The following is a 144,179-nucleotide window of genomic DNA, read 5'->3' as shown; positions in this document are numbered from 1 at the left end:
AATATATGAGTATATATGTGTCACATTTCAGAAATTTGAAATATTTAACATTCAAAACAGCTGGCTTAAAATAATAACAAAATACTTTTCCTACCTTTGAAAGTGAAACAGCAGTTTCAATAAGCATTATAAATAGAACAATCTTCACGGGTTTATTAATTCGTTCTTTATTACTTATGACAAGTCAGTGACAAGCGCCTAATCTGGGCCAGGTAATGCACAAGGCAAAGACAAATGACAATCCGCGCCCTCCTGGAGAATTTTTTCCTCTGGAGTTTTAATGTTTAATTTCATTCGTGCTTTTATTAGGAAGGAAAGGCAGAGAGGAGGAAAATGATTGTCTAAAAAAGGGATGGAAACTTGGGTCAGAAGCTATTATTCAGCTTTTCTTAGGAGATTCTGTTCTCACTTCAGTATTACAATGGTTTCACTCCTCCAGCTGAAATGAAACATATACACCCCTTTTCTCTCCCACGAAGATGGGTGAACAGTAACAAGTTAAGAGCCTGGGACCTGGAGTCAGATAGGTTTGGTCTGGGACTTACCCTGCTACCAGTTCTGTTGTACCTTTCTGCAATTTACTTAATTAGCTTCTCTGTGGACTGGTTTCCCCATTGCAAATGGGAATAAAAATATCAGTTGGCCCTGGCCAGAGGCTGATTCTCTCCCCTTTTAGTCTCTTCCTTTCCCTTCAAACATTGAATATCGTTGATCCAAAAAATGATGTTCCCCATGAAAAAAATTTAAATAATTTGAAAACTGGGAATTGTATAGTCCAAATGATGTGGCATAATTGTTAACTTCGGATTTTTTATAAGTCGCTGGAATAAGAATGATGTTCAGGCCCCCTAATTCCTTGGTCTGACCATGCATGTTCGGCACTGGTCCCAGACTAAATATAGCAAGCCTTATCTTTGAGTCAATATAATTTCCAATCCCTAAGTTGAATGAAGAAAACTTCCCGGACAAGACTCAGTTCACATATGCATTTAGGGAGACGCTGGGTAGGTCTAGCAGTGCATCGTCAAACAGGTCATCGGCATGAGCTCGGCTAACTGAAAGGAAGCTTGCACTGGGAAGTCAGCAATCTCACCAACAAATCCTGCTGAGAACTGACCAAACAAAACTGCTTGTTGAAAACAATTATGTATTTATTTCTGTTCCTTTTTATTGAATTTATTGGGGTGACACTGGTTAACAGAATTATACAGGTTTCAGGTGCCCAGTTCCACAACTGTGCACCGTGTTATGTGTTCACCACCCCAAGTCTCCTTCCGTCGCTGTTTATCCCCGATACCCACCTCCGCTTCTCCCCACTCCGCCCACTCCGGCAGTCGCCACACTGTTGTCTGTGTCCATGAGTTTTTTCTCTTTATTTTCTTTTTTGCTCAACCTCTCCAGCCACCCCCCCTCCACCGCTGCCAGCTGTCAGCCTGCTCTCTATCTATGAGGCTGTGTCTATTTGGCTTGTTAGTTCATGTTGTTCACTAGATTCCACATATGAGTGAAAAAATAAGACTGAAGATTATCCAGTCTTTCTCTGACTGGAAAATATATCCCTAATACTCCATTTATGCAGTGAACAATTACTTTCTTACAGATGTCTGCTGGGATGTATGTATTGTTCTAATCTGAACTGGGTTTAAGATAGTTTGATACGTCTCCTCTTTCCTCGGAGGTTAAATTGCAAGTGTCTAGACCCTGACGGTAGTGCTGGCAATCTGTGCCGGGCAGTTTTGCAGAGTGGCTGGTATCGGCAGCAGGGGCGTAACTAGATACTTACTGTCACTGTAATTGATGCATCTTTAGCTTTCTGATAATTTGGAGATAGGGGTCATCTTTATCTTCCTACCTCTCATTTATTCCTTGTTGTGTCCTTTCCTTTAGCCTGCCATGGATATGCAGTGCCTCCCAAACGGAAGGACATAGGTTACCATTTTGTGAAACCTATGGAGCTTTTATAGTAGAACACTATGTAGCTGTGACAAAACACCAGGGTGGGCTCTGGCTGGGTAGCTCAGTTAGTTAGAGCATCACGCCCATGTGCCAAAGTTGTGGGTTGTGGGTTTGATCCCTGGTCAGGACACATACAAGAGTCAACCAATAAATGCATAAATCAGTGGAAAACAAATCAGTCTTTCTCTCTCTGTCTCTGTCTCTCTGTCCCCTCCTCCTCTCTCTCTCTCTCAATAAATTAAAAAAAAATTAAAAAGCCCCAACAACTTTAAAAATAACCCACCAGATTGGGCTTGGTTTTTCTCTATTGCCTTCTCATTCTGACCTTTTTAAAATATAATATAAGGGGTCTCTCCCAAGTCAATTCTTGTCCTCAAGTCAAAAGATTCAAAAACATGTCAGTCAAAGACAAAACATAATAAAATTCTTTACAATTGGGAGAGGATGGTAAGGGGAAGAGAGCTTTCCATTCTGAGGTTATAGCAGTGGACTGTGTCTGTACCCTTCCACTCCGGAGTTCTCACCTCCACACTCTTCATAAACAACCCTGAGGAGGGTTCCCTACATCCTAGAAGTATAAAGTTTTCAATATACTTAGGTGCTTCTGATCTGCTCTTGCTGATACTTGTTGTGAAAGAAGTTGCTGAATCCTATTCTGGAAGAATAGTAGGTCACAGGCTGATTTTAGACACTGCTGGATATAAAAAGAAAAGAAGAGCTTTTATTTCATGTCTTTTATTTTAATGACCATTGTGATAGGCAGCCTTTAAGATGGCCCCAGTGATCCCCGAGTGCTGTCTGGACCTAGTGACTTTCTTCTGATCAATGGAACAGGGCAAAAGTGATGAGATCTTGGTCTGAGATTAGGTTGCAGAGACTGGCTCCAACTACACGTGCCCTCATGTGTTTGCTCTGATGAGATCAACTGCCAAGTTCTGAGCTGCCCTGTGGAGAGGCCCACATGACAAGGAAGTGAGGGAGGCTTCTGGGCAACAGCCAGGGAGTTGGAACCCAGCCCTCAGTGCAATGACCTCAGAGGAACTGAATCCTGTCCGCAACCACTTGAGTGAACTTGGAAGTGGATCTGTCCTCGGTCCAGCCTTGACAAGACTGTCATCCTCGAGACTGAGGCATCTGGCAAAGCTGTGCCTGGATTTCTGACCCACAAAAACCATGGGAGAATAAATAGATGTCTTAAGCTTCTAAAATTTGAGGTAATTTATTTCAAAACAACAGATAACTAATACAATGAAAAGGCATTATGGAAAGTTTGGGAAAGAAAAAGAGAAAAATCATCCATAATTCTACCACTCAATCACAACCATGGCTTTAATTTTTGCATGTTTTATTTAAGGCTGCACACTTACGTACCTGTGTTTATATTGCTGATAAGCATAATGTGAATAAAATTCTGCATCCTCTTTTTTTCATTTAACATTAAGCCATAAATAGTTCTGTGTTACTATAAAAACCTTTGTGCTTCTAATTTTAATGGCTGCATAACATTCTCTCAATAGGAAACACTATAATTCAGCTAATTTTCTTCTTCTCTTTGGGCATTTCATTTACTTCCTATTTAACTTGCAATTAAAAATAATATAGCAACCATCACCTTGTGGATGTGGTACTGACTTTTTTTCCTCTCACCGCTTAAATTTTCCCCATGTCATTCTCTTCCTTGGTACAGTTCTCAGTTTGCTCGGATGGCTTCTCAGATATTCCTCAGTGGTCAGTGGATGGCAAATATCTGAATCATTTTATGTCCAAAGCTATCTTTGTTTTTCTTTCTTAAATATTAATTTAGATGGCTATTGATTTAAGGTTGAAAACTACCTTGTTTAAATATATGGGAATATTAAACTTGAGAAAAACTCTCCCAATGAAAAGATACTTTAAAAGTTTTCAGCTAATTTGAATACATAATTTTATAATGAAAACAAAATAGGTGATACATATTTATATAATAGTTCATTTTGTCACTAATTTTGTCACATAAGCATTTCAAGCAACATCACTTTTAAAACAAAAATCACTTTTTTTTAGGTTGAAATACTGGTTTCTTTTTCTTGAATTCTTTAAAAATATTTTATTGCACTCTGGCTGGTGTAGCACTGTGGGTTGAGCGTGGGCCTGTAAACTAGAGGATCGTGGTTTGATTCCCAGTCAGAGCACATGCCTGGGTTGCAGGCCAGTTCCCAGCAGGGGATGCATGAGAGGCAACTATTCATTGGTATTTCTCTCCCTCTCTCCTTCCCTTCCCCTCTAAAGATAAATAACAAAATCGTAAAAAATAATACCTATTAAAATATTTTATTGTGTATTGTGGTAAATAGACATTACATAAAATTTAGCATTTTAACAATTTTAAGTGCACAGTTCAGCAACGTTAAGTACATTCACACTGTTGTGCAGCCATCTCCACTGTCCACCCCCAGAATGGTATTGCCTTTCTTTTGGACTAAGAAAAATTTCCATAAGCGTGACTGCTGGGTTAGAGATTTGAGTCATGTGCCCGTTTTGAAATTTAATAGCACAATAGTGTGTAAGAGTGTGGGCTATAGGGTTAGACAACTGGGGTCTGAGTCCTGAATCTGAGCAATGTTTTACAGCCTAGGGGAAGCCACGTGCCTTCTCTAAATCTTGTGTTCTTCCTCTATATAGTGAGTATAATAATGATACTAATAAAATCTAATACTACTTGGTATGAAATTATATGTGTGAAGTACTTAATGTGGTATCTGGTGCATAGTAAGCGCACATTACTTATTTAACACTATGAAAACATATGAAATATATAAACACCTATTCGTCATCCTCCTCCTCATCCTCATTTCCATTATATCCACAGTCCTATGTAATCAGTTGTTCTTTGAATATTGTGACTTCTGGCATTTTACTGCTGATGTCACAAACTGCATCGTAAAGAGATTTAAAAACTATTTGTGAGCAATATTTATGTTGTGGACAAGTTGTGATAGCATCAGAATTGTAAAAAATGCCATTAGAGTTACTCACCTTAATCTTGGAGGATGTGCTTTTTTCAGAGTTTAACAGTAGAAACAGGGAACGTGGAATGAAAGCACAGCTGCATTCACAGCACACGACTGTGCAGAGATCTCAATCAGATGGAGTGCAGTGGGAAAGAATACCAAATGAGAGAGAGAGAATGTGCAGAAATGAGCAAAAGGAGAGTGGGGGAGGGAAGTCCTGGTTACTAAGCTACCAAGGAAAGCCACTGTGGTGAAAGAGGTGCTCAACACGTAATCACACGTTGCAGACGTCTTTACAAGACTCCCGTGAGCAAGTGAAGTGTAGACAAACGAAAGAACCTCAATACAGAAAATTTACTTTTCCCAACATCAGACAATTGTCGGTAGAAGTGGGTTTAGAATTTAGGTGCCGATTCCATGATTCTCTTTGCTTGTGGCTCTCTGTTTGGTCCATAGTGAGGTCATTGTTACTTGGAATGAGTGGGTCTTCACACAGACATAGGCTTGTGGAGAATGGATAAAGCACAGCTGTGCAGAGAGCTTCCATTTGACCCTGAGATCCACTCCCCGCCTTCTCTATCTTGCTCACTGCATCAGAGATTCCATCAAAGGGCTCCCTGGCCCTGAAGCTTCCTGTTGGTATTGGCCACAGAGATTGGAGAGTGGCTGGCCACAGTCCCAGGCCTCTGCCTTATTGATTCCCTCTGCACTATTCACACCTTTACCAAACTCTCCTCAAATTATCCTCTTTGGAGTACACCATTTGCTTTCTGCTGGGACTTTGATACACAAGCTTTATTACCAGCAACCAGAACTGTTTGGGGTTAAAAAGAGAAGGTGACCTGGCCGAAGAGGAATCAAGTTTCTTACCACTCCATACTGGGTTCAGCATAGGCTGATGGCAAAGGAAGGGGGTAGAGTTGTTCCAATAGCCATGCGTTTTTAAGAAAGCTGGACCCTTCCTCTTTCCGTCAAAGGTGGGATGACATTTCCATCAGTGGGATCTCACCAGGTCAGGAAGAGAGGCCTAGGCTCTGTGGTGTCCTGTTGCCCAGGGCTGACTTGGACAAAAGGCCATACGATTCCTCCAGTGGATGTGGCCTGGACTCGTGTCAAGAGTGGTCAGGTCATCTGGGGCTGGACTCCCCAGGTGTCTACCTACTCTTACAAGTCCTAAAACTAAAAGGCAACCTAATCCTCACATTTCAGACCTATCATTGGCACCTAAATTACAGTGTCATAATTAAGCTTTATATTTAAGACTTTCATTTAGGCTTTGGATACTTTAAGGAACAGTGTAGTGACTAGAGAAAGTCTCATCACCAAATGTCCCTTGTTTGGAGGTCTCTAGACTCAAGAGAAGAGATTGTCCTGGGAAGGCTACCAGGACACCACCACCGTCCCACATGGGGAAGACAGGTTTGACCCTGAGGTTGGGATGCTTGCTATTTTGTGTCTTCTCTTGGGAATGGTTTATACACTTGAGAGGACACAGTCAGGGCCCTGAAGCTATCAGGCTCTAGCAATGGGAAGGTCCGGCTCTGACCTTACCTCTGAACCCATTGGCTGTCCACCTAGTTATCTCCGCATTTCTAACTGCCTCTAGTTTTAATCCTCTGTCCCTCGCTTCGGTACACTACTATGTCTTTTGTTACTTCAGTGGTGCGTGTTTACTTATTCCAGTATTTATTGAGCGGGCAGGGACTTGGTTACAATGGGCAGCTGTGCCTATGGGGACTACAGTCCAGAGACTTAGAGTCTAGTGGAGGAGACAGATATGCAAGAAGATAATCACACATTTGTCCCTTGTTTTGCCAGCTTTACTGTAAACAGAAGGCAGAATTCATATCGACTGTTTTGTATCCATTGAGGGCCAAGTATATAGGTGACATGTGGTAAATAGTTTGTTTTATAAGTTTTCTGCTAATAATTGAGAATTTGTTACTTTGTCTGTCTTGGTTGTCAAAGCATTGGATCTAGCTGCGAGGCAAAGAAGGAAATCCGATTAGAAGCTGATGCTTGCTTAGCATTCGCTGTCCATTCTGGGACGCAGATCAGACTAGATCTGAGGTAGTCGGCTAGAATGCAGTCGGCTCCACATTCTAGTTCCTTTTGCTGGAGGCGTAGGAGCTGCTGTCACTGACGAGCCTCTCCAGCCCGCTGCAAAGAACCGCTTTCCAATAAGGACAATAAAGCCGAGGAAAGAGCAGTGTTTCATCTCTCAGGGGTCAGAAATTGTTCTCCAAATCACCCCATTGAAAGGCACAGGAAGGAAAAGACCCTATATGAGGCTCACAGTCTACTGCGTGAGTTTTTTGTAAATATATATTCTGGATATTTATTGCCACTGGCCGATAATGTCTGGCTATTTCCCTGTAGGAACTAGGCACACAGTTATTCAAATCAATATATTCTAATATTCTTTGGGATTGGTTCACTTCAATTATTAATTTACTTTCTAACATTCTTGGTATTTTTTATTTTTAGTTAAAACAAATTTTACTTGTTAAATGCAGCAGGAGTTACATGATGAAAATGGTTCTTTGCAAGGAAATGAAGTAGTTTTAAAAGCACAGGAGCTTTTATGTTGGTCGCTGTCACTAGGTATTACCACCACCCCTTTCATCTAGACCCCAAATATTCCCATCGAAGAGTTCAATCAATTACAATAGCATTTATACATTTCTTCAAAATTTTTATTTTTATGTCATTGTCTATTTTTGTACTTTAGTTTTTGTTTATCTTAACAACAATTATGATTTTTTCCTTAAATGGTTACCTTAACTAGCCAGCATGTCCAGCTCATATTTGTAGTAATTTGCTCAAGATCTCAGCCTTTACTTTGAATTTTAAAGCCACTGGAACTTCTTTCATTTGTGTCTGTAAGGAACCAGGTAAAGGGATTCTCTACTGCTCACTCTGCTGCTGGACTAGAGTGCTCTCTTAGGTTCAGCCGTGTGCTCCCATCCCGCTAGTAACTCTGTACTGTGTTAGTGTCTGTAGTTCATGTATGCATCTAGTTCCCCCCTTGTCCTTTGGATTGGCTGCACACCAGTTGTCTTCTGGCTTACAGCTCTGGCCTCTCCTGACTCCCCCTTCCGACAACAACTTTAGTGGGTACCATAGGAATGTTTTCCCAAACTCCAATTAGGAAGGGAAATAATGCTTCTGTCAAACTTGTTCCAGGCCTGAGGTACAATCCAGATGCCTTGTTCCAGAAAGGAAGGAAGGAAGGAAGGAAGGAAGGTAGGAAGGAAGGGAGAGAGAGAGGAAGGGAGGGAGGAAAGACAGAAGGAAGGAAAAGAGAGAGAAAGAGAAAGAGAGAAACTGTTAGCTAATTAAGCACTAATGGAAGCTGGCCGGATGGATAAGATCTGAAACCAACCAAAAGGTGAGTTTATGGATGGATGCTTTATAGAATTAGAATAGAGGAATATAGAATTGAAAGAATGCTTTAGCAGAGTTAGAAATATTCTTTGGCAGAAAACCAATAATTGATATCTGTGCTATTACTTTAATATTTATAGCTGTTATGATGCTTAAATCTTTTAAATAGCTAGAATGAATTAACTGGAACTATGAAAAGCATAACTTCTCTTAAGGAATCTCTAACAGAAGAGGTAATAATTTTCAGCATAGGAAGGTGTAAATATTAATATTAAGTTCACCTAAAGAAGAATGAGCCAGGAATCTATTAAAAATGTATTAGTTATTATTACATCTAGTAGTGAGTAACAGAAACCCAGAAGAACAAGATGGAGCTTCATTTCTCTCCATGTAAAAGGCTACACATAGGCAGTTTTTGAAGTCATTGGGGGTTATAGCTCCTCCAGTCTTTCTGTTTTACTGTCTTTAATGTTCTATCTCATGGTCCAAAGTAGCTGCTGAAGCTCCAGTTGTCACATTTGTATTATAGCCAACAGGACAGATGGATATTAGAAACGTATACCTTGCTTATATCGCATTAGATAAAACTTAGTCATATAACTCTGGCTGCTGTACCTCAGTGGATTGAGTGCCAGCCTGCAAACCAGAGGGTTGCTGGTTTGATTCCCAGTAAGGGCACATGTCTGGGTTGCAGGTCATATCCCCAGTATGGGGTGTGCTAGAGGCAACCAAACATTGATGTTTCACTACCTCTCTTTCTCCCTTCCTTCCCCATCTTTCTAGAAATAAATAAATAAAATCTTTTTAAAAAGAGTATATTAAAAAAAAACCTTTGTCATATGGCCATACCTAGTTTCTGGGAAGCTAGAAAATGTCTTCACACCAGGTGGCCACACGCCCAGCTAAAAATCAGAAGTACTATTGCAAGGAAAAAGAAAAGAATGGATGTTGTGGAGTAGATAAATACAATGTAACTGGGAACTGTTTGGGTAGAAAGATCCATGAGCATTTCATGAAAACAAAGTCCCAAAGAATTTCTACCTTCTGATATTAGATAGTCACAGTACATGTTAAATCATTTTCAGGAACATTTTTATAACAGAGCCACAGGCGCAACTCTCAAGGGGCTGGGTTTGGAAGCACATCACAGGTTATTACTCCCGCTGTGGGTGATGAGAACGAAGAAGAGTGTGTGATGTGGAGAACAAAGACCTCAGAGATTTAGCGATAAATGGACTCGAGAAGTGGGATGGCAGCCTGTCACCGGCTGAGGAACGATTTTGATCATTGTCAGTGGAGTTACTCTGAAGCACAGATTTGGGACTTGGGGAGTTTGGGGTTCTCCTGAGCAGCATTTCTGCACTTAGATTTTCAAATCAGAGAAGCTGAAATGTCAACTCAAAATGACAATGATTTTTTGGAGTTATCTTTTCTTTTTCAGTAATTTCTTTTTCCAAAGGAGTATTTTCCCTCCCAAACTGTTCAGTTTTAACCCTTTCTTGTGATTTCCCACAGTAGTGATATTTACTCAGTAGTACTTTAAGTTAACTTATTGTTCTTTTTTTTAACTGAATTTATTGGTGTGACATTGGTTGACAAAACCATATAAAAATATGGAACGCTTCATGAATTTGCGGTCATCAAGTGAACTTATAGTTCTTAACTCACTGTTAGAAAGTGATTTATGTGCCATGGAAACTAGAGTTCACCAGTTTGTATAGACACTAAAAATGAAGCAAAAGACCTACCCCCCTCAACCACTGGACCTCGCACCAGCCCACTCTGCCCACTCATTCCTGCTGAAGGACCTTTAGGGCTGAACCTCTGGAGGCCAGGGACGCTTTCTGTTGCGCTTGGTATCCTAGCAGAGTGGCTCTCACAAAACTAGCTCTTAATAAATATTTGTTGAAATAATCTGAAGATGATTCATCATAGACAACAACAGGAAGGCACATAAAAACTAACAGCACAACATTTGATTAGTTTGCATCATTTTTTGTAGTTCTAACAGAAAGGAAAATTCACAGCAAGACAGCACTGGGGAGCCTTGCACTTTTGTAAAAAAGTGATGAAGGAAAAAATATTTATTTGACAACTGCTCTTCAGTGGGAAAAACCCCCAGCTGTAAACTGCAAAGAAGCAAAGCAAAGCAAAACAACAAAAAACCAAAACCTAATCATCGAGTCTAAGCATTTTACCATACTAGATTTTCAGGACACAAGATTATTCCTTTTGCTACTTCTGTTCGCCAAGTTCTGCCCATTTGCCAAAATAAAGATGTCCTTCCTCCGGCCAAACCCAGCTGTAAGAGTCAATGAACGACTTCAGAGTAGAAGACAGACACTTCCTGCAGGAGGGTTCCCCGGGCAAAGAACCTGCAATCAGCACTAGTGACAGAATTTGTGAGGCCCAGTGCAAAAAGAAAACATGAGGACCCTTACTTAAAAGTCAGGGGAAAAAAGTGCCATTAAAGATATTGCAGTAGAAGTTTTTTCCCATCTTTCAGTTTCTCTCTTGACTTGTCATGGTGTTTTTGTTGTCGTTGTTGTTATTGTTATTTTGTTATTTCATGCTTCCCTAAGTAAAGAAAAATTAACAATTGTAAATTACTGGCATGATTTTTTTAAAATTGAGAAATGCTTACTTTTATTTATTTATTTATTTAAAATTGTTGTTCAAGTACAGTTGTCTCCATTTTCCTCCCACCATCTCCTCCCACCTCTAGTCATCCCCACCTCCCACCCTCGATCCTACCCCACCTTTGGCTTTGTCCATTTGTCCTTTATACATATTCCTTGACAACCCTCCCCACTAAAGCCCCGGATGTCCCTTCCCACCTCCCCTCTGGTTACTGTCAGTGAGTCAAAAATTTATGATACATTTACACAATAAAATACTATGCAGCAGAAAGAAAGAAGGAGCTCCTACCTTTTGCGACAGTCTGGATGGAGCTGGAGAGCATTATGCTAAGTGAAATAAGCCAGGCAGTGAAAGCAAGAACTTCAAAGAGAAATAGATGAATTCGCACTTGAAAAATTATATCTATTATAAAGGTATTTCATGTATACTTATGATCAGCCTTTGATACTGTAATGGGTTTTCTATAGAGTTTAAGAAACTATTTTAAGTTTAAGAAACAAGTGTTTAAATTTGTTTTCCAGATATTTAAAACACTAGAAATAAAATAAGCCAGGCAGTGAAAGACAAATACCATATGATCTCACCTATAAGTGGAACCTAATCAACAGAACAAACAGACAAGCAAAATATAACCAGAGGCACTGAAATTAAGAACATACTGGCATGATTTTTAGAATTCATTTTTTATTGTGGAATGCCAGGTTTAAGTGCAAATATAAGAACATTCGACTTGTAATAAGAATCACTAAAATTACACATTTGTATTTTGTAGTTCATACCATACATATCTATCTTCTTACCAGAACACTGGAAATGCAAAAACTAATGACTATTTTTTATTTTACTTCTTGATATATATGCATTCTACCAACACTTTATGGAAACCAATGGCTTCCATGAAATGCTGACCTTGTACTTGCTTTGAGTCCTGATGAACTCTCGTGCTGGGTCTACTGAAGTCTGTGCTCATGCAGCACCAGGAATGCTATATGCAAACAGGGTGGCCAGGAACAGTGAACACATGTACATCTGCTCATGCAGCACCCCGTTGTCCCTTTGGATTTTACTTACAAAACAGAAGTTCAAAAATAAACTTAATATGAACTTGTCCTGGCTGGTGTGGTTCAGTTGGTCGGAGCATCATCACATAACTGCAAGATTGTGGTTCGATTCCCAGTCAGGGCACATGCTTAGGTTGTGGGTTGATCCCTGGTCCAGACACCTATGATCCTCAGACTGGGCACATCCAGGAGGCAAGCAATGGATGTTTCCCTCTCACATTGATGTTTCTCTCTCTCCTTTCCTCTCTTCCTTTTTCTCTCTCTAAAAGCCCCCCCCAAAAAAAAATCCTTGGGGAAGGGTAACAAAAATTACTATGAACTTCAAGACAGTGGCAGCAGAGCATTAAACCAAGTGTGGGACCTTCTGAACGTGGGGCCCTGTGCAGTAACTATCTAGGTCACACACCTTGGAAGCCAGCCATGCATATAACCAAAGTTGGAGTTATCTTTTCTTTTTCAGTAATTTGCAAAAATCAGTGATTATTGGAAGAGCATCAAAAAAAATGAGCACAAACCAACTTGGGCGATATGGTAATGTGGTAACAGGTAACACATGCCTCAGATGAATTTTGAAATATCATAAACAACTTAATAGGACAAAAAAACTTGTGGTCAATGTTCATTTGAGGTTCATCTTAAGTGCAATAATTTCACAGTCATGAAGAAAATTGGTAGATTAAAATATTTTTAAAGAACAAGACAGTTTTTTAAAGATTTATTTATTTATTTATTTATCTTTAGAGGGAAGGAGAGAAGGAGAGAAATATCAATGTATGGTTGCCTCACGTGAATTTCCCGCTGGGAAACAGCCTCCAACCCAGGCATGTGCCCTGACTGGGAATCGAACCGTGATTGTGTGGTTCGCAGGCCTGCGCTCAATCCACTGAGCTATGCCAGCCAGGGCAAGACAGTTTTGTTTACTGATTCAAAACTTTCTGCTTTAAAAATAAAGGTTAATTCATGCCCACCCAGGAATGCCAAAAAAAAAGAGGTTAAAAGCTACAGAGAGGTATTATAAACAATCTCACAATTTGAATATGATTTGAAAAATTTGTTGCATATATCTACAACATGACCACTTTTACTCCTAATTGAGGCAGATGACATAGAATAAGCAAAGAGAGCAATCTTGTTCTTTTCTTTCTATACACTAATGTTTTGTATTATTTTGTTGATGAGAGACAACACCATAATAGCCCCAATGGGAAAACTGCCTAAACATGTTCAATTTGAAAATTTTTTTTAAAAAAATGATGATAAATAAACCATTAATTTGTTTTCATTTTAATGTATAATATCTTCTTTTATATTAGGGTGAGAAGTTCAGCTATATTTTCAAACAATCAATAGAAATATAAATAACTATATTAGAATGACATGGAAAATCACATGTGACAAGAGGGCTATGATTAAGTTGCATGAATACACAGTTTTGTGAATATAAAAGTGTTGCTGCAAAATAAAGATTTATTACATATTCACTAATAATTGTTCATAATACAATTAACCAAACCCAGATAATGCTTGTACTGAATCAAATATTTCCTAAAAATAACTTTTCCAAATACACACAGACACACGATGATTGTGTATTGAACTTTTCTGGAAGGCTACTCAAGAGCATATTGATTACATGGTTCCACACCTCTGGGAGTGAGATTGGGTTTGCCTTTTCCCACTCTTCTGTGCTATTTGGATTTGTCTGCAGGACACATGATTTTATTTTAATTGTTTAGAAGCTGGCTAATTAAAAAGGGTAGCGAATCTTCCCTACAATACATGCTGTCACATACGGGCACATGTTGACTGTGTGTGACTTTGTACCACGCTTTCAGTTCATTCTGGAGTTGGTCAGAGCCACTCTCTAGCTCAGGGAAATTTTCCCATTGGTAATGCCATTGAGGGTCTCCGGAAGAAGAACCTTTTGTAATAGCAGGGCTTGTCAATCATGAGGAAGAGCTATATTTACAAACATTTCCCTGTCATTATATGTAGATAATACGCTTTCACACCTCTGCAACATTTTATTTAAATGGGAAAATTCTAAAATACACAAAGGCGAATTGTTTAATGAACTCCTCCCATGTATCTATCAACCAGCTTTGGCAATGATCAATTCATGTATAACCTTGTTTTGTTTATACCTTCAGGCTCTCCCCCATTCCTACTGAGTTATTTTGGAGCAAATCCAATGATCATATCTTTTCACTCATAAATATTTCAGTATGTATTTCCATGGGGACTTTTAAAAGAGTAAGCATAATATTATCTCATCTAAAAATCTTTAGGCATTTCTTAATATTATTAAGTATCCAATTATTGTTAAAGCTTCCCCGATTGCCTCATAAATGTGTTTCTTTTACAGTTGACTGTATATGGACTATAGATTGTCTTTTTACCCCTTCCTTATTTTTTTCTTCCTCTTTGTTGAAGAAATCAGGTAATTTGTGCCATAGGAGTCTCACGTAGTCTGGATTTTGCTGAATGGATTCCCCTGTTATTGTTTAACATGTTTTCTGTCCCCTGTATTTCTCATAAGTTAGTAGTTAGAACTGGGTACTTAGAGCAGGTTTTATTTTTTGGGACAACAACTTCCTAAGTGGTGTGGTATATGCCCCACTACGGCACATCACATCGGAGGGCGCACAATGCCTTGGTGTCTCTACCTCTGTGATTTAGTGTTGATCAGTAGTTGAGGGCCATCAGCACAGCGTATTGCAGTGGCCCCCTCACTGTACTCCCCACTGTGCCCCTGCTCCCACACTGTAAGTGATCTTTTCTGTGGAGAAACTGAGCTGTGGGCTTGGCTGGGCCATTTTGCTGATCTTGGCTGGGCTGGGCAATTTTTCTGGGCTCAGCTAGGACTCACTCACTAGTCGGCCAGCTGTTGTTGGACCTAGGATGGACTCTGTCTCACCCCACGGCTAGCCTATGCATGTTCTCATGGCAATTGCAGGGATGGAAGAAGCTTCCATATCTGAAATATTTGACTCGTTAAAAAGATTGCTCTTTCTTAGCAAAGCAAATTATTCATTAGACTTCCAATTAGTTTTCAGTATGAGCATTCAATACAGATACAATATATGGTAAAGCTAATCTTTCTGAAACTTTGGCAGTTAATTTTGTCTCTTATGTAATAGGATAAGGTTTAGAATTAACATCTAGGCCTTGTACTTAATACAGTTTTATAGACTTTCTGAGGTGATTAAAAGTCTTTACCATTTTCTTCTTGAGCTTGTCAGTTCAATCCACACCAGAATTCTTTATTTCCTTTAATTTGTCTCATTGACTCTTTTACTTCCTGTACAATTCTTCTTTCTTTTGACAGCCCAAGGCAATTTACAGACAGTCCTGTGCTAGCTGTGCCAACCTATGCATTCGGTTTATCCTTGGGACATGCAGGTGAAACCTGCTGCAGTTAGTGTTTATCAGCTTTTATGATATTTACCTAACAAATGTGGCTTTTAGGAGATCAAGGCAGGCAGTGATAGAGCTGACAAATAATAAAAATAGAGGGATGACAAACTCAGGCACACATGGGTGGGAGAGTCTCTCTGGAATGGTGCTTACGTGACATGAATATTTTCCCTCAATGTTAGAAGCAGCTCTGTCAAATCACTTCATTCCTTGATAATGTATAGCATTTGGGTCTCTTGAAGTATACAAACTATAGCTATATATTTTCCCCTGACTTGACCAAATACGACACTATATATTCTACTTATTGTCTCAGATTCTTCAAACTACTTAAAAAATAATAATTCACTTAGTAGTGAAAAAAAACTTGTGGCATACTACAGGAAATATTTAATTTATAGCTAAAAACAGTTAAAGCTCAGGAAGACAGCTTTCCTCCAGCTAGCAGTAGAGCAGAGGACTAGGGGAGAGCCCAAAAGCCTAACCCTATTCTCAAGGCAACCCCTTGCTCACTCCATACTCAAAGGCAAGGTAACTGATAGCCTGATCTTCAAGGGTGTTACATAAAAAGTATTGTACTGGAAATTAAGAACTGAAAGCCTTGTGATTTTGTTAAACCACACAGTGATCTGTGAATGTCAAAGAAGTAGAAATTAAGTAGAAAAATAACTTTTTTGTTAGAGCTTAGCCAGGCTTATGTGTGGTTCCCTAAAGGACAAGTTCAAAATAACTAAAAACTATACAGGGCTTGAATGTCTTAAATTATAAACATTCTTATAATCTTGGAACTATAAAAAGCATTCTTGAATACTGTGGTCACAAAACAGTTTAAAATATTATCAGTATAACACTGATTACCAGTAAAACACTCTCAGCTTAAAAGTACTTCTTGGATGTCTTCAGTACTTCCAGGAAGTGCAGATGAAATTAAAATTTACTCTAGTAACTTTGTAAAGAGATGGCAACTTCTTTAGAGTCATAGACTACTTAAGGATCTTTGGAAAGCTGTGCTTTTTTTTCCCTTAGAAAATGTACATTTGAACACACACTCAAAATTTTACATTTGGTTTTGGAGTTTTAACGGCTTCACAGAAGTTATTTCATGGATCTAAAGTGAATTGTGTACTTCAGTTGTCCCTAGTGTATTGGGAAGCACCTAAGTAGGTGTCGAATGTGCTCCTAACTTGCCATCTGATCTTGATAAAGTCACTCAGCATCTTCAGGGCTGGGTTTCATCATCTGTGAATAAAAGAAGCACAGACTAGGCAATTTTCTGTATATAACTTCCTCTGTCCTTCAGGAACTAATAACTTGGCTGGGTAGATAAAATGAACAATTACAAAAATTTCTAAGCAATATTTTCCCCAATATTTACTTTGAAACATTTCAAACAAACAGCAAAATGGGAAGAGTTTTACAGGGAACACCCATATCTCCATCACTTAAATTCTACCATTAAGTTTTATTGCGTATTTATTCATTTAGCTATTCCTCTATCCATCCATCATTTTAACTTTTAAACATGCATTTTAAAATGAATTACAGACATCTCTACTTCCTAAGTTCTTTGGTATATCATTGAGTTTAATATTTGTTTATAGTTTTCTTCTTCAGATGTAAAATTTACCTACAAAGCAATGCACAAATCTTATTAACAGTTGTTGAGTCACTACACCCCAATTCTCTTTACCCTTCTCTCTTTATTGTACTCACGTGGGGAAAACATGATCCTGCTTAAATCCAACTCTCCAACTAATAAAAATGTATCTGTGCTATTGAAGAAGATGAGACAAAAACAACTATGTAACCATGTGTGTTTTAAATGCATGATTGCTCACGTCAAAGGGTTGCTAATGCTTCCCAGCAGTTACACTCTATTTGCTTATCCAGTCTCTCCTGCTCTTTAAACAAGTGTTTCTCAAACTATCTGTGGTAAAGGGCCAGCTCCTTATCATTTTAAATCTGTCTTGGAATAATATTTTTGTAAAAAGAAACCCACAAAAATGAGTTGCAAGTAAAATTAAATAAAACAAAATATGGAAAATGCAAGTCAAATTTTTATTAAGTTTAATAGCCATAAGATTACTCTGTCCAAATTTTATAAATACTTACCTTTAATGCTTCTAAATGCTTGCTCTTAATTTTTGTATTCTGTAGTTATATTTTCATAGGCAAATAACAAAGAATTTTCTAGAAAAGAAAAAAAGCCCTGGACTGCAGAGCACCCTTGGAATAGTATCACTGTAAATGACTAGATTATTTCGTACTGCTTCCTCTCTCCTCAAACCTCCACCAACTCCTTGCCCTTCCACTCTCAGCTGATGACTTTGTTTCACCAAGTCACGTGAAGGAGTCAGAAGAGAATTTCCACAAGCTCTCCCCACCATGCCGACTTATTTACTTGTATCTGTGCCCATATGCACTATCCTCTCTCATGTTACTATGGATGCATGACCATGCTTCCAGAAAAGCCCTGTTTACTGGTTTCATGCTCTCTCCACTCCAAGATGTCGCTCTGACAATTCTCCCCCTCTCTTTTGCATCATTATTCTCTTCCCCGTCCCTACTGCGTCGTTCCCATCAGCATACAGTCATGCTGTCATTTCTCCTGTCTTGGAAAACCTCTCTTGGCCTGGCCTCCCTTTCTAGCTACACTTCACTTCTCTCTTCTGCGAAACTCCTTGGATTGTTGTGTACACCAGCCATCTCCAACTTCTCTCCCTCCGTCTCTCTTGAACCCACTTGAGGCAGATTTTCACCCCTATCACTGATTGAAACTGCTCTTTTGTTAAGGTCACCAACGGCGTTCACATTTCCAAACTAATACGGCTCACATTGCTCAAAACTTCACATGCTCCAGCTATTCCTTTCTGCCCCCAAACACTTTCTCAGTCCTCTCTAATTCCATTAAAACCTTGGCATCACTGACAACCTCTTTTTCCTCACACCCTATATCTTACCCCTCAGCAAATTTTGTTAGATGTCTCAGTTTACTGGAGACCCAAAGGATAAAGAGATTTTAGTAAAGATCAAAGAGTAAGGCTTTTAAAAACAAAAATGCTAGAAGAATACCAATAAAGACTCTGGGGGATTAAATATGAGGGGTGGAAAACATGTAACCTTTACTCCGTTGGGCTGCAGAGGGCCATTGGGGCACAGAAAGTTCTCAGGTTCTCCACAGGCAATAGATGAGTTAGAATTTGTGAAGAGGCTAAAGATGAGAGGAATTTGCAAACAACCGAATTACTGTTCCAGGGACAAAAAGGAGAGGGATGAGGAGAACACAGCAGGAGGATCAATCATCATCTTCATTGTCCATTGTTGTCATCCTCGCCATCAGAGTCTAACATCCCATTAGAAAGACAGTAAGATACATACACACAAAGGTGCACTGCATCAGACCCCAGCATCTTGACTGCAATACACATATGACAATGTTAACCTAATGAGTTAGTGCCAAGACAAGGTAACCAACAATGAAGTTCCAAACTGTAGCTAGTTTATAAGAATTGAAGAAAAAAAGACAAATACTGTATGATTCTATATATATGAGATACATAGAGTAGTCAAATTCATGGAGACAGAAAGCAGAATGGTGATTACCAAGGCCCTGGGAGGAGGGGGGAGGGAAGCTGATGAGTAATGAGTGAAGAGTTTCTGTTTGGGAAGATGAGCAAGTTCTGGAGGTGAAGGTGGTGGTGGTTGTACAACAGCGTGAATGTACTTCATACCACTGAACTGTACACTTAAAAATGGTTAAAATTGCCCTGGCTGGTGTAGCTCAGTGGATTGAGCGAGGGCCTGCGAACCACACGATCGCGGTTCGATTCCCAGTCAGGGCACATGCCTGGGTTGCAGGCCAGTTCCCAGCAGGGGATTCACAAGAAGCAACCATACACTGATATTTCTCTCCTTCTCTCCTTCCCTTCCCCTCTAAAGATAAATAAATAAAATCTTAAAAAATGGTTAAAATGATCAATTTTATGGTATGTATTTTTTACCACAGTAATAAAAAGAAAAAGAAATGAAGTACTGTGCATTTTAGCACTTGCCAATCCAAATGAGTTCAGAGAATGTTAATCGCACACCCTAATGAGGTTCTGACACTGCGGGAGTGTTCTGTCCGCTTCTTTTCTAATCCTCACTGCAGCCTGGTCAGAAAGGTATTGCTGTCTCCATCACAGAAGGAGATAAAGAAGGGAGATGCAAACTCTGCTTTAAAAATGTTCCAAAGTCCACATCTTAAGCACGTAGCACAGTAGTGAAACACTGGCACACACGAGAGATGGTTAAGGTAAGTCCCTTTAAACAAGAACCAGACTGTGCCCAAGTTGAGGAGCCGTGGTGGAACAGGAGCAAGCTCCCTGCGCCAAGCGGCAGCGGCCCTGAAAGAAAGAACACTGCTCGCTGGCAACACCCAGGAAGGACTCACCGTCGTGCCTGGCTGGTCAGCGGCCTCCGCACACACAGGCAGTAACTGCCGCCATGGGGCCTCACCTTGTGGGTTGTGCACAGCCCAAATACGATGTGCTCAGGAGCAGAATCAAAGTTTTATATCTGGACTTTAGAAATATGAGTGTTTCTTCACAAATACAAGACATTAAAATGGTTTAGATTCCACCAAGCAGTCTGGGAAAAGGAACGGTTTTCTCAGACGGGCATCGTAAAGCAGTCTGCTACAGCAACAGTGCCAAAAAGGAATTAGGTGCAGGCCACTCAGGGAAGCTTCGGATAACGCCAACTTGAACTTCTCTTTCTTTCTTTTTCTCCACCAAAGTATGTTTTGGAAAAGCTATGTATGTATCCTATTGTTTAAAGAACTTCAAAAGATAAAAGTGGACCACTGCAGAAACCTCAGAATACTGTCTTAAGGATGCTTCAAATATTTCCAAAGCACATCAGTATAAAACATCTGCAATGTAAATTAAAGATGCCAATTGCCTTGCCAGTAAAGGCAAAGTTTAATATTCCCACATGTTATTACACAGTATCTATGATATGTCGGCTGAGCAGGGTATGCGCATTTGTACAGCACAGTATTTTTTCAAGATGTAAATCTACTCCCTGGAGATGTAACAACAGCAAGACTGAATAAATTGTCTGAAAAGCAAAAGTCATACTTCTTTTTTTATTGCTGGTTTAAAAGATGGGGGAAGGGAAAGTGCAAGATGGTTAATTCCACTAGTAAATGCTATTTTTCTTATTGAGGTAGTGCCCCCAAATTCTTCATCAGCATAGATATGAAAGTTTTTTAAAAATGTTTGTATTGATTACTCCCATTGCAGAGCTTTAAGAGGAGCTAAATATGCTCATTTACTTAATAAACTCTCTTTTTGACAGTGTTCTGGCTTACTTCATCTTAAAGGGTCCTGTGTCTTAAGAAGATTGAATTCTGTCTAGGATGTTCAAAACAAATAGAGCACGGTGATTTCACAACATCAGAGAAGCCATACCTGCCTTATAAGAGTATTTTGGAGGATTTAGTCATTCCGAGCACCTTTGCCCTTGCGGGAGTTGGCAGCAAAGACAGAATAGTGGAAGCACTTTCGTTCTGGAAGCTTTCCCCTACTTCACCCCATTGAGAGCTGAGCTGCAGTGGTAATAACCAGAAGGGATGTTTTTAAGTGCAAAGTTATTTTGGTTAACTCAAAGGACTATTTTTATCCAGTCACTGTCTAGTTCCATTATTCCATAGATTTCGAACTCAGAATATTATTATGGAAGGCAGTAAGGACAAATTGTCAAGTGTGTTTGTCTTTTATGTCGGTAATATAACTAAGATATCAGTCTCTAAACTCTTTGGCATCATGCATAAACTTTCATGATGGGATCAGAGAACTGGGTTTCTAGACTCTATTGCACTTTATCACTTGTGTGACCTTGGAAAAATAATTTTGGCTCTTAGGAACTATGTTTCTTCATTTTCAAAATAAGAAAAATGGGTTAGACTGGTTTTTCTGACTTCTTCACTACCAGAGGACCTCATTATAGCAGGTGTCTGGGGACTCCTAGTTGGGAACCAGAAATTAGCTTTTGTGGGTAAATTGAGGACAAAGGCACAATGTCTGATAGATAATAGGCTGGGATCACAGAATTCTCAGTTAGTTTCCTTCCAGCTCCAACAGTCTGTGATCCTATGACTTACTTGGTGTCTACCCGTCAGTCATCATCAATAACAAAGGAGTTATGGGGTACCTATTATTTTACCAGATTGGGCCAGGCAAGGAATCTTTGACCAATTTAAAAGATTCCTCTTGATTCTGGCTGGGAGGAGAGTTTAGATAGATAAAGTTAAGGAAACAAGGTAATGTGTACCGGGTGGGAAAAATAAGCTGGGGCCAGAGAGTTTAGGAAGGACCGCACAAGTGGGACTTGAGAGGTGTTAACAAAAAAGAAGAGCTGTGGACCTCTGGAGAGGAGTGATAAGTTCTTTCCAGGTGGGATAAATGGAGTGATCAAACATGGGAGTGGAAGCATTTAATGCCTGCCTTGGAATAATGAGTGGGTTAGTATGGCTGAAAAGAATTGTATTATTATTTAATGAGTCTTTAATCCCAAACTGTGTATAGCAGCTTAGCTGTTATTTTAGCAAATGTGGTAGCTATTATTGCTATATTTAGCCAGCCAGTGGTATATCAGACTGTCCAACTGTTTACAATTACTTTTATTAACCCTAGGGAAATTATTGATGTGTGTTACATTCTAACATTGACACAGTGGAACAATAGACAAATATTTATTGAATCCATATATAGTGTACAAGTCTATGAGCATATATCTGGATTGGAAATGTTCCTGCTCTAAGGGAGCAGACTAGTTTATGTTTTAAAATGTCTTCAAGGAAAAAAAATAAGGAGCTAGATCACATAGCCTAACACTGAAAAAAATAAGCCTTCAAGTAACCTATACTTACAAATATGATCTTATTCATACTGATGATGAGATTGATTCCCTTGGTACACTGATAAGTCGAAACTTCTAGCCTTGGTCCAGGGCGCTTCCTACCCACATAAGTGCTAAGTCTATTTCCTTCATTTTTTTTGCTCTGCAGATCTCTACCTGGTGTCCAACAAGCATGCCAGACTTTAAGTTCCAGTAGAATGTAGAATCTGTCCCCAGCACACCTTCTCTCTCCCAAACAAAATATAACAAAAGCAGAAACCGCTTCCATCACAACCCCCCCCAAAAACAGCCACCAAAAAACTCCAAACCAAACCAAATCCATCTTTTCTCTGGCAATTCCCACCTTCCCAATCTCCACGAAGAGGTGGTAATTGAAGTCAAATGATGACATAAGTGTGCTCTCTGTCCATTTGGAAGGAAGACCCCAGCCAGCAGGCAGAGTGTAGGGTAGTGGTGGTGGTGCTGGTGGTGGGGGTGGAGGATGGCTGTTGACAAGGAGCAGAGTAAGTGCCAAGATGGCAGTCAAGAGGGCTTGGGTCTTGGGCAAATGTGTATCTTAGGAAAGAAATAAGTCATAAAACAAATTGGAAAATAAGTCCTTTAATACAGGTTAGGTATGTACAAATTTAGGGAGCAAGGAAGACATAGTTTAGGATTCGAGCTATGAGAGCCCTGGATATCAGACTTAGAACAACAAGACCAATTCCAGACCCTACGTACTGGTGGGAGTGGGGTTCCCGATACACTGGCAGACCTGGTTAGGACTTGCTCAGAACTTCAGCAAGTTTATCTGACTGTACTGATACATCTACTTATGTTTAGGCTGTGAGATACCTTTAGGACTTAAAAAAAAGAAGAGTCTTACATTAGTATTTGGTAATAAAGCAATTGTCATCCCCTTTAATTCAGTACAAAATATCATGTAAAGTATTTCTTTTTGCCTACAGTATAACTTCTATTTAAACTAATACCACATCTCAATGAACAGATTTATGATAAATTCATTCAACTTTTTCCTATTGGCTTTCACTGTCACAATAATTTCTTTTAAAGTGTTTATTAAGAGAAACACTTACTCCTTTGCGGATAAAATGTATTTTTTGAGGAGCGATTTTTTTTCATTTTCAAAAATTTAAAACGAAATTCAACATTTTTGAGGTGGGAATGTTTGAGAAACAGAATTCCGGGCAGCCCCGCCCCACCCTGCCGTCTGCCCTGTTGTTGCTCACCCGCAGGCCCAGGCTGGATGGGCCTGGGCAGGGGCTGCTCTCTGCAGCTGCCGGATGGCTAGGGTTGGGGGTCTGCTTCTGAGAGCCACAGAGTCGTTTTGACCCTCCAAGTCAGAACCCTGGGGACCTGTGCTGCCAGAATGCATGTGAGCTTTGAAATGCTCCTGGGCCTTTTGACTCAGATGGCTCCTTGTTCTCCCCTCAGCTGAGTCCCCTGTCGCCCTCAGAGCCCCCTCTTGCTGTCTTCAGCTCTCAGATGCCTGCTTGAGTATTTTCAGTGTGCTGTACAGCTGGGGGCTGTGGTGTGAAAACACTAGGACTCTGTGGCAGTCTTCCAGAGTTAGAAAGTTCTGTTTCCTATAAAATGAAAATGAAATTCCTGGATTCTTGTGTTTGACTTTGAGGGCAGAGAACAGGTTAAGGAAAATTGTGTGCTCTAAAATTCAGTGTGCTTTAAAATTTCCAAAGTGTGTACCAAGAAACCCTTTTGGGAAAAAAGACTGGTTAAGAAAACTTACCGTTATTTGATTTAAAAATGTGTAGAAATCTGCATACTATTCTCTTTTACGGGAATTTGTAATTCATAGGGACATGTTAATAGCCCTGAGAAGTCCTGCAGTGAAGAAACCTGTTTAATTTTGATTAATCCAGTGTTTCCCAAACTATGTAACCCCTATAACACCTTTTGAACAACACACAGCAGCACCCTGAAGGAACTAGAATGCTGGGACCAAGCTCCGGAAAACACTAGAATGACCTGTGTCTAATGGCGCTTGCTCAGGCCTCATTATCTTTTCTGCTTCCGCCACAAAGCCCCACTTTTACTCTCTAGACCTTTTCTCTTTCTTGGTCTGAGTGACTTCCCTTATCCGGATGTTTCATCTACTGCCTCTCGGTGTCCCGGACCTGGGCATTGTTCAAGGCTCAGGCTTTGGCTTAAGGTTCTTTTTTAAAAAAAACTCTCTTCCTTTAGGATAACATGCCATCTCCTGCTTTTGATCATCACCTATATGTGGATTAAGAAGAAAAAAAATCAGTCCTTAGCGTCACTCCTAGCTCCGGGCCTGTATCTCCAAACACCTGCAGACGCTGCACCTGTATATTCTGCTACCTCGTCGCGTCTACACTTCCCCTCCCACAAAATGTCCCCCTTTTGTGTCCACGTACAAACAACAACCAGTTAAGTCCATAAAGTCAGAGAAAACCCCATTCTAACAGTAATAAAGATGATTAAATACTCAGGAATAAACTTAAGAAATGTGTAAAGCCTAGATGTGAAAAATTTAAAACACTCCTAAAAGCCAAATATGGAGACTTGAACAAATGGAAAGATATCTTCTATTCTTGGATGGGATGAATTGACATTATAAAGACATCAGTGTTCCTTAAATCAATTTATAGATTTAATGCAAACCCTATAAAAATAGCAGCAAGCTTTTTTTATGGAGCTGTACAAGTTGATATTAAAGCTTATGTAGAAAAGTAAACATGCAAAAATATCCAGGATAACATTGAAAGCTATGAGAAAAGAAAGACATTGAAGAAGATAAAGTACTTCATGTAAAAATGGAAGGAGAGTTTAAGAAAATAAACCTTTATCTGCTCTTTTTGTGCAGAAGAAATGCAGGAAGGGTAAACCACAAATAATGAGATCAGTTACTGACAGCGAGTGGAAGGGAAAGAGTAGAAAGGCCATGTAAGAGGAATGAGGGAGGAGTGACACGTCTCTGTGTGTCTGTTTATACTGCTTCGACTCTGAGCGCCACGATGGTGTTTCACATGCTCCCCACCTCCCAAAGAAATAATTAAAATCAGCCAGGACTCAAATGGAACATGAAGAGTAATACACGAACCTCAGGGTATTAAATGAATAATATAACCACATGAAGTGAGTAGTGAAGAAAAGAACTAACCTCACTAACTTTGGAAAATAATTTTTTGACTGTAAACTGTAAAACTAAAGCCCCAAATCCTGCACAGAAATATTGTACTCTTAGTAAATTTGTTTCTCATGGGGATTTGGGTTTGCAATTTTGAAACTACTTTATGCATATCCTGTGGTTGAACAAATAAGAAAATATACTGTGGGTAATGAAAACCAGGTCTCTCATTGTCAAAGAGAGAGAGCTTACAAATAAGGAAAGGGGCAAGGCTACCATGAATTCTGTAGTGTTGGGTTAAAATAGAAGGTTCTGATATGAATTTACAGTTTTATACATGTATACACACAGATATACATACACACATAGAATAGTTTTTGAAATAAATATAAATGTGCATGTGTGCATGTGTTATACACACATATATTTCCTACCTTTGTCCACCAAGTGGCCTGGAAGTAAGGACATCCAGTAGCATTGACCATACCTAGTGACCCAGTCTTGGTTTTAAATATCATGCTTCATTAAAAGAAATCAGGTTCCCTGGAAAATAGTTGATTCCATGCCTGGGGCAGGGAAAATGCAAAATGATGCTGGAACATCTTTTAATGTCAGAAAATTAGGAAATGCTCAAACAATGATTAGCGACATTTTAAAGGACATAGGAATCAACTTGGAAAATGTACCAATAGCCAAATTGGGAGCGATTTGGTTAATAAAATAAACAATGATAGTTTTGAATTATAACCAATAAAATAAAATAAATACCCTTGAACCCATACTAATATAAACAAATAATTGAATAAATGACTAAGTAAAAGGGAGAAGGCATGGCTCTTCCCTCTAGTAGGAGTCTAATTAATAAATGTAAAAGGAATGATAAAACAGAAAATCACCAGTAGGTAAATACCAAAGCAATAATTGTTGCAGGCAAGAGCCATCAGTGACACTAAAATTAGTGGACAAAGCTATGATTAGAAAGAGGATTTAGCATAGTCTCAATCCATAGTCTAAATATCTCCCACAATGTACTTATTAATTACAAAGAAAAAATTTATAACTGTAAGATTTTAACCCAACACCGCAGAATTCATGGTAGCCTTCCCCCTTTTCCTTATTTGTAACTTCTTTCTCTGACAGTGAGATACCTGTTTCACTGTCAAAATATTTTCTTATTTGTTCAATCATAGTATATACATAATAGTTTCAAAACTGCAAACTCATATCCCCAGGAGAAACAAGCTCACTAAGTTAAGGTGGTGTCTGTGATTTTTCTGCACTGTACAGTTATGTGACCTGTTGTAAGACATATTACTTGTATGCCAATGTGATGTACAAGTAATATCACTTCTGTGGTACTCTTGCCAAAACCACATAACTTCAATTTATCATGGACATATTAGAGAATCCCAAACTGGGAAACATTCTACAAAACAACTGATCAGTATTTCTCAAAAGCGTTAATGTCATGAAAGTCAAAGAAAAGAAAAACTGAGTAACTGTCACATGTGGGGGAGACAGGAGACGGGACAACTAAATGGAACGTAGAAACCTGGACAAGAAAAAGAAAGTGAGTGGGAAACTGGAGAAACGAGTTTCTCCAGGAGAAACGAGTTCCTCCAGGAGAAACGAGTTCTGTAGATTAGTTCATTGTACTATATCAATGTTAATTTCTTGGTTTCAGTAATTTCATTTTTACAGTTACAAATGCACATACATTTTGCAAACACAAATCCATTACATTTTCAAATACAATTTGGTATTTAAATAAAACACAGTAATATTTTACTATTAGTTATTAGTGTTATATAAAACTGAGTGTAGGGTATATGGGACCTCTACAATTTTTGCCACTTTTCTAAAAGTCTAACATTCAAAACAAGAGTTAAAAATAAATAAAATGGGACACAACTTCAGCTACCAGGAGTATACACTTTAATACTCAAGAACTTAAATTTAAAAGGCACTGGGAAAGCTGTGATATTAATTTTTATTTTAAGCTTGTTACAGTACCTTTTACTCCAACTTACACTTTTCTTAATATGCTTTCTTGCTACAACACTGTGGTTTTAATTTGCATTTCTTTGATTACTGGTGTTGAGCATCTTTTTATATGTCTGTGGGGCATTTGTATGTCCTTGGCCTATTCAAGCCCTTCGTCAATTTTTAGTTGGATTGTTTGTTTATTTTGGTGTTGAGTTTTTTAAGTTCTTTATAAATTTTGGGTATTAATTTTACCATGTGTATTGGCGAATATGTTCTCTCATTCTGTGGGTTATCCTTTTTTTTCCAAAATGACATTCGTTTATTTATTTGAATATATTGGGATAACATTGGTTAATAGAATTATATAGGTTTGGGGTACAATTCTTTTAAAAAAATTTTAAATATATTTTATTGATTATGCTATTACAGTTGTCCCATTTCCCCCCTCCTTTATTCCCCTCCAGCCTGCACACCTCCTCCCACCTACATTCCTCCACATGTAGTTCATGTCCATGTGTCTTACTTATAAGTTCTTTGGCTTCTCCATTTCTTATACTATTCTTAACCTCCCCTGTTTATTTTCTACCTACCATTTATGCTACTTATTCTCTGTACTATTTCCCCTTTTCTCCTCCTCCCATGCTGATAACCCTCCATGTGATCTCCATTTCTGTGATTCTGTTCCTATTCTAGTTGTTTGCTTAGTTTCTTTTTGTTTTTGGTGTGGTTGTTAATCATTTTGTGGTTGTTGTCATTTTACTGTTCATAGTTTTGATCTTCTTTTTCTTAGATAAATCCCTTTAACACTTCATATAATAAGGGCTTGGTGATGATGAACTCTTTTAACTTGACCTTATCTGGGAAGCACTTTATCTGCCCTTCCATTCTAAATGATAGCTTTGCTGAATAGAGCAATCTTGGAGGTAGGTCCTTGCCTGTCATGACTTGGAATACTTCTTTCCAGCCCCTTCTGGCCTGTAAGGTCTCTTTTGAGAAATCAGCTGACAGTCTGATGGGCACTCCTTTGTAGATAATTGTATCCTTATCTCTTGCTGGTTTTAAGATTCTCTCCCTATCTTTAATCTTGGCTAATGTAATTATGATGTGCCTTGGTGTGTTCTTCCTTGGGTCCATCTTCTTTGGGACTCTCTGAGCCTCCTGGACTTCCCGGAAGTCTCTTTCCTTTGCCAGATTGGAGAAGTTCTCCTTCATTATTTGTTCAAATAAGTTTTCAATTTTTTGCTTTTCCTCTTCTTCTCTGGCAACCCTATGATTCAGATGTTGGAATGTTTAAAGATGTCCTGGAGGTTCCTAAGCCTCTCCTCATTTTTTTGAACTATTGTTTCTTCATTCTGTTCTGGTTGAATGTTTCTTTCTTCCTTCTGGTCCACACCATTGACTTGAGTCCAAGTTTCCTTCCCATCACTGTTGGTTCCCTGCACATTTTTCTTTATTTTACTTAGCATAGCCTTCATTTTTTTTCATCTAATTTGCGATCATATTCAATCAATTCTGTGAGCATCCTGATTACCAGTGTTTTGAACTGTGCATCTGATAGGGTGGCTATCTCTTTGTTGCTTAGTTGTATTTTTTTCTGGAGGTTTGATCTCTTCTTTCATTTGGGCCATTTTTTTGTCTTGGCGCACATTGTGACACCACATGTGGGGGAGGGGTCCAAGAGGGAACAATGGCGCTTGCTCTGCTTTCTGTTGGCTTTCAGTCACTTCCCCCGCTTCCCACAAGCAAAGTGGGCCCTTCTTGTGCTGGTTCCCGGGTGGATGGGCTTGTGTACATCCTAGAGCCCTGTGGGTCTGTCCAACGAACTCTCCTGTGAAGCTGGGAGTCTCTCCGGCTGCTGCCTCAACCCCCACAGGTGTTTTCAATCAGAGGTTTCAGGCTTTATTTCCCCATACCTGAACCCCAGGTTGTATCATCTGTCTCTCTCCCCAGTTGTTCCTTCGGGTCCATCTGCACGCAAATGTGGGACCACATGCTCCACCAGCCACCACTTCACCAGGTCCGCCAGCCACTGCCTTGCTGTGAGTCCTCTCTGTCCAGTTGCCCATCTTGGCTCCTCCAACCAGTCTGGATGAATGTTTCTTCTTTAACTCCTTGGTTATTGGACTCTATACAGTTCAATTTTCTGTCATTTCTGGTTGTTTTTTGTTTCTAAATTGTTGGTGTCCTTCTTTTGGTTGTGCGAGGAGGCACAGTGTGTCTACCTACACCTCCATCTTGGCTGGAAGTCCCTGTGGGTTGTCTTTTTATTTTGTTGGTGGTTTCCTTTGCCGTGCAAAACCTTTTTAGTTTGATGTAGTTCCATTTGTCTATTTTTTTTGTTTCCCTTGCCTGAGGATATACATCAAGTAAAATAGAGCTTCAAGTGATGTCCGAGATTTTACTGACTATGTTTTCTTCTTGGATTTTTATGGTTTTGGGTGTGGTAAGCTTAAAGTGTTTTGCAGTATGCCATTCTTTTTCTAAAAGCTTTATGTCTTGCTATGAACATACACTTCAACATGATAATGCACATAAAAAGCTGAAAGATATATTTTTAGATTATTATAAGAAAAAATAGGCAACTTATATGACCTTTAAACTGTTTTTAGATACAAAAGTAGATTTATTATTATTATTTTAAGATTTACTTTCTTAGGTATCATCTTTGTTCTCTTTGTCTTCATCTCATTTAAGATACTTGCTTTTCATATTTGTGGTTATATATATGTGCAACCAGGTGCATTATATAAGCAAGCTCTTTTCCCTCAAGTGTGGGAAGGTTAGCTACAAATCCTTTGGAGACAGAGTCCTGTGTGGAGAAATTGAATTTTTTTATCGCTACTTAAGCTACTTTCATTCTTCATATATTAGTTTTTAATACTTAAGCCTTAGATTACAGTTTGGATGCAACTAACAGACTTTGAGAGCTTCAAATACAATATCTTCTGGGAGTCCTATGTGGAGAAATTGAATCTTTTATCCCTTTTGGAACTAGGGAAAGTGCTTCATATTCGAGTTTTTAATACCTCAGCCTTAGATTACAATCGAGATATAACTAATGTGCTTTGAGAACCTCACAGAGAATCTCTTTCCCTGAACTGTGGTAGCCTGATGGCACCACTAGTATCATAAACACAACTTGAAACAAAGCAAAGGCAGATTTTTGTTGCAATTTTTAGAGTCAGAATTAGGTTCTTTACTGACAGTAAAATACAGACAAAACTAAATAGCAGATCTAGGTAGAATTCATGTGTGTTCATGTGAATGAACCCAGTGAAGGCAGGAATATTTAGTCACTTATTAAAAACTTTCTAGAGGAAAAATGGGAACCATTGCTATGACTGGCAAGAGGTGCTGCTGCTACCCAATATTGTTCCTATTTCTTTTTGAATTCCTGTATTTTATTTCTGGAGTACTATTTAAAAAAAGGAAGTTGGCAAGATAGTGAATATTTCACATTGAAATTTGAACTGAGCAACAGCTCAAGATGGTTGCTTTTAGTTTTAAAGAGTTCTATGGGGAGATTTTTAATTTTACCTAGAAAGGAAAAAAAAAGAAATTGTCACGAATAGAAGCATGCTGTGCCTCTGAGAGACTGTGGGTTTCAAACATGTGACAAATAAGGTCGTTCATTACCCCTTTGAATGTTAACGTATTTGATGAGCTGTTGGGTCACTGTGTACTTTGTACCAGCCCAAGGAGTTATTTTTCATTCATCTAAATTTCAGAAAGACATTTGGCGTCCTGGCAAGGGCATTTCGCTTACACTGAAGGGTGGTAACTATGGCAACAAAGGAACTTAAAACCTTTCTTGGGTAAGATTGCCAAAATATGTTTGGACACTCAGAGTCCTTATTACCTCGTGTTGAAATGGCTCATTTGCTTGCCCCTCTTCAACCGGATTCATTTTCTCAGTGGATTGTAATTCACAGCAGGCACTGAATTTGGTCATCATAGTATCTTCATGACCTGGTTGAGGGCTCAGCATTCTAATTTGGGGTTCAATAATTACCTGATGACTGATTGACTGAAAGAATAATTCCCATGCTCCAATACAAATTCTAATTTGGAAGGAAGGCAAAAGAAAATAGTGGTGGCCATGTCATTTGTCATAACCTTTTAGATGCCACTTTACATCGGAGGTGGCCTATTTCCCCACCATGGAGACCTTTTTCTCAAAATGGCTCCTGGTCCTCAGGAGTCCTTCCAAATTTCTGCTTAGGCCCATCACTCCCCCAGTTGTTTGTGAGATGCACATTGTAGACACTTTTGCTTCAGGCTCCTTAATCATCATCACCAACTCTTCAGCTTTGTTTAATGGGTTATAAGGTAAAAATTAGAGCTCAGATAAAGTTTAAAACCAATGGCAAACAATTATAAAAAACAAGAGCATCTACGACTGGTATACAAAATATGCCAGTTTTCTTCCTGCTCAACACATCATTCTGTATTAAACAGAAGTCACCCATGTATGTGTATACAGTCTTAAATGAGGACATACAATCAAACAATAACTGTTTTAGATGTTGTTCTGTCTGCACACATTCTTCTTTCATTATTTCTGTAGGACTGACTCTCTGCTATGGAACATGAAGCTGATTTAAGATAGGTTCTCAGCAGTGTAGTTGAAGGTTAATGAGGCCAATATCACACAAGGCTTGGGTGTAGACAGGTCAGAGCACTTCCTAATTGTCACCTTTAAAGTTCTACCCAGTATGATAAAAACACCACTTAAAATGACAGAAGTGTCATAAAAACAATACAGAAAGTTGTCCTGGTTGGAATGGTTCAGCGGATTGAGGGCCGGCCTGCAAACCAAAATATTGCTGGTTCAATTCTTCCTTAGGGCACATGCCTAGGTTGCAGGCCAGGTCCCTGGTTGGGGGTAAGTGAGAGGCAACCAATCAATGTTTCTCTTACATATTGATGTTTCCCTCCCTCTCTTCCCATCTCTCTAAAAATAAATTAAATCTAAAACAAACCTACTCCTAATAAAAATATATTACAAAAGTTTAGAAAATAGCAAAAAAAAAAAGCCACCTCCTTGATATAACACTTTTGAGAACCCTACCCAGTTTTGTTCATATGCACAGTTTTACATAGTTGTATTCATAATAAAATACATTTTGTATTGTACTATTTTTATTTAACATTGTATCATTCATGTTTTCCATGTTGTTATATTCATACTATTTATAGATTCACAGAATGTATATACTTGTTAGTCAGCTCTGGAATGGTAATATATACCTCAAGAAAGGGTAGTGTGAGGTTTTTTGTTTTGAAAACCTGTAAGTTATCTGCTACAGTATTTAGAGTTAAGTTAGCTCATTACATTTATGTGAAGTGTCAATAGATACTTTCACATCAATATAATAAATATACAAATAACAATTCTGTTGAAGGTATCTTCAGCTGTTCCTTTTAGTTAACACAATGATTTGAATCTCTCTCTTCCTCCTCCATCCAGGGGATGTTTTATTATTCCATCTATGAAGCAAAATAAAAAATATTAAAGAACTTAAATGACTTTTGTAGTTTTAAAACAAGTAGTAGCCACAGTATAGTACTTTTTTAAATTTTAGTAATTGATTTTTTTAGAGAGAGAAAGGAAGGAAGAGAGAAAGAGAGAAATATCGATTTATTGTGCATCTTATTTATGCAGTCATTGGTTTTTTCTTATGAGCCCTGAGCAGGGACCAAACCCCACAACCCTCGAGTATCTGGACGATGATCTAACCAACCGAGCTATCTGGCCAGCGCAGTGATGATTCTTATAGCACTGATGATTCTTACTGCAGACTGTGGTGCTCTAGTTTGGCTGCCTAGCACCTTTCCCCCAATTTTTTCTTGTAAACGTTTCATTCCTCTCTGGCCTGGTCAGTCATTGAAACCCATCACTTGACAAAGTATTCAATCCGCAGTGAGAACATCCAAACAATTATAGTTCTTCTCTGGGATTAATATATGGAAGGTGAGGTTGCCAAGCTAAGAAGACGTCAAGTTGGTGCTGTTGGCAGCTATTTTTCCTACCACCTGGGAGAATCTGTGTCTTCAGCTAAAAAGAATAAAGCCAAGTGGAGACCAGAGATGGAGGGCGAGACTTGGCTGAAGCAGCAAGGCCCCGCTTCCTAGAACTCTCCATTCAGCACCCCGCGGTCTTTTCTGTCACAGTGAGGGAATGAACTTAAACTTACTTCAGCCAGATTTAATTGTGTTTCTATAACTTCCAACCAGAAAAGTCCAAACTAATTCACTTCCTGTAAGACATTTATGAACCACCAGTGAAGACCACCCTTAGTAGATATGGTTAAAAGACTCAGCTCCCAATAATGACATAAAACTATGAAAGCGAGACAACGTACATATTGTGTCCAGTTTGGCAGAATAATTTGTACATTTGGCACTTTACTTTCTTTTGAAAACCAGTTAATATTTGAAGAATCCAAGTCCACTATAACTAATAATGTAAATATTTCCCAAAGTGTAGTCTAACATATGTGTAGCTAATGTGAGGATGTGCCAGCCTAAAATACAAGAGGGTAGCATCAGAAAGTGAGAAAAAGGTAAGAACTTAGCACTGCATTAGTCATGATTTCTTAGGAACTACACAAAATGGAGAAAAGAAGATTTGAGAGACAGAAGGATGAATGGCTACCACATTTCTGTAGCTTTTAAAAATTTTTGGTAAACCCCATACATTAGACAACTTGTAGTTGTCTACAGTTTCATTGTTTTTAAAGACAAACTGCTGCTGTGTCCGGTGTAGCTCAGTGGATTGAGCTCTGGCCTGTGAATCAAAGGGTTGCTGGTTTGATTCCCAGTCAGGGCACATGCCTGGGTTGCGGGCCAGGTCCCCAGTAGGGGGTGCATGAGAGGCAACCATGCGTTGATGTTTCTCTTCCTCCCTTCCTCCATTCCCTTCTCTCTAAAAATAAATAAATAAAATCTTCAAAAACAACAACTGTTAACAGATGAACAGAAAAGCTCTGGGGCATAACATGGTTACCTTAGTGTTTTTAATGGTGTTAACATTCTATTTTGATTGAATACACAATATATAATTCTGTTGATGAGGGCTGGAAAGGGGTGGACTAATCATAAAAGGCCTGAATTTATTATATCATTGTTAAATAAAGAGTATAATTTTGACAGAATCTTAGCCCAACATTTTCCCTTGCAGGCATTTTTTAATTTTTTAAAGATTTTATTTATTTATTTATTTATTTTAGAGAGAGGGGAGGGGAGGAAGAAAGAGAGGGAAAGAAACATCAATGTGTGGTTGTCTCTCACGTGTATCCCCCCACTGGGGACTGGCCTGCAACCCATGCATGTGCCCTGACTGGGAATCAAACGGGTGATCCTTTGGTTTGCAGGCTGGCACTCAATCCACTGAGCCACACAAGCCAGGGCCTGCAGGCATTTTTTTTTTAAAGAAAACATTTCCTTTAAAAATATTAACATTTCTGTCAGAGGAAAAATGAAATGCAAATAAAATGCCTTAGTATTTCATAGTATTTTAACCTTACTAAAGTATATATTCATCATGACAGCTGTATATTTTTTATTTAATATAGTAATATAAAATCTAGATTACAGACATGAAAATATTCTATGACAAAACAGTTTTGCAAAGAAAAGTGATTTTATTAGGGTAAACAATAAGGCTGTTAATGTCATGCATTAATATTTTATTTTAAATAATTGTGTGATTATCCTTTTAGTGACATATGGATTCTCTAACACTTTTGTTTTATAACCTCATTCTTAAAAATTCCAGTGGCTTGTTTTCTTGTATTTCCCTTAATTGTGGTGATCTCAAACCCATCTCCAGTTTTAAAGCTGCTAGTTGTTCTAATACAGATGCATAAATATATTTTCTCCAGTTGGCTATTTATTACAAAGACAGCTTGTCTGTGGGTACCATCAGGACATCTGTGTTTTATTGGATTTAATTTTTAGTAATAAAGACCTCCCACATTATAGATTCTTTCCAGTCTAAATTAGCCTGTGAGGGAAGCAAAAGAGCCGTCGGTCAGAGAGAAAAAGTGAATCCATATGGCACTGGTGATTCTGTTTAACTGGCTACAAGAAGAAAGGTTTGAGCATAGACAGTGCCCCCACCAGATCCCTGTTTCTTTCTCAAAAGCTTGCTAGAACAGGGTTGGTGTCTGGTGCAACCCAGTACTTTTGAGCCAGCCTGGGTCATCCACGTTCAGCCATAGATGCTTATTCACATTTCAAGGCCACATTCTCCTTTGCTTCACATCTTGCTCTTGCCTGAATGCTCAGTCCCTTGCCATTGTCTTGCACTTTGGAACTCACCTCTGCCCTTTGGACTTGATAGGTTTTGGTTTCCCTAGTCCATTTCTAAGTACTTTCTTAGGACTTTGATTCAGGCTCTACAATATGAAGAAATCTAAAAAATCCTGCATGTGCCAACAAGTAGTCAAAGTATTTTTTCTTCAGCTTTTTAATGATTACCAACAAAGGCTGGTGACAGAACTTGAATAGCAGATGGATCTTCAGTTTTACGGGTTATACATAATTCTCCACTGTGCCCAGAACAGACAGGAACTGAAAGCTTTTCTCTCTTATTTTTTAAAGACTTTATTTATTTATTTTCAGAGATAGGAGAAGAGAGGGAGAAAGGGAGAGTGAAAAACATTAATGTGCAAGAGAAACACCAATAGGTTGCTTCTCAAACGTCCCCACCTGGGGACCTGGCCTGCAACCCAGGCATGTGCCCTGGCTGGTGATCATACCAGCGACCTTTCAGTTTGCAGGCTGGCACTCAATCCACTGAGCCACACCAGCCACGGCTAAAAGCTTTTCTTTCAATTGACAGTGAAATACCTGGAGCATTTCATTTCTCTTGATCATTATCATGCATAGGATGAGGAGGAGGAAACTGGGCATAGCTTACTCTTTACTATCAATGTTAGCTCACTCAACAGAAACAAGAAAAACTTGTTATTTCAGTCCTGCGTAAACTCTGAATGTCAACCAGTGAGAAGATTCTACTTCTTAAAACAATGGTGTGTTTATGTTCATATAAGTTTTGGGGTAAATTTAAATTTAATTCAACCAGTTTCCTAGTTGTAGAGGGTGATGCAAATAGTAGTAAGACATTAAAAAATTTATCTAGTGTAGTGCATAGAACTCCTCCCACCCCCTACAAAAAAAGGTATGTTCAAGTTTCTAACCCCTGGAACCTGTGAATGTGACCTTATTTGCAAATAGTCTTTGCATATGGAACAAAGTTAAGATGAGGTCATACTGTATTAGGGTGGACCCTAGTTCAATGACTGATACTGTTATGAGAAAAGGGAAATTTGGACACAGACACAGGGAATACCATGTGAGGAAGGAGACAGAGATTGGAGTGATATGCCTAACTTCTGGCAATCCCCAGACACTACAGTGGAGCAGGGAAGGATTCTTCCCTACAGCTTTGAGAGAAAGCATGGACCTGTAGACATCTTGACTTTGGACTTCTAGCCTCCAGAACTGAGACACAAGACATTTCTGTGTGTGGCAATCTATTATGAAACTAACACTAGTGAACTAGGCAGAAATATACACAATAAACTATAATAGAGGTTTGGTTATGGAAATGTACAGAAAGGACATATACTCCCTAAATGTTATGTCAGGGACAGTAATTCTTAAAACACTGTTTCCTTTGCAAAAACTTGGTACACTATCTTTTTTATTTACTGTGTGATTTAAAATGAGTCACTTCACCTCTTTAAACCTGTTTCTCATTAGTGAGAAAGGGCTTTGGTCCATCAGATGATATCTGAAGTCTGTTTCACTCGTATCTTACGCCTCTAAATCATATCCTGGTTTTTATTTAACTGTATATTTATAACTTAAGAAGTTATTAGTTTAAAGGGATAAAAAGTAACTTATGGGACTTGGTGTCTTCTCTTTCTGCCCCTCTCCAAAAGGGGAGAAGTGTGTGAAACAAGATTCTATATTTTCCAAAATGAGCTTCATTTGGGGTGTATAGAGTTTAAGGGCAAAATATCTTTCAGCTTAGGTGCTGTTTAAGTCCCCTTCCCTGGGCAAACATGTCTGAGTCAAGGAATAAACACTAATGTCTGCCTACGGGATAATCAACCTAGCAGTATAGCAGAACGGAGGAAACGAACCTGGATTTGATTCTGAACCTGTGCAGACTCCCTGAGTAAGTTGAAACTCTCTAAGCCTGTTTTCTTACCAGTAAAATGGAGATAGCAACATCATCTTACTTAGGTGTTGAGACGATGAAATGAAATAGAAGGCTGTAAATATTTTTTTTTTTTGGTACTCGTTATCTATACGCTTAAAAATGTCACGTGCTTACAAGATTCTCGTTTATAGTAAGGATACTAAACACTTCCTGGGTTCCCCTGCCCATGCCCTAGGTTGGGTAGTGGAGTCTTTGAAAAACACGCACCACCAACTCGCCTTCCACCTGTCACGTAGCTGCCGGCAGCCTGGGACTCGCAGGAACCCCGCACCCAGGGAGGGCGGGGTGCGGCGGCGCCGGCGGAAGCACTCGCGCACCGCTGTCAGCTGCGCCGGAAGTTCCTGGTTTTGCCTGGCGGGTAACCTTGGGGTCTTCCCTGCCACCTCTGCAGTGGCGGTGGGCTTTTCAAGTCTGAGTCTCGACCTAGGCCAGGCCTGTTAGCTGCTGGGAGCTGCCGGGGTTGCGAGGAAAGACCCTGCGAACCCCCGAGCGCAGGAACCGCGGGCGCAGGGCCACCCGGGCAACATGTCTCTAGTGGCGGAAGCCTTAGTCTCTCAGATCGCAGGTAGCGCGCGTGGCCGCGGACCGCGGGGGCTGGTGCGGGACAGTTGCGGGGAGTGTGGGGTTTAGGACTGCAGCTTTCCCCGGCTTTGCGGCATTAGATGCAGAAGCCAGGCCTGAGGTTGGAGGCAGGCGCGGGGTACCGGCCTTATACTGCGGATGAGAAAACTGAGGGAGAGGTATTTGGGCAAGGTCACCCCACAGTGGCGGGAGACCCGCCTGCTTCCCCTGGGCGGTGCTTTGTCCAGCTCCCGGATAGGTCGGGAGAGGCTAGGGTGTGTGGAAGAGGGTGTGGGTTGCGGTTGAGGTGGGGGGTGTGGCCACAAGAGCCTGGAGACCGGAGGCTTCAGTGTAAGAGTGAGAGCAGCCTTGGTGGTGGGACCTGAAGTTTAAGCTGATTGTCGCCGATGCGTCGCTCCTGTGAGCTTTTTGTCATTGAGGGGCCACCTGAGTTCTTGTTTCAGCTCCAAGCGACACAATACAGGCATTCGCTACGTCTTTAGGGTTCACTGAAACATCTTTAAATCTACATATATTTTTTAGAAACACCAATTTGATGGGCTGAACCTAACTGGTGTAAATAGACTTACGTTTTCTGCTATTGAGGTTTTTATTTACTGTAGTGAAAGAAATTAAATATTGTCGATAAAGGAAACTAGACATACGTATTGTAGGTGTATATTGATGGATAATAGTTAATCTTTAAATGGAGTTAATCTTAACTTCCCAGCAGTATTTTCAGTATGAGTATAGTAAGGAGACAGTCACTAGGGTGAATTGGTACATTAGAAATAAGATAGTATTTTGGAAATGGAAAATAGTGAATGTGTCATAAAATTTGACAAAATGTTTTTCATTGTATGTCTTCCTTTTTCACTTAAATACCTTGTTTCTTAGGAGAGAGGGAAGCGCTCACTAGATTGCAAGCTCAATGAAAGCAGGGATCATACTTGTTTTGTGCCCAGCACCTGTTAGTTGGTACTCAAATAATTGTGACCTGAATCAACGAGTAATCTCGAGATTTCAAATGATATTTCTATTTTTACCATTTATGTTTAAAAAGGTCATTAATTTAGATTGATGCTGTGTTAAAAATATAAACCATTTCACAGTGTGTGCTGTTACTGGTACACTGTATGCTTGTGTTACAACATGTGCTTTCTTTTAAAGAAAAAGTAATGAACGTCTTTTAGTAAATTTTTAAAGCTTGAAATTTGTCTTCATTTAGTGAAGCTTAAGAATTTCTAGGAATTTTGGTCTGTTACTTTAGGAGAAGGCATTTAAAGATGGAAAATTCAATAAATGCTGTTGGGACAACTCCTAAGTCATAACACCAAAAGAATGCGTTAGAGATCTAAAGGCAAAATAAGAACAAAACCAAGTTGTAATAAAATAATTAGGAGATATAGGAGATTATTTTAACAACCTTGGTTGGCAGAGGAGGCATAAGAATTCAGACATTCAAAACACAGAATCCAGAATTCATGGGAGAAAAAATTGGCAGACTTGATTGGAGAAACATTTTAAAAGCTTTGTATGATAGATAAATAGACACCCAACAGAATCAAGGGTAAAGTATTGGAACAGGCAGTCATAAAAGAGGAAATGCAAATGAACAATGAACATACGAAAAGATGCTCTTCACTAAAAGTATGATAACTATTTTTTCACCTAGTCCTGTGGGCAAAAATGAATATGATAATTTCTAGTACTGACAAAGGGCATGGGGAAAATGGTTACCCTTAATCTGTAAATTATGGATATGTTGGGGAAACTTAATATAGCAATATTTTAAAAAGTACAACCCTTTGACCTAGACTTTCTTCAGGGAATTTATCTGATAAACATGTAAGGACCAGTATTTAAAGAAATATACAGAAAAAGAAAAGAAATATAAAATGATATTAATCGTAGCATTATTTGTAATAGCAAAAAACCAGAGATGTACTAATTATATATCAAGTGCTGTGCTCACATTATTAACAGATACTGAAAATGCAGAGGTACACCTGTTAAATATATTGACTTGAAAGTTTTATCTTAAGTAAAAACAAGTTGTAGAATACATGTTGTATCAACCCATTATTGTTAAATAAACCCTATGTAAACATGTATATGTTTATGTAAGCAAAAACACAAAAAACAATATTCAGCTAATTTTAAGTAGTAATTTTTTTTCAGGAGAATGTAAAAGTATATTTTATTGAGAAACTATTGAAAAAAATAAAAACCAAGACATTTTATCACAAAAAAAAAACAATGAAAATGACTTACCACCTTTTACTAAGTACCCAAGTCTCCATGGAGTAAAACTCAGGAAAAGAGAATCAATTTTAGACCCCATTCCACAGGACTTCAGCTTCTGAATTAACAAACAAACTAAACTAATTTTATCTGTTAGGTTTAATAGAATGAAGTCAAAGTAAAGCAAACAAAATAATTGTTCTGGCACTGCCATGTAATAACACTCAGCTATTATTGTGTTGATGTCATGAATATATACTACTAAAACTATCCTTGATATAGTCACTAGACAGCTGGCCTACATTTATGTTTATTAAAAACTGACATACACAAAACAAAACCTTTACAAATAATATCTCACTGCACATATCACTTTGAAACAGTAATTTTGAGAGACATTATCGCCTAGGACCCCCTCTTCCTCTGCCCCGGCCACGTCCTCTTCCTCTTCCTCGGCCCCGGCCTCTTCCTGCAACAGCTTCTCTTTTCTTAGATTTCACCTTTGGTTCAACATCCACAAGTAGTGTATCCAGAGGTAAGCTGTCTGGTAGGATAAAATATCGAATGTTATTTCCTCGAATACTCAGTGTTTCCAGCTGTACAGGCTCTCGGTTCTTCAGGGTCATTTTCACAGCTTTAAGATAAGTATTCATGCTGACATCTACACCTGTGATTGTTCCATGGACCTGTGTTCCATTCTTTAATTCGATGGTTACAGTTTCATGACTCAATTTCATCAAAAATCTCACGAGCTTCATCCTAATGGAGCCGTCATGTTTTCAGACCGAGAGGCACAAACACACAAAAAAGAGGCCCAAGGACTGAAGTATGAATGGCCGGAAACGACAACCCCTAGGCCTCACTTATAAAGAACACGCGCAGTGCTGGGGCCGCTCAGCGGAAACGTAGAAGCCGCGCCGGGTCGCACTCCTTAAGTAGTAATTTAAGGGTAATCAGGGTAGGGCATTGGGTGGAGGGTAGAGGAACTACATTTCTGAATTGTTTGAATTGCTAGAGTGAGAATATTTTACTTCTGTAATTTGAGCGAGTCTAATTTTAAAGATTTAAAAGATTTTATTTTGGCAAGCAGTGAAAAAAGGGCAGATAAAATAATAATTTGTATGAAATCTTGCTTTTGACTTGAAGTGACTTTTAAGTGTGACTCAAATCCAACAACTATTCAGAATATTCTATTTCTGCCAGTAATATGAGTTTGTTGACAGAACTCAACCTCAGGAGATTTGAGGTATATACATACATAGGCCTATTTTAACTTAATAAATAATTGTAAGTCTGTTTTTATAGTTGAGAGCTCTAATTTTTGATGTATTTAACACCTTGCTTATTATTCTTCCTTTCTATGGGCCTGAGTTAACACAGTTTGAAACTTCTTTTTTTTCCTTTTTAATATATTTTATTGATTATGCCATTACAGTTGTCCCATTCCCCCCCTTCATTCCCCTCCACCCTGCACACTCCTCCCCCACCATTCCCCCCTTTTAGTTTATGTCCACGTGTCACAAGTTCTTTAGATTCTACATTTCCCACACTATTCTTGCCCTCCCCCCTATCTATTTTCTACCTACCGTCTATGCTACTTATTCTCTGTACCTTCCCCCCCCTTCTCCTCCTCCCACTGCCCTGTTGCTAACCCTCCATGTGATCTCCATTTCTATGGTTCTGCTCCTCATCTAGCTGTCCTCTTAGTTTGCCTTTGTTTTAGGTGTGGTTGTTAATAACTGTGAGTTTGCTGTCCTTTCCCTGTTCATATTTTTTATCTTTTTTTCTTAGATAAGTCCCTTTAACATTTCATATAATAAGGGGTTGGTGATGATGAACTCCTTTAACTTGACCTTATCTGAGGAGCGCTTTATCTGCCCTTCCATTCTAAATGAAAGCTTTGCAGTGTGCCCCCCACCAAGTTCCCTCAGTCCTTATTTCTTACTGCGACTCAATGGCTTATTCCCTCCATCTCTGCTGCTTTTCTTGGGATTACTGTGGTAGTCTCCGAATTGGTTTCCCTGCTTCCAGTCTGGTCTCTTTCCACCGGTCTCCACACTGCAAGCCTCAGCAGGGGTTTGTTTGTGTTGTTTTATTTTTATTTTTCTAAAATGCAAATGTGGCTCCTCTTTTTTTATCACTTTCCTTATTTCCCCTTTGTAGTAAGTGGAGGGAGATATGTAAGGCGCTCCGTAAGTTACTTGAGTCTGTCTCTAGCCTCATCTCTTGTCACTCTTTTCCTTGAACACTCTCCTTTTCTAAACTACTGATAGTGTCCACCTTAGGCACATGTTGCCATCTGCCCGAAAAGTCCACTTTGCTTGGATAGCTTCCTTTGTCCTTTGAGGCTTTTGGCACATTTTAACCAATAAGTCTACCTGACATATTTCCTCTCTAATGAGAAAGGTTTATTTTTTCTTTTTTGAAAAATAATGATAGAAAGCCATTGTAGAAAATGAAAACAATCCTACATAAATAAAGAATAAAGTAAGAATGAACTGAAATCATAATATCCAGATTAAGACTTCAAAATCTCATCTTCATCATTAAAACTTTAGTGAGCAAAGGTCTTTCCCTGTAAAACTGGGGGGGGGATGACATAAAATATGCATACTTTTCTGTAACCTGGTTTGTCATATAGCATGTTATGTCTATGAATGAACATATACATCATCATTTTTGAATGTTTGCATAGAATTTCATTGTAATAAAATAATCTACTTATCTAGTCTCATTCTGATAGCTATTTAGGGTGTGTATCAGTTCAACCAGAGGAGCAGAATAGTTAGGAGCTCCATCTTTTTCTCTCTATCTTTACACATACATGCACACACACAGTTGGCTTGTCTTGTAGTTGTGTGGGTTAACTAACCAAGTACCAAGTCCACAAGACAGACAGGCAGGAAGGGGAAATCCAGGAGGAAGAAGTTCTTCATGTAGCAGGTGCTGCTTGCAGTGTCTGATCTCTGGGAGGACTTCAGGCCTCTGTTAAAGGGTTTCCAACAGATGAAATAGGGTCCACCCAAGATAATCTTCATTTTGATTATTGTAAAGTCAGTTTATTGAGGACTTCAGTTTTATCATCAGAATCCCTTCACAGCAGTGCATTTGAGTAAGTGGGAGGCGTTTGGTATGCTGTTTCCTCCCTTTGTCTTACCAGTCTTCCAGAGGATATTTCTTGTAGCTCACCCTGATCAGAAATACAGTAGGATGGGAATTGTGGCAGATGGAAGGTCAGTCTAGGCAAGTTGATGCATCTTGAAGCCATCACAAGTATATGTGTTTTTCTCTGTGTAAATAGTGCCTGCATTGATATATTTGTATCTATTGAATAGTTTTTTGGGTACATTTCTTAAAGTGGAATGGGAATTTGATTGTTCTTTTAATTCAGTAGTATGGAAAAGAATGGTAAATTATGATTTTGAATTAGTTGGTGATGATATGGTAGATTTAGAACTTTCAAAGAAGAATAAAAATAGTCCTGGATATTCAGTTGTTTTCAAAATCTTTTATAACAGCCTGTGTATTTTACAATTTGACTTGCTTTTTTTTCTTTTAATGATAAGATATTCCAGTACATTACTTAAGTGTCTGTTTTTCTCATTTGAGTGTGATTATATCCTAGGGGAGGACCGAGTAGCCTCATTTGAGTTGTGTGACCACATTTGGGAGTGGTCACTGTTGCCAAAAGGGTGGAGTGCTATATCGTAGATGCACAGGCCTGACTCGGTTGCCCATTCCTGTGCCACGAGTGGCTCCAGACTGTATGCCCCATAGTGCCACCAGATAGGTACAAAGGAAGGAGACAGGGCACTGAGCACAAATAGGCAAAACAGTGTTGACTACTACTTCTTCACCTTGCCTTTACACTGCCTATGGATTTTGGACTGAGAGACGGGATTCTTATTTAGCTACTACTTACTAAATATGTGACTTTGGCCTTTTTAAGACTCAGATGAGAAAAGATATGAAAGGCTTAGCATTGTTTCTGGCACATTGTAAGGACTCAGTAATTGTTCATTAATATTATTTTTAGCTATTTACCTATCAGTTTTTCTTTTCTACTTGGTTTTCCCTCTGACTTCCTATGTGAAGATATGTTTGGTCAAGCTTTTAAAAGTCATTTATAAATAGAATGCAAAATTGATTTCAATAATATAAAATATGTACAGTTATAATTATTAAAATCACTCTTAAATTATTCTAAGATATTTGCTTCAAGATTATACGTTTGATAAACTCCAGCCATGCTTATCTTTATTATAAAATAGAATTTTTGGTATGGGTCATAGGTATATACATATATTCTGAGTCTTTTTCAGTAGAGGCCTGTTTATTAGACGTTGCCAAAAAGTTTTAGCTTTAACTTAGCTGATAATGATCTGATTACTGACATTAAGAGTAAGCGTCCATTTTTGAGCCACTGTGCTAGGTAATTCACATACATAGTTGCTAACATTAACAATTTGATTCGGTTACATAAGTGGTGTTCTTGTTTTGTAGATGAAGGAATTGAGGCTCCCTTAGTAAGAAAGCAAAGAGGTTAGGAACAAGGCCACTGAAACAAGACAGAAGAACTGGGTTCTAAGCTCACCTCTGCCTCTTCTTTGTTTTATGATTTTGGACAGACCCTTCTGGGCCACAGTTTCCGTATTTGTAAAGGAGGGATAATATACTTTATAATACATATTAAACAGCACAGAGTGGTACGTTCATGATGAATGTTAAACACATGGTAGTTTCTACTATACTTTTATCACCTTAGAGCTCTTGAGGATGTTATTTCATTACCATTTGGACAGCAGAAAATGTCCAAAGTGTCTTTATTTTTATTAACTCATATACCATCTTTTCTGAATGATCTTATTACTTTCCAGGGCCTTGCTATATTTTAAGCATATCAGTTAATTTTGTCATACTGTAATTATTAATCTTTTGAAATCAGGACAATATCTGTCTGTTCTTTATTTAGAAGCTCAAAACTATATAAAGGATGAAAAGAGAAGACTTGAAATATTTCATTTATCTCTGTGGGCATGTGGGTACTTAATTATTTAAATTTGTTAATAACTTCATTTTAGCAGCAGCGCTAATTTATAGTGTCATCTGGGAAAGTAGTTTTACAGGTTCCAGGGAACCCATATGTAAGCATCTTGAAAATAAGTATAATTAAAACAGGCATGTTTAAAAATTTTTGTTTTTACATAAGTAAAAAAGTGTTTCTGTTTTATCCCACTTCTACAAGTACTGGCAAATATGGACTTGGGAGGTACTCAGAGGTTTCTAGAGGTGCAAAGAAGTGGAAAACATAGCTTAAAAGTCCTTTTAAAAATAGGAGGATGCTGTTCTTCACAAGGTTTATTGAAAATGAAGAAAATGAAAATCAAGGCTCTTACATCTGTGTGTCTGAATATCTAAGGATGGTAATTGCAACAGATAACTGAAAAAATACAAGCGTTTAATTAGTCTTGAAAACAAAGATATTTGGTTAGTTATTTATACTTAGTATTCTGAGGATTCTATTGTATTGAGGATGGCACTGAGGAATTATTGAGAAGTTACTGAACTGGCTGTCACATTTCAGAGAATCTTTGATTCACGTTGGTTATGTGAATAGTCTCATACTGTAGAGCTTATCACCTTGGCACTTGTGAAGTAGGTATTGAAGAGGCAGGTGGAAAAGCCAAAGACAAAATGGGTTATACTTCAGATAAGAGACAAAGCACCATTTATTGACAGCAGTGTGGCCTATTTTAACTTATCATATTGTATTTATGAAGAGGTTGGAAGCCAGATTCTTAGAGGCAATGTTTTGTTGTTATTTAGAAAACTTTGATATGATGTTAAGATCACTTGAAAGGCTGTGTCTAGTTTTGAAATAGTCCATAGGTAAACATAATGTGAGTTTTAATTCTTTGTATGCTTTATTAACATTTTTATATTCTTAAATGACTTTTAGTTTTTAACTTAAAAGATTTTGGTCATAGGGGCCCCCTGAAATTTGTCACCCTTATTTCTGTGAAGGCATTTGCATTATTAATATTAGTTTAATCTTTTCATTTTTGAGTGAAAATTGAAAGAAAACATCATCAAATTTTTTAACATTTTTCAAGCATTTTTTAAATTTCATGATAAGTAGTTATCAGATGGACTGGATTCCAAATGGAGATATTAAATTCAGGCTTTTCATTTTTTGTTCAAGGACAAGTTATAATATTTAGCAAATTCAGCTACAGACATTTGTGTAGAAGTATTTGCCTTGCCAGAAAGAGAAATGCATGTTTTAATTTTTTATTGCTTTGTAAATGATCCTCTACTCTACTCTTGAACACTTTTCTTATTTATGTACGCTCTGTAAATGAATCATGGTTTTGAACTTTTCTACATCAGTAATAAAAATGAAATTTGATTGGTTAGTAATAAAGAAGGTTCTTTTCATAAAAACAATCATTTTGTCATGGCAATTCCCATTAACTCTGTGTTAGTAAGATAGAAACCATAAAAGGCATTTCATTGTGCTTTTACACTTAGCTGTGTTTTTGTGCTGATTATATATTTTTATTTCTAAGAACTCTTATAAACCGAGGAAGCTTCTTCATGACTTAACCTGCCTTTGGATTCTTAAAGTCTTTTGTTGTATATAGTTATGTATATTTATCCCAGCGAATGCAGTATCCTTAGATATTAATGGAATTTCCATCTCGTGTCCTATTTCATTACCTGGTCAAAGTAGAGCAATGACTAGAACTTCACACAGGTTAACTGTATAATTTGTTAGCCACGAGGAAGCCATCATTACTCCAGCATTTATTCTGTAAGGTTATGTTGACAGATGATGCCTAGTGATCTGGTCTTTTTTTGACCTCCTTTTCTTTTGATTGTTAGTCTTTATGTCATAGGAAAATATTTTGGCATTATCAATGATAAGTAATATTCCTAATATTTCTTGTAAATTAAAAAGATACATCAATGAGAACTAGTATAAAAATAAGTTACTGTAGTTTTTCCTTAGACATTATCATTGTTATTTTTTCTTTTCATCAATTTAATATTCTGGTTTGGCTAGTGGAGAAGAACTAGGTATAAGTTTACTAAATGGTAACTGATGTTTGTTCTTTAGTTGAGATTGTGAGTTATCCTTGATGCATTTTCTCCTAAAACAGATTTCTTCTTCTTGCTGTACACTTGTACTGATTTTCCCATTGTGTAACATTTGGTGGATGTTTGGAGACGGTAAAATAATTTTGGTATTAAAATAAATATTTTAAAAGGGAGGTGTTTTAGAAATCATGGATTGCAGTTTAAAGACAAATATTAAGAATGTTTTATTATTTACTGTTTTGGATTATCTTTGTATCAGTAAATGACTTTACTAATCTTTTATAAAAAGATTAGGGTAAGATTTGAATTTAGCTAGCATCATTAAGTCATTTTTCTCTTGGATTTCCTTTTTTTTTCCTTTCCTGAATAATATAGCAACTGCTGTCAGACCAGAGTTTATGATGGAGGCAAGCCACTGTCGCCACTGGGTGCTAAATTCTGGAAACTAGAGGCCAGGGAGTTGTTTTGTGGTCAGGAAATTGGAGAGTGAAATTTCAGGAAGGTAGTTTCAAGGTAATGGATTAATAGAATGGAAGTGATTGGTGGGTAGGTGGTAATGTCAAAATCTATGCCTGGAACAGTAAAGTAGAATTTATAAATATAACATGGTCAGGAATCAGTTTGATAATTGATTTAGATGAACAGAGGGAATTCTGAGGCTTCAGATGGATCAGCAGTTAATTCTCTCTTTAATGCTAAATCTGTGACTAATAGTAATTATTGAAACATACTGTTCAGCTACTGTTGTACTGTAACAGCGACACAAGTTAATGGCTGTGATATATCCAATTTATTACTTTCATGGACTCTCTGGGTCAGTAAGTCAGGCAGACCACCGGAGGGATTGCTTGTGTCTACCTCACAATGTCTGGATCCTCAGCTGGAAAAACTTAAAGGCTGGAGATGATTCAACAGCTGAGAACTGGAAACATCTGGAAGCATCTCTACTCACATGTCTGATAATTGATGCTACCTAGGAACTCAGCTTGGGTGATCTTCTAGCACTCTTACACATGGCCTGTCCATGTGGTCTGGGCTTCCTCAGGGCCTGTGACCTCAGGGTAGTGAGACTTTTTTCTCAGTTCTCCAAAGGCCAGTGTCCAAGCTAACAAGGGAGAAGCTGCATCACCTTTATGGCCTTTGCCTTGGAGGTCTCGAAGCATCACTTCTGCCATTCTGTCGGTCACAAGAGAGTTACAGGGGCATTCAAGGGGGAGTGGAATTAGACTTCAGTTCTTTATGGGAGTGGGAAATTTTGGGGTTCTAGAAGAGCCTGTGGGACAGGAGAGATTGGTGTAGCCATCTTTAGGAAATATAATCTGCCACAGTAACCAAAGTGGTGATACATTGGTGTAGAGGGACCAGGTGAGTCTTAATGAGAGAAGGGAACTGTCTAGTCCCATTCATGACCTAATACACTTTCTATTGTAAAGTGGGATGAGGGTAGTTGGGAAGTTGGGTGGGTAGAATAACGTGTAAGGGTGGTAGGGAATGGTATTCCACATAGCAGTCAGTTATCTGTGGAGCTCTCTGAAACGAGCCATGCTTGCCTTCCCACATGCACACACTAGCACACCCATTCTTTTTTCTCACTAAAGGCCTAGTATATATGAAGGTTGAGGGTAGCTCTAAGGCAAGTGTGTGTGTGTGTGTGTGTGTGTACACACACACACACACACATATATATATATATTTAAAATTTTTGTTTATTGATTTGAGAGAGAGGGAGATGTTGATTCGTTGTTCTGTTTATTTATGCATTTATTGGTTGCTTTTATGTGTCCTGATCTGGGATTGAACCTGCCATCTAGGCATATAACCACCTGATGAGGCTCTAACCACCTGAGCTACCTGGCCAGGAAGACAGGTCTATTTTTTAAACATTTCATAGATGATTGGGCTATGTACCTCTGGTTAGGAACACTGAACGATTTGGAGAGAAAGTGCTTTTATGAGTTCATACTGTTGAACTTTGTATACATTATTGAGATGTTAGCATACCTTACCTTTGGTTTGATAATTTTATTTCCAAAAAGTTGTAGAAATTTTTTGCTATCAGATACCTTTAGATAGCAAAAGACTTGCTTATATTTTCTACAGAATATATTTACTTGTTAGGGTGAGTACCTAATTTATGTACTCTGCTAGGTTCAGGGATACAAAAATTGGTAACATAATTCTTGCCTTTGATAAACTTATGTCTTGCATGGAACATATCCATTGAAACACATAATTTTGCCCTGGCTGGGTGGCTCAGTTGGTTGGAGTGTGATCCTGTACACCAAAAGGTTGGAGGTTCCATTCTAGGTCAGGGCACATACCTAGGTTGTGAGTTCAATCCCCAGTTGGGTTATGTCTGGGAGGCAGCCTCTTGATGTTTTTCTCTCACAGCAATGTTTCCCTCACTCCCGCTGTCTAAAATAAACAAACATATTAACAAATAAAATAAAATAAATGCATAATTTCAGTGTGAAGTGGTGAATCCTGTAACAGAAATGTTCATTAGGAATGCCTTTACTAAGCATTTTACCTTTTCTTCTCTCAAATCAAATTAGGGGTGTTAGATTTTTAGTGAACATCTCAACTCTTCTCCCTGCCCCTTCACCTTCTGTGTGTCACACTCGTGGTTATTTTTTGGACCCATTTCAAATTTCATCTCCTCTTGTGAATTCTTTCCTGTCTTTCTTAGGTAGATTTAGTTATTTCTTCAAGAGGATTCCTATAGTGCTTTCAACATACTTCTGGTCTGATGCTTATATTAATAATTATTGATTGAGTACATTCTGTGAGCTAGAGACTACATATAGCACTTACATAATTTATCTAATTTTATTCTTCCAACCACCTTAAAAGGTAGGTAATATTTCCCCCTTTCACAGATGAGGTAATTGAGGTAAAAAGAGGTTAAGCAACTTGGCCAAGGTAACTCAGACAGTTGTAGGTGGGACTGGAGCCCAGGTGTGTCTGACTTTAAGACCTACGTTTTCCCTGTCCACCTGCATTCACTTTCTTTTTTTTTTTAAATATAATTTTTATTTAATTCTTGTTCGCGTACAGGTTTCTGTCTTATATTCCCAACCCTGCCCGCCCCCCACCCCATGCTCCCCGCCTCCCTCCCCTTTCCACCCCCACCCCTAGTTATTGTCCATGTGTCCTTTATACTTGTTCATGTGAGTCCATTCCCTTTTCCCCTATGATTCTCTCCCCTCTCCCCTCTGGACCCTGTTAGCCTGTTCCATATTTGAGTGTCATTGGTCGTATTTTGCTTGCTTGTTTGGTTTGTTTAGAATCCTGTTAACGGTGAGATCATATGATATTTGTCTTTCACCGCCTGGCTTATTTCGCTCAGCATAATGCTTTCCAGTTCCATCCACGATGTTGCAAAGGGTAGTAGTTCCTTCTTCCTTTCTGCGGCATAGAATTCCATTGTGTAAATGTACCATAGTTTTGTGATCCAGTCATTGACCGATGGGCATCTAGGTTGTTTCCAACTCTTGGCTATTGTGAATTGTGCTGCTATGAACATTGGGGTGCAGTGTTGTAAGTGGTTACGTGTATCTCAGTCCTTTTCTCTGCCGCCCCGCCACTGGGCCCCCAACTCACTCAACAAAATTAGATTCTGGAGAGTAATGACAATTTTATATTCATCTTTATCTTTTTATTATAGTCTCTGGTACATGTTGAAAAATTAATAACTTTTTTGTTTAAATGCTTTAAATATACATATTTTTCTATGTTTCTGAGGATTTTCTACTTCTGAACTCCTATTCATGAAGGAATTCTGTGATGATTAGGCTATGTTAGTGCGTCTTTTGTTTGTTTGCTCTTGAGGTATCTTGCAGTTCTGCCAGGATTTCAGGAGGTTTAATGACAGATCCAACCCTCTGTAGGGATCATGTATTTTAAGGCTGGTTGGGAAGAGTGAGGAAGGAGGAATGGAGACCTAGCTAGGAGACCTTTGGTTACCTAACTTGATGTGAGAGAGCTACTGTATATAAGTACAGTACTTAGAATAGTGGGCAAATAACAGATGCTTAAAAAATAGGTGCTGTTAGGGAAATGCAAATCAAAGCTACAATGAGATACCTCACAGCTGTTAGAATAGGTGTTATCAACAAGACAAGTAATAAGTGTTGGCGAAGTTATGGACAAGGAGGAGCCCTCACTCACTACTGGTGGGAATGGACTGGTACAACTGCTATGGAAAACAGCATGGCAGTGCCTCCAAAAAATGAAGAGTTACCATATGACCCAGTAACCTCTCTTCTGGGAATCTACCCAAAAAACTCAAAAACATTTATTTGCAAAGATATATGCATCCCTGTGTTCATTGCAGCATTATTCGCAGGGGTCAACACATGGAGACAACCAAAGTGTCCTGGATAAAGAAGATATGGTACTTACATACAATGGGATACTACTACTCAGCCATTTGCAGCAACATGGATGGATCTTGAGAATATTATGCTCAGCAACTTAAGTCAGTCAGAAAAAGCTAAGAACCATATGATTTCACTCACATGTGGGATATAAAACTGAAATTCGGAGACATGAACAATAGCATGGTGGTTACCAGAGGGAGTGGGGCAGGGGTAGTAAAGGGGAAAGGGGGCCAAATATTTGGTGACAGAGGGTGATTAGACTTTGGGTGCTGGGCACACAATGCAGTATACAGATCATGTATAATAAAAATACTCACTTGAGACCTATATGGCCATGTAAACCAATGTTACTCCAATTAATTTAACGAAATAAGTCTGAAAAATAGGTGTTATTACTACAATGATTGTGTTTGGCTTAGAGTAGTGGGAGAATTGCTCCTTAGTTTGAGGGAAATATACTTTCCATTTTCTAGGATTAGATTTAGAGAACCATTAAACCTTGAAGGTTAACATTGTTAACATTGTTGAGGTCTGATACCTGTGTGGGACTGTTTGTCTTCTGCTTTTTGGCCAGAATTACACTTTAATCTTAACCAGCTGTTTTTGTATGGTCCTGCTGTTGATCTCATACTCATCTCTGTTTCTGAGAAAAGCTCAGACATGGTATTAGTATTTCCTCTTGTGAGTTTCAGATTACCTTTTTATAAAAAGAGAATTCCAATTTTGAGTCCTAGCTACAAGGTTCATATCTACTCATAATAATATGTAATTGGCATGCTTTTTACTGGAAACTGATAAAAATGGCTGTTCACCTTTCTTATGGTAGCAGTATAAACACACCATTTGAGATGACACATGCATACCTACAAAGAAAGAATGGAAGGTTTTCAATTTAACTTGTATTCGCTTTAGCCTGAGTTATTGGCTTGTTGATGAGAATTTGTTTTCTTGATCCTTGTTAACCTCCAGAAGTTTGTCAGTTTTATGAAATTGATCCTTGAATACCATTTTGAAATTGATCTCTAGTTTCACATAGATAGATTTAGATTTTTTTGTTCAGGTCTCATAATTACTAACTCAATTTTACTTCCCTTATTGATTACATCTAGTGGAGAAAGTAACATTTAGCCACTTTGGTTCCAAAATAAGTGAGGCCTCAGTTCATTAATCTTAAAGACTTAGCCTAGAACAGTATAAAATTGCAACATGTTACAAAGGCATGTGAAAACATGGCTTTAAGCCATATCCACAAATACTTAAGTAGAATAAGATGGGCAGTAATACTCTTGAATAAAATTAGTGTACACAGATCCTCAATACCACATTCTTTGAGGCAAATGAATGAAAGAGGTGAAAACGAGTCTATCTTATTTCAAGTGTAGTCTGTGTCCTGGGTACAGTCTATTCTTTGTGGTGTTTGCATATCATATGCTTCAGATTTACTGGGAGAGCTTGTGGCCGTGGTTGGATTCTTGGTCCTCATGTCTACAGTAATAGAAACTGTGAGTTTTGGGTTTGATGGAAGTTTACAGTTTTATGAAGTTCCTCAGGTGATTCTTCTGCACTAAGGGTTGAGAACAGTTGTTGTGGGGTGATTAAATTGCTTTAATTCTAATAATTAGTTATTACCCAAGAATGTTTACTGTGGGCTTTGGAAGATGTCAGTTAATATATTGTGTGTTCACTGACTTTGGAGTCAGATTACTTGTCACTTACTAGCAATGGGGCAAACTACTTATCTTGTGTCTCAATTTTCTTATTGTAAAATAGGGATAATAGCAATAGTGTCTATCTCATAAAGTTGTGAGATAGTTAATATGTCAAGTACTTATGTGCATAATAAATACAATAAGAGTCTTAAACTTTTCTATTTACCTCAGCTTTACTGAGAGATAATTTAAATATCCTTTCAAGTGTGTATTTTAAGGATTTTTTTAGTATATTTACTGAGTTGTGATTATTACTACATTTTCATTATTGAACATTTCCATCACTCCAAAAAAAGTTCTTTGCCTACTTACAGTCACTTCCCATGACCATTCTGAGTCAACCACTAATCTACTTTCTGTAGATTTGCCCAGTGTGAACATTTCATATAAATGGAATCATATACTATGTTTTCTTTAGTGTCTGGCTTTTTTTCACTGAGCATAGTGCTTTTGAAGCTCATCTGTGTTGTGGCATGTATCAATACTTGGTTCCTTTTTATCGCAAAATAGTGTTGTATTATATGGCTATACCACATTTTGTTCATCCATTGACTGCTTGGTGGTCATTTAGGTTGTTTCCACTTTTTGAATATTGTAAATAACGCTGCTGTGAACATTCACTTATAGGTCTTTGTGTGGATGTATGTTTTTTCATTTCTCCAGAGTGAATAACTAGGAGTAGAATTGCTGAGTCATATGGTAATTCTGTGTTTAGCATTTTGAGAAATTACCAACTTTTTATATTTCCATTAGCAATGTGTGAACATTCCAATTTTTTACATCCTTTAAACATTTGTTTTCGCTTTTGTTGATATAGCCATTCTAGTGGGTGTGAAATGGTATGTTGTGATTTTCATTTGTATTTCCTTAATGACTAATGATATTGAGTGTCTTGGCCATCATCTCCTTAAATGTCTATTTAAATCTTATGCCCATAAAAATTTGGGGGGTTATTTGTCTTTTTTATTATGGAGTTGTTAAAGTTATTCATTTATGTTGGATATAAACTTTAAGAGTCTTGGGGAGTTTCAACTGCTACAACATGATGGTCATCATATGCCTAGGTAGGTGTCTGGATGGTGTTTGGCCAGAAACAGATGGATTCTCATTATTCTCTTGTTTCATTTGGGACCCACCGTTCGGTTGGAAGGAAGTTCTTCTCTGTACTAGTTTTCCTGAATTTTTAATCTGTTTTCCTTTCTGTCTTCTGCTTCATGAATGGCTTCATGATACTAAGATTTATTTGCCTTGGCTGTTTATCTGCTATATCACTCATTCATGTGCCCTCACTTTGGGCCATTTTAATTTTTTGTTTACCAGTTTGTTACAAATGAATGGGTGGTTGAGGAGATTGATGAGGGATTTGTGGGTGTGATTTATTTGCTATGGGCTCAGTAAATTGGCATTCATTTGGTATTATGGAGGTTGTGTACTGTTGTATGTAATTTTTTCTTAGTTTTATGCAACATGTAGACCAAACAAAATTAGGCCTTGTTATGGGTAGATCAGATAAATTTTTTGAATCCTCATCTGAGGATATGTTTTTATTGATTAAAGAGAGAGGGAAACATCGATATAAGAGAGAAATATGGTATGTGCTCAACTGGGGATTGAACCTGCAACCTAGGTATGTGCCCTGACTGGGAATCAAACCTGTAACCTTTTGGTATACAGGATGATGTTATAACTAGCTGAACCACCAGCTAGGGCAGATCAGATAATCTTTATTGTCATTGTCAGATAGATTCCGGTATTTGTCAGAGTTTTAAATTTGAAGTGTTATAAAGGTAACAAATATGAAGACAGGCCACATGGTACCACTAAAGTCTAAGTGCCTTAATTTTCTTTTAAAATTTATTTATTGATTTTTAGATAGAGGAAAAAGGGGGAGGGGATGAGTGAAAGAGGGAGAGGAAGGAAGAAAGAAAGACAAATATTGATTTGTTGTTCCATTTATTTATGCATTCATAAATATATGTGCCCTGACTGGAGATCAAACCCATAATCTTGATGTCTTGGGCTGACTCTCTAACCAGTAGCTACTCAGGGCTAAAGGCCTTAATTTTCTTTACAATTATTTCTTTAGTGCTTAGAATGGTGCCTGGCACATCTGTGTGTAGGGAGAGGGGTGGTGGGAATATATATGTGTGTGTGTGTATAGAATATATATATATATATATATTCTGTGAATATTTATCGAATGAGTGATAAAACAAATCTGTAGAGTGTGGTTAAGTTTACTTCTTAAAATGGGAACTATGTACAGTTTACTACACATATTTATAACCAACACGCAATTAAGAATATACAATGGACTCTGATGTCAGTCAACAAGTTCCTTCTTTCTTAAGGACTGATGAAAAATTGTAGCCAGGGGAGTAATTCTGGTGTGAATTTTCTTCCGGAGTCTGGGAATCCCTTTGTATACGTGTCTTACACCTCTCCACTCTATCCTAGAAGGTCTGTTGCTTTCTTCAGGGCCCTTAACTTCAATCTAAGGTAGTCTTTAACCTTTGAATCTGTACTTGCTTCATTATAATTCTTTAACTGCTGTGGTCTGAATTTTTGTGTTCCCCCAAATTGTATGAAATCCCATTCCTCAAGCTAATGGTATTAGAAGGTAGGGCCATTGGGAAATGATGAGGTCATGATTGGGATTAGTGCCCTTACAGTAGAGGCCCAGGGAGCTCATTTCCCTGCTACTATGTGAAGACACAGCAAGAAGTCAGCAGTTAGCGACCTGGAAGAGGACCTTCATCAGAACCTGACCCTGCTTGTATCCTGATCTTGAACTTCCAGCCTCTAGAACTGTAGAAATAAATTTCTTTTTTTATAAGTCACCTAGTCTGTGGTATTTTGTTATAAGCCACCCAAATGGACTAAGACAGTAGCCTCACTCACTGCTAATGATACCAAATGTTACCTACCAGGTTTTTAGGTTTATGGAAATGACAGTGTTACCCTGCACTTCTCCAGTTGTCTATATAAGCCACTTTCTGACATGAACATTGCTCTCTGACTGTTGAGGTGATGGGTGGTTGGTTTTAAACTCCTTTCGTGGGAAGAGTCACTTCCTGCTTACATATCCTGTGTAATATCATTAAATATCCCTATGAAACAGTAGAGGGGGTGGGCATCACTCTAATCATTTCATTATCAGTGTTATCTGAGATGTGGTGTTATCTTTGAGTTGCTCTGTAGTTTGCAGGTTGAATTGCTGTTGAATGTAATTCATAGCTCTTAAAATTCTAATTTTGATAAAGTTAGATGACATTTTAAGTCTAAACATCTCTCAAATCTACTTAAATGAGGCTTTTATATAATAACTAAAACTTGATAGGTTTTGAAGTTAATGTCTGTTGATATCATTGAAATCATCAGAATAGTATTTATGTCAAACGAATAAATTTATTTCCTCCTTATTTACACAAGTCTTGCAGTAACTTGTCTGTGTTTAAGAGCTGTCAGGTGCTCTGAGGTTTTGTTATATTAGTAGTATTTGTGTTTACACCTTTGGCAGGAAGCCATTCATATTTGGAGATAGGCTGCACTCGTTTTGTAGTCCTTTTGTGTGACACTGTCTACATTATCTTTGGAAGCTGAAGAGATGACATCTATGAGCTTTTGGAATCCAGTTGCTTAAGGATAAACTGGGTTTGACTTCATTAGTGCACAAGTGATAGGTTTATGTAGAGTTATTATAACATTAATCAATTTGATGGATTGGAAATATGACAGCACTGGAGCAGTGTGTAATATTGGTGCCTATTATTCTACAAATTATGTCTTCACCTACATTCACATGCCAGAGGAATTGTGTTGTACATTAAGGATGCAGAACTGAAAAACACCACCCCCACCACAGGGCACCTCTCTTCATGGCTTTTCTCTTGTCCTCTTCAATTAGATCATCAAGATATGGACTTTGGAATTAGACTTATTTACTAGGTCATAGCACTTTCATACTGTGACATACCCTGAATTGAATGGAAAGATAGATCATCTGCTACCACAATGACTTACCATCTGACTTGAGAGAATACTGCAGGTAAAAATGTAGAGTCTTAAAGAGATCTAGGGTTGTACATATCCCTAGAATTTATTTACTAGTAGTCATTTCTTTAAAAATTATAATGGATTAGTAGCAAAGAATATTGATTTTTTGTTATATTGTATTGGTTGATAAAGGTTAAATCATAGGTGCCTTAAAGATAATTAAATGAGAAGCAAATATGTGTTTTGGGGGGTTCTGGGTATTGCTTTACCATGTGTGTGTGTTTCTAATACTAATTTATTTATTTATGAGTTATTAAGTTTCTGTTAAAGCTTTCAAAAGTCCAGGCATATAAATCCCCACTGTTTTTTCTCATTGGTTCTCCAACATGAATACTGTTAGGGATGGAGAAAGTTTCTTTGAAAAATTTAAAAACACTTGTTTGGATTTAAAAAACCCCCACAAAACCTCTCTATTCCACTGAAGACTGAAACTTAAGAGGCAAATTCTTTGTGCCTGGTAAAAGAGACACTGAATATAAAATAATCATTTTGCTTGGGCAGAATTGGAAAGTAAGTAAAGGATTAAGTGGGCTAAAGACTTGTAATAATGTTAATTTGATAGAAACTCTGTTATATGGTGCTCTGATACTCGTCTTATTTCTAGATGTCCTTTATGTTTGTAGGGTAAGAATATATTTCTTCTTTATAGAAATGATAAAAACTTTCATGGTGTTTTGCTAAGGAATAAGAAACCATTCTAATTTTAAAGAATGAATTAAGGTAGATCACTAAGAGTGCCTTAGAGTAACTTACTACTTTGGTGTGAAAATGATATAGTAGTTTTTTATTGTGAAAGAATAACATTTTTTAAAGATGGGTAGTTTGACTTTGGAACTGTTATAATAAAGATATTAGCTTTAAATGATACTTAGACCAAAAAATGTAAATCTTGCTTAGTTAATTTCATATTTTGGCATACATTATTATATATGCCATGTTCATTTTGGAGCAATTGAAAAGCCAAGTCTTTAATGAATAATCTCAGGAACATGGGAATTTTTCACATTCTAGGAACTTACTACCTGAAAAGGGAGATAAGAATTTGACATAATAATAGAGTAGAAAGTAATATATGATCTAAGACAAGTACAAACTGCTATGGACAATATAGATAAAGGATAAATTAGATTTGATTAGTTACAAAAGCCTTCTTGATGGAGTTAGCATTTAAGTTGGTCTTGAGACAGGTAGAGGATTTAAGTTTGTGCTGCTTGAAGGGGTATTCTGTACAGAGGGGAACTGTTTGAGCAAAGTTACAGATGTGAGAAAGTTTGAAATGTGTGGGGGATATTTCATTTACTGTCGTGGGATATTTCAGTTACTCTTGTAGGATATGAGGGTCCTGATGTAGGTGGATGAGGTAGGCAGATATCCCTTCTTTCCATTAATTTCAGTGTGTTCTTTCTAAGCTTTTTCTGTGGTCAAAGAAGAATTTCACTAAAATAGAGGAGTCTGTTCAAGGGTACACAAATGTCTGGGTTCCCTGCTAGAATTTCAGAAAAGTGGTCAGTGTTTTCCAAAGCGGGGTGGGGCATACACATCTTGTGTTATACAAGACAATCCTTTAAAGTATAGGAATAAAAATATTGGAACTTGGATTTCAATTATTTTAACTCTGCTTTCTTTTTTAGTGTATGTTTTATAATGTATGTGATTTATTAGCTCAGGAATACCAATCATATGCTTTCTAAATCTATTTGGACCTGCATACTTCATTATTTTATTGATGGAGACACGAAATTTAAAAAGTGGTGATCCCTGGGTTGGCTACAGAATGTGGAAAGGGGATTAGTAAGGTTACTTATCAGATGGTTGAGGGCCTTATATTAGCTTTAGGAGTGTTGCAACAGTAATATCTCATGAAAACTATGTGTATTTGATATAAAATATAGGAACAAATTGCCATTGTTAGGGTCAGTGCATAAGTGAATTTATAGAATTACATTCTGCCAACTATTTCAGGCAGCTGTTTAATATTCTTACAGTTGTGATATTGGTTGTAGTATTGAAGTTCTTTGGGTAAAGTTTTCTTTTTTGTAGCATGTTGTATAGTTTTTTTATATCCAGGCTACATTCTTGGCATAAATGGTACATAATGATAATAATAATGATAGTGGTAATAATAAAAAAAACCCGTTTGTTCAGTCAACGTCTATTGATTGAGTGCCTATTAGGTGCTGGGTTCTAGGGATGAAGTGGTAACAAAAGTCAAATATGAACTCTAGATTTATGGTGCTTTTATGTTCTACTGAGGGAGATAATCAAATAGTCCTCAATTCCATGTTAAATTTCTGACTGTGGTAAGTGGTACAACTGAGTATGCATGCTATTCAAGCTTGTAAAGAGAGTATTGGAACTATTGAGGGAGGTCAAAGAAGGCTTCCCTGAGGACAGAATCAGCTGTAGAGCCCAGCGCAAAATGAAAACTAGAAGACCCTGGTTCAAACAAATTTCAGGACTGGGATAGCAGAACATAAAACCAAGAGTGGAGCCTTTCTAAATGCAGACATTGTGCAGCTGCTCAGGTTGCCTGTCCATGAAATTGGCCCAGCCGGAGGAAATGATGCTTGAGCAGAGATGTGAGGACACAGTAGGATGGGAAGATTGCTCCAGGGCAGAGGAAACAGCAGAAATGCATCTCTAGGACAGGAAGGAACAGGGTGCATTCAGGAACTAGATGAAGGCCAGTGTGGCTGGAATACAGAGTGGGTGGGGTGGAGGTGTGATGAGGCCAGAGAGGTAGAGAAGCTGTTGTGTCAAGGTGATAGTGCCAAGATGATGATTCTGACCTTTATTCCAAGAGCCACACGAACTCCTGTGGGGCCTCTTTATTTTAAAAGCCATACAAACTTTAAGCATAAAGTTTACTTTTGATGTACTAATAATATCAGTAACTTGCACCTTGGCAGCATTAAAACACATTCTCTCTCAACCCGCATTTCCTACCAGCCTTCTTTTTAGAAACTTTGAGCTTCGCCTTCTGTATTTATTCTAAGGCTGGCCCTTTCCTAAGGCAGGCTTAAAAAGACATGTCATATCAGAGAGTGCTTTTGATGGTAGAAATTGAGAATAGGACAAGTTATGAAATCTTATTCAATATTGAATGTATAGTGGTCTAAAACATTTTAGGTTGAGTAAAGTAAAACTCACACGTGATTAAAATGTTTTATTGTTTTTTAAAAAAGATTTTTCTTTTTAAATACTACAGATTTTTTGTTGTTTTTAAATTTTTTTAATTTAATTGTTGTTCAAGGACAGTTTTCTGTCTTTTCCTCCCATCCCAGCCCACCCCCCAGTGCTCCCCACCTCCCTCCCATTTCCATCCCCCTTAGTTGTTGTCCATGTGTCCTTTATACCAGTTCCTCAAATACTACAGATTTTTAAGATCTGTTGTTAGCACTATAAGTTCTTAATCTCTCACATGGTGAGAACCAAGGGGAGGGTATTGACTTGCTTAACCTTGAAAGAGGAAAGTAGGGAAGTATTTTCGTACTTTGTCTTTCCCATTATAGGCTTTCTCAGGAAAAAGGCTTTAATTTAATATTGCCCAAACCAGGAAATAGGCTTAGTACTTTATGTGTGGATAATAATGCTCATGATTCAGGGACTTGCTTATGAAGGCAGTTGGAGAGCTCATTTCCTAGATAGAAACCTGCATGGTTGATTTGTAGATCCACACACACACAATTTAGGAATTTTCACTTTGGGCTCTCTGTTGAATAACATGCTAGACATTTCTTGTCCTGCATCATGTTTAAAATGTAATCATTTGAGCTGATTTATGTAGGTGACACATTTAAACCAGTGATACTTGTATACTGTGAGCTGCTCATGGGTGAGAAAGACTGATGATCATTCCCCACCTCCTTTACCATTTCTTACCTCCTGGTCTATGGATGCATTGGAATTTCAGGCTGTTACAATAACATGATTGTATAGGTTTCTATCAGAGTTCTTGCCTTCTCTTTTTAAATGGTAGGTTCTATTTGTGAAGATAACATCAGATGTTTTGCAGGTAATTTTCTGAGAATTTATTTTCAGTAATAATTTCTGAGTTGGAACATAGTTTGCATCTTGGATGAAGAAAAACAGCTCTGGCTGGTGTGGCTCAGTGGATTGAGTGCCAGCCTGCAAACCAAAGGGTCATTGGTTTGATTCCCAGTCAGGGCACGTGCCTGGGTTGCAGGCCAGGTCCAAAGTAGGGGGTGTGTGAGAGGCAACCACACATTGGTGTTTTTCTCCCTGTCTCTAAAAATAAAAGAGTAAAATCTTAAAAAAATAAAAAAGAAAAGCATACCACTCTCACCCCCATTTTTAGCTTTAGGTTCTTAATAACAGAGCTTTTAGTATTTCTAGGCAACTTTATTTTTATTTTCAGTCAGGTAATAAGTTGCAAAATTTCTTTTACTTTCACACAGGTCTGGGGTAATAGACCTGGAGAAGCCATGGTGGTGGTGATAAATTCACTTTTTTAAAAAAATTTATTTTTTAGAGAGGGTGGAGGAAAGGAGAAAGAATGGGAGAGAAACATTGATTGGCTGCTTCTCGTCTACCCCCAGTCAGGGACCTTACCCGTACTCCAGGCATGTGCTGTGACTGGGAATTGAACCAGTGACCTTTCAGTTAGCAGGCCGGCACTCAACCCTCTGAGCCACACTAGCCAGAGTGACAAATGAACTTTTAACTGGAATTACTGAGCACATAAATTACTGTCTATATGAAAACTCTTTATATTGCAGAGTAGTGAGGTAGTTTTTGATTTATCATAGAACATAAACTATATTCAGCATGTATTTAATGTGAAGGATACATTCCATTGTTTAAAATTTTTTAAATCTGTCTAGTATGTATACAAAATAGCTAACAAACAGTTAAAAGTACCAGAATATTTAATAGAACACCTACTTTCTTTAATATTAAGTTCAGTAAAATTTTAGTTAGCCACAATATTTGGGGAATAGAATGGTAGGTTTAACTAATATATCTCTTTTCTTTCTTTCCATGCACAATTAATGAATACCAACTGTATGCCCAACATGGTACAGTGGAGCATACACCAGATGCACTCAACATACCTGTATTTTTCGGACCATAAGACGCACCCGGCTTTAGAGAAGGAAAATAGGGAAAAAAATTGAAGCAAAAAATGTGGAAAAATATTTAATAACATAATATTTCACCAATGTAAATGTAAGCAGAACTCAACAGCAGCATTAACAACCATTATTTCTCCCAAATTTGGGGGAGGGGGTGCATCTTATAGTCCAAAAATATGATATGTATCCTCAAATGTTAATATCTGCAATTTTCGCAATTTTTTATTTTGGAATATTCCAATATTTTTGGAATATTGCAATATTTTTATTTCTATGCTTTATTGCTTTAATAATAGTAATATAATGCATGTAATTGAATCTTTGATGATGTAGGACCTGATAGTGAATGAACCTCATTTTTTTTCTCATACAGATATAAACAGTGTAGGCGTGCTGACCCTATAATTTATCTGAAAAGGTTATTTCTGAGTAATTTGCTGATGTCAGCTTGTTTCTGTTTTCCTGACTTATAAAACTGTGTTACACAGGTTAATTAAGTTCTTACTAAAATTTTACTTTGTTAAAAAGTTTACAGTAACATAACAAATACTTTGTTTCACAGCCTTTTTTGTATGTGAGTTGAAACTTAGCAGCTTTTACATATATGTATAATATTGTAGCTAACAGCATACAGAACTATGTATGGTTCATTATTTGCTAGATGATTTCATGGTATTACTCACGTATGAGTTTAATAATGTATAACTTAAACGAAAGCAAAAACAGCATTTATAATTTATAATACCACTAGTATGTTTCCCTTTTCATTCTAAAGTATAAATAAAAGCAAATTAAGGGGTCCCCTTATCTCTGGGACTGTTTTAGTGCATCTTAAGTGAACATAAGGAAAAAAATGCTTCATATACATATTTTTTTAACCCTCACCCAAGGACATTTTTTTAATTGCTTTTAGAAGGAGAGAGGAAGGGAGAGGGAGAAATGATGTGAGAGAGAAACATTGATTGGTTGCCTCCTGTACTGGCCCCAACCAGGACTGTACATACGCCACTCCCCGCAACCGGAATCACACCCTATACCCAGATACATGCCCTGACTGAGAATCAAATCCACAACCTTTCAGTTACAGGGTGACACTCCAACCAACTGAACTACATCAGCGAGGGCACATACATAAATTTCTTTTAAATATCAGCTACAGATATATATTAAAAAATAATTTGTTGCTATGTCACAGAAACTAGATTAGTTAAAACTCTAAGAAAATACTAATTATTATCAGATTTCATATGTTTAATTTCCTTTTTTCCTGAGAGTAAATGTAGTTACTGTGTTAGAATTGGTTATTCTGATGTTTTATGGCTTTTTCAAAGAAAAATTCAACAAATGATACCCTGTATAATCTATCAGTGGAGATATTGCTTCTTAAGTGCTGTTGATTAGACAAAATTTAAATCTAGTGCTTTTTTTAAGCACTCATAGGTTGCTAATACTCTCTTTGTAGCTAGCTAGAATCTTCTGTAGGTGAATGGTTAAAGGTCAAGGTCAAGCTTAGCTTTAGGCCTAAAATTAGCTTTACCAGTTTTATTTGACATTGTAGGTACTTACTATTTCATCATGCTACTGTCCTTTGCTGTAATTTGCTGATGTCAGCATGTTTGTGTTTTGTGGGGTGGTGGTGGTGGGGTCAAGGGAGTGAAATGTTCTAGAATACAATAGGATTCCTCTGTATGTTTAAATGCTACTACCAGTTTATAAGGCAGCATGCAGAGCATCATACAGATATATTTGATTCATGCAGTGTTGCCTGTTTGAAAATTTATTTTGTTAAACATTTATAGTTGATTCATTATTTTTTATGTATATAAGTAATATTTTGGGTATATCTGTGCTTGTAGGAGGCTAAATGAATAGTAGAATATAGGCCATTTTATTTTTTCAAATCTCATTTTGATTGGGTGAGATGTCTTCTACCTCCTCCCCATAAAAAACAAAAATTACTACCAAACAATGAACCAAACATTCATTTAAAACATTATCAAACCTACTTATACAGGTTACCATAGAACATAAGGTATGATTAGTTGCCCCAGTTAAGGTAACCTTGGCACTTGGCTTTTAAGTGCTCTAAGCCACTGTCTGTGCTTATTAATTTGGTAGGTTATTCATGTGTTTTTGCCCTATGTGCCTAATTATCACTATCTTGTTTCCTCAGCTACAGAACCTTGGCCTGAAAATGCTACATTATATCAGCAACTGAAAGGTAGGACCTTGTTCACAATTAAAAATGGCTTTGCATGAAAATATATTTATTTCAAAAAAAATCAGTCAATAATATAATTTACTGCAAGGAGAATGTAAAACATAAAGAGGAGATTCTCTTGTGTAATTTGTCTAGGAGATTTTGCCTAAACTTGTATCTGCCAGTGTAAACCAACTATTCATGGCTTTATAAGGTCCTTAGTTTATTATTGACTCATTATATTGGCTGCTGTAGGCAGTGTAAAATGATGTGGTTGCAGGAGCAGTTGGCAGATTTACTGCACCGAGAGCTGACACAGCAGATTTTTGAAGTCCTGTGGTAAAGTGGGCTCTCAGTGAAAAGGAACTGTTAAAATGTATAGGCTAGGTTGGTTCAGGCTCCCTTTAGCAGCTCTTCATATATCATCAGATCACATTATGGACCCCATTTGGGGCTCAGCAGCCTGCTACGATTGTCAGAAGACTGCAAAGTAATGAAGACTAATAGGTAGCAGCCCTAGTCTTCTAAGCATGGAATTTTTATTGCAGCGAACTTGTCATCTTTCTTTTGTGTGACAGACCTAGACACACTGTGCAATAGTAAGTACAAGCTGGTTTTATGTGGTCCTGAATGGCTTTACTTTTAACTAGGGAGGTTTGAGTATATACAAATGGTATTTAGTTTTAAAATATGCTTAATTTTGATGAAAAGAAGAGGGCTATATCTTGAAAACTTGAAAAATGAATTAGTTTTTAAATGAGCAATTTTAATTACATATTGCTGATAAAATGTGATAAAATACCAGTTTTAGAGGAAGTAGTCTTATTTTATCGTTATTTACATATAATGATAATATAATCAAAATTATAATTACACAATAGCACTGATACAGAACTTCATAATTATGTTAGTGAAAGGCTATATCTCCTTAAAAACAGGAATATTTTTAAAAGTGAAAATATATCTTGTTTAGCAATGACACTGTTGACTCCAACCTTTTATTGTGTTTCTGCAGGGGAGCAAATTTTACTTTCTGACAATGCAGCTTCTCTTGCTGTGCAGGTAAATATATAAATAATGTAGTATTTTTTTCACTTTGAATCATAATCCCCCCCCCAGATTATCTGATGTGGTCTGTTTAGAATTTTTCTGTGATTTACAATTATCAGTATAACATTTCTTCTCTGAAGGGTGATTTTATTATATATTATTCAGTTAATTGTTGTCAGTATGTAATAGAAACATACAAATCTTCATTATTCCTTCTTTTTGTAAAAAGTCACTTCTCTTAGTAGTTTTGGTTTGGGCTAGATATGGAGGTATTGATTTTGGGAGGGTGATATATTCATTTATGGACACAGAATTATTTTCTAACTTATTAGTAAAGATTTATTCACCGCATATTTTAAAGCATCATTTTTCATTGTACTCATTCTAGCATTAATCCATTTGGTAATCTTGAAGCAGAGATGGTCTTCTGTAGTCATTTTTAGGTACTTATTGATTATATTAGTGTCTATTATCCCCAGACCACCTATTGAATACAATAGCTCTTTAAGTTGTATATTACAGTTGTGTAATCCAAAAAAGATTAGTGGCCCTGTAAACTTTTAATTGTACTATAGGAAGAATAGGATACTTGGGGGTTGTTAGCGTTAAAAAAAAAAGAGATATGTTTATGTAGATTATAGAATTATAATTATTCAAATATTTTAATTTAGCTGCTGTTTCTTTAGTTAGCTTACATATTTTGAATCAAAAAGAAGATTTTTTTGGTCTAGCATCCAAAAGATAAAAGAGAACCATAAAACATGTGATATTTATATTGGAGATGAGACTATGAGCATCTTGAAGACAGAAAGGGAAGAGAAGGAACCGTGAACTTTTCCTGTGTTTTGGACAAGATGCTAGGTGCTTGGTTATTCCATTGTACTTCTTATGCAACTTAATAATCTCTGTGCTTAATAACTTTGTCTTATACATAGTATATCATTCAGTACATTTGTGTTCTGTTTAAGGCAGGGAAAGAGAGATGGAAAGAAATGTGTTGGACTCTAATGTATTCATTTGAGTCTGAGTATCTTTAAGGTTTTTTAAGAAGATTTGTATCTTTTTACCAATAATATGAATTATGCTTATTTAGTTTATTTACCTTTATTTTATCATTAGGCACTAGTATTATAGCTAGTGTATTTTCATATGTCAGCTTTTGAGGAGCAGAAATTTTAGTTGGTTATAGGAAATAAATATGGATTTTATGTATTTTTTAATTAAAATATTTATTTATTTATTTATTTATTTTTGGTGAGGGAGCTGGAATTTAAGTTTAGCTTTCAAATGGTAGTGATGTAGTGCCTAGAATATATAATGTAGCCAGTAAATGTTGAATGAAGGGTTTATAAATGTGGTAAAAGCATTCTTGCCTGATAATTGATAGCACTGATAAATTATTTGCTGTGTATAAACTAGTATTTTCAATCTTTCTAGCTTTGAAAAGGTGGCTCAGGGCACAGTGAACATTTTAGTTGCTGCACTAATTCTTAACCCTTTTTTAATTGCCACTTCTGGAATAACTCTTTCAGGATGTGATGAAACACATTCAGTGGAAATAAAAACACACATGCAAATAAAAACATATCCAGACTATTCTGCATATGGTTTCAGTAAGTTTACTGATCTCTCTGCTGAAGCTGTCTGGGAATCCCCTGTGAAGAGCTCTTAAGACTAAAGAATAGTAGTTTAGGAAGCACTGAAGTAATTTTCACAAAGTAGGAAGGTATATTGGGTAGTAATAGATCAGTGGTTCTTAGAGAGAGATTTCTACCTCCCAGAGGACGTTTTTGGTTGTCACAGTTGTTGGGGAGGGTGCTCTCGGCATCTCCTGGGAAGAGGCCAGGGGTGCAGGTAAACAACTTACAATGCACAGGACAGTCTCTCCAAATTAAGAGTTATCCAGCCCCAAATGTAAATAGAGTCAGTGTTGAAAAATCCTGGAATAGATGGTTTAACTACTTTTTATTACAAACTAAAATATTAGTATATTACTGATAAAAAATTAATGCTTTAAATAATCTGTGGAAGGGAAAAGGAAATCTTTGTGGGTACTCTATTTAGCAACTCTATTTTTATGGTTCCTGTTAATTTGCTTTCTCACCATGGCTTCTCAAATCATAGCTGCAATTAAAAATAAAACCAGAAAAAAAGAACCTTTCAAAATGCAGAATTTTGCTTAACCATTTTCAATTTTTTGTTATCCTACATATGTCACTTAGATGATAAATTAACCAGCATATATTAAAAATTCTTGGTTTTTCTCAATATTCTTTGGCTTGACAGCTGATAGTAGCCATGACTATAAATGTGACTTTTCCAGATATCTGATGTAAACTTTATGGAACAATTTTCTTCTATATAGTGGACCAGTATCTGTCTAGAAGAATCAGTTAAATGTATAAAATTGATCAAAACAATGTGACAGGTATCCATAAACTGGATATTTTCTAGAAGATACCAGATATCAAACATCAGATACTTTAATAGTCTGCTAGTTAAGCCATCAGGAAATTTAAATTTTGCTTACCACATAGACTTGGCATTTATTGCACCCCTGAAACTAAGTGGTTAGATCTTTTTTGATTAAAGGGGCCTTTATGATTTCAATTTAAAAGAAAATAAGTATTTTTCTCATGGCTGTATTTCCTCTTTAGATTTGCTTTCCTTTCTTCATCCACAAAGTACTGGTGTTGCCTCAAGTGTTTGCCTGGTAAAATAATCTTGTGTGTTGAATATAGTGAAGTATTAGTGTAGTGTGTGTTCCTCTCATTTTCATAATACACTCTGTGTGCATGTGTATACCTGTATTTGTATACACACACACACACACACATACACACAGCTAACTAGATATACATACAGGGTCTGTCTGGACCCCAGGTATCCAGCCATATAGTATGACAAATAGAGACATTTATTGAAGAGGATACAAGATACAAGAAGCATTGTACATAGGTCAGTGATGCCTCAGTCCCCTTCAAAGTAGTCACCGTGGGACTTCACGCAGTTCTCCCAATTGCCATCAGCTACCTGGCATATTTTCCTGAATCTTATTGATGGTCTGAAATCCCTTCCCTTTCAAAGGTGATTTTAGTTTGGGGAAAAGTCAGTAGTCACAGGATAACAAATCTGGGCTGTAGGGGAGCTGAGTACCCTGGGTGATAGGATGTTTTGCCAAAAAACTGCAGGACACTTAATGCACAAGTGGGTAAGTTGTTATGATGAAGCTGCCAATCACTAGTTGCCCTTAGCTGTGGTCTTCTGCATCATCCAGACAGTTTAAAATTTTATAGTAGCTCCATTAACAAACGTAAAAAGAAACAGGTGAAATTAATTTTAATAATGTATTTTATTTAACCCAGTGTATCCAGATGTTACACAGGTATCATTTTTACATGTAATTAATACAAAATTTATACATGGGATGTTTTACATTTTTTGTATTAAGTTCAAAATGTGATGTGTATTTTACACTTACAGCACATTGCAATTTGTGCTATTCAAGTGCTCAATAGCTACATATAGCTGGTGGCTCTTGTATTGATAACATATGTCTAGAAATACAGTATGAACAAACACATATGAATTCTACAAGTTTTCTGCAAAAAAAGTTTTATTTGACTCTTTTCAAATACTGTCTTTTATAGCAGATTCCACAAATGAAATGGGCAGTTGGTTTCTGTTCCAAATACAGCAAACCTTGAACAGTACTTTATTTCATGTTTTCTCATGTGTTGAATGTAATAGATGATGGAGACATAATAGAAGCCGTCCTCTTGGGTGTTCTGAGGACGTTGTGAATGTGATAATGTATATAAAGCTCTCAAAAAAAGTGTCTGGCATATTGTGAAAATGCACTGCATGTTGGTTATTATTTACTTCTCTCCTGATTCTTAGACAGAAGTACAAGTAATCAATGTCAGCAGGAGGAATGGAAGCATGCAGGCTTTATAATACTTAAAAACACCGAAGTAATTGAAATAAATGTTAGGATACATTTGAATTTGTGTGAACATTAATAATTTTTGTAATCATGCTTTCATTCCATACCCTAAAATGTTAATGTTGAATGCTTTAAATCAAACAAAATATTATTTTAATAATACTGAATAAGATTTGTTTTGAAATTGAATATTTATTGAATGCTTTTATGGCAAAAGGCACTCTACTAAGAGCTTTTATGCAAAGTATCTCATTTAGTCCTTAGCATAATACTGCAGTGTGGTAACCTCATTTTAAAGATGTTGAAACTGAAGCTCAGAAAAGTTCTACTCAAGGCCACAGAGCCCAGAAAGTGTGGAGATAAACAGGTGACAATATTGGTGAGTGCCTACCATTTGCTCATCACTGTGCTGAGCACTTAAATTCTTATTAACTCATTTAATCCTTATAACAACTGTATGAGGATTATTACAATTCCTATTATAATAATAGGAATAGCCCTATTCCTATTAATTTCTGTATAATATAATGTGGAATATCAGATTTCATATAATTCCTATGAGGCTATTATAATTCCCATTATGCAGATCATGTTAGTAAGAACAATAATAATAATGTAGCTAGAACATACACAGCACTTACTCTGTGTGCCAGGTCTTGTTATATGTACTTTAGCTATCATAGGTAATCCTCACACAGCAACCCTATCCGGTAGGTAGTATTATTATTCTCATTTTACAGATCAGGCAGCTGAGGCAGGGAGGGTAAGCAGTTGGCTCACAGTTATACAAGCAGCTCTGGGAAAGCTAGACTGCAGACCCAGAGAGGCTGAGTCGAAAATCCACACTCATGACACTTTGCTGCATATCAGGTTCAGTCCTTTGATACAGATCTTTGAATTTGTATCCAAAGATAAGTGAGTATTTAATTCAAAAATTATTTCTGACATTTCATAGCAAATTATATGTTATAATTTATAGATTACATTAAGATGTGAAAGATAAACATGCCTCAGTTATTTGAAGTGTGAATAAATGCAGTCTTTCTACTTTATGAGTTACTGTGAAGTTCAAGTTTGGTGATAAATGCAAAATTCTCTTGAAAAAAGTAAAAGCAGTAGAAGCATAAGATGATGTTAAATGCTGAATTAATGCCTATTTTGAATTTAAAGTTATATATATTCATGTATATTTTTAATGTCTTAAAAAATTATTTTTAGAGAGAGGGGAAGGGAGGGAGTAAAAGAGGGAGAGAAACATTGATGTGTGATTGCCTCTTGTGCACCCCCAACTGGTGGCCTGGCCCACAATCCAGGCATGTGCCTTGACTGGGAGTCAACATTGGGAGTCAAACTAGCAACCCTTTGGTTTGTAGGCACTCAATCCAGCCAGGGTTTAATGTCTTTATATAATCAAATGTTACTTTCTAGTCACTTTTAGAGAGGACTTTGTATAATATATATGAAGGTAATTTAAAAAGAATCCTATTTTGGATTTTTTCTATGGTTAATCTAAATATTGTATTTTTAAAGGTTTTAATTTATTTTTAGAGAGAGGGGAAGGGAAGGAGAAAGAAAGGAAGAGAAACTCAGTGTGTGGTTGCCTCTTGCACAACCCCTACTGAGTCCCCCCTGAGGACTCCAATCCAGGCATGTGCCCTGACTGGGAATCAAACCAGCAACCATTTGGTTTGCGGGCCCATGCTCAATCCACTGAGCTACACCAGCCANAATATTGTATTTTTAAAGGTTTTAATTTATTTTTAGAGAGAGGGGAAGGGAAGGAGAAAGAAAGGAAGAGAAACTCAGTGTGTGGTTGCCTCTTGCACAATCCCTACTGAGTCCCCCCTGAGGACTCCAATCCAGGCATGTGCCCTGACTGGGAATCAAACCAGCAACCATTTGGTTTGCGGGCCCATGCTCAATCCACTGAGCTACACCAGCCAGAGCTAATCTAAATATTGTAAAAGTTTGAATTTTATTTTAAAGTATTTCATGCTGATGATTATTATGAGAATGTTGCATGAAAGAGTAATTTTAGTTTTTCCTTCCTTGGTTTTTACTTAGAGTAAGAATAGCAGTTAAGCTCAGATTAAGGGAAATATTCCTATTTCATTTTATATTCTCATTTCCCCTTCCCTTTGTGAATACTTTATGTCTAAAAATGAAAGGGAAGACAACCAAAACCAACAACACTATTCTTTGTGTTGAGTATGTTGTATCATTACAAAAAGTCAGCATTTTTATAGGCTCCATTAATGCTGGGCCATGAACACTAACATGTCAGATCTGCTGATACTTAGCTGACCCTTGCTTTTTCCTTTTAGCAAATGATGCTTTTTAGGTGGACGTTTTAATTAGTGGTTAAATGGTGGTATCCTAGTGTACTGACTGGGGAAGAACAGGGAGGAGTGTTTTTCCTGACTACATGGTGGTGGTTTCATGGGAGAAACATCTGCTATTGTGAAAATGCCATGTGGCAGAAGGACGGCCTACGTACAAAATTTTGAGGGAAATGATCTTGAATTTTGAATTTGGTTGGATACCTTTTTGCTGTAAACAAGTTGTTTATGGTTGTATGCATTTTTTGGTCTCAGTTTAATTTAAACCTAATGTAAATACAAATAGGGTGATACCAGTGGATCTATTTTAATGTAGAATTAATAGAATACTATTTTATGAAAAACATTTTAGAATTGATATATTTTTTTGCCCTGGCTGGTGTAGCTCAGTGGATTGAGTGCGGGCCTGCAAACTAGAGGATCGAGGTTTGATTCCCAGTCAGGGCACATGCCTGGGTTGCAGGCCAGGTCCTGGCAGGGGCCAGTTCCCAGCAGGGGATGCAAGAGAAGCAACCATACATTGATGTTTCGCTTCCTCTCTCCTTCCCTTCCCCTCTAAAAAATAAATAAATAAAATATTTGAAAAAAAAGAATTGATATATTTTTTAAAATTCCGTAAAGTGTAAAATTTTAGTTTTTTTACATTTTTCACCCCTCGCACTTTCTTCATGTTCTGCAAAATGAGGCTTTATTCACTTCCAGGATTAGGAGAAGAAAAGGAAAGCTAAGGGGTAGGGAGAGTTTAGTGAATGTTTATTACACAAGGGGATTTGTAAAATTCTTTTCAGTATTCTTTTTTTTTAATAATTTTTTTATTTAATTCTTGTTCACGTACAGGTTTCTGTCTTATATTCCCAACCCTGCCCGCCCCCCGCCCCATGCTCCCTGCCTCCCTCCTATTTCTGTCCCCCACCCTTAGTTATTGTCCATGTGTCCTTTATACTTGTTCGTTCTTTTCAGTATTCTAAAATGAGCAAAATCTAGGCTGCAGATGTTTCCTTGATATCACTGAGTTTAAATTTTTTTTAGGTTGAATATCTTGTCCTCATCACCTTTTATATACCGGAAATATAAAAGCATTTTTGCGATATATGCTTATAATAAATATGTGGTATGATTTAAATATATAAAACTTAAATTGAAAATAGTTTAGCAAATTAAAAGAATGCCCATTGTTAATACTAATCTGTGAACACAATAATGGTATGGTTATATAAAATATTTAACTTTTACTGGATTTGTGACAATGAGGAATATTCAAAGTATTAGGTGGCTATTAGAGTTGTAATTTTTAATAATTGGTGAAATAATGGAAATTGGTTATGTAGGATAATGGTTTGTTAATATAAGTATCTATTTAACTTAGCAAAAATTGATGTTCTTGTAATTCTGAGAGTTTGCAAGTTACCATAGAATATCAGTTGCATACTTTTATGCTTAAAAAGTAAATATCAAGTGGGATTTTAAAATCTGTTGGTGTTAAATGGAGCAATAAAGACATAGCAGTTAAGATGAAAAAATGACAGTCTGTTTTTTCAACAGAAAAAGGCTAGAATTCTTCATTATTAGATATACAGTATCAACATAATTGATCTAGCGGCATTATATTTGAGCTGAAAATACACTTAAATTTGAAGCCATACACTACCCCGTGTGAGTGAAACATCTTTCATATAGTTCTAAGATGAAATTACCCTTGAATGAATAGCATCTTCATTTATCTTCAAACCTCTTCTGTGCTTTTAGTGAATCTACTCTTTCAACATTCTGCAACAAGAATTACATTATACCATTATACCACAGTACTTCTGCCGTGTGAAATAGATTGGTTTGGAAAATGAACCTGGCTTTGCTATAAATTACATTTCCAGGTACAAAGGAGTTTGTTATTTTGTTTAAAATAGTCACAAATATAATTAAGGTCTTAATTTATGTTAAACTACAAATATGGCTATTACTTTAACTGGATTAGGTACTTAATTTGTCACTTCAAGAATGATACCTAACAGTTTTAATTTGTAACCTTAGATACATTATTTCAATTATAGGGTCTGCAGCTGTTTGATATAAAAATGAATTATTTTGTAGATAGATTTGTTCATGGGTTTTAATTTTAAAACATGCCTCTTCAGTTAGGTGGAAAATAATTCTTCAGATGTCATCACAGCTATTCCTTTGTGTCCTAGTAAAACAATATATGAGTTAAAATTCAGAACCATTTTCATTTTGTGTCCTGAGAATGGCATTGCATGTTTTAGAATAGTCCTCGATGGATCTTTATATAAAATATTTCATATTTAATTATGAAAAGAACAGACACTTCATCATAATGAAAAAAACCTAAGGTCTGCTGTCTAAGGATAGATTTACCTAGTTGGCCTGAAAATGGATTAATTTGTTCACTCTCTAGAATTTGGATAGCTTTGCTAATGTGATTTAAGTACATTTTAGGAGCTTTGTTTATAATTCCTTAAATTCTATCGTGTTAATTAGTATAAAGCACCTAATCTTTTGAAGATTTATTAAGACAGTTCTTTAAAATTTTGTATTATTTTTATATCTTTACTGGAAAGCAATATTGACTTTCTTGTGTAAGTGCAATTAAGGAATATTGTTATATATTGTACTTGTAAGACCAGTGTTCATTTTGTTTTTGGAATAAAGAAGAGGAAAGATCATTGTTACTGCTCATTGGTAAATGATTCAGTGCTGAGTTACCATGATTTTATTAAAACGAAAGGCATACATTTTATATCCTTTCCATTTACTCTTTAGCTTATCCTAAGAATTTTAAATTTTGTGCTTTTTTCCTGTTATTGTTTTTCTCATTTGGGAATATTTATCTGTAAATAAAACTTTTAGACATTCATCATAGGACCTCAGAAAAAAAGTAGTTTCTTTTCTTTACTCCCAAATTGATCATTGAGCACTAGCCAGGCAACTGGTATTGCACTAGGTTCTTGGGTTACAATAATTATTCTTTCTGTTCCTTTGCCTGTCTTATAACTCTTTTGCTTTTATTTATATTTATTCTGCCAGGGAAAACTTGTGTCTTTTCCTGTTCTGGTTATTGTTTTTGTTGCTTTCTTCCTGAATTTGATTTTTTTCCTACAGCTGTCAGATGTTGATGTATCTAAAACTGAGTCAGATATTCCAGGAGTAGTTTTCAGGTGAGAGTTGTATTAAGGAAGGTCCTCTGATGTGATCTGTCTTCGTCTGTGCTGTCAATGGCATTTCATGTTTTTGGTAACATATTTGCTGTATTTAAAGCTTGTCTATGCTTATTGAATTGTAGTTTCCGATGATTTCTACACAGCTATTTTTTTAAGTTGAATTTCTGTTACTGTTTTCTAAAACATTATCTGCTTATTGATATTTGTGATTTCATTGACTTTTAAAAACACCTCTGAGCTTAACAGGAGTTACACCTAATTTTTTAAAGCAATGAGCTTTGTTGTAGGTTACTAGTTTTCTCTGAACTTATCTTTGTATTTGTTATTATGAATATCAATATCTTATTTATTAAGCCAATGTTTATTGAGAATCTGTTGTATGCCAAGGATAAAGTAGTGGACAAGATAGACATGGTCAGTCGCCGTGTACTAATGGAGATTGCATTCTGGGGGTGGAGGCCTTTTATCAGTCCATTTATCAGTTTCATCAGTGTGTATTACTTTGAAAAATTATTCATAAAATAAAAGTTTATGTCAATATTTATTCACTTGTTTTGCCTTATTAGAAAATATTTTATATCATATGAGGTTCATATTGAAAACAGATGTATATTTACTTTTTATTATTCTTTTAAAAAGTGCTTTTGGTTATATTCCTTTATCCTCTTAATATCTATTTAGAGATACTTAGTGTATAATTTTGTTATTTTGATTATAAATAGTATTTTACATATAGGACCTCAGTCTGCTTAATAAATTGTTTTCATTTTAGAAGTCAGAAAGCTTATCAAGAAAAGGAACTTTCTCAAGCTAACACAGTCAGTCGCCAAGATTCCACTGAGAGATATCTCACTGGGAGGCTTCTGCTCTATTAACTCCATTCTGTTCTATACTAACTTGCAAGACATGCAGAGGACCCCCATTTTTCAAAAGATACTCTAGCCTTCCATTTAAACAACTTGCTTCTTAAGTCTGTATTCTGTTAGGATCCATTAAGTTCTGCTAAGGCACTTAACCAGTGACAATTAGGGAGTGGGAATGTGCTAATGGTCTGTCCAGTCGTAAGAGTGGTGAGGCTTATGAGTCAGCAACAGAAAATCAGTTGCTCTAAATGATGGTAGGGATAGCATCTCAATGAGGCAGCATCATCCTTGTGCAAATGTAGGGATGGCCAGGCTGTTCCCGTTCAACTGGGGTTGAGCCCTTTTTACCATTTTCTGAGCTGAGTGTTTTAGTTACCCTTAAAAAATATAATGCAATTAAAACAAAGGATATTTGATATTTTAATGTTTTTAATATTGTAGATTCTATTTCCTTGCAATCATTTGTTTTCTGTAAAAGGAATGACTTTTTGGCTTCAAATTTAATTTCACTCATTTACTCCCCAGATTTCTTTCTGGAATATTAGCATATTTCTGCATGAATGAAGACTTGAAGAAACTAGATACACCTAATACTTGAGATGTTTTGTTTTTGTTTGATTTGCTCATTAATGCTTTTCTACCTTCCTACTTATATTAACTATGAGACCTACATGGTTATGTGTAATTTTAATCTCCTGAAGATTGAGCCATAGTTGCTGAGATTTTAAAGGACTCCTGCCGACAGTGGCTTTTTCATGTGTTACTCACTTCTCAGTAAATTTTCAGGAGATTTTTGCCCTAATCAGATGGCTTATTTACCTTCCTAAAGCTTCTTATTTTAAACCGACTTTTCACTTGGTGGGCTGTAGATGTAGGGGACAGAAATGACCAAAGATAAAAGCTGTCCTTGTGTTTTTATTCTGTGTTATATCTGTAGCTCTACTAGTTTCTTAACACCTTAACATTACAGACCTGCAGGAAAGTGTTGACAAAGATAATACTGATCCGTATGTGTTTCTGTCACTTGTGTCCATGAAAGAGGTATGGTGGCCTTTAAGATGAGGCCTCCCAATGTTTGAATAGAACTGGTTTCAAAGAATATAGTTGTACATTAGCAACTCTAGGCCTTTGAAAAGAGAGCGGAGTTGTCATTTACTGTCCAAAATCTTAATAGAGGTCATAACTGGAGGAGAGCATCTAAAGACTCCTGAGTCCCCACCCTCCCACCATAACCCACTCATCCCATTTTTTCCTATTTTGGTAAATGGCCCTTCCGACATTCTGCTTGTTTATGTCAAACTTTGAGTATTCATTGGAGTCCTCTTGTTTTCCTGTATCTACATCCAGTTATCATTAAATCTTTTTGGCCCTACCTTGAAAATACAGCCAGAATGACTTCTTACCACCTCCATCACTCCCATTTTGGTCATGGCCTTATCACTTCTTGCCTAGATTGTTGCAAAATCCTCCTAACTAGTTCACTTTTTTCACCCTTCTACTCTCTACAATATAATTTCTCTATAGCTGTTTGTAATCCTTTAATGTTAGTCAGATTCCAGCAGCCCTCAGCTCAGCTTCTAGTGATTTTTCATCTTACTCAAAGTAAAAGCCAGAGTCCTTAAAATTCATCTGTAAATTCTACATGATCTGGTTGTCTCTCTAATCTCATCTCATACCACTTACTTCCTTATTTCCCAGTTGTCACACTGGACTTCAAGCTTTTCTTCAAATATGCCAGTTTAAGCACAAGGTTGCTTCACACCTTTGAACTTGGACAGCTCTTTTTTTAGATATCTACATGGCTTGCTCCCTTTCTTCAGTTTTATGCTTAAATGTGACCTTATTGGTGAGCCCTTATCTGACTACTCTACATATAATAGCAATCCTCAAACTGCTTTATGTTTCTTTTTTTTTTCTTGAAGATTTTATTTACTTATTTTTAGAGGGAGGGAAGGGAGGAAGAGAGGGAGAGAAACATCAATGTGTGGTTGCCTCTCACGCATCCGCTATTGGGGACCTGGCCCAAAACCAAGGCATGTGCCCTAGGGAATCAAACTGGCAACCCTTTGGTTTACAGGCTGCTGTTCAATACACTGAGCCACACCAGCCAGGGCTGCTTTATATTTCTAAGTAGCAGGAATTACCATGCATATTTTCTGGTTTATTTGCCTATTTTCTGTCTCCATTACCTGGAACAGTCCCTCATACATAGTAGGTGCTTAGTAAATATGTATTGAGTGTACAAATGAATGAATACATGCTTTATATTTATTCTTCTAGATACTCAAATTTGTATCTTCTTATGAAGTTATCTCACAGGAAGCTATGCATTGGACCACACAAATTAGCCTTTTGCAGGCCTTTCTCAGCTATGTTTTACTCTAGGCCTTCAGGGAAAAAAATCACACAAAAATATTTCTGCACTTTGTGTATATCATCTCATGTCATTCTGTAGCCCTTATATAAGATTCCAGGTGAGAAATGTCTTTTGCAATTTAGTATGAGAAGTTCAGTTGAGGGGTGACCCTGTTCTTTTTTGAATGCTTTGAATATTTCATTGATAGATTCACCACAGTTTATTGAACCAGCCTCTCATTGATGGGGTATTAGGCTATTGTTGTAATTATTATTTTGCTACTATAAGTTGGGCTTAGGTGTGAATATCTTTACATTTATCTTGTATCATTTTATGCAAATATGTACATATGTATTTCTCACAATAGAATTTCTGGATCAAATAATATGTACATTTAAATTTTTGTAGATGTTGCCAAAGTGTCTTCAAAAAGAGTGCATTGATTTATACCTCAGCTAGTGGTTGAATGTAAGTTTTGTGTTAGAATTTTTTACTAACCAATATTTTGTGTATGTTTTTATTATCAGGAGTTTCTGTGCTTCATTGAAAAAAATTGCATGGCTAGAACTAAATTTACTGAGTTTTAGAGTTCTCTTTGTTTATTTTGTGATTTGATGTGTTGTTCTTCATTTTGTTTATTTGTTCATTGAGCTAATAATCACTATCTGCCAGTGATGTACCATGCACATAAATAGGAATTATAACAGTAAAGCTAGCTTCAGAAAACAGAGGAATTTGATATGAGAAGCAAGAGGAAGCTTTGTACTGTGTTCCTGAAGGATGGTGTAATAGGATCCCTGTCTGTGTGCCCAGTACTCCATCAGCGTCAACGTTTGGGAGGTTTCTTACAACATATAAGCAGCTAGTTTTATAATCTAATGAAGGCAATGGCATTGTTACCTACAATAACAACTTTTGAATCTAAGATTTAAGATACTTGTTAGGGTTGAACAGATTATTCTTGCTATTTTAGATTTCCAGCCTTATTTTAGTTATGTATGAATAAAATATTTATTTTTCAAAACTAATATTTACAAAAAAACTGAGCCATAGTTTTCAGAAGATGTGACTCAGAAATGATTACTGAAAAAGTAGAATTTAGAATCTTCATGGAGTATGGCAGGTGTTACCTTCTGGAACTGTTTCTAGAATTTTTCGGATGTGAAAGTTCTCAATGAATGTTATTTCTAAAGAAGTTAGAGTCAAAATGTGTAGTCCTTTTATGTTTACTTTTGCCTTTCTCATAATAGCAATTGGTGACATATTTTTTATCCTTTTTGTCTTGGTGTTTAGGAATTTTAGAGTCAAATTTGCTACTCATGTTAATGGACATTGAGGTGTTCCCAATATTTGATTATTATGGATATGAACATTCTTGTACATGGCTGGTAGTGGTTATATAGCCTTTCTTTTTGGTGTATGAGTATATGGGGGAGTGGAATTGTTGGCTCATAGGGGATGCATATACTTAGTAATAGATATTACCAAACAGTTTCAAAGTGGGTGGATTGATTTACCTTTCACTGGTATAAGAGCAATGGTATAAGAGGCTTATCCTCAAAAAACCAGCCCTTACCCCGCCTCAGTGCTGGTACCCATAGACAACCAGCTGTGTTATTTTTCCAGGTATTTACCTCTGTACTTCTAGGTAAGATGCTTGTGTTATTTTATTTTTAAATATTAAATATTCAGTGTACTATGAATATATTCTTTCTATATGATTTTACCCCTTTGGGTAAAGAATTGCTTTATTTAATTGATTTGGATAGCTTTTTCCCCTGAACTCTTTGAACTGTAAAACTCCCCCTCACAGAGGTCAAACATTATCAGGTCCTTTGTCTCCTGCTCTTTTCTCTTGGAAATACTACCTTTGAAACCTTGGTCCTTACTTTAATTGGAGTAAAGTAATTGGAGTTCCTTTATTGTCTGGCTTCGGAGCTATCTTATTATTATTGGTATTCATCATTACCCAGGGAACTCTCTTTGCTTTTTTTCTTTTAATTTTTATTTATTGATTTCACACACACACACACACACACACGCGCGCGCGCGCGCACGCGTGCGCATTAACGCTGATTTGTTGTTCTACCCATTCATGTATTCATTGGTTGATTCTTGTAGGGGTCCTGACCTGGATTGAACCTGCAACACTGGCATATGGGGATGACACTGTAACCAACTGAGCCACTCTGCCAGGGCTCTTTTTTCTTTTATTTTGTATTGCAACCCCAATTTTCTGGGCCCATTCATGTTCTTTTTTTCTTGATTTGTTTTTCTTTTGTGCAGCATATTCTTCATTAGCCTGCCTTCTGAGAAAGGATATAATGGGAAATAAAAATTTAAAGACTTTGCTTATATGATACTATTTTTATTCTTTCTTCACACTTGACTGGTACCTTGGCCACATGTAGAATTTTAGGTTGACAGAATTTTTCCTTAGAACTTTGAAGGCCTTGTGTTATCATTTAGCTTTCAGAGTTGCTATTGAGTTATTATGCCACCCATTTGCTCAGTTCTTTGTGTGCTTTTTCCTCTCTTTCCCCTCCCTCCCTCCCTCCCTTTCTTCGTATATGCCTTGATGAGATTCCTTGATTTTTCTGTATCTGTTTTCTTATCTTAAAATGAAGATACTTGTTACATCTACCTCATAGGGTAAAGTTCTAATGCAAGTACCTGGCGTAAAGGAAGTGCTCAATAAATATTAGCCATTATTTTTCTTTGACGTCTTCTGTATTCTGCATTTTCTGTTTCTTTTCAGTTCCTTTTTTGTGGTTTATTTTGGCTCTCTATGTTTGAGACTTCCCTCAAACATCTATTGAGCTCTGCTAATAATCTATATTTAAGAGTGAGGCACTACAAAGCTGATGGGGAGATGAGGGGCTTTTTGACACGTGGGCTTCCCGGTAGACTGATTGTACAGTGAGCTGCCATTTTTTTTTACCACTATCCAACCCCACCCCACCTCTTCCCCTAATAAAACCATCAATATTTGTAGGTATTTTCTACAGAGAAATTCAGAAAGGCCTTAACTTGACCATCAGGGGTGCTGAGGGTCTCTTAAGTCACTGTATACTTACTTTCATTTAACCTTCTTTCCAGTGTGACACCTTCCCCTGCCCCTCCCCACTCTGCCGTGCTTGGGTCTGGAGTCAGGAGTCTCTCTGGTTGGTTTATTCTAGAGACTGAACCTCTCTGTCTCCTACCAGATTGGGAGTGGGCTAGTTATCTGAGGCTTATACAGACTTTCACCCAATCCTCCTATTTTTATTCCTTTTCCTCACCTCTGTCTTCTGTGGTACTTGATTTCTTCAGTTTTCAAATATTTTTATTGCTGTGATGCAAATACACTGATTTTCTTCTCTGTATGCTCTTAGGTATCAGTGTCCTCTGCCCTGCTGTTCTGCTTCCCATCTTACAACAATGGATTGATATCTCTGGTCTCCTCTCCTGTTTTTTGTGTCCTTCTTGGTTTATATGTTTTCTGTTTCTTCACTTATTTTTTAAAGGATTGCAGAGATAAATGTGTAAGTTTGATCCTTCATATTTATTTATTTATTTATTTTTAAAATTTTTATTTTTATTTTTTTTAAAAGATTTTATTTATTTATCTTAGAGGGGAAGGGAAGGAGAGAGAGAGAAACATCAGTGTGTATGGTTGCCTCTCATGTGTCCCTTGCCGGGACCCGGGAACTGGGAACTGGCCTGCAACCCAGGCATGTGCCCCGATTGGGAATCGAACCGCGATTGTGTGGTTCGCAGGCCCGCACTCAATCCACTGAGCCACACCAGCCAGGGCTATTTATTTTTAATTTTATTTATTTATTTCTACGGAGAGGGGAAGGAAAGGAGAAAGAGAGGGAGAGAAACATCAATGTGTGGTTGCCTCCTGCACACCCCACACTGGGGACCCAGCCTGAAACCCAGGTGTATGCTCTGACTGGGAATTGAACCTGTGATCCCTTGATTCACAGTCTGGTGCTCAGTCCACTTAGCCACACCAGCCAGGGCAGATCCTTCATATTTAATCAGTTATCAATGATCTGGTGTTAATTTTTTCCCTTTATTTCTTTATTTAATTTTTTAGAAAACAAAAAAATTTGATGCCGTACCTTTTCAGTGATTTTTTTAATGTTAAAAATTTGATTAATTTATTTAATGTGTTTAAACATCAAGCTTATTAAATTTCAGAGTCTTAGAAGTTAGATATTGAGTATTATGTTCTGTGTGTACGTGTGTGTGTTTAAAAGAATTACCTACCATGCCATGTGCTTAGGTATTCAGTAAATTTATATTCAAAGAATAATTTATATAGGCTGTAATTGATTCATTCATTAATTCTTAGGTTTTGCTGACCATTTTAGCTGTTGGAGTTGCTCAACAAATAAGTAAATCCTATATTTCTGAAACTGAAAATATTACGGTGTTTAATGTGTCACTGTTAACAGAAGTTGATTGATCACTTGCGGGGTTTGTGGACACTGCACTGTAATGCAGGTTGTTTAGAATAATATTCAGTCTAATCACTTTGAGGTGATGTCCACCTTTCTTGCTAAGATGTCTTTTGTGCACTGCTTTGCCAGTTATAGTCACACTCTGTCCAATAGAACTTTCTGCAATGATGTAAATGTTCTGTTATTCGTGCTGTCCAGTAAATAGGGTATCCACTAGCCACATGTGACTTTTGAGCAGTTGAAATGTGGCTAGTGTGACTGGGGAGCTGAATTTAAATTTTATGCAACTTTAATTCATTTAAATTTAAGTTAAATAGCCACAGATGACTAGGGACTATCATATTGGACAATACAGTTTATAGATCATTATTCTGATAGAATGTGCTAAGTTTCTGATTTAAATATTTTATATTGCCTATCACTTGAATTAATTTGGAATAAAATATCCAACTAAGGAATAGGTGTTAGGTGAGTCATCCTCAGTTTTATTATAATTATTATAAAACTACATTTTCCTTTGTATTTACTTAAGAATAAATTCATGTAGCTTATGATTTCCAAAATGAAAGTAAAATGTGTTTTAGGTTGTTATAATGTGCCTGTTTTATTTGGAGTATTTGGGGTACTGATAAGAGATTGAAAATTAAAATGAAAGGTGAAAATATTGTCTACTTTGGAACCTTTTGGGGATTTTTCTTTCATTCTGTAAGAGAAAGGAGAAATACTGTTTGAATCAAAGCCTGGGTTGGTTTTAGACTTTTTATATTCTTGAAGACAGTCATGGTAATGACTTGGTAATGTTTTGCATTGTTAAAGCTTGGATGAAAGTACTATGTTTGTGATATCAGACTTCTTGGTGAAGTACAGATTAATTCAGAAAATTTCTTTTGAATCATGGATGAAGAGTAATTATAATAAATGCTATAAAATTAATTTTTGGCTAACCAGAATTGTGCCATCAGTTTAAGTCTATGGTAAGTTTAGTATTGTTTTATTGGGTGAAATTGTTAGTTATTTACAGTAAAGGAGTAAAATCCATAGAATTGGAGATCTGGCTTTGGCCATAGAACATTATAATTTTGCTTAATCTTTCTAGTGAAGTGCAGGTTTTTGGAATATTGGCTAGTACAGTTGCCACTATGCATATAGTTTAGCAAGATACAAGTAAATACCATAGTTACTGTTTTTTATAGTATTATGATTGTTAACTAACAACAGAATATTATTCAGACCTTTGAGAAGATACATTATGCAGTACTTTCAAATTCTTTTTGTTCTTCTGAGGGCCTCAATTCCCTCTAAGTTCCTTATTCTTAGCAAGATGATTTGTCTTTTCATTTCTCAGAGAATGTGAACATACCCTCATTGTCTCGATCTTCCCCCTCATTAGACTGCAGTCGTCATCACTGATGCTCACTGCCCCTTACATTACAATGGAAAAAGTGTCCTGTTTCCTGAAAAAAACAGATCCCTGCACCCTGTTTACCCTCCCATGGATCTTGCATGTCAGTTTTTCTGCCTGTTTCTTGTCATTTCAGCCTATTTTCCCTGTTTTCTTTTTGCACTTACATTTTTGAACCCAACTTTTCATTATCCGTACAGATACAAAAGTAATGGAAGGGAGCTGACCTTTCTAATTCTTCCTTGTCATCCAGTCTTCTTTTTTTTTTAAAGATTTTATTTATTTATCTTTAGAGGGGAAGGGAAGGAGAGGAGGAGAGAAACATCAATGTATGGTTGCCTCTCGTGTGTCCCCCACTGGGAACTGGCCTGCAATGTGCCCTGACTGGGAATTGAACCGCGATCGTGTGGTTTGCAGGCCCTCGCTCAATCCAGAGCTACACCAGCCAGGGCACTCATCTAGTCTTCTTGGAAAAGCGGTTTCATTTATTCTCTCTAATTCTTCTCTTCCTAGCAAACTGTTTTAATAAGCCTTCTGCATGATTTTGATGTGTGCAGAACTGAAGTTGGAGAAGCACATCCCTAGTGTATTCTTACAGGTCAATCAAGAAGCTCACTATTATCACTGTAAATCAAGAGTGCAGATGATAGAGGACTGTTAGTGTACACTTAGGCAGACACAGAGGAATCGCCTTTTGTTGGGTGAGGTGGTGGTTAAACTTAGAAGAAGTAATTGTTGGTCAGTTAGGATTAAGTGTGTCTGCGAGTGACAAGAAATTCAAATGTAAGTTGTTGTTGTTTTTTCCTGATAAACACGGGTAATCCAGGTTTGGTGACAACAACATGGCTGTTAAATACCTAGGCTTCTTTACTGTTGTTCTACCATCTTTGACATTGAACTTGACCTTCATGGTTTAGTTTGACTGTAGTCATCCTTTTTAAAAAAATATTTTATTTATTTATTTTCAGAGAGAAGGGAAGGGAAGGAGAGAGGGAGAGAAATATCAATGTGTGGTTGCCTCTCACGTGTTCCCCACTGGGAACTGGCCTGCAACCCAGGCATATGCTCTGACTGGGAATCGAACCATGATCCTTTGCTTCGCAGGCCCACCACGCTCAATCCACTGAGCTACACCAGCCAGGGCTATAGTCATCCTTTAAAGGCACATTCTAGTCAACAAGAAGGAAAAATATGTTCCTGTTTCAGAAACTTTTCCGCAGTTGCCCAAACAAGTCCCATTGATCAGAATTTAGACATTGGCCACACCAACTTACAAGGGAGCCAGGGAAATAAATTTCCTATTTCAGGCAGCCATATGTGACGATATAATTCATGGGTTCATTGTAGAGAAGGGGGCAAATATGTATAGAGGTATAATTAAGAGCTTCTGCCACAATAAATTCTGAGAGCTTTGGTTACTCAGTCACTAAACCCTGAATGCTTATTATAAGTAGTGAACTATCTTTATGGTGCCTATACGAAAATGAGGGACATTGGAGCCAGGACAGAATTACAAAAAATTGAAATCTATTTCTTGGCTCTCTAAGATACTACACTTACTTGGTGACATCAGACATACAGACATAAGTAACAGATCAATGTAGGAATCAGGGTGTAAGTAGAAGGAATCAGACTCATGTGGGGGTTTATTTTTAGAGAGGAACATTCCCAGAGGACTGGAGTTTTGGGAAGACAAATTTGAAGAAGAGAATTGACATACCTTTAAGCAAATGGAGCACTTTGTATAAGATAATTATCACTGTTGAACACTCTTACTACTTTGCAAGAGTCTTAAGACTGATTTCCAGTCTAGAACTGAGGAAGAAATTGTAAAAGGCAGCCCCTATGAGAAATCTTTATTGGGTAGGATAGGCTAGTCTATTCATAATCTTAATATAAAATAGGTAATAGCCTTGTCATTTATTAATTTATCTCAGCTGACATTTGACTGCTATTTATAGTAGTTCCCTCAGTTTTGAAATAGATAAAAAGTTTGTTTTCTAATTTGTATGTGGTAATTAAAACCATTGTAAGCTATGCTTTCCACAATTGGATAATTTTATAGAAAGAAGGTAGGTAAATTTAGTGAGAAAAACAGTCCTAGATGTCAGGTAAGTAAGTAACAGGGGGCTTTGAGAGTTATAAAGAGTAGTCAAGAGAACCAGTCAGAAGGCATGTAGGTTCAGCAGTTTACTGGCATCTTAAAAACATTTAAAAGTTTATATATATAAAAACATTTAAAAGTCTATATATAGTCAATAAAATTTTGTATTTTTTCACTTAGTATTGTAGTGTGGACATTTTTTTGGTCATAGAAAATTCTTTATTTAAAAGTGACTTTTTAAAATTGCATAATATTCCATGGTTCATATTTACCATAAATGATTTGTTTGTTCCTGTTCCTTATTGTTAGATATTTAAGTTGCTTATAAAATTTTTGTTACTCTAAACGAAGTAGAAATAAATTATATCTTTAACAAGTGACTAGTGAGAATAAAAACTACATGTCAGGATAGTTAGTATTATTGGGGAGAACTTTGAAGTAGCAGAAATAACATTTTGAGAGGTTTTCCCTAAGGCAAGAATAGTGGAATTAAGAGTAATACCTTATTAAAATATGAACTTTTGTCATCTGTTGAAGAAAATTAAAGCAATATAAAGTATTGTTGACTTGTATAAACTAATACAGTAAAATAAATGTGGATAATTTACATTTTCTTCCTTAAATATATAAATGCTTAAGCTTTATACATTTACTGGTGTCTATGTTATATTGATATTTTTAGTAGTGAAATAACACTTTATTCTTGTTTGGCATACAGATCTTTCACTTTCAGTAGATTTTTTCTCTTCCAATAAAGTGGTACTGTATTAGCCACTACTTAAGTTTAGAAAATAAATTTTTTAAAAGTTGTGTTCAAATATGCGTATGCTTTCATTAGGCTTACTATACTTCTGTTGATTTACAGGCCTTTTTGCAAATGTGTAATCTGCCTATCAAAGTGGTTTGTAGAGCAAATGCAGAATATATGTCTCCATCTGGTAAGTTTTTCTTTCTTATATCTAATATCTGTTAATATTATGCACTGATAAGATTGCAGGGCTAATCCAGTTTGTACCTAGATTTTTAAAATACCTATATTTTTGGTTTATCCTTTGAAGAATTACCCCATAGTTTTATAAAATAACAACTGCAAACTTGACAGTATTGTGGTGGGCGTGTCTGCGCGTCTCAGCTCTGTGGTCAAAGATGGGTGGTTACTGGAAAGTTAAGGAATTGTTTTAAAGAGTAGATATTAAGAAAATACGAAATTTTAGATTTTGACATTCTTATTTACATAAGACTGTTTCCTCTTCACAAAACAAATTTTAATATTAAGGAATCCAGTTGTATTCTCTAAATTATATTCTTTATATTCTCCCATTATAAAGATGGAAGGGGATTGTGAAATAATTAAATTAACTTCATAGATCTTAATGTCATCTCTGAATGTTTTTGGTTTCCAATTCTTTTTGTTTTAACGGGCCTTAAGATACTTTTCATTAAGATTTTAGCCTTTCTGCTATTTTTCATAATCAGTATTGCTTTTCTATGTGTCATGTATTAGTAAAGTACAGTTTAAAATAAATATGATTCAGATAATTTTTAATATAAAATATAATGCCACAAAGCTGATAAATAAGTGTTAAATAGCATTGATATGGATTATTGTTAACTGTGGTTTTTCTGGAGCAATAGTAATAGAATTATTTCTTTATGAATAAATCTTATTGAATATAACTGATGGGCATAAGTGTGTTAATTTGTGTTTTAGAGAAACATTTATCTGTCTCTTCATTGTAATCACAACTTGTGTTAAGTGTTTTCCATCTTAAGTTACTAAGGGCAGTAATAATTGTCAAGAGCTGTGAAGATGCCCTGTCCATACACACCGGGAATTCTAAGTGAATACGTCTGTAACAAGTGGGGCAAAAGTGGGTTTACAGTAGTTTGTATGGAAAATAATGTAATTAACATAATAACAAAATTATAACTAATAATAATATACTTAATATAACAATAATTACAGCTTTATGAGTGAATACATTTTAGTGCCTTTTCAAAAAATAGAGGAATAAACTGTGTTTCATGTACTCACAACTATGAACCTACTTTCGCCCTACCCTGTATTTATAGGTTTATGAATATACATTTTAAGACATTTACATGAAATAATTTTTAGAATTATAAACATAGACATGTTAGATTGTTGAAGGCCATTAATTGACTTATTTTGTGTTAATTTTATACATAGGCTTCATAAACTTCACTGAGTTCTGGAGAAATGAATTGTGTTGGTTCCATCTATCTTTTTCCTCTATGTAGTCATACAAAGAGTGTAGAAATACATATGAAATGGTTAGTAATCTAATACTGGAGTTGATATTTTAGGCAAATAAGGAGAAACCATATCTACCTGTTTCCTAAAATGACTGTACTTAAAGTATCACCTAGGTAGATATTTTATAGACAATAAAAGACAAAGAGATACATATTGTAAAGACCACAATTATATATATATATATATATATGTATATATATATATATATGCACATTCATTCATAGGAGGGGTCTTCTAGGTTGATGAAGATGAGACTTTCTATTGAGAAATTTAAGTGTTATATCTCCATACATATTCTCATTCATCATATGATTTGGAGTGATCAGGGGTATGTGTTATATTTCATTTGTTTATTTGACCTTGTAGAAAATTTTTAGAGCAGAGAGCATTGTTGAATAGTCAGAAGACTGCTTGGCAATGTTTTTAGGAGATTTTTACTCTAATCTTTCTGTGAATTTGCCACATATTAACAGTTTATTTGGGAAATTTGACTTCTCTTTTTTAAGCACTAGTGATTTCATCTGTAATATGGGATGGTTGGATTAGATGATATCCATGGTCTTTTCTTTTTCTAATATTCTCTAAATGTACATACTTAGTTGGCAACGTCTTCTTGCTTTCTTTTGAAATACAAGTTCTGAAAATGATTTTTCTGCCTCAAGTGATTATTCTGCCTATTTGTTTTATTTTATAACCTTTGGTTGGTGCCAGAGAATAACTGTCTTACTGTGCTTTTGCCTGATAATAAGGATATGACATTCGCTCCGCTTTTAATCAGGCAGGTAACAGGAAACATTATTCGCTTCTAATTTGTTGCCTTTTGTATATCTCTCTGTATTCAGAGGTATATAATTGCTCAGTTGACTACCGACACTACTTCCCTGTTTCAGAATCTACAGTGCTCAAAGTATTTTTAAGAAAAGAAATAAATTGGAACCTCTTTCTTCCAAGAACCACAAACTGGTTAGTGAAAATGAGAAATACACTTTGTTCTCAAAATGTTACACCCCAGAAATACCCTTCAGTCTGGGTGTTCATTAATAAATAGTTTTCATTTTCAGATTATTTTATGTTGCAGGACCTGAACTATTTCTAGCAGTATAGTAGTTACAAATATTTTATCCCAAGTTAAAAAACAACATGCTTACACAGATAAGAATTTTTTAATTTATTGTAAGATTTATAATAGTAGAAGAAAAGAATGTGGAATTCGGTGTTTCCGTATTGGCAACATGGATATGTCTTCTAAATACATCTATTGAGTTGTTGTGTTCCAAAAGGCCTGGCTTTCCTTTGTAGTGCGTTAGCCTGTGGATGCAGATGACGCTTTTGTTGGTGCTCTGCACCTCATCCATTACCCTCAGGCTGACTGAGCCCAAGAGGAGTGAATGTATTGAAAAGGACCATGAAGAAGCCTGCTGTTAATGTGAACTCTATTTGAACTAGGCCTGACAGCAAGGTTTATTATCTAGTTTTGGGGGTGAACTTTATTTCTATTTGGAGACTATTTTATTCTCATCATCTATGACAATTCCATCAACTATTAGTATTTGTAGAAATGAAATAATTTTTAATGTGTCTATCAATATTTAGAGAAGCCAGTTTTTATAAGCATCCTATTGGTTCTTTTGTCCCACTTGTTGGGAATGTACTTTGTACTATAATTCATAAACTAACATATCTTCAAGGATTGTTAATTCTCTTCCTGATATTTCTGATTCAGAGACATTTATTAATACACCATTATGTGCTTAAAATATTGACCTTAATGAGGACCTGAGACTTGGAAGTAGAAGATGTGTAGAAAGAAATCTTCTTAAATGTAATCTTAAATATGGATTGATTCATTATACTCCAAAGAGAAGATCCAGTTGAATTTCTTTGAAATCTATCAGTGGTCATGAACCAGTGTCTGGGCTTGGTTTATATAATTTGAATAAATAATATTTACAGCTATGTAGTGATTTGTTAGTGTTAGCTCTGAAAAGGGAATATTGTGGTCTGTTATTATATATAAGTGAGAACTCTGAAAATGAATAATTCAAATTGTTCTTTTTTCTTTCATTTTAAAACTGGTCAATATTCAGTGTTTAAAAATTTATAGAGTTTAACATCCATATTTACTGTAATTTTCAAAAGTTAGAGTGTTGTGAAATTCTGCATTAATGAAACATATCCCAGTTTTATGTTGATTTCCTATGTTTATTAGTACAACCTTTAATTTACTAAATGTGTTTTCACATATTTTTTTCCCTCAACAGGTAAAGTACCATTTATTCACGTAGGAAATCAAGTAGTCTCAGAACTTGGTCCAATAGTCCAATTTGTTAAAGCCAAGGTAATAAAAAAGATATTAAATGCATTTGATCACAGCCACTCTTAAATAAGTCAGTCATTCATCATTCTTTAGTATGACTTAACATTTACATTGATTTTAACCTGGTTTTTTAAAGTGCTAATATAAACTACTAAAGAAATATTTCTAAAATGTTATTTTTTAAAGATATTACAAATTAATGGCAAAAGAGGTAATTTGATCTTTATAAAATGGTAGATAATTTTTTAACTTATGAGAATTTTGGTCATAAATGAAAGCTGTGAGGTTGTTAAAAAAATGTCAACTTAACCTTTGAGAAGGGAGACATAGGATCTGTTACAAGTCAGATATATTAATTTGTCCATTTGAATTATTCAGTTTAGATCTTAATAGTTATTAAAGGGCAGCCTCCATTAACATTTTGGGGAAAATTCTTCCAGACTTTCTTTTTTCTTTTCTCTTTGTATACATAGAAAAGTATAGATCAAAAAAAGAAAAAAGAAAAGCATAGATCATACTATTTTTAGTTATTTTGCAACCTGCCTTTTGAAATCATCAATATGTTTTGAAATTCTTCCATGTTAATGACTACACACACACATACATACATACATATAAATATATATATAAATATTTATGTATAAATTACCCTTTTAAATTGTGTAGTATTCTATTATTATGGGTGTATTATAATTTATTAAGTCTTTATTGATAGACACTTAAGTTGTTGCAAGTTGTTGCCAATTTTTGGTTGTTATTGAATGCTAAGATAAATATTCCTGTACATATACCTTTGTACACTTGTCAGATTATTTCCTTAGGATAAATCTTAAGAGTGATATTGTGATGTTATAGGATATGCATTTTTAAAATCTTAAAACAGATTGCCAGATTGAATTAAAGGTTATATCGCTTTATGTATTCACTCATTACTGTAGTGCATTAGAATTAAAAAATTTGTATCTATTTCCCTAAAAGTTTATTTATTTTTGACCAGTTTATGAGCAACATATATGTCAATCTTTTGGCATTTATTAGTAATAAGGTTAGTCTCTTAAAATAACAAAGTTTACTGATCATTCTTGTTTTCTTCTTTTGTGAAATAATTGATAATGCATTTTATCCATTGAAAGCATTGTTTTTATAATTGCAAATACTACTTATTAATATTTTGTAGCAAGAAAATATTAACTGTTTTTTCATATAAAATAATTATCTTTTGGAGGCAGTTAGGAAATTAATCTATTGAACATTTGCAACAAAAATATTTATGCTATATTCCTTGGTAGTAAGATAAGTGAAAGTTTTTGTATATTTAATATGATGCTCTTGAATTTTTTTAAATTCCCTTTAGGGCCATTCTCTTAGTGATGGACTGGATGAAGTCCAAAAAGCAGAAATGAAAGCCTACATGGAATTAGTCAACAATATGCTGTTGACTGCAGAGGTATAATAGAAGATAATAGGTCTTGAAAATAAGCTTTTTCTTTCATAAAAGATAATCTTTTCTTATGGGTTATTTTAAAGTTAAGCTATTCTTGGGCTAGGGTGCTCACCCAAATTATTTGATCATTATCTTTGAACAGATTGCCTGACAGTTCCAGTTGTAATTTTTCTTTTGTAAAAAGGAATGATTCTTGCCCACTTGTTTTACTTTGGCATGTGAAGTTTACTTAAATAATAGCTATAAAGTATTTCAATGCTATTTAGAGATGTACTATATGAATAAACAATGTTTTTATCAAGTACCACTATCAAATTTAATAATTATGTATAGCAGTAGTAGTGAAGAAAAAAAGCCCTCATACATATGTCTTCTATAAAGTTGGCTCATAAAAAATCACCATGGCAAGAAATAACTTTCTTTTTATTCATTTTCTCTTTTGTATTCTAAAGTTTAGTGACTGTTTCTTTTGTTTCTAGTTGTATCTTCAGTGGTGTGATGAAGCTACAGTAGGGGAGGTGAGTGGTTCGGCAGCATTTATCTTAATTAAAATTTAATGAGAAAACACTTTTGCTCAGAATTGTAAGTCCCTGCTCATAAATGAAACATTGTGGGTTTATACCATTAGTGATATAGTTTTTCACTTACTTTAATTTTGCTTGCACATACATTTTAGGGAAGCTATGTGTCATTGTTTGATATAAATGGTTGCAAAGTACATAAAAGTTTATATATTTTTAAAAAGAATGTTTTAAAATTTTAATTTTTCAGCTTATGAGCTCTGTATTTTTTTCAGATTGCTGTATTTGTGTTCTCTGACAATTTATTTTCCTGAAATTTTATTTGTAAAAAGAGTCTTTGTTTTTAGAAAGAATCATGTTTTTAACAAAATCTTTTTGCTTTAGATCACACATGCTAGGTATGGATCTCCTTACCCTTGGCCCCTGAACCATATTTTGGCCTATCAGAAACAGTGGGAAGTCAAACGTAAAATGAAAGCCATTGGATGGGGTAACAAGACTCTGGACCAGGTCAGTTCAGACTGAGGTTCTCAAAACCCTTAGTGCATTTAAGATAAACCTTTAATGCATTAGAAATTAATTTTAAAATATTGATCATCCTTTAAAACCCCCCAACATAATAAAAAACTAACAAACAGTTGCCCTTATTTTCTTTGACATGAAATAGTTTTGTTTTATAAAATTCACATGCTTATTGTAAAATAAATTATATAATACAGAAAAGTCCAAAAAGGACTTAAAAATTGCCTGAAATCCTTCCACCTAGGATTGCCACTGTTAACTATTTGGAGAACATTTTTCTGGATGTCTCTTAACATTTTCCTTAAATGGGATCATATTACACCTACCACTCTATAACCTGATATATTCAATACATTGTGGGTATCTTTTATGCCAATAAATATTGATCTGTAGCATTCAAGCTTTAAAAAAAACCCTGTTAAATACAGTGTTTAATAGCTCTTTTTTTGTTGTTCTTAAATTTACTGAAGTAGCGAGACTGAAAAATAAAAATCTTGTCAAGGTCATGAGCTTATACAGCATTAGACTACTTAGTGTCTCTTTTCCACAGTCACCCCTAGCGCTAGCCAGCCACCTCACTTCTGTGTGCCATCTGCCACAGGGGGGATTGGGGAAATGAATAGGGATAGAGTAAATAAAATCCATCTCCTCTGGTGGAAACACACCTGAAATGCTTTGCTTATGGTGGGTCTGCAGTGTCATCTTCATTAGGCAGGTTTTTAAAAAATACATGTAAAGTCATTTGAGTATATGGGTTCAGGGAACAGTTTTTGTAGGGAGTGAAATCGTGAGGTTAAAAACTTTCTTTATAATAATCCTTATAAGTAACTTAATTGTACTTGCATTTAAAGAAATTGGCTCTCCAATTTTCTTTGTATTTCTTACATAGAAAGTATTATTTCTATTATATGTGACCTATAGCCAGACTTAAATATATTGTAAAGGATTACCTACACTCACATTTTTGCTGTAAATCATAACTTGTTTTAGATGCACTTTACCGTTTTGCTAATTGAGCTGTTTTCCTCTGGGGTCTGTGGTTGTGTCAGGTCCTAGAAGACGTGGACCAGTGCTGTCAAGCTCTTTCCCAGAGACTGGGAACACAACCGTATTTCTTCAATAAGCAGTAAGAAATTTTAGTTTCTAAAGTTAATTTCTTTTCTATATTGTTAGGTTACAGGCTTGTTTTATCATAGAGGAATTGTTTAATCAAGAAATGTTTGTGAAAAGATTTAATTATATTTAAACGTATTTTTTTTCTTTATTAAACATGTAGCGCCTCTTGGGTATCAGGCATAGTGCTAAGCTCTGGGAGACTGAGATTTCTAAAATGTGGCTTTTTCCATTAAGAATTTCTCTTAAGGGCAAATATGTAAACCAGTCACAAGTGTACCACATGATAGAGCTTCTCCTAGAGGTAGTTCCAGGTGCTATGTAGGGAAGTACGACACTTTAATGAACAGAATTCTAAACTTGCAAAGTACTGTTAGAATGTGAAGTGTAACTACACTTGTCTGTATAGGGTGATGCCCTAGGGACTAGGACAGCGAACACAACCAAACAAAAAAAATAGTGTTGGCTGGACAAGCATAATCATGAGCTTATCTTTTAAAAGTTAGAATATTTGTAAAGCACAGAAATGAATGCAAAGGATATAGATTAAATATTTATGTACATAGGTTAATTTATGTTTCACTAAGACAGATTTTATTTTTTTGGTAATTTGGAAAGGAATAGTAGAGGCAAAGACATTTTTTTTTTTAATTTTAAAGTTATAATTTTAGCCCTGGCTGGTATAGCTCAGTGGATTCAATGCAGGCCTGAGAACCAAAGGATTACGGTTCGATTCCCAGTCAGGGCACATGCCTGGGTTGCAGGCCAGTTCCCAGCAGGGGACTCACAAGGGGCAATCATACATTGATATTTCTCTCTTTCTCTCTTTCTCTTCCCCTCTAAAGAGAAGTAAATAAAGTTTTTTTTTTAAGTTATAATTTTAGTGTATCAAAATCAGCTATCCTGTGATCCACTGTAAGATAGGCTTAAATTAGCATTTAATCTCAGTGGTTTGCTTAGAAATTCTAACCTTTTTCTTCACTTTTTAATATTTTGTGTTTTAAATTGATAATTTTTATAAAGCTTTATTTTCTATTATTTATCATTTATCTTTACAGGTGCTCATCTTCTATAGCCATATTCAATAACATATTGTAGAGAGATTAACATTTGTAGCAAAAATGACTGTTTGATAGGTTGTAATATTTAAGTTATATTAGTTTATACTCTATGTAACTGATACGAAAAAAAAATTGGAGTCTGTCAATCTCTCAAGAAAGCTCTGGGAGTCCAAAAGCTCTAGAAGTTGAGAAGCTCAGAAATGTGTTTTATTGTTTGCAGCGCACCATTCTGTATTAGGAGTTAGTTTTGTTATACACGCTGTCTTCATGGGAAGCCAGCAGAATAGATCTAACTTATTTTTCTTATTTAAACTCAGTGTTAAAGTAACATTTGACATGCGATTTAGTGGAAATATTAAAATATTTTTTTCTTCATGAAGGTACAATTATATTTAAAGTTGTAATGAAAAATTAAAAATGTACAATGGTTGCAAAACTAAAATTTCCTATTAAGAACTGTTTAATTTATATTAAGATGTAGGTTTTGGAAATAATTTTCTTATATGAAATCTAGATAAACAGTTTTCCTAAAGTTATGTCTAGTGAATGGAATAGATTATTTTTAATTTTACCCAACTGTCAATTAATATTAGCATGCAAGTAAAGTTTAGGAAAAAGTAACTTGGTATTTTGACTTTGTTGTGGCAAGATTTTTCTTATTCTTTTATCTGTGTCAAGAGTGCTTGCTTTGTGAGACGTGACACCTCAGTGAAGAGAGCACCGGCTCAAGTCAAGGTAGAAAGTGTTGGTTCCAAGTCAGAGGCCCCGAATTCTGGCTCTAACATATACCTATGGCAGGTCACTTTGTTTTCCTGTGTGTCCTCCCTTCACCCTCTTGATCAAGAACCAGTTTTTCTCCTAGCTTCCCTACCTATGGAGGGTGTTGAGGGGGCTCTTGAAAGAAACCCTCTAGCTTTACTTGATGAGAGAAAGAGAACGGGTGGCTGAGGGACATCTTGTAGCAAGAACAGTGATTTGGAAAAGAGGACAAAGCTAAATGGTGGAACAGGAAAAGAAAAATGAATTTGAAAAAATATTAGAAATAATAAAAGGTAGATAGTAAAATATTTGGCCTTTGTTTCCTTCAAAATATAGAGTATTAGTAGCTTTTGAGTATTCAATCATATTTCAGAAATGCAACAAAAGCAAAATCTGTACTATCTTGCTGATATGTGATATTTAGTAAGACGCCTACACAAAGACTACTAAGTCATTTGTTCCCTTCAAGTATAGAGTTGGAATGAAAAAACTTTTCTTAAAGTGATATTTCTGTGTGACCTTTTTAAGAAAGGGGAAGAAAGAATGGAAAAATATATTTTCTAAATATAGTTAGGGTAGAAAAAAATTACGGTATTCTGAAGCATTTATGAGCTCTTCACAGGTTTATGTTTTCCAAACAACCTCTTACCTAGAAGAAGCTCACACCTTGATTAAAACTGGATTAAGTTGAATGAGAAATTGGAAAAGGAGTTAAAAAATACTGCTAGTAACCATTGCGTAAGTGGTAAAACTTGAAAAGATATCTTCATATATAGATGGGAAAGTATATGGAAGATGAAAAATTTCAGGAGAGAATAGGATTTTATTGAGGTTTATTCAATTAAGAAATCACCAGTTAAGAAAATTAATGGGAAATGGTTAAAAAAATATCCAAAGGCAAAATATGGAAAACTTTGATGGCAAGGGGCTAGATTTACAAACTTGAATGACACTCCTAGATTAGTAGCCAGGATGTAAATAAAGGATATGTGTATTATTTCTAGTAGTATGAAGACAGAACAAGTTAGTAGTGTAATTGGAAAAAAGATTAGGGAACAGTCAGCCAAAATTAGTATTTTTGAAACTAGACTGTGAAAGGTATCAGTGGGAAAAATAATATGGGATCATAATAAAGCAAAAAAGATGAGTGCAAAGAGATTTTTAAGGGGAAAGCTTAGGATGACATTCACATTTTACAGTATTGTTTTTATTTTAATATTCACATGAAACAATAGGTAATGAACCAAAATGTGGAAGCAATGATAATGCAAGATAAGAAGGCAACAAATTGCTTTGGACTTTAAAAACATATTTGTCACCCTGGAATATTTATCTAATAAAAAGTCTATAAAGAGCCCTGGCTGGCGTGGCTCAGTTGGTTTGGTTGGGCATACGAAAAGTCGCTAGTTCAATACCTATGCAGAGCACATGCCTGGGTTGTCTGTTAAGTGCCCCGTCCAAGCAAGTGAAAGAGGCAACTGATATTCCTCTCTCACTTCAGTGTTGCTTTCCCTCTCTTTCTCCCTCCACCTCCCTGTCTCTAGAATCAGTAAAAGAAAAAATATTTTAAAGTCTATAAAGATAAACACAATAATATATATGAAAGATGTCAGAAGTTTTAGGGGGAGAGTTGCTACCAATATCCAAGTCACAATCCACCAGCTACTTAGTTAGCAGGAGGGCGGAAATGCTATGTTTTCTTTCCAGGTGGTATAGGAAAGGTAATTAAAACTAGAAGTACTTAAAGATCTTGGCTCAACTAAACAATTCAGTAGAAATATTGGGTCAGGTGTATTGTTTTGTGCTTGTTTCACATCAGTTGCAAATATATTTCTGAGTTTATTGCTTTTTTTAAAGTCAGGTTTGTTGCAGTCTAATTTACGTATAGTGAAATTGACACTTTAATGTGTATAGGTCTGTGAGTTTTAGCAATAGTATATAGTTGTGTTAACCACTACCATAGGAAAGACTTGAGGTAATTGGTAACTTATATGTATGTCAGAGTCAATATATATAAGTAGCTGAGATTTGTAAGGCTGAAAACAAATATGCGTTAAAATTTGTGTGTGTGTGTTTTGTTTGACTTTGTATATTGTATTCTGCTTCCTATTAGATGTTCTGAAATAACTTCCACAAGGCTGCTACCTTTATGTAACTTTAGATCAGTTCTGTATGCTTGTTTTCTATATGCAATTCAGCACCTTTTGAGTTATGTGGATGTGTATCTACAGTTAATAACATTATGACCACTTCAGGGGCACTGCTAGGTCACTTAGGTTAAAGCTGCATGTGTACTTGAACTCTTTCAGAGCCTTCACTGAGAAAGGGGGCCCATCTACATTGTTGGAAGTTGCATCAGGGAATAAATATATTCACCTTTCATCTAAGAAGCAAAGGGTATTTAACCCTAAAAAAGGATTAGGAAAATAAATTCTGCATTGGTGAGATAAGACTTATCTTTTAAGAAATTTGTTTAGGGATATAGTAGAGTTGGTGTTTATATCACTTCTCACAAAGTGCCTCGGCTGTACATTTACCCACCTTCTACACCTGTGGTTCTTTTCAGGGACCCATTGTTATTGAGAGTTTAGTGATAGGGTCCTGGTGCTATTAAGTCCAAGGACACTTGGGATTTTTTAAAACTATCCTAATGTCTGCCCTTTTAAACATGACCATGGACTCTATTTCTGACTTTGATTAAAACTTCATAAATGTGTCAAAAGAAAGGGAAGGCTTTGAAAGATACGTATTATTGAAAAATTAAGTATTCTTTTTTTAAAAAATATTTTAAATTTATTTATCTTTAGAGGGGAAGGGAAAGAGAAAAGGAGAGAAGGAGAGAAATATCAATGTATGGTTGCCTCTCATGAGTCCCCTTCTGGGAACTGGTCTGCAACCCAGGCATGTGCCCTGACTGGGAATCCAACTGCGATCCTCTGGTTTGTGTAAAAGCTTATTACCATGGAGCTAACAGCAATTATTAGTTCATAATTATGAGGTGTTTTCTCCTTTTTATAATATTGTACTAGCAGTTATTTTAATGAACTATAGATTGGTGATGCCCCGTTTATAGATCATTAGTGGTGAGGTAGACAAATTTTAGTTTTTTGTTAGTAATACATAATTAGGGGGCAAAATTCTAGACAAGTTTTTATTGAAGCCATTTTCATGATTATGTCCCTTTTAGAAGCTAAGTTACTTTAGAAGAGGTCAAATTCAAATGAAATCATATTGTAATCATTTTTATAGTATATGATTGCGTAATCAAGTATAATCGTGTTGTCCCAACACCATAGCAGAATCCTCTGTGCTTTGATAACATTTTGTTTATGTGTCGATTAAAGCACTTACTAAGTTGTGTTAATCTGTGTTTTGTGTCAATGCCTGAGAATATCGTGTTTTTATATCTAGCATCTGGCCAGCTTCTGGTGCATTGGAGACCTCCTATATTAGTTTTTTAAAATTAAAATTTAAAAAAGATTTTACTTTTTTTTTAGAAAGAGGGGATGGGAAAAGAAAGAGAGTTAGAGAAACATCAATGTGTGGTTGCCTCTCACGTGGCCCCCACTGGGAACCTGGTCTGCAACCCAGGCATGTGCCCTGACTGGGAATCGAATCAGCGACCCTTTGGTTCCCAGCCCGCACTCAATCCCCTGAGCTACACCAGCCAGGGCAAGACCTTCTATATTTATTTAATGAACAAATTAATGAATAAAATGAATATGATCGATTACACCAATATTATTTTAAGACATTTAAATAATACTACTGCTTCAAAAGGCAAGTCACACAACCAACAATTAATAGTTTAAAATACTTTTTTCAATCTTATAAAAAACTCTAAGTTAAAACAATGAATTCTATCCAGTTGGGGTGGTATTTATTTCTTTCTGTGATTTTTTTCGTTTTAAATAGATAAGTAAATGTTAAAAATGGTATAGATCCTACCATACAAGCTGTGCCCTATTTATGTTACTCTCATTTCTGCTTTGGTTCTAGGCCTACCGAACTAGATGCACTGGTATTTGGCCATCTGTACACTATTCTGACCACACAATTGACCAATGATGAACTTTCTGAGAAGGTGAAAAACTATAGCAACCTTCTTGCTTTTTGTAGAAGAATTGAACAGCACTTTTTTGAAGATCGTGGTAAAGGCAGCTCATCTATCAGATTGTCTTAGAGTTATGTCTTAATTTAGTTATTATTATAAAAAATTTAACTTTTGAAATATGTATTACTTGAATGACATAATAATGGTATCAGAATTTTAAAACCAAAACACTGCTTTTTGAAACCTCAAACACAAGTTATATGGTGTATCTTATACATGTACTTTGTGCTGTTGTTTATGTACACAGTAACTGAAATAAGTCTAAGTGATTTCATTTGATATGTTAAATTCTGTATCTTGAAATTTTTGTTTTCTTGAAGTGTATGCACATAAAAATAAACCCTTAAGAACTGTACGACTGGTATATTCACTTGATCTTTTTGAACGCCACTCTCGGAGCTTTATACATAGAATGAACAGTGTCTTTTCTGAGGCAACTAATTTTTGTTCCTACTCCCAAGGTTACTTTGCTAGATACATGGTAAATCTGGTCACAGGAAAAATGCTCTGAACATATATGCTCTTGGAAAGTGTGACTACAAAGTGACAAAAATGATTACAAGGTGATTAAATCTTGGAACAGATTATCACTTAAGAGCATTTATATCTGAATTCATAACTTGATTGAATTTAAAAACATTATATCAGAGCAATTATAATTTACATTTGATAAAGGGAAAGTTTCAAGGACCTTATTCTTTGAAACTTTTTATTTTGAGACAAGACTTTTATTTATTTTTAAAATGTATTTTATTGATTATGCTATTACAGTTGTCTCATTTTCCCCCCTTTATTACCCTCCCCCTGTACCCTTTTCTTCTTAGTTCATATTTATGGGTTATACATATAAGTTCTTTGGCTTCTGCATTTCCTATACTATTGTTAACCTCCCCCTGTCTATTATGTACCTACTATTTATGCTTCTTACTCCCTGTACCTTTTTCCCCATTCTCCCCCTGCCCACTGATAACGCTCCATGAGATCTCCATTTCTGTAATTCTCTTCCTGTTCTGGTTTGCTTAGTTTTTGCTTTTGTTTTTCTAGGTTCAGTTGTTGATATATGAGTTTGTTACTGTTCATATTTTTGATGTTCTTTTCTTGGACAAGTCCCTTTAACATTTCATATAATAAGGGCTTGGTGATGATAAACTCCTTTAACTTCACCTTATCTGGAAAGCACTTTATCTGCCCTTCCATTCTAAATGAAAGCTTTGCTGGATAGAGTGATCTTGGATGTAGGTTCTTGTCTTTCATGACTTTGAATACTTCCTTCCAGCCCCTGAGACAAGAATATTTTAATAATGCTGTTTTATTCCTTTTGTGAGAAAGGGAGGATAGTTTTCACAGAAGTATCAATAAGAGTTTATATATAAATACTAAAGATTATATGTTGTGTCTCTTTCAAATTGTCTAATATTTTATATAAAACCAGGGATTCTATAAAATGATCTAAAATGAAAAGCGATTAATACTCTTTTTAAATGTTCAGGCTTTTAAATAGGAAAGATTATTATCTTGTCTATCATGCTAAATACTTGATGTTTTAAATAGACTTGAAAATTAGTTAATAATCTATGATATAGTATTCCAGCATGTTAGGCGGTAATTATTTAAACAACTTTAACACATTGTTTGTATAAGGAAACCCAAGTGTATCATGTACTGGCAGTCACTTGATTATATGATGTTGAAAGTTTTTTTCTGACCAAAGACACTAACAGGTTAGGTATATGTTATCCATTCCATTGGAGAATTTAGAAGTGTTGAGTTTCTCATTGGACAGCCCAAGAAACATTATGTCAATTTCTTGGATATCCATGTAGTCTTTATCTCGTGGTATATTCTTATTTCATCACTAGATTAATACTCTTGGGAGCTAATTTCTAATAAAGTTTTATATTTACATCCCACAAAGTGTTTATTTTTAGTCATTCAGTAAACATCTTTAGTTTGCTAGGGACTGTGCAAGGTTAAATAGTTTAGATAAAGATCTTCTGACTAGTTCCCAGCCCCTTATCTCTGGGAGCTTATTTGTTGAGCTTATAGTAGAGGCTCAACCCATAGTAATTGAGTGAATTTAGGTTGTGGATAATCCCTAGTATTTGAAAATTAAAGAACACTTCAAAACAACCCAAGGTGAAGGACAAGATCACAAAAGAAATTAGAAAATATTTTGAGTTTAGGATGAATGCAAATACACCCAAATTTGTGGGTTTTAACTTAAGCAGTGGCTAGGAGGAAAAGTGTAGGGTTAGATGTTCATATTAGAAAAGGAAAAAAAAAGCTTACAGTTATCTCAGCTTCTACCTTTAAAATCCAGAAAAAGATAAGTAATTAACTCTTAGATAAGTACTATGAAGGAAATAATAAAGAATGGTAATAAAATAGGAATTATAAAAGCAATAGAGAAAAGGACAGGACACAGAAAGCCAATATAATCCTAGATAATTCAATGAAGGATATGGATAGTTTTTAGACAGATTGTTTTGAAAAATTCAATATCAAATGGAGAAGAAACAAATCTTACCCCAGCCATACACAAAACGGACTCAAAATGTGTTATTGATCTAGTGTAAAAGTTAAAACTCTAAAAGATCTAGAATAAAACACTGGGGAGAAGCCTTTGTGACCCTAAAGGTAGGCAAAGGTTTTGTAGGTAGGGCAGGGAAAGCACTTACGAACAAAGCCAGTGTTGCAAAATAATTTATGGTCTTCATCAAAATTCAAAACTTCTGCTCTTCTAAAAACACTTTATAAAATGAAGCCTTGCCACAGACTAGGAGAAAATGTTTGCAACAATATATCTAAGAGTTCAAAGAATTCCTAGAACTTATTAAGGAGACAGACATACCAGGTTAAAAAGCAAGCAAAAGACTCACATGGATATTATAGAAAATAATGTATAAATGGCTAATAAATACATGAAAACAAGCTTACTGTCATTAGTCATCAAGTAAATGAAATTAAACCACAATGAGATACCATGACACAGCACTAGAATTGATGAAATTGAAGTTTGACATTACCAAGTGTTAGCAAAGATGTGGAATGGTTAGAATTCTCATGCATTGCTGCATGAACATTAGTGCAAACACTTGGAAAACTGGCAGTTTCTTAAACATATGTTTACTAACCACTGAGCACATCTACCTAAAGTATTTTCTCTGGAGGGAAGAAGCCATGTCCTTATGAAGATTTGTACCTGAATGTTGAGCAGCTTAATTATTATTAACCTGAAATTTGAAAAAAATCCAAAGTCCATTTACAGATGAATAGATAAGGTATGGTATATTCAAACAATGGAATACTACTCAATAATAATAAGGGACAACCTAGTGTTACTGGCAATAACCTGGGTTATTCTGGGACTTCCAGCCAAAATGGAGGTGTAGGTGGAAACACTGTGCCTCCTCGCACAACCAAAATTAAGGACAACAAAGATTTAGAGAAAAAAAGCAACCAGAACAGACAGAAAATTGAACTGTCTGGAAGTCTGACAACCATTCAACCAGACTGGTGAGAGGGCTGGAGTTGGCGGCTGGTGGAGAGGGGTCGCGGCAGGAAAAGTCAGTGGCTGCCAGACCTGGGAGTGCAGGCAGCATGGGGCTGACCATGGTCACACATTCGTGCGCAGATAAACTAGGCAAAAATGGGCAGCAAGACAGATGGTGCAACCGAGGGTCCCAGCGACAGAAAATAAAGCCTAAATGCACAGATTGAAAAGGTGCCAGGAGAGATTCCCAGTCTCACAGGAGAGTTTGTTGGAGAGACCCACAGGGCCCTAGAATGCACACAAGCCCACCCACCTGGGAACCTTCATCAGAAGGGCCCAATTTGCTTGTGGGAAGTGGCAGAGGGGACTGAAATCCGAGAGAGAGCAGAGCAAGCACCATTGTTCCCTCTTTGACTCCGCCCCCACTCACAACCCAGCAACTGGGTAGACCTGCCCTGGTGAATACCTAAGGCTCCACCACTCATAAGTAACAGGTGTGACCTGACCAAAAAAATGTGACTCAAACACAAGCACAAATCAAAGCCCCAGAGCCAATACTCTTAAGTGACCAAGAGATAGCCAACCTATCAGATGCACAGTTCAAAATACTGGTGATCAGGATGCTCACAGAACTGGTTGATTTTGGTTGCAAATTAGATGAAAAAATGAAGGGTACACTAAGTGAAATGAAGGGAAATGCACAGGGAACCAATAGTGATGGGAAGGGAACTGGGACTCAAATCAATGAAGTGGACCAGAAGGAAGGAAGAAACAACCAAACAGAAAAGAATGAAAAAATAAGAATTCAAAAAAATGAGAGAGTTAGGAACCTCCAGGACATCTTTAAATGTTCCACCATCCAAATTATAGGGGTACCAGAAGAGGAGGAGGAAGAGCAACAAGTGGAAAACTTATTTGAACAAATAATAAAGGAGAACACCCCCAGTCTGGCAAAGGAAATAGACTTCCAGGAAGTCCAGGAAGCTCAGAGTCCCAAAGAAGATGGACCCGAGAAGGAACACACCAAAGCACATCATAATTACATTAGCCAAGATTAAAATGAAGGAGAAAATTCTAGAAGCAGCAAGATATAAGGGGACAGTCTCCTACAAAAGGGTTCCCATCAGACTGTTAGCGGATTTCTCAAAAGAGACCTTACAGGCAAGAAGGGACTGGAAAGAAGTATTCCACATCGTGAAATGCAAGGACCTACATCCAAGATTGCTCTATCCAGCAAAGCTTTCATTTAGAATGGAAGAGCCGATAAAGCGCTCCTCAGATAAGATCAAATTTAAGAGTTCATCATCACCAAGCCCTTATTATATGAAATGTTAAAGGGACTTATCTAAGAAAAAGAAGATAAAAAATACGAGCAGTTAAAGGACAGCAAACTCACAGTTATTAACAGCCACACCTAAAACAAAAGCAAACTAAGTGGACAGCTAAAACAGGAGCAGAGCCACAGAAATGGAGATCACATGGAGGGTTAGCGACAGGAGTGGGAGGAGGAGAAGGGGGGAGAAGGTACAGAGAATAAGTAGCATAGACAGTGGGGAGAAAATAGACAGGGGGGAGGGCAAGAATAGTGTGGGAAATGTAGAAGCTAAAGAACTTATGACAAATGGACATGAACTAAAAGAGGGGAATGTGGGTGGGCAGGGGTGTGCAGGGTGAGGGGGAATGAAGGTGGGGGAATGGGACAACTGTAATGGCATAATCAATGAAATATATTATTAAAAGATAACCTGAGTTATTCCATATGTTCAAGGTAAGAAGCCAGAAATGAAATATATATGTACATGTACATGAACTTCTAAAACAGGCAAAGTTAATCTATGGTGACAGCAGATCAGTGGTTGCCTGCAATGAGGTCTTTTGTTTTGGGATTTTCTTTTATTGAATCAGAGGAGCACAAGTGGATATTTTTGCAGGGAGAATGGGGAAATTCTGTATTTTAATTTTGGAGTTATTTATAACAGACATTTGTCAAAACTCATCAAATTGCATTTTATTCTATGAAAATTATACTTTAATATTTGAGTTAAAGAAATGAATTGGGTGACACACTTTCAGTTCTCTGAAATCTGTAAGACAGGAATTAATTATTCTTCCAAGTTGGTTGGGTTTTCGGGAGAAGTAGATTTCTGACTACCAATTCAATTTATATTTTTGTCATTAATTTAAGTTTTTCATTTCCTCTTAATTTGAAGAGAGAATCAGTGTTAAATCACTCTTCTAGAATTTCAGTTGAAGAAACTTCTTCAGCTCTGGCTGGGTGACTGCTGGCCGGAGTGCCATCCCGCACACCCGAAGGTTGGGGTTCAGCCCTGTGTCAGGGAACATAGCTAAGTCCAGGCGCATTGGGGAAGTAACCAATTGATGTTTTTCACTCTCTCAAATCAATAAGCATATCCTCAGATGAGGATTAAAAAAGTAATAAAAAGAAAGTTGTTATTAAGAATTTTGAGATATTTGGTTACTGAGGGAAGGGGTTCTGTTTTTTCCTCCACTTCAAACCCTGGTTAAGACTATTGTTACGAGTTATCCTGAGACCTGGGCTGGGTTACATTCCCTGTTCCGTGTTTCCATATCACTTTCAATTTTCAAGTGATTTTGATCTCATGTCAGGCATTGCTTGTTTAGATGAAGAGCAGAGGTAACATATTTTTAACAGAAGTAGTTGATACTTAAATACTTTGTGATTCTTGAACGTCTTTGGTTATGCAGGGTGGGGCAAAAGGAGGTTTACAACATCAACAACTGTAAACCTGTTTTTGCCCCACCCGGTATTTAGCCACATACATCAATCTAAGCTCTTTTCTTAGTCTCCCCCGATTCCCCACCTTGGTTGTTACTATTTAACACCTCCCATTTAGCCAGGGATCACACACTCAGTTCAGAAGCCAGGCATGTGGTGAATAGAATGAGGCAGACAGGATATGAAGACAATAGGAATCGTGGGGCTGGGCCAAACTGAAGAATACAAGCTTCCACCTAGAGCATTAAAATAACAAAAAAATTAAAACAACTTTCCTGCCAAACAAATATGTCTGTAAGCCATATTCAGCTGGTTGACTGCCATTCATTGACCTGTAACTTAAAATCTATTGTGCCGTTTAAAGAAGTTTCTCAGTTAGGAGGCAAAGAATATCCTGGGAAGCTCTTCAAACAATACATATTCCTCCTACCCCCTACCTGATTGAGGACCACTGCTAGGCCACCTCGGTACCTATTGCTCCGGGATAAAATCAAGATGCTGGCACCATGTGGCCTTACTGACTGGCCATTACCTAAAGTTTTCTTTCTGATAGCAGAGAATGTTAATTTGGCTATGGGCTTGAGCAAAACTACATTTGTGCACAACTGCATTATTAGAGAAATTAGAGATAACCATATGTAGCTCTCAGATGACCCCTATTAACCGCGACGAGTACTTGGGCAAGAATTTTGTTTTCTCATTTATTATTCATCTATTCAAGAAATATTTAAATGTATGCAAAATGAGTTAGTGGTTTCTTTTTTCTGAAGATACTTAAAACTTCCTTTTCAGAGGGAGAAACTCTAACGCTGGTATTGAAATGGCGAATGTCTCGGAGATGGGCTTAATGAAGCCTCCTAGGATCAGCTGGGCTGCTAGCAAACGCTCCATTTCCTTTGGATTTCTGTCCTCACAAGCTGAGCGGAGCTTCCACAGTTCTCACAACAATTATCACCCACTTGTTCCGTGGGTCTCAAGGTTTTTTTTGCATTAGTCAGGTTGAAGGATTCATAGTATTAATCATGACTGAAGTTGTTATTTATCACCTGCTGGGTGAGAAATAATAATTTTGGCACTAGTGGGGCAGCAGGCCAGAGGTACCAAATTAAGTAAAACATCTAAACACTAGCAAGGATCATTTCTCTGATTAATGAATTGTTACAAAGAAAAAGTGCTACTCATTATCTGGTCTTACCAATACAAAGTGGGGCATGTAAGGAAAAAAAAAGTAGTAGCTTGCTCAGACCAGTTTTTCTGTTTATTCTCTTTCTCTCTCTCTCTCTCTCTGGCAATGAACAAATCCAATTACACACACACACACACACACACACATTTTGTGACCAAACAACACAAATGGAGAAATAACTTCTACTTTAATAGTACATAAGAAAATATCTCTGGCTTTTGAAGCAATGTGGTTTTTTGTGGGGGTTTTTTTGGTAACCTTTAAGAACTTAAAATAAGTTTGAAAGAGGTTAAGTAAGGAAATTACCTTTAAAATTAGCTCTTCATATGTGTATAAATTAAAGGTTTCACTCTAAAGGGTCAATGCATGTTACTTTTTCTGCTTGGAATGAAATACTATTGCTGAAGGGCTTATTTTAGAAAGGGTAAATTTTCATTTCTGTTGCTTTTTGTTTATTGTTGTTTGACAATTCCAAATAAGAGAAGCTTGTTTTTATTCTGACTCCTAGAGCAATCTTTCCAGTGCAGGGTGCTGTTTCAGAAGGTCCCCCTCCTCTCATGATGAGAGTGACAGGGACTGGATTTATTCCCCTGTTTTAAACAACTAAAGAAACCAGACAAAATATAGGGAACAGTGGTTTTCAGACATGAAACAATAGTCAGTTCAGGACAGTGATCCTTCCATGGAGAGAAACAAAATGAGTCCTTCAATTCTTCCAACATTGTTTTAGCATTTCCAGGCTGTAGCAGAGGAGAGGGGAGCCGGGCAACACCCAGTAGATTTCTGGAGTTAACCAGAAATCTAGAGTCAAGAGTTCAGAGTTCGAGAAGGCCAAGGTGGCTGGAATTCACCGTGCAGAGAGCACTGGAGGTGAGAGAACTGTGTGCAGAAGGGACTCTAGAGGGCTGGACAGGGCGGTGCTGCTAGCAACTGGGTGTTGACCCCCATGTGCCTATGAAGACTCTACCAAGACTCAGGAAACAACTATTGGTATAGTTGTTCTCATTCCAGAAGAGAATAAAAATGGCTTTTATTTATTTTTTGATTTAATCTTTATTGTATTCTTTTCCCATTACCGAGTAGTCCCCTCACACCTCCCGACAGTAAGCACCACACTGTTGTCCGTGTCCAAGAGTCCTTTTTCCTCAATCCCTCTACTCCTTTGCCCCGCCCCCACTACCTGTCATCCTGCTCTCCATCTGTGCATCTATCTGTCCCCATTTTCCTTGTTAGTTCCATTTGTTCATTACATTTCACATATGAGTGAAATCCTATGGTGTTTGTCTTTCTCTGACTGGCTTATTTCACTTAACATAATGTTCTCCAGGTCCATCCATACTGTTGCAAAGGGTAAATTTTTCTTCATTTTTACAGCTGAATAGTATTTCATTGTATAAATGTCCCATAGTTGTTTTATTCATTCATCTGTTGATGGACACCTCCTCTTTAGAGAAGTATTTGTACAGATCCTTTGCCCATTTTTTATTTGGGTTGTTTGGTTTTTTGGTGTAGAGCTTTGTAAGTTCTTTATAAATTTGGGATATTAACCCCTTATCAGATGTATCAGCAAATATATTCTACTATTTGTTGGGTTGTCTTTTTATTTTGTTCATTCCCTTTGCTGTGCAAAAACTTTTTAGTTTGATGTAGTCACATTTTTTTCTTTTGTTTCCCTTGCCTGGGGAGATACACAAAATAAAATATTGCTATGAGCAATGTCCAAGATCTCACTGCCTATGTTTTCTTCTAGGAGTTTTTATGATTTTGAGTCTAACATTTAAGTCTTTGATCCATTTCGAATTTTTTCTTGTGTGTGATGTAAGAAGGTGGTCTAGTTTCATTTCTCTGCACTTATCTGTCTAATTTTCCCAACACTATTTATTGAATAAACTGTCTTTAGCTCATTGTATATGCTTGCTTCCTTTGTCAAATATTAATTGACTATAAAGGTATAGATTTATTTCTAGGCTCTCTATTTTGTTCCATTTATGTATGTACCTGTTTTTATGCCGGTACCACACTGTTTTGATTACAATGGTCTTATAATATAATTTGATACTAGGTAGCATGATTCTTCCAACTTTATTCTTCTTTCTCAGGATTGCTTTTGCTATGTGGGACCTTTTGTGGTTCCATATACATTTTTGAAATATATGTTCTAGTTCTGTGAAATATGCCATTGGAATCTTGATAAGAATTGCATTGAATCTATAGATTGCTTTGGGGAGTATGGACATTTTAGTGATGTTAATTCTTCCTATCCATGAACATGGGATGTGCTTCCACTTATTTGTATCTTCTTTAATTTCTTTCCTGAGTGCCTTATAATTTTCCAACTATAGGTCTTTTACATCTTTGGTTAGGTTTACTCCTAGGTATTTTATTCTTGTTGTAGCAACTGTGGGTGGGATTGTTTTCTTAATTTTCCTTTCTGTTAGTTCTTTACTGGCACATAAAAATGCAATTGACTTCTGGATATTAATTTTGTATCCTGCTACTTTGCTGAATGCATTGATCAGTTCTAGTAGCTTCTTGGTGAAATTTTTGGGGTTCTCTATGTATAGTATATCATCTGCAAATAATGGTAGTTTTACTTCTTCCTTTCCAGTTTGGATACATTTTATTTCTTCTTCTTGTCTGATTGCTGTGGCTAGGACTTCCAATACTATGTTGAATAAGAGAGGTGAAAGTGGACATCCCTGTCTTCTTCCTGATTTTAAGGGGAACACTTGTAATTTTTGCCTGTTGAGTATGATACTGGCAAAGGTCATATATGGCCTTTATTCTGTTTGGATATGTTCCCTCTAATCCCACTTTGCTGAGAGTTTTTATCATAAGTGGTGCTGGATTTTATCAAATGTTTTTTCTGCATCTATTGATATGATCAAATAGATAGATTATACCTAGTGAAACTGAAGCAATAATAAAAAAGTCCCAACAAACAAAAGCCCTGGACCATCAGATGGCTCCACAGGTGAATTTTACCATACATTCTGAGAAGAACGAACACCTCTCCTTCTCAAATTATTTCATAAAATTCAAGAGAAGGGAAGACTCCCCGACTAATTTTATGAGGCCAGCATTATCCTAATTCAAAAGCCAGATAAAGAGACTACAAAGAAAAGTATAGGCCAATATCCCTGATGAATGTAGATGCTAAAATCCTCAATGAAATATTAGCAAACTGAATATAACAATGTATCAATAAGATCATGCCCCATGATCAAGTGGGATTTATTCTGGGAGTGCAAGGCTGGTACAACTTTTGCAAAGCAGTAAATGTGATTCACTACATAAAGAAAAAGAATGACATTCACATAGAAGAAGAAGGAGGAGGAGGAGGGGGAGGAGAAAGAAGAGAAGAAGAAGGACAGGGGAGGAGAGGGGGAGGGGAAGGGGGGACAAGAACTACTATTGGAAAAGAACAAGCAGAGCAATCTCGAGAACTCACAGAGTGCTAAAAATTGTTTATGTTCCCACCAGTCAGAGTGTAAAGATCACCTGAAACACATGGGCATCAGACGGAGTCCTCAGAAGGGCATTAGGGTCAAATTAGTATTCAAAAGAATTACACTGAATTTAAACATCTGAAAAAAATGGACAATTAATGGAATGCTTATAGAATGGAATGGAGTGGTTGAAGAAGGTAAACTAAATTGGATTTTAACAGGTAAGTAGGAAGACTTTAGGGGAAGACTTTTATTGAAAGGTCTCAGTATGAGCAAGAAGTGCTCAGAAAATTAATGGACAGTAGATAAATAAATGCAGTTGGATCAGAAGATTTCTGTAGGGTAGTCACAGAAGATAAAATTATAAGTAAGTTTAGAGTTGATTACAAAAGGTCTTGAGTGCACTTTAGCAATTTCCACATTTAGGCAATGTGCAGTTAACCTAGACAGAATGATGTGATGGAAATTGGCCTGGGATTGGAGTTCAAAGCCTTGAGTTGGATTCCTGCTTCAGATGGTCGTTATGTGTGGCCTCGGGCAAGTCCCTCTGAGCAAGTTTTAGCCTTCCCATCTACAAAACAGAAATGTCAACGCCTGTTCTGCCCACCTCACAGGTTTGGTGTGAAGCTCAAGCAAATTGATTAATGTGGATTTTGAAGTATTCCACAAATCCAAAATATTTTTATTGTAGAGAAGAATAAGGTATAATTAAATTGGCCATTGAGCACAATTTCCTCCTGCAACTAGGCAACAAAAACGAAAGGCCATTCCATTATTTAAGTTGAGGTGCTGAGGACTTGGTTAAGGAAGTTGCCAGGAAAAAGGAAATAGAGGGGCAGATCTGACTGAAAAAAACCTGGAAGGAAAGGTCACAGGACCAACAGCTGATCAGATGTGGTAAAGGAAAAAGCATCAGTGGCAGAAAAAGAATGGTTGTTAGAAAGGCAGATTCATGACACACTGACAAGGCAGAGGCCAGTTTCGGGCTGCAGACTAGGACATTCACATGAAAAGGTCCAATAGGCAATTTAAAGAGACAGTAAATTTTCATAATTCTAGTTTAATGAATCTCTCAAAACATCTTCTGTACATAAGCAAGAGGTTTAATAACCATACTCGTGCTATCTTTAGGGCGTAGGAGAGCAAAAAGCGTGGAGCAGGGGTAAACTGGGTGTGATTTGGCTGCGCTAGCCTGGGCACTGCTCATTTAAACATGTGACCATCCCACTTGTCAGGATAAGCTCCTGAGGGGCTGCTGGGCACATCTTCCAACCCGCCCCCCAAATGTAAAGTTACCAAATCCATCATGCTTATTTTTCTACAATTTGATTACTAATATGCATATGTTTCCATTTTCTTCCTTGTCATTAATTGAAAGAATTACAAGTAATCAGAAGTGGCAAAATATTAATGGAAACACTGTTAACTGCCTTTTATTTTCAATCGAGAGAATCCAGTTTCTGGAAATCATATCATACTGAGTCACTGCTAAGACATATTGGTGGCTTCTATTTTACCCCACAGGCATAACTGGTCCTAGGTAGGGTATGTCTTCATTTAGCAAGTACAGAGATTTTTTTGTATTATAAATTTATTTTGAGCAATTATTTGTTTTAATTAAAAATTAGGTTTTTTTGGTTGAAATAAGGTTGAGTTTCAAAGTCCGTGCTTGAAAACTTTTGTGTCCAAATATGGTAAATGATAGAGGACAAGAACTAACTGCTGTATCTTCCCTCAGGCTTCTCACCCACCTGTCATTGAAAAAGGGAGGCCGGGGAGATATTGTATGTCCATGTGAATCTTATAGGAAAAGAAGTCCGCACCTTTCTGAGGAATTTACAGGTAACTCATCCAAATGCGTGGCTTTGTAAAGCTCTCTGAGGTCTAAACAGATCCCTTTGGGACAGTCTTTAAACTTGGTTCTCTTCTATCGCTCCCTCTCCATCCCTGATAAAAGCAGGGTCACAGCAAGACGAAAACACTGTATTCTGCCTCAAATCACACATCTGAATTCTGGAGAGCTCTTAAAGGAAAAGAAAAGGGTCTTAATAGTTTAGAAATTATATTTGAGGACCTCGCGCTTATCCTGTGGGCATGTGTACATACACATACACATGAAAGAAAATCCTCTCTAAGGGCTCCAGAAACTTGATATAGGGCTGGAGGAGAGCTGCCTCATCAGGTCATTTTGCAGAGTAGTGATGCCTTCTACTCTTGTTCATAGTTACGGCAAATCCCTGAAACTAATGACACCTAGTTGCAGGTGTAACCTTTCTATTCACAACTGGTGCTAACAAGTATGCCCTGCGTGGCATTCTCTTCCAAAGGAACACCATGCAGGCCATTTCTAAGACATTTGGCCCAGCAGTCAAGCTGGGGGTTGGGAATACCCTTTGCTTTCCCCTTTATCAAAATATATTCATTCCAGTTTTCAAATTGCCGATTTTCACTCCTAAATCTCTACCCACACCAATTTCTGCGGGTCAGACTTTGACCCTGATTGGAACAAAATCTGGAGTCAGATATTCACACCAGGACGCCTCCACCTCCGTGCGTGTCAGAAGCCATATTGCTGCAAATGCCTCACACACCTTGGAGCGCAGCTTGTGGAACTGATGAGGTGAGAGCGCGGCACAGCGGCGCGGGCCTGGTAATCACAGGACTGAGGAAACACATACATCATCTGCCACCCAGGTTGGCATTTCAAGTAAAAAACCTTCACACTGTGTAAGATGTTGGACAAATGATGGCCATATGCATGTTTGTCTGGGTGCAGATGGCTCTGCGTTCTCAGAGAGGAGAAAGCTGAGCTCGGCTCTTTTTGCAGACAGTTTAATATCGGTGACACAGTTTATGTCCTCTGCAAAAACAATAATGGAGGGGAAGGTGACATAAATTATTTGCAAATCGTTTGACATATGCAGGGCATTGTCCTTGCAATAATCACCATCAGTCTGTCAGTTTAAGATATGAACCGTGCCAGTGCCATTTTATATCACGGTGTTAAGCTTTCACATGCTGTCATTTTACAGATTTGTTCCTTGGACAACCACGGCAACACAAATCAAATTGGATTATGTTTAGTCATGTACTGTAGCATGCACGTTGCCTAGATAAAAATAAAAACGTGCATTCTAGGGGATGGGGCTCTCGAGACAGTCTTCCATGCATATCTTTGTCAGGTGGTAGTTAAATAAACCTTCCCATCTATACCATTACTCAACTTTAGTTCATTGTTCAAGTTGGTGAGGTTATTTTTGAGAATATAGACGTTCGCTGCTCACTGTGGGGATCCACAGACAGGTGTAAGATGAAACTGGCTCATCCTAAGAATTTTCCTTATGTTTTTTAATAAATTTAAGAAGTTAATATGCAAATGCTCAATGATATTGCATAGCTACCTTAAATTTTGTATAATGTATGAGTATATTGGTAATATTAGATTTCTTTCTCAACTGAAGAAAACGACCATGAATGGTGATTAAATAGTAGATGGTGTTTTCCCTGTTTCTATAGTATGAACTTAATGCCATGTGGCATTTTTACTTATTGAGTTCCTGATGTCAACTGACGTCAAAAACTGTGTGTTGCAGCTTAACCAGACATAGCAAATGTTGTAGACACTTCAGAGTCGTTGCCCTGTTGCATGTATTTGGACCAACTGATAAATGAACTTTAGAGGCAGTTTCTCAATTTCCTAGTTTCCAAGAAAATGACAAATTCTAAAACAGGGCATTCAGAAATTGAGTACAAACATTGCTAAAGAGAAATATGATTTGTTTTCATTTGGACAACTTACTTCCGCTAAGGTACATCAGCAGAACAGCATCTGTCTTCTCTCATTACATAGCTCTTAGAACAAAGATTTATTACATTTCCACTTTCAAACTAACATTTTTTCTCATTGAAGGTAGCCATTATCGCTATGCTCTTTTACATCTATACCAATAAGTGCAGTGAGGCGAACATTTACAAAGAAATGTTTTAATTTATCTTAAATGATGCACTGAAATGGTGCATGAGGGAATTTGACATTAGGTTCAGATGATTTCAGCAAGTCTTTATAGTAGCATTAAATTAGAATTTTTTCCCTTAGCATTCTGGAAAGATTTAAATAAAAAAAATATAAACTTGGTGAAGATGATAAAGTCAAATTGTATTTACAGGGCTAAATTGTAAAGATGGCATTTTAAAAATTGTCTTCCAATGAACCTAACTACTCCATTTATTTTAGAAGTCGTTGCCTATATGCTGATATATGAACTCCCTGTCTAACCTCCTGTTGAGACTGGATGCCCCATAAGCATCTTTCACTGGATGCCCCATAAGCATCTCAAACTCTACAGTCCTTTCCAAACTGCCGTTCTTCCAGTACTTTGCCCATCTCAGTTAATATCACCTTCTATTCACTTGCTCCTTCATCCGTGATCTCTTGCAGCCTTCATGCTAATGTCTGGTATAAAATACTCATATCTAGTACAGTTAATTGTTTTCATTATTTTCCTCTTCAATTAGACTGACAGGTCTCTGAGACCAAGACAAGCTCACACGTACTTGGCAAATATTTGTTGAGCTGAATTGAACCATCTTTGGCTCCTCTTTCTCTTCCTCTCAATATCAAGTACTATCAACTATACTTGATAGTACTTGATATTATTTCTAGAATTATCCCTAGAATTTATCCCATCATCTCCATTCCACTGTCTTTTTCTTGGTTTCAGATTCTCATTATTCTTCTATTATTTTTCACTACCTATTCCCTCAAGACTGCGGTCTCCAGTTACCGCCTCTGCTCTAGTTGGACACATTCCCCTGGGTCCACAGGCCACTCTCCTCTTTCTGCTCCAGGGACTTCAGGACTTAATTATGTGATTGCTTGCTCGACTGATTATTTGTGTTTGATCAAACATGGCTTATTGGATATGTTATTGATGTTTTGCATAGATTGAGTTTTAGAATGTTGTTCTTTATGCTAAGTTGTGTTGCTTTTACCAAGTCTGCTCATTCTTAAATGTGACATCTATTTTTAGTCACATGTCCACATCTTGATTTCTTTTTTACTTTCAACTGTTTACATATGGTACTTAATAACTTTTTATTATGCCAAATTTTAAAGATACAAAAATCTAGAAAGAATAGTATAATGAACTCCTTGCACCCATTGCCCAGCTTTAACAGTAATGAACTCACAAAGGATCTTGTCTACAAAGTCTGTCCAGATAGTATCCAGCCACATACTATGAAAAATAGAGACATTTATTGAAGAAGAAACAAGATACAGAAAACATTGTAGGTAGGACAATGATGCCTCAGTCCCCTTCAAAGTAGGCACCTTGGGACCTCACATAGTTCTCCTAATCTCCATCAGCTGCCTTGTCGTATGTTCTGAATCTCATTGATGGTCCTAAATCTCTTCCCTTTCAAAGACAATTTTAGTTTTGGGGCAAACCAGAAGTTTCAGGGTGCCAAATCTGGGCTGTAGGTGGGCTGAGTCACCTGGTTGGTTTGATGTTTTGCCAAAAATTCTTCACAAGCCTTGATGCACAAGGCGCATTGTGATGAAACGGCCAGTCACTAGTTGTCCACAGCTATAGCCTTCTCAATCATCCAAGTAGTGTCCATAGAGGAATGTTGAAACTTAATGCAAAATTTGATGCAGACTCATTGCTCTACTCGCTCAGTCATTTTGAATGTGCCGTCCACATAGTACATGTGCTTCCTCAATGGTGTCTACAGTGACTAGTACACCAGTCATCACTTCATGCACGTGCATTCCAATCCACTATCCTTGGCTGCCAGGTTACATGGATGTCATACAAACTGTTCTCATTAACAATGGTTGGGCTTCTTCCAGACGGACCTAGTATACATACACTTTCACTGTTTCTGTGCGCCATTGAGTTGAATCAGATTCTAGATGACTTGAATCAGCTTTAACTACATACAGCCCTATGTTCATTGTAGCGTTGTTTACAATAGCCAAGACTTGGGAGCAGCCCAAGTGGCCATAATAGATGAGTGGATATAAAACTGTGGTACATTTGCACAATGGAATAGTACTTGGCTATAGAAAAGAAGGAAATACTACCTTTCTGACAGCAGGGATGGACCTGGAGAGTATTATGCTATGTGAAATATGCCAGTAAGTTTAAGACAAATACCATATGATTTCACTTATATGTGGAGTCTAATGAACAAAATACACTAACAAACAAAATAGAAACAGACTCATAGATACAGAGGGGAGGGGTTTGGGGATCTGGGTGGAAAAGGTGATGAGATTAAGCACTACCACCGCCAACCAAAAACTCAGACACAGACAATGATGTGGGGACTGCCAGAGGGAAAGGAGAGCCAGGGGCAGAAGATTGTAAAGGGGGTGTAAACGGTGATGGAAGGAGACTTGACTCAGGGTGGTGAACACGATACAATACACAGATGATGTGTTGTAGAATTGTATACCTGAAACCCATATACTTTTATAAACCATTGTTACCCCAATAAATGCAGTAAAAAAGAAAAAAAGAAAAATGATATGTATTTCTAAATGATAAGGGCTCCTTTGAAACCTTATTAAATACCATTATAACACTTAACAAAATCAACAATGACACCTTACTATCATCTAATATACAGCCGATGTCTTTTTTATTCCTTGGTTATCTCATAAATGTATTTCAAAAAGTATGTTTGTTCAAATGAAGATCTGTGTAAGATCCTCATATTGTTATCAGGTTAATGAGTCACTTAGTCTCGTACTGTCTTGAAGGAACTCCTCCCTGCTTTCCTCTGCCTTTCCTTGGCATTTGTCGTTGAAGAAACTAGGTGTTTGTCCTATAGTCTTGTCTGCAGTCTGGATTTGCCGATGGCATTTTCTTTCTTTTTGTTTACCAGTTTTTGAAATAATGAACCGGTACAATAAATATTTATTTTTTTAGTATCACTATGAACAAATGTATTTTTTAAAATTGGCTTTTTCAATTCATGCATTTACCATCTTTGTTGATGATCAAATTGTTGCATCTTTGGCCCACGGGAAGTTCTGTGGTTTGGCCTCTGAAACCTCCCGACTGCAGCAGTTTTTTGGCAGCTCCCTCAGCGTTTATCGTGACCCACTTACACATTTCCTTTCCCAGGCCTGGGATCAGCTGTCTTTCTTAAAATTCTCCCTTTTGCAGGGAGAGGGGTGGAAAGTGGTATTTTCAGAATACAATCGAGATGCTCACAGCTATTGTGGGCGGTCATTGTTTTAGGCATTTTCAGTGAAAAGAACTAGTAAACATAAGACTATTCATACATGTACAGATGAAGTACAAGGCATATTCAGAGAACTCTGGCTTGTATCTCTGTCCTGAATACACCATATTCCCTAGGTACTTAGGTTTTCCCCCATTGTTCTACATCTTACTGCAGAACAAACAATGCTTTCATGAAAAGTTACGTATGTTTTCCATATTTTTGCTAATATGCCTTTGGAACAGATTGCAGGAAGTGATATACATGAGCCAAAGGTAACTGCATAGGTCTTTTGAGAGCACTAGGGAGGTGCCTGTGGACGACCCAGTTCTGCACTACAATCGGGAACGTGTGAGTCCTGCTCCCGTCACAGTCGCGTCACCAAGGTATGTTTTCTCACTCTGTGATTCTACTAATATGATAAGAAATGTATTTCAGTCCCACTTTAAAAATCAACTTTATTGAGGTGAAATTTCCATACAGTAGTCACCTCTTATCCACGGGAGACACATTCCAAGACTCCCAGTGGGTGCCCGAAGCCACCAAACCCATGTGTTTTCCTATACATGCATGCCTATGGTGAAGTTTAATTTAGGAATTAGACACAGTAAGAAAGTAACAACAATAAATAATAATAAAATGAAAAATTATAATAATATACTGTAATAAAAGTTATATGGTTGTTGCCTCTCTCTCCCTCAAAATATCTTACTGTACTGTATTTACCTTTTCCCTTACAGGAAGCACTTTAAAGCTTGTTTTTGGCACATCTGAATTGCCAGCATCACTACTCACACTTCAGGACCACTATTAATTAAAATAAGAATTACTTTAACAAAGCGCTCTGATACCATAACAGTGAGTCAGATAGCCAGGACAGCTGCTAAGTGACTTAAGAGGCAGGCAGCATACACAGTGTGGATGCGCTGGATGAAGGCATGATCCATGTCCCAGGCAGGATGGAGTGGTATGCTAAGAGATTTTATCACACTACTCAGACCTGTGTGCAGTTAAAACCTATGGATTGTTTATTTCTAGAATTTTCTCTTTGATATATCCAGACTTCAGATGACCACAGGTAACTGAAACCGGAAAGGGAAATCAGGAACAAGGGGATGCTGCTGTACAGTAATGTAAACTTTAGGTGTGCAGTGTTCCAATTTAGAAAAATGCACACATCTGTGTGACTACCACCCAAATCAACATATAGAACATTTCCGCCATCCCCCAAAGCTTTTTTTTTTATCACAGTAGTCAATCCTCACTCCTTACCCAATTCCTGGTCCCAGGCAACAACCAACTTGCTTCCTATTATAGATTAATTTTTCCTATTCTAGAACTGCATATAAATGGAATCATCTATGTTCTCTTTGGTGTCTGATTTCTCTCAATTAATGAAGCATAATCAGTAGGTACAAAATAGACAGGGGGAGGTTAAGAATAGTATAGAAAATGTAGAAGCCAAAGAACTTATATGTATGACCCATGGACATGAACTAAGGCAGGGATGAGGGTGGGAAGGAGTGTGCAGGGTGGAGGGGAATGAAAGGGGGGAAATGGGACAATTGTAATAGCATAATCAATAAAATATATTTAAAAAACATTACATGTGATTCATCTATGTAGTCACGTGTATCAGTTGTTCATGTTGTGAGACCCATTTTATAAATCGTATGGATGTACTACGGTTTGTCCATTCACCTATTGATGAACATGAGTTGATTTACATATTTAACTCTAGAAGTGTGTGGAAGATGAGTTGGAGGTAACTTATTTTTCAGGGGGTACAGAGCTTTAGGAATTCCATTTCAGGAACATTTTAAAGGTTAATTTTTCTGAAGCAGGTGTTACATTGAAAGATAATTGGGATAAAGGGTCAATTGGGAAGTTGGAACCCAACTGAGGCATTAACCTTGATGTTTTATTTTAGCAAGCTAGTTTGAAAAATGCAAAGAACAGAAATCCAAAAATAACAGTAAAAGAAATTATGTATCTTCTTCTTTTTTGTACCATTCTGATCTTGTGTGCCCCACTGCAGATTTTAGAGAGAACGGATTCGTCCTAACTTTGGCACTTCTCATCCCATAAAAGAAAATAATTTGCTACCCTTCCAAACAGGAAATGACACCCCTTGTGCCTTCATAGTCAGGTGTGTGCACTGAATTGACTAGCCACTAGCAGTGATGGCCTCCTGCAAACCATCTGCCCTTGGTGTAGGGAGGACATCATGATGCCCTAGCAAAAGCGCAGCCTTTGGACTCAGTCAACCTGGGTTCAAACCTTAGCACTGCTGCTTCCTAGTTTTGTGACCTTGGGAAGTCAGTTTCTTCATCTGTAATACCAGCATGTAATGCTTTCCAGTATCATGCTGAGCTGGTTAAATGTAAAGTGCCTAATACTCTCTCCCTGCTCCCTTGTCTTTTATTTACGAAGGCATCCTTAATGCAGGCGTGAGTAGAGAGCTCTTTCTCTGTAGTGTGCCACTGACACAACCAGGCGTTAAAGCTGTGATCTTGGCTTTATTACCACTGGGTTGTTGAAGAAATGTACATTTAATTCCTATTTCATTTTATTTGGAATTAGACTATTGTAAAATAAAAATAACATATTTGGTTTTTTTGGTGGAATGGTACTAGTAACAAGAGCCGGCAAGGTGGAGGGCAGTAGGTGAGGCTCCCACTTCCTTGGGTAGTCTCCCTGAAGACACAAGCAGATCTGGGGGCTCCGCTGCTCTTCTCTGACAGAAGCAAATGGGATCCTTCCTGAGGGCACACAGGAAGCCAGGGCACCATGCTGGAGATATTAGAGCTAGAATCCAAAGCCAAAGTTAGATTCTAAAGTTAGAATCTAAAAAGTTAAATCTAAAGTTAGGGCTTGCCCTCATTGTTTGTAGGTTCCAACTAGGTATATAGGGAAAAAAACACACCTCACTTCAAATCTTACCCAGTAAAACCTATGCTAAAAGGTTTTAAGGCAGTCGACACTTTTTAGTATTACATGTTATATCTGAATTATTCTCTCCCATCCAAGCACTAACCAGGCCCAACCCTGCTTAGCTTCCGAGATCAGATGAGATTGGGAGCGTTCAGGGTGGTATGGCCGTAGATTGAATTATTTTCCAAACAAATCTTTTTTTTCTTTTTTTAAATTTAATTCTTGTTCAAGTACAGTTTTCTGTCTTGTATTCCCAGCCCTGCCCACCCCTGCCTAGTGCTCCTCACCTCCCTCCCATTTCTGCCCCCCACCTTAGTTATTGTCCATGTGTCCTTTATACTTGTTCATGTGAGTCCATCCCCTTTTCCCCTGTGATTCTCTCCCCTCTCCCCTCTGGACCCTGTCAGAACGTTCTGTATTTCAGTGTCTTTGGTCACATTTTGCTTGCTTGTTTGTTTTGTTGTTTAGATTCCTGTTAACGGTGATATCATATGGTATTTGTCTTTCACCGCCTGGCTTATTTCGCTCAGCATAAAGCCTTCCAGTTCCATCCATGATGTTGCAAAGGGTAGGAGCTCCTTCTTCCTTTCTGCAGCATAATCTTGTTTGAATCATTGACTCATCCACGCAACACAACTTCCTGAGCGTCTGTGTTGAGTCAGGCCCTGCCCATTTGCAGGGACATAAAAAATAGTGACATTCTTGTGTGTAAGAGGTCTACATAAATAGAGAGAGATTAATGTGTGTAATAAAGAAGTTCAATCTCACTTTTATTTTAGAATCAGTTTCTGATTTCCTGAAACATAATTAGAAATAATTAGATTTTATGTATACTAAAAATAATCTAAGAATAACCAAGAAGTATAGTAGATGGCTGAATAATTTCCTTTGTCTCAAAAATGGTCCATGTATTTGGGAATTAATTACAGATGATAATCTTTGGTCTTGAGTCACCTTGGTATTTTTAGTACAAGTTAATTTCTTAACTTGAATAAATACTTAATCAGAGGTGTTCTGTGCCCTTTACAGGTAGCTATTTATGAAAAAAGATACACATATTCTGATTGTCCAAAATACACACAATTTTTATCAAGGACTTTAAAAATAACTTGTTTATATCAGCACAATATTCAATGCTTTTCTGAGATTTGCCCTAATGTAAGAGGGAGCCCCTCAAACACCCATGTTTACACAGCCTTAAACCCCAAACAACGAATAAACCCACCTCAAGTTTGCCCACCTGTAATCATAAGGGCCACGTCGACAATCCTTTCTTTTCCTTTGTTAAACACAGCCGTGGTGTGCACTAGTGCCGTGTCACACAAACTGCCATAAAAATGAAATTACTCCTGCTTCCACAGGCAACTACGAAATGCAAAGTAGCATGATTTTGTATTATATTATTTCAAGAGAATTTAACAAAGAGAAAAGCATCATCACAACATGCAATGACCTTCTACTTTAGGCAAGAACAAGAGTTTTTCTCTGTACCAAGTCTCTGCTTTCTGCCTTAGGACCACTGGTCTTCAGGTAATATTTAACCAGGTAAATTAATTCAAATTTCTTTTTTATCTGTAGATTCCAGTGCAGCCTCTTTTTTTTTTTTTTTTTTTTTTGCAGTAGTGAACTGGTGGTGTTAACAGAGAAAATGTAGGATACCCAGTTAAATTTAAATCTTAGATAAAGGAGAAATATATTTTTAGTATGTCTCAAGTATTATATGGGACATACACTAAAACTTAAGTTTTTATCTAAAATTCAAATGTAATTGGTGTTCAGTATTTTTATTTGTTAAATAGGGCAACCCTAGTTGTTGGGCTTTTTGGGAAAAAAAAAACATTCTTGTAATGCTCATATTTACAGATCTATGTTTGGCACAGAAGCATGCCTAAAACAAGCCCGAACCTGTGTGTGTTCTCACAGACATCTGTCTGGGGATGCTGTCCAGAAGCTCTGGTACAACTTACCTCCTGAGCATTTAGAGTCTTTCGAGTGTTTAAATAATCATAAAGTATTCTGGGAATGAACATCCTTCTCCACCCCAACACACATGTACCTGCCAAGCTTGTCTTTCTCTCACCCTGGTCCACAGGGCATTGATAGTCTCTCTGAGCTGGGTTGTGTGGCCACGTTCTGGCCCCTGAGAGACTGGGGGTTTCCATTTCACCTCCAGTGGGTCACAATAGGAACAAAATCTTCTTCCCTGAATCCAAGTTCACTATTTGGCTTTTGTTAAATACTTCACAACTATTGATTCTATATGCCCAGAGTGCCTTTTATTGGATTTTGGTGTCTGACTCCATATTATTCATAGGAATTGAATCCTCTCACACAAAGATTAAATTTGAAACTTGTTATAAAGAATTATACCCCCCTTACATCTGGGTATCCAGGGCCACCAGCAATGGTATTGTTCTCCCATTGTAATGAGTTTACAATCCTGAATCTTCAGATCTACTGCAAGTTTAATTGAAAGAAACATTTCAGCACTAAGATCTATTATCCAGTGAATTGAAGGGGAAATAAGAGAATAACATTTATGGGTCTAGAGCCTAAAAACACACCAGATGAACAAATATATTGCCTCATAATTTATTTTTAAAGGGTCTTATAGTACAAAATGTTGAATAATGAAAAGTAGGTACCTATTGTCCAGGGCTGACATCTTTAGGGAACTATTCCCTATTCTAAATAAGCATCCATATCACAAGTGGCCAGCCTCTACTTATATGGAGAAACCGAAGTGATGGAGTGAGCACATCCCATTCCTGGGCAAGCATCTGAGTGGGAGAATTACCATTATCAAAGACCTGCACACTTGTCACTGGAGGGCAATATGTGTTTTAAGATAACAGGTTGAGTATGGTAGTGCCTCTGTTGGGTAATGACTTTTTTCCCAACGTGAAATTCACCCAACTCTCTTGAGAAGTTGGTTGGCTGTAGTGGACTGGTCCTGATCCTGACTGGTAAACTTTATTCAGTTGTAACTGCAATCTGTACAGTTGTTGCACTTGTTCAGCATGTGAAAAAATTTACCCAACAGACACTTCTCTTTGTCTTGTACATTATCCAGGAAGGGGTCCTTGCAGACGTTTCAGACTCTAGGGGTCTCTCTCTAGTGAATCAATATCTGTCATTGATTGATTTGAGATCTTTCCTCTGCCTTTTATTGAAGGTTTTAGCAAGCAGTGAAATGACCAAAGAACAAGGGATCAAATATGACTTGTCCCAAACCTTTTGAGTATTAGGTTTAGTTTATAAAGCAGTTGTACTTGTGATTCTAGTTAATTGAGCTTTTAGAACATATTCATTTATTACAAACGATTGAAATACAAGTAAATTTTAGCAGCCTCTGCTTCCCCTATTCATTAAGCTGTAAAGGTCTTCCACTGCAGTTGTTTTAATGCAAACACCAGGAAAGGCACTCTCTCTTCCCAGTGTTTCAGAGGATGCAGAAGCCCCATCGTTTTACTGATTCTGTATTTCAAATGCCATCAAGCTGAAATTTGACAAAAAATTCTACTCTAGATATGTTTTTTAAATTTTCTCTTTTAACACAATAAATGAATAAACAAAATTGATTCATAGACACAGGGAACAAACTGAGAACAGCCAGATGGCAGGGAGTTAGGGGGCCAGGTGAAAAAGGTGAAGGAATTAAGAAGTACAAATTAGAAGTTACAAAATAGTCATGGGGATGTAAAGTACAGCATAGGGAATATAGTCAATAATATTGTAATAACTATTTATGGTGCCAGATGGGTACCAAAATTATCAGGGGGATCACTTTGTAAGTTATATAATTATCTAACCACTATGCACCTAAAACTAATATCGAATAATATTGAATGTTAACTATAATGGAAAAATAAAAATAATTAAAAATCCCTCTCTTGTATGGTTGGGAATACTACCTAAAGTGAGAGTCATGAATGTGAAAATCCATATTTGACGAGCAGGTCAAAATCAAGCCTTTGCAGTGGATTGCCTTAGCAGCACAGTCCTAGAAAACTTAAGTCAGGAAATGAGAATGTAGCACCAGTCCCAGTCTCTCCCTCCAGTCCTTGTAGTCCTGAAAGTCTGAAGGAGTGAATGGCACTTCAGAGAAGAGCATTCGGAGAGAGAGGGGAAGAGGACACAGGAGGTCGGCAGGAGCTGCAGCTGCCGTGTTGTGACTCCCATAAGGGGCCCGTGGATTGACAACTTCCATGATGATTCTTGAGAGGAGGACTTTGAATGGACATGCTTCTGTGAGACAACTTGGGGAAACCACAGGTAACATTTTGAAGGAGGCTGGTGTCTTGCATAAGCGCTTGAGATATTGAACTAGTCACAATCAAACACTGGTGTTTGGACCTAAATGGTCTCCATAGGCTGATGAGGCTGGTGAGATCTGGTCTCAGGAGTGTTATTCACAAAGAGCTCCAGCCATCAGTACCACCCTTGGAGGGCATCCAAGCTCTCTGATGCTACGATGGTTGGTATATGCAAGACAAACAGCAGGCCAGGTGGAAAACATTTTGCCATTAATATTATTCCCCCTAGGAGTCTCCAGCCTCTACTTTTAGAATAGTTACTCCCAAATTTGCCTAAATGTGAGAACCATGAGACATTTGTTAAAATACAAATTCCAAGGCCCATTTTTTTTGAGACTCTGCAAGTTTAGGAGAAACTGACTTTAAATAGGGTTAATACATGCAAGGCCTGGGGTGGCTGGATGTTGTCTAGAATTTGATCACTGGGATTTGATGAGCAAATACATCATGTTACCCTACTCATTATTTATCTTAATTTCATAGGTTTTAATACAATTTCCCTTTTTAGATTTTATTGGGTAGGAAGTCTTAATTTTTTGTCTTTCTTTCTGTGAAAACTGCCTTATCTACATGATCATTTTAGTTGCCTTTCATCTAACCTTCTGGCCACGTGTGCCTCTGGAGGGGGAGGACCAGAACTGCATGCGCCTTTCCAGACACGGATGAATCATTGAGCCCAGGAGGGTAGCAACAAGTATTTGCCTCTTGACCTTCATCATTTCCAGATTGTTTCTCTGTCTCTATATTTCAACCATACAGACAGCCTCATCAACACCTTCTACCTCCGCACTGATCTTTTCTCTTATAATTTTTTTCTGGGACACCAAATCTTTTCAACTCACCTACACCCAGCTAACTCCTACCTCTTTTACCTTACATGACCCTGGCCATCTAGGCTCTGTGTTCTTTTTTTTTTAAATGGCATCCTGTGGTGTCATCTAGAAAAGAGTTTATCACGTTCTATCATTTTGTTGCCCTGTGAGATGATAGCTTTGTGTTTTCAACGGAAAGCACAGCACTGGGCACATATCTGTGCTCCGTATACATTCACTGAAACAAACCATACTTATTTGTTAGATGTTCTGATGCCGTCCTATATGCATTCACTTTTTGTACTTTACATTTCAATGGCAGAGGAGCAGTGCCTGTAGGAAAAGCCCTTGCACTCTACGGCAAAACTGAATGCCCAGATCCTGGAGTTTCATAGGTACATTTTGCATGACTTCTCCTAAAAGCTGCCACTCACCTTTCAATGTTATGTGAAATCCCAGAGGTTTGAGAGACTTTCCTAGTATTTTGTTTCTAATGGCATTTCACATTTTAGTTCTCTCAGTATCATCTACAATCTAGGAACTTTCTCTTGTGATCTCTTGGAGGACACTTATAATACATTGGATGGTCCTAATTCAAATCTCTGTGGAAGCTCTTTCTTTTTTAACCTGGAAAATGTTTACGTCCTCTAGCTTTTTCTCTTTAGCCTTTATACTGCTCTCTCCTTGACAAAACAGTGAAGCTTTTAAGAACAGAGCTCTGACACCTACAAATAGCTGTTTGGATAAGAATCATTTCAGTAGGACATGTATTGGGGGCTTAAATAGTAAGAGGGTCTGTAAAACTACATTTGATATGCATAGAACTTATACCAAATGTTACTTTGGGAATCATACCTTCGAAGTGGTATTTTCAGATTATGCGTACGAGCATCCATTATGAACTCATGTCTTCCCACTCAGCTCTAAGTCCTTACAAAGGCCTATTAGGCCTCACATGATCTGGCGCCTGCTACTTCCCTGAACACATCTCTTACCACATTCCCTCCACTCACTTGGCTCCAGCCAAGTGGGCCTCCCTGCTCTTTCATGTTCGCTCAGCCTGGGCCACTTTCCCACCTCTTTTCCTTCAATCTCTGTTCAGATGTCACCTTCTTAGCGAGGTATTCCATGGCTACTCTGTAAAAAAAAAAGGCACCTCTCCCATCCTGTCAGGCATTACTTGTCTTCCTCTCAACCTTTTCCTATAAAGCTTTCATCAGCTTCTGACGTGCTATATGTTGACTTGTGCATTTGTTTTTCTGTCTCCATGAAAGCTGAGGTTGGTCTGTCTTGTTCAGCTGTATCCTCGGTACCTATATCAGTGCCTGGCAATAGACTAAAAAGTCAGTTGATATTCACTGTTCGATACTGAATTTAGTTTCTATTGTAGAGTATTTCTAAAGTCTGCGTTATTATTTAAAAAACAGAATAGGACATGTCCAAGCAAGAATTAAAGAGTTATGGGATCATTGCCTCTTAAACCATTGGATTTTAGATAACTTTATTGAGGTTTAAAATAGTTCATGTAATATTTAATGCAATATTATTAAGTTCTTTTAGAAGATAAGAATAGTGAAAATGGAAACGATGTATTTGACAATAACTTGCTTAATAAGTTAATGCATATATGTTATATTCTTGTAAAGTCTTGAGAAATAATTTTGATATGGAAAATGCTTCTGATGTACTCTTAAGCGTATGAAAACAATTTAAATATGCAAAAATATGACTTCAACTTTGCTGTTCAATATGTGTATACTACATACAGACACACTCAGAGGACAGAAGGAAACACATTGAAATAGTAATGAACCTGCCCTGGCTGGTGTAGTTCAGTGGATTGAGCACCGGCCTATGAAACAAAGGGTCGCTGGTTTGATTCCCAGTCGGGGCACATGCTTGGGCTGCAGGCCAGGTCCCTAGTAGGGGACACATGAGAGGCAACCACATTGATGTTTCTCTTCTACTCTTTCTCCTTCCCTTCCCCTCTCTCTAAAAATAAATAAATAAATAAATATTTTAAAAAATAGTAATGAACCTGAGATACAGCTGGTTAAGCAAACTGTCCAAGGTTGCACTCTGCGCTAAATAATGGAGATGCGAGTCAAATCTAGGCAGAGCATCTCTGGCCTTAGCATCTTCTGTGTCACACGCTCAGGTTCTGCATGTGTCACACTGCTTTCCTCAGCCTGCAGCACCACTCCCTCCGACCTGAGCTTCTCCGGTTCAGGGCCGAGGGTGTGTAACACAGCACACACCGCATGCACCAGCTCCCTACACAGTTGTAAAGTTGCATTCCGGCTTAACATAACTTTGGGTCTTATATGTCTTCTCTGTTAAATAATAAGGTTATATTTGGTCAGGCATAAATAACTTCTTTAGTTTTACCTGAAAAACATGATCGAATAGTAACACTCTGTAGGCTAATATGTACTGCTTTCTGTAATGGCAATGAGCGGGCACACTGGTATTGAGTTGATTTTTTTTTTCTTTTCCAGGATTGGGACTATAGCTGTTGACCAATGTGGAAAGGATTTAGCTAAAAAGCAGATCCATTAAAAATAGGCTCAATTGCTCAGTTGTAAGTATATGAATTAACACCTTGGACAACTGTTAGGTTGTGACATCAGTTTGAGCGCAAGCTTGAGGAGAAAACATCTTTCAAAGAAGCATCATTAGTAAAGTTTATTTGGATGTTTAAGCAAAATACAATGTCAGTAAATACAGCCCTAAAGTAGCATTTCTAATCTCAGGGAAGTAGCTTGCAAGGTGGTCACCATTTGTTCTTCTGTTTCCTTAAGCAGCTATCTTGATATCCAAGATGTCCTGTTTATACACTGTCATCTCGGAGGCCAGGGAGCAGAGGGAGCCGTGTGATGGATCACCCTCGGCAGGCTGACTCTGCCTGTCATTCTCGGTGGCTCTAATTAAAAGACTACTAAGTCAGGGGTCTAAGGCATGGATGACAATAGGGCAGCAGTCCCCAAAATAGTACCAGAGGAAAATGGATGTCTTTGAGTGATTGCATCATGTCTGAATTAATGGCCAGGAAATGAGCGATTATTGCACACTTAAAGCTAAGCTGTTTTATAAAGCGTGTGGTGTGCTCAAAGCCGTATACTTGAACTTGGGGAAATTTAAGAAAGAAATTTGTTCAGTTATTGCTTGGCTGGATGTAATGCATATTCAAGCAGTGCTTAAACTAAGGGAAAAACACTTTCCATTACTGCTGCTTTAGTATTGATGATTCTAAAATAATCATGATCTTAAAAAAACCTCTTTTGTAGACACACGTAGTCTCTGGCCAGTTGTTGACTTAAAGAAACAGCTTTTATTGCTACTGCCTCAGCTCCTGATTTATAATATTAGTTGGTATTTAAATAGCTGTTTTATGGTGAAAGCAAAGCTTCTCACAGCTTCCTTTGTCTTTCTTCTATTTTTTAAAAAATATATTCTCACAGCACTTCCATTTGGCAAGTCAGTGATAAGCGTCCTTATTTTTCTGTGGCCGATTGGTTCAGCAGGTTAAAGCATCACACAAAAGAGGCCAAGGTCCAGCGCTGGTTTCTCCCTTGGGAGGGAGCTCTCCTAGGCTGTGTCACTAACCCCAGTCGCCATCTTGTAATGGTGTCCATTCATCACGGGTGGAAACCGGAGAAAGGGTGAGGGTGGATCGCAGCAAATCCATCACCACCAACGAAACCCAGCTGACCATGCTGGCCTCACAGGCTGCATGCAGGCTGGGAGGGTCAGGGGAGTCGTTTTCTGCAAACAACAGCGCAGTATGCTAATGGGGAAATCGAGGTACATATGGATACATTATATTGCTGAGTTTTAAACATTTGGTCATTTTAAGAAACTTCAAATCCACATTATTTCCCCCTACTTTCCAATCAGTTTGAATTTTTTAGACATAATCCTAAAAACATTTAAAAACATCCAATCTGTATCATATATAAGCACCTAATTATTTTTTTAAATGATCTTTTGTTCTAAAAATAACCACTGAAAATTTAATAGTTGGAAAACAGATGTCAAATGAAACCTTGTTCACATATATCTTCTCACAGAGAATGGCCTACCTTCAAAGAACCTATGTGGAATAAGCGAGAGAGAAAAAAATACCAGAACATAACACTGACTTCAAAAGGCAGATGATTTTGGCTGAGGTAGGAGACGTTATATTTGGCCTGGTTTTGTTTTTGCAGGACAGTTATTCTTAGAATGGCTGACCTTCCTATTGCGGATTTCTTTTTATCTTGACTAATGTCGGCTCCTCTGCTTCACCCCCGCCCCCCCACCCCCGGCCCCCGCCATTTATTTTCCCCTCTAACTGGTGGAACTTCCGAGAAGCCTGCTGCTCTTAGTTTTGCAGACGGTGCTGTCAGGCGCTCTCAAGGGCCCTTGGTGGCTGAGGTCCCCACCAAACATCTCACGCATATTAAACCCACAGTCGAGTTCAATGTAAAGACTCCACTAAGATGAGAAAAATTGGGGCCAAATTTCTTATTTTAGTTTGTTGAATGTGATCCTTTCCTCATAGAAGGACTTTTATGAATACGACTGAGTTGAATGGGAAAGGAGGCCGAAGTCTGTAAGTGCTATTTATGTGCTTCTCTGATGAGAGTGATTTGGTTCATTTTCCAATGTGCTATATCCACAGATAGCCAGAGAGTCCTCTTACCAGTTCAGGTAGATTTTAACTTCCAGTTTTAGCTTATTTCCTATCTCTGAGTGGCCTCCAGGCCTGGCATCATCTCCCCCTACCTTGGCTACCAGCATTATCCATCCTCAAGCATGTTCTGGCCAAGGAGTACCAGGTTCTCACTGTCTGAAGCTCTTGTCCCCAAGCCCTCCTTCCCTGACTTCCCTGTTGTAGCTTCTGCTCCTTTGCTTGCCTGGGAAGGTAGCTTCTGGGCTCATCCCAAGCACTTTTCCCACCCATGTTCTCTCTTCTTTCAGATAATGAAAGCAGCTTTTTAATTATACTAGGAATTAAAAAGGTAGAGAGTAGGCTTTGTATCTCTGGCTCAGGAAATTTGCAGAGAGTCATAATTAAGAGCACAGACTGGAGCCAGACAGTGTGGATCAAATTCATCACTTTGTAGCTGTGTGATCTTGGACAAGTTACTTAACCACTCTGGCCTCCATCTTATTATCTTTCATTGTGAATAACAGTATCCAACAGGGTACTATTTGTAAAGAACTTAGAACAGAGCTGGCAAAGAGTAAGTGCTATAGTAGTCAGTATTTTCTCAAATACTAAGAAATGTTTCCTCTTCGACCTTCACTCTAGCTATCTTGGCCTTTCTGTTACAGCATTGTTTTTCTGGGGGATGAGGTCGTGGGTTTGGGGACCAGGAACCAGGTATCGCTTCCCTGCCTCAGGCAAAATTTTAACTGTAGGGTTAGTATATTTTCTCTGAATGAGCCCATATTTAAGCCCTGATGTATGACCATGAACTTCTTGTCTGAGTCTGCTGACAATGGAGCTGTCAGGTGCACTTGGGGTGAGTGTGTGTGTGTGGTCCATGATGTGTGGAGAGTATGGTTTGGACCAGAATTCCTCTAGGCTAAAACCCTTTCTGAGTTGCTTTCTTTTGTTTTTAAAATGAGAACTAGAGGGAAACTCTGGAAAAGAATATGTATAAAAGAAGAACAACAAAGAAAAAATGGGGAAATAATGCTTTTTGGAGAGAGTTTAGAGACTTTATTTACTTTCTCAGTATTAACAAGTACCTACTATATATGTGACCCACCCTTCAGCTGCTTTTTGGCCCTTTTAGTTGTTTCTTTCTGCAATTTCTAAGCAAGTGTGTGCTGCTTTCTCCTGAGGCCCCAGTTTCACTCACCGCCTGTGGGCTATTTCTCTGGCAGAGGACTTAGTTCTCCCACACCACACCCACTCTTTCCCGACTAGTCTGGGTTAAACTAGTATTCAGAGTTTATAATTACGACTATGGATATTGTTGTCTCAGTCGAAGAGCGGACCGTGATTACATTTCTTTCCTCATTGACGCTTTCACTTTCACTTTCTTGATTTTCACTGGATTTGTTTTCTTCGTACCCAGTAATATGTTTTTAACCAGTAATATGTTTTTCCATACTCTCTTAAGGCTGCCAGTCCAATCTCCCTCAAGGTTAACCTATCGGGTACTCTATCAGGTTCCCCCATACCCTCCCTCTTGACTCTTTTACTTCCTGGAAATATCTCCCTTGATTCCTGGGTCTTTGTGCTGTGATCTGAGCCAGTTGCTCTGGAGGGCTGTGGTCTTGGGATTGTCCATGCCTTTTTTTTTCTACATCGTATTCCCTATTTTCTTTAAGTGTTTATTTTTCTCTTCCTTGATTTGCTCAAACAAGAGTCCCTGAGAAAAAATGGCAGGAGATGTAATCATTTTGATATCTTGCATCTCTTCAAGTATCTTTATTCTGTTCTCACACTGGAATGACAGGTCGGCTATGGAGTTCTAACTGAACAGGATCTTCAGTGTTTCATTGTCCTCTGGGTTCCAACGTAGCTGTCGAGAAGTCTGATGCCACTCTGGGTCCCGATCCTTTGTGTGTACTGGGTGGACCAGTCTCCCACATGGAAGCGATCGGGATTCTCTCTTTGTCCCGAGTAGTCTAAAAGTCCCCGATGTGGACATCTTTCATTGATTATACTAGGTTTTCAGAGGGCCTTTAATTTCTCAGACTTACAAAGTTCAGTTCTAGGAATGTTTCTTATACTATTTATTTGAGAGTTTTCTCCCAACTATTTTGTTTTTATTAGCTTTATTTATCAGGTGTTCAATATTCCACATTGATACTTGGATTTTCTTATATTTTTCTTTGTCTATCTCCTCAGGAGATTTTATTTGCTTTCTTTTCCAGTCCTCTCACTGGACTTTTTCTTCTGGCTGTCATATATATATATATATATTTTTCTAAAAACTCATCCTTCTTACTCCGTTTGTTGTAGCTTCTTCTTATTTCATGGATGCAATATTTTCTCTTTTCCCATGAATGATTTTAATTACAGTTTTTTTTTGGAAGTTTTCTTCTGCTCCCTGCACTGTTTCTCTTACCCCTAAATAACCAGTTGCTAAATAACCATTCAGGCCACTTACACTCCAAAAAGGAAATACTGACACTTAATCAACACAAGAAAGTTGTACTTGATATCCTGTTTGTACAAAGACAAAAATAACTCTTCAAAAATAGCAGATTGAAGTTGATATTAAAAACACCCACTTTGATAGTGACCATATCTCTCTATCCCTGAGATAATCGCTGCCACCAGAGTAACTGGGATATTTGGTGGGACTCGTTCTTGTCAGAGTTTCTCTATTTTTGGTGCTGATACAAATGTACATATTTTACAGCAACAGCTGATGATAAAGATTCACACAGGACTCACCTGTTTGTACTTGTGTTATAGTTCCATTGTTAAACAATGCACAATAGCACCTTTTTTTTTAAATGAAAGGAAAAAGAGCAGGATGCAGTTAGAGAAAATCCGATGGGTAGAGCTCTGGTTGGTCAGGTTCTTCGAGTAGCGGGGGCGGCACCTGCATCATTCAAGGGATTTGTTTGTGGACTAAGATTTAGAACAACTTCATTGTGCCCCAGATACATTGTTTAGAGAAGTTGTCTCTGGATTTACTTAATCAAGTACCCCAATATAAGTCCATTTATTTATTTAGGAGATGTCACATGGATTTCACATACAACAAACACAAAATTTAAAATGATGATCAAAGTAGTACACATAAATAAAAAATTAAAATTTTCTACCTCTACCCAGTATATTGTTCCTATTTTGGAGCCCACTGATCTGGGAACAAATGCCCCATTTACCTATAAAATGAAAGGTTGTAGAATTTGCCTCTATAATAAGTGAACAACTTGGCGAGAAAAGAATCTGGAGAAGCTTATTTTTTTCTTCTCAGTGCCTATCTAAACCTCTCTATATTATAGGTTATTCTTCATGAATGGAAAAATACCCTTAAGTAGGCCTTGATATACAAACCCAGCTCCGAGAATCATATGCTCCCCTATGTGATTTGAAAGGACTGTATTTTGCTGGCTGTGTCCTCCAAGTCCAGGATCAGATGGAATTTTCAGATTAGTTGCAGATGCCCTCCCCTCCCCCTTTGTAACTGGGTGTGCTTTAATTCAAAAGGCAACTTTTCAGGCCATTAAGCTTCAATACCATTTAATGCCTTTGGGCTGTGGGGCTTGAAATCATAGAGAAGCCTGAATAAATGTTTTAAAATAAAATCTGGAAAGCAAAGCACATTTTTTTCTCCTTGTAGCAAATTTGTTTTTAGTTTTGTGATTTTCTGCCTTGTTCAAACCAAATACGGTGGTCATGTTCAGGCTGCAAAAGCCCCAGTGGATGGCCCCACTTGACTCGGGAGTGGACAGGCCAAGTGTGAGGGGGTTCAGGGAGGAGGGCCATGACCTCTGCCTCCCTCAGCTTGTAGCTTTAAGACAGTCTCCAGGGACCTGTTTGTATTCTAGGCCATAGGTACTCTTTTGCAGAATGAATAATATTTTCTTAAGCACTTTTAAGTTCTCATTCTCAGCATATTATAAAAATAATTTAATGAATAAAATATGCTGTGTATAAGTCTCTAAGTGAATTCTTTGTTTTTTGAGTGGACTGAAAGACTAGCTTTTTTACACACATTTTACACACCAGGCATGCAGGATGTTACTGTGGTCAGAAGTCCCTCAAAATGATTTACGGAGAAAATTGCTCTCTGCCTGTTGTCTTTTTTAACATCAATTTCGATTTGAACTCTTGATTCACTTGAACTTGTGCAGACCCTTGTCCCCATTTTTCAAGTGGGGACACTTAAGGCTTGCACATAGACAAATGACTTCCTCTAGTTTAAGCCGAAGACAGTGGGGAAATCAGGAGCCACGTCAGGTTATTTGGGAACCTAGCCAATGGGCTGCCAATGAGCTCTAGGGAAACCTCCTTAGTCAGAAGAGCTCTGAAAACCAAGATAAGAAATGGGCTCTTCTCGACTGGAGAAAGGATTTGCTAAATAAATTAGAAATCTACAAAGCATGCTATTTTAAATCTGGGGAAGCAGCCAGTCATGTGTGGTTGGCATGCTAATTATGAATTATTTCTCTATTTGTTAATCAAGTCCCTAAATCATCTCTTTTGAGCAGTGCCTTGTGAGCTGAATGAGTTATCGTGTGTGATTTAAAGAAATAAAAAGACTGATTTAAAATAGCCTCGAATCCAGATGAGACTAAACCGGGGAGCGTCATGGTACCTCGTGTCCTCTTTCATGTGGCAGAGCGCTGGCTTTGTGTCCTGTTTTTTGTTTATTCACAAATTTGCTGTCATTTAACCTATGTGGAGTTCTGAATACTTTACTTATTTAAAATTAGTAATTATTCTAATTTTAAAAGGAGAAATTGCTTTTTGAAAATCATTTTTCACCAAGAGGAAAATTTCACTTTATTTTTTAAAAACTTTATTGCCATGATCTACTCCATTAGAACAGCAAGGCTGAGACGGACTTGAAGTGAAAAGCAAGTGATCTTTTAAGAGTATGTCATATCACATTTTTAAGTGACAGTATGAACATTCTCTTTTCTTTTTAGTTGGATTTCCTAGGAATAATTCATAACCTTTGAATATATTTAAAAATATATTTTCTGTTATTTTAGTGGTTTTTAGGAATTTCAGGAAGCCTATAATTCTGGTAAAATAAAAGAGAATATTTTAGTATTTCTTAGTAAAAATGAGGACTTCTTATTATAATCCTTCAAATAAAGAAAATAACTATGGGTTATACATTTACACAACCCTGCAAATACAAAGTCACTATTTGACTTGAGTTGTTCTAACAAATATTCTAGCCCAAACCAATTCAAGTTAATCAGACACAGGCCACCACAAACTATCTAGAATGATTTAGGAGGTGCATGGCACAGGGCAGTTCTGAGAGAATCAGAACTCTTTTGAAGAGCTAAAGCTTTAAATTGTTAAGTGTTTAAAGTGGGAAATTAATCTTTTTTAAAAAACTGGAAAACTGAGGTCAAGTTAGAATGATACAGTGTATCTTCTCAACTGAAAATAATACTGAATTGATTTGAGGGTGGGAGTTCTAGGCGATTGTTTTTCAAATGAAGATGCCACTCTCTGGAATTCTGCATTAAACCCAGTTTCATCTTCACCTTGAAAGAAGTTATTTTCATCCAACAAAGAGCATTTCCTGTGTGGTGATAATAACACAATGAAATTTTATCAGGTGCCTCTGTAATGTATAGTCATCAATGAATCTAACAAGGATACATTTTTATAAGAAAATCAATAAGAGAACACAATTATATTGTTCACTGCAGCCAGCATCCAGAAATGAAAAATAGAAAGGAAAATATGACTTTGCATTGGAGGGGCTTTCAGTGTATATAACATGCTCAGATCGTCTCTTCAAAGTTATTAGGTATCTAGAGATACTATAGGCAGCAAAGGCATAAAACTACTTCAGCCCTTTTTAAATGTCAAAAGCGACCTTGAAGCCACTGTTTCATCCCTGATCTATTGTTTGAATAGAGAGCGTTTTTTTGGCCACCAGAATGTTTACATGTGTAAGTTGAAATGTGTTGTGAGCTGCTGTTTGGCTACTTGTATTCACAAGTGGGAACAGCTACTCAAAAAGTGAATTGAAAAAAAAAATCAGTGGAGGGTTCTACCACGCAGACACCTGGAAAACGTGGGAAATACATTTCCTGAGTCCCTGAGGGCTGCAGGTTTGTGCTGCGTCCTCTGCCCAGTGTTGCTTCTCAGTGAACACACGCTTGGGAAGGGTGATTGACATGTGCAATTAAAAAATACAAAATACTTAAGATTTTAAAACTGACCTAATGTATGAACCCTTCTTAAGAAGCAGTCTTTAATAGTGACAATATGATTTTATTGCAATGCTCTCATTTTTCTTCCTTAAAACAGCTTATTAACTTGAGATTGTAAAATCTGATTGTTTAACAAGTTTTGTTGTTAAATTTGAAATATGCATTTACTATCATAAATGCAACTGATTCTAAAATATGAATTTATTTTGATATCTTGATTCTACTTATTTTGGTCTCTTTATTTTTTTTAAATATAATTTTTATTTAATTCTTGTTCAAGTACAGGTTTCTGTCTTATATTCCAAACCCTGCCCGCCCCCCCACCCCATGCTCCCCGCCTCCCTCCCCTTTCCACCCCCCACCCTTAGTTATTGTCCATGTGTCTTTTATACTTGTTCATGTGAGTCCATTCCCTTTTCCCCTATGATTCTCTCCCCTCTCCCCTCTGGACCCTGACAGCCTGTTCCATATTTGAGTGTCATTGGTTGTATTTTGCTTGCTTGTTTGGTTTGTTTAGATTCCTGTTAATGGTGAGATCATATGATATTTGTCTTTCACCGCCTGGCTTATTTCGCTCAGCATAATGCTTTCCAGTTCCATCCATGATGTTGCAAAGGGTAGTAGTTCCTTCTTCCTTTCTGCAGCATAGAATTCCATTGTGTAAATGTACCATAGTTTTTTGATCCAGTCATTTACTGATGGGCATCTAGGTTACTTCCAACTCTTGGCTATCGTATGGGAAAACATATTTGCCAATGATACCTCAGATAAGGGTTTAATCTCCAAAATATACAAAGAACTCATTCGGCTCCACTCAAAGAAGACAAGCAACCCAATCAAAAATTGGGCAGAGGACTTGAACAGACATTTCTCCAAGGAGGACATACAGAGAATCCAGAGACACATGAAAAGATGCTCGATATCACTAGCTATCAGAGAGATGCAAATTAAAACCACAATGAGATACCACTTAACACCAGTCAGATTGGCTATCATAAACAAAGAAACAAACAACAAGTGCTGGAGAGGTTGTGGGGAAAAGGGGACTCTAGTTCACTGTTGGTGGGATTGCAGACTGGTACAACCACTATGGAAAACAGTATAGAATTTTCTAAGAAAACTAAAAATGAACGTACCTTTTGACCCAGCAATTCCACTCTTGGGAGTATATCCTAAGAACCCTGAAACACCAATCCAAAAGAACCTATGCACCCCGATGTTCATGGTCTCTTTATTTTTTTAAACTTTTATAATGGTGTATGTAGATACAGCTTTAAAAGGCAGATTATTTTCAAGGCTTAGAATTGAGAGCAGCAGCCTGGGCTGGTGTAGCTCAGCGGACTGAGTGCCGGCCTGTAGACCAAAGGGTCACCAGTTCGATTCCCAGTCAGGACACATGCCTGGGTTGACGGCTAGGTCCTCAGTTCAGGTGCATGAGAGGCAAACACATTGATGTTTCTCTCCCTCTCTTTCTCCTTCCCTTCCCTGCTCTATAAATAAATAAATAAATAAATAAGATCTGAAAAAAAAATTGAGAACCGCAGCCCCGGCTCAGCCTTTCCCTCTTGAGGGCTCTTCAGTGCAACCACTTTCCAATCTTCTAACTTGTTCTTGAGTATTTGTGTTCATGTTTTTGAATCACATCCTTACACTGTCAATTTTTTTCAGCTCTAGGTATTATCTGTTAGTTTCCTACCTTTAATGATGAGGTTTGGCTTATACACCCTTTCTCTCTCTAGACACCTCCACTCACTTTGGCTAGATCAATATTGATCTAAGTACATCTTAGACTAAGATGACTAAGTACATCTTTTTCACAGATGAGCCGAATGATATGATAGCATTTCCTTTATCGTCTACTTTGTTATTTCCCCTGAAATTAATAATAACTCTTTTTCATTTGCTTAGTTTTCTGTTTTTGTCTAGTTCAGCCCCAAATCCTGGACAAAGGGGTAAGTTTTCTGTAACGATGAACAAAAAGGTTTTTTTCTCTGATACCCGTCTCCAGAATCCCCTTTCCACCCTGCTCCCGTCCAGGCTGGCTGCTGCCCTAGCAGCTCCCTCTCCCATCACCTTGTGGATCCCCTTTGCCTTTCTCTGTGTTGGATTCCTTGTTTCCTGGACCCCAGATCTTCCTCTTTCTTGTTTTATCACCCTTAGCGAAGTGTCTAATGTACTAGCTTCCTAGTAAGACGATGCAGAGGAGATCATTTTTCATCTTTGCATTTCCAAAAATGTTTTTATTCTCTCCTTACTTTTGATCAATATTTGGCTGAGAATAGAATTCTAGTATGCAAATAATTTTCCCTCAGTATTTGGAAACATTGCTCCATTGTCTTCTAGTTTTTAATTTTGCTGTTAACATTTTCTATGCCATCTTTCGCCTGTGGTCTTACATCAGATTTCCAGGATTTCCTCATTGTTTTCAGAATTCTGAAATTTTATGATTATGAGCTTTGAAATCAGCCTTTTTTTGTTTACTATGTTGGGTACTTGAGCCCCCTTAGTACAGAACCTCTCGTCTTTCCCTCCTATGTGTTCTTTTCTGTGTTATTTCTTCAGTGATTTCCTCTGCATCTCTTTCCCTGGACTTTCTTTCTTTTCTTTTTTTTAATTTATTTTTTAAAATTTATTTAATTATTTTTCAAGTACAGTTTTCTGTCTATTACTCCCATCCTATCCCACCCCCGTGCTCCCCCCTCCCTCCCACCCTTCTCAGTTGTTGTCCATGTATCCTTTATATATGTTCCTCTTAATCCCTCCCCTATTTCCCCTGAAATTCCCTCCCCTCTCCCCTCTGGTCACTGTCAGGCTGTTCTCTATTTCAGTGTCTTTGGTTATATTTTGCTTGCTTCATTGTTTTGTTGTTTAGATTCCTGTTAAAGGTGAGATCATATGGTATTTGTCCTTCAACACCTGGCTTATTTCACTCAGCATAATGCTTTCCAGTTCCATCCATGATGTTGCAAAAGGTAGGAGCTCCTTCTTTCTTTCTGCAGCATAGAATTCCATTGTGTATATGTACCATAGTTTTTTGATCCATTCATTTACTGACGGGCACCTAGGTTGCTTCCAACTCTTGGCTATTATAAATTGTGCTGCTATGAACATTGGGGTGCATATGTTCTTTGGGATTGGTGTTTTAGGGTTCTTAGGATACAATCCTAGCAGTGGAATTGCTGGGTCAAAAGGCAGGTCCAATTTTAGTTTTCTGAGAAAATTCCATACTGTTTTCCATAATGGTTGTACCAGTCTGCAATCCCACCAACAGTGGACCGGAGTCCCCTTTTCCCCACACCCTCTCCAACATTTGTTGTTTATTGCTTTGTTTATGATAGCCATTCTCACCGGTGTAAAGTGGTATCTCATTGTGGTTTTAATTTGCATCTCTCTGATAGCAAGCGATATTGGGCATCTCTTCATGTGTCTCTGGATCCTCTGTATGTCCTCCTTGGAGAAGAATCTGTTCAAGTCCTTTCCCTATTTTTTAATAGGGTTAGTTGTCTTCTTAGAGTGAAGTTGTGTGAGTTCTTTGTATATTTTGGAGATACAACATTTGTCTGAGGTATCATTGGTAAATGTATTTTCCCATATGGTTGGGTCCCTTTTCACTTTGCTGATGTTTTCTTTAGCTGTGCAGAAGCTTTTTATTTTGATGAGGTCCCATTTGTTTACTCTCTCATTTATGTCTGTTGGTCTAGAAGACATATTGGTGAAAATGTTGCTGTGTGGAATATTTGAGATTTTCCTACCTATGTTCTCCTCTAGTACTTTTATGGTATTGCAACTTATATTTAAGCGTTTTATCTATCTTGAGTTTATTTTTGTGTATGGTTGTATCTGTTTTCCATCCTTCCTTCCATCCTTCACCTCCCTTCCTCCCTCCTACCCTCCTTCCCATCTTCTCTTTCTCCCTTCCTCCCCACTTTTATCTTTCATGGTGGAAGTGTTTCTTAAATTTCTAATGATCCCTGTGTGTCAGAGTGAGTTTCTACCGTGTGATCTGGAAGCTGTGTGTCTGTGCCTGAGTCAGTGCTAGGTGAGCTCTAGGCTTCACTGTCAGAACTGACTGCACCCTTACTTGAGGGGAGTGCCTTACTGGTCTTTTTTCCAGCTTGGTCAGTTTTGTTCAGAGAAGAATCCTGCCTGGGGGCTATACGCCTGGCTCCCAATCTTCTAGAAATTCGGTTGGGGAAGGGCACTGTTCTGTAGGTAGATTTTCACTTAGTCCTTCTCTTTTTAGTAAGGAAATCGTATGTCCAGCTGTGATTTGTATTCCTGTGTCCAGTCTCTGTAATTCACCCTTTCTAGAGAATAGGTCTTTAGAATTCTAGGTTACCGGTAGGGTATTGTCTAACCAGGCTTGCGTGAGAAAGGGATCTGTTGTATATAACTATTACAGAATATGTAATATTTTAACTCATACTTCTGTCTTTAGTTCACCCTACCCCAACCTCTAGAGGTATCAAGTGCCTCTAATTACCGAGCCTTTCAGTGTTCTGTGCTGCAAGTACACCTGCTGCCCACTTTCCCTCACTGCTGGCTCAGTCTGTTTCCTGAGTTTGTCCAGACAGTTAGGACTTCTCCTACTTTCCGAGTGCCCGCATTTCGATGACTGTCATCTCCCTGCCTCTTCTTTCAATCCTTGTGAGTGAATGCTTTTTCAAACATCATTTGACCATCATTTCAGTGGTGGTTGGAAGGAACAAACAGTAAGTCAACTGTGAAATCTACCATGTTTAAGTAGAAATGTCCATTCTCCTGACTTTTTGATTGTCCTTCCTAAGTTAGGCTTGCTTGATTTTCTTTCTTCTCTGGTTTCCAAAGCGGAGTTTTTTGAGGCTCAGCCCTATGTCCTTCTCTTTGATGTCTACTTTGAAGACCTCAAGGATATAATTGCTCTTATGCTGGTTACTTCCAAGCCTGTATTTCTGATCTTATTTTTTATTTAAACTCAAGTTCCATATTTCCATTAGCCTAGCAGGGCAGGGCTGAAGCAATTGAGATCTCAGGTGCAAAAGTTAAGGAGGCACTCGCTCTCATGGGTGAGTGACCTGAGAGTGATACCTTCTGAATATTTATTTATCCAACTTATTGGTGTTCAAAGCCAAGTTCATCATCTTTGCATTCACAATCCTCTCTCTCCCCATTTATCTTTCTAGTCTTTTTTGCCTGTGCTACCACTCTCCCTGTCAGATTCAGTTCTCTCCTTTATTGACTCCCCAGTAGTCCGAGTCAAAGTTTTATCTATCTTTTTCTTTAAAATACATCTTTTATCTGTTCCTCCCAATAGGGGTTTTAACTCTGGAAGCCTTGAACAAAAACTTCCCCTGCTTAAAAATGTCTTTAACACCATGTTCATCACTTTTCACCTAAAAAAACCATAGCATCCATTTCCTACCCATTCAAATGTAAAAGGCTGGCTGTACTTTCAAAACCCTTCATCATCTCAGTCTACTTCACCTTGAATAAAGTCATCCATTTTTTAAGGTTTAATGCAAGTCATAACTCCTTCACGAAGTTTGAGTCACTACTCATTACTGACTAGTGTGTTTAGTTTTCTCCTTTCACTTCTTCTCACGCAACTGTTTATTTTATACTTAATTTTACACTGACCTGTAGCAATCCATGCTTCAGGGACATCTCCTACTCATTGGTCTACAGCCAAGTCCATCACCTTCCCATTCAGAACCCACCCCTCTTTTCCTCACCTTTCCTTTTAGCTCTGTCAGTAGTACCTCTAATCTCCCAGTGCGATTTCCTCATCTTCCCTCTGATATTTTTATTTAAAGTACTATCACTTTTTCTCGTTATGTACTTCATGGTTTTATGTCTGCCTCCTCATCTAAGTAGTAAGCTCCTGAAAGGCAAGGTGCACCAGTGAACATGGCTGCTTGCAAAATCCTAAGCAATTAGAGGCCTTTGAATTCACCTTGGTTTTAAACCAAGAGCCAAAACTGTAAAACCTAAACTATAATTATTCAAGATATATTTATGGTGACTATGGTTATCAAAGCTGCAGTTTTGTACAAAGGTTTATGTGATGAAAAATAGCAGGAAAGTTTCTAAAGATTATCAGACTCTGCCTCCTAAAATGTACCAATTCTTGGTGAATGCCTGTGATTTCATCAATAATAACAAGAGGTTTGAAAGCAAAGAAAGAGCAAACAATAATTGTAATGATTGTTGGATGAATTTTACCACTTTTCCAGAACACATCACCTGGTATTTCATTCAGTTATTTCAAATTTCGCCAATAATAAACCTCTGCAAGCTATCAA

At 37.1% G+C, this 144,179-nt stretch overlaps 2 protein-coding genes across 4 annotated transcripts; one reads left to right on the top strand and one right to left on the bottom strand.

Annotated features, from left to right (window-relative positions):
• The first annotated feature begins 37,994 nt into the window (after nt 1–37,994).
• On the top strand, nt 37,995–101,203 carry MTX2 (metaxin 2). Of its 3 annotated transcripts, XM_037044393.1 has the most exons (11): nt 57,600–57,731; nt 65,009–65,056; nt 66,051–66,097; nt 75,485–75,540; nt 87,585–87,657; nt 91,259–91,335; nt 92,669–92,761; nt 93,238–93,276; nt 93,664–93,789; nt 94,851–94,927; nt 100,734–101,203. In XM_037044393.1, the coding sequence occupies exons 5-11, from the start codon at nt 87,597–87,599 to the stop codon at nt 100,915–100,917; spliced, it is 657 nt and encodes a 218-aa protein (XP_036900288.1). In that variant the 5' UTR covers nt 57,600–57,731; nt 65,009–65,056; nt 66,051–66,097; nt 75,485–75,540; nt 87,585–87,596; the 3' UTR covers nt 100,918–101,203. The 3 variants fall into 3 exon arrangements, with proteins under 3 accessions (XP_036900286.1, XP_036900288.1, XP_036900287.1); XM_037044391.1 differs by lacking the exons at nt 57,600–57,731; nt 75,485–75,540 and adding an exon at nt 37,995–38,251; XM_037044392.1 differs by lacking the exon at nt 75,485–75,540.
• LOC118985670 (small nuclear ribonucleoprotein Sm D1-like) lies at nt 40,771–41,381 on the bottom strand. The gene has a single exon (XM_037044394.1). The coding sequence runs from the start codon at nt 41,247–41,249 to the stop codon at nt 40,890–40,892; it is 360 nt and encodes a 119-aa protein (XP_036900289.1). The 5' UTR covers nt 41,250–41,381; the 3' UTR covers nt 40,771–40,889.
• Nucleotides 101,204–144,179: the final 42,976 nt, after the last annotated feature.

Source organism: Sturnira hondurensis, unplaced genomic scaffold (assembly GCF_014824575.4).
Source record: "Sturnira hondurensis isolate 20B ecotype Veracruz unplaced genomic scaffold, ASM1482457v3 Scaffold0004136, whole genome shotgun sequence".
NCBI classification, from domain to species: Eukaryota; Metazoa; Chordata; class Mammalia; order Chiroptera; family Phyllostomidae; genus Sturnira; species Sturnira hondurensis.
Note: the sequence above shows the minus strand (reverse complement) of the source record. Positions and strands in the feature narration are given on the sequence as shown.

Bases quoted from the DNA above. Each gene is read 5' to 3' on its own strand.
- LOC118985670 (XM_037044394.1), bottom strand. From the start codon at position 41,249: ATGAAGCTCGTGAGATTTTTGATGAAATTGAGTCATGAAACTGTAACC.
- MTX2 (XM_037044391.1), top strand. From the start codon at position 38,212: ATGTCTCTAGTGGCGGAAGCCTTAGTCTCTCAGATCGCAG. The intron at 66,098-87,584 runs GTAAATATATAA...GTTGATTTACAG, and splicing joins CAGCTTCTCTTGCTGTGCAG to GCCTTTTTGCAAATGTGTAA. The intron at 87,658-91,258 runs GTAAGTTTTTCT...TTCCCTCAACAG, and splicing joins AGAATATATGTCTCCATCTG to GTAAAGTACCATTTATTCAC.